This window comes from Gopherus flavomarginatus, chromosome 8 (genome assembly GCF_025201925.1).
Source record: "Gopherus flavomarginatus isolate rGopFla2 chromosome 8, rGopFla2.mat.asm, whole genome shotgun sequence".
In the NCBI taxonomy this organism is placed as follows: Eukaryota; Metazoa; Chordata; order Testudines; family Testudinidae; genus Gopherus; species Gopherus flavomarginatus.
Window position 1 is genome coordinate 59,008,658 of NC_066624.1, and position 144,179 is coordinate 59,152,836.

General features: G+C 44.1%; 4 protein-coding genes across 12 annotated transcripts in view; all 4 read right to left on the minus strand.

Annotated features, from left to right (window-relative positions):
* TM4SF19 (transmembrane 4 L six family member 19) overlaps positions 1-8,568 on the minus strand; it is an 18,342-nt gene extending 9,774 nt beyond the window's left edge. For both annotated transcript variants that reach the window (XM_050965702.1, XM_050965703.1), the window contains exons 1-2: positions 8,282-8,568; positions 1,965-2,161 (exon numbers count right to left, since the gene is read on the minus strand). In XM_050965702.1, coding sequence (XP_050821659.1) covers positions 1,965-2,141 — 177 coding nt within the window. In that variant the 5' untranslated portion in view covers positions 2,142-2,161; positions 8,282-8,568. The remainder of the gene's footprint in view (positions 1-1,964; positions 2,162-8,281) is intronic.
* A 25,545-nt stretch (positions 8,569-34,113) lies between these two features.
* UBXN7 (UBX domain protein 7) lies at positions 34,114-85,924 on the minus strand. 6 transcript variants are annotated; one of them, XR_007775974.1, is made up of 12 exons: positions 85,733-85,921; positions 77,676-77,823; positions 73,995-74,062; positions 69,893-69,958; positions 67,285-67,397; positions 60,918-61,064; positions 60,463-60,553; positions 59,823-59,950; positions 57,505-57,898; positions 56,550-56,629; positions 37,620-42,040; positions 34,114-37,586 (listed from the first exon to the last, which is right to left on the minus strand). XR_007775974.1 is itself a non-coding variant. In XM_050965550.1 (11 exons), exons 1-11 carry the CDS (start codon positions 85,869-85,871, stop codon positions 41,879-41,881), a joined length of 1,536 nt encoding a protein of 511 aa, XP_050821507.1. In that variant the 5' UTR covers positions 85,872-85,921; the 3' UTR covers positions 34,114-41,878. The 6 variants fall into 6 exon arrangements, 4 of the variants coding, with proteins under 4 accessions (XP_050821507.1, XP_050821510.1, XP_050821509.1 ...); XR_007775975.1 differs by lacking the exon at positions 34,114-37,586 and adding an exon at positions 46,193-46,396 and having other exon boundaries at positions 41,955-42,040; positions 85,733-85,924; XM_050965550.1 differs by having other exon boundaries at positions 34,114-42,040.
* Positions 85,925-100,476: 14,552 nt separating this feature from the next.
* RNF168 (ring finger protein 168) lies at positions 100,477-122,017 on the minus strand. Its single transcript, XM_050965492.1, has 7 exons — positions 121,904-122,017; positions 115,525-115,868; positions 108,743-108,819; positions 106,769-106,945; positions 104,651-104,775; positions 103,369-103,456; positions 100,477-102,652 (listed from the first exon to the last, which is right to left on the minus strand). Exons 2-7 carry the CDS (start codon positions 115,823-115,825, stop codon positions 101,567-101,569), a joined length of 1,854 nt encoding a protein of 617 aa, XP_050821449.1. The 5' UTR covers positions 115,826-115,868; positions 121,904-122,017; the 3' UTR covers positions 100,477-101,566.
* A 9,193-nt stretch (positions 122,018-131,210) lies between these two features.
* The window catches only part of SMCO1 (single-pass membrane protein with coiled-coil domains 1), a 17,981-nt gene continuing 5,012 nt past the window's right edge, over positions 131,211-144,179 (minus strand). For all 3 annotated transcript variants that reach the window (XM_050965680.1, XM_050965681.1, XM_050965682.1), the window contains 2 exons: positions 137,873-138,022; positions 131,211-134,796 (listed from right to left, as the gene is read on the minus strand). In XM_050965680.1, the coding sequence (XP_050821637.1) occupies positions 134,373-134,796; positions 137,873-138,022 (574 nt within the window). In that variant the 3' untranslated portion in view covers positions 131,211-134,372. The remainder of the gene's footprint in view (positions 134,797-137,872; positions 138,023-144,179) is intronic.

Below are 144,179 nucleotides of genomic sequence, written 5' to 3' on the forward strand. Positions count from 1 at the left end.
AGAGCACCACTGAAGTCATTCATGGAGGTTCTGGAGGGTGCTGTGTTCCTTGTGGGATTAGGGCTAAAGTTAGAACCCTGGCAATAGGCTGTACCACGTTTACCTAATATCTTTCTGCAATTTCTAGGTGGCTGGTTATGCACGTGTGCTTTGCTTTTAGAATAAATGTTTTGCTGCATATAGAAAATTAGAAATGTCAGAAGGACCAGCATTTAGAAGCCGTTATCCACCACCATCTCTTTATTCTGTGTTTGTACAGAGCCCTGCGCCTAGTCCTGGGCTGTAACTAGGGCTAGTAGGAGCTACAGTAATACAAATAAACCATAACAAATTGGTGTATGCAAAATGCAAGATGAATTCCCAATGAAATATAACTGGGATTACAGACACCTGAGTTTTATTACCAGGGCTTCGTCAATGACAAAATCACTTAATGTCTATATGCCTCATTTATGAACATAACACATGCCTTTAGAGCAGCCGGCGATATAGGGTGGAACCCTGGACTCACTGAAGTCTATGGAAATTTTGCCAAAGACATCAATGAGGCCACATAAAGTGATTTTTCTCTAACAGCAAAATAGTATTATTACTGTTTAAAACCAGCCAAGGAGTCATTGCAAACAATTGTACAGGAGACTTTGTTAGTTATACTGATGCTAGCGCAACATGCTAGTAGCCATCTAGGAGCCAAGCTGGGCAAACAATAAGAAAAGTTAATTTAAAAGCATCTCAGAATCATCAAATATGTTATTAGACTATTGTTGGCTACCCAGCTCCATCCCAGCTCTTGCCAGGGTGCCTGATTGCACTGCCGAGGTTCAGAGCAAATTGTGGAGATTCTGGAGCAGCTTTCTTGGAAGATAATGATCATTTCACTCAGTGGCCTGATGTGTCACCATGAACCTGGCTAGGCCCCAAAATGGTCTCATTGGAAAGCAGCATGGAGAAGTCTGGATTAGCAAATACAGAAATTACTAGCACCAAGTAGATGGGCAAAATGGCGACACAGCATGGGCTGCGGGTACCATAGGCTGAGGGAGGCTGTGCCTCCCCAAACAGCCAGGAGTGGCCTCGCCCATGCTCTGCTCCCAGGTCCTCTGCTTCTGCTCTGCAGCCTGGCTCCAGGGGCGGGGACCATGCCACCCACCCTCCTGTCACTCCAGGGCTTGGGAGGAAGGGCTGCAGTGGCACCATCTGCCCTCCCCAGGTGGGTGGCTGTGGTGGTGGGGCTCTGGGATCTGGCAGAAGGGGCAGAAGGGGTGGTGTCTGGGGCAGAAGGGACGGGGCTGAGGGCTAGCCTCCCCCAGCCGGAGGTTCATGTGCCGCCCATGCGACATGGAAGTGATTCTTGCTAATGGTCCTTATGCCAACTAAGGACATTATGTGGGAAAGGACTAATTATTTTAATCTGTTAACTGTTCCAAGAGGTTTGTAAATATGTGATTTTCTATCTGGATTTTCTTTTCTGTTACCCTTAGGACTTGATCCAAAGCCTGTTAAAGCTGATGTGAGTCTTTCAGCTGACTTCAGGTCAGGCCCTACACAGTACGTAGGTATGAGAAGTATGTTAGTGTCAGCCACCAGTATACAAAGCCCTGAGGAAAAAGGGGAAGTACTGACATCCAGAAGCCTTTCATAAGGCTGTAAGGGGTCACCCTGATCATCCAGTCTGCCCTGCTGTCTAACACAGCCCATAGAATGTCAGCCAGGGGTTCTAGCATGGAGCCCAACACTTCCCCAGCTTATCAACATCCCCACTTCTCAGGTGGGGAAACGGAGGCACAGAGCAGGGAATAGACTTGCCCAAGGTCACCCAGCAGGCCAGTGGTATCATGCCTTACCCACTGGACACACTGTGTCCAGGTCTTGGTCCTGTGACTTCTTTGGTGAATGTTCTGTCCAAGACAGTGCACACACGCTGAGGGAAAGGGAAAGGAGGGCAAAGGAGTCACACCACTTACAATTATGCCTCCTCCCCAGACTCCTGGCACTTGCATAGCCTGTTTGGTGATGCGGCCCTCCTTCACATAGCTCCACGTCCAGCTGGGGAAGAGGAGGAGCACATTGGCAGCAATGGAAAGCACACCCAAGGCAATGAGGCATGGGCCCAGAATCCGACTGCACTTCCCTACGCACATTGTCGTCAAGCCAGTGAGTCCTGCACAGAGGGGAGGGGGAAAAGGAATGATTGGATTTCACACGCTCTGGGCCAGATCCTCATTGGCAGAAGGAAGCGTAGCACCAATGACTTCTGCAGAGCTTTGTTGAGGATAGGACTCCCCTTCTGGGTTTGTATGACATCTAAATGCCATTTCTAAGACTTACTCAGGTACTAAAGCCATGGGCACTTGCCTCTTTGCTTGCTAATTAAGGTCATGTCTGCCTTCTCGCTAGGACTGGATATTTTTGCTCTAGCTGCGTGGTACCTGGGTAAGAGCATTGCCACAACTATGGTAAAGCACCGACAATAAAGAGCTGTATATACTCAACGTATTTCCGCTTTGTTCCCACTCTCCATCCTCAGGCCTACTGCTGGCTACCACAAGGGAGACATCGAATGCTTTCGAAAACGTGGCCTCTTTATTTTGGTGTGCTCTCAAAATCCAACCCAATGGTGAGTTCTGACAGGAGCAATGGAAGCTCCCTAAAAGTGGGGGTCCACCAGTGCCTGAAATGAGGCCCCACCCTTGCGCTGCCCCTTCCCCCAAGGGCCAACCCTTGCACTGCCTCTTCTCCCAAAGCCCCATCCCTGTGCCACCTCTTCCACCAAGATCCTGCCCCCTTCCTCCTCCTCTCTGCTCTCTCCCTCCCGGCCAGTACAAAGTGGGAGGGCATAGCCATCATACTTTAAAAAGTGATGGGGCCATGGTACCCTGGTCCCCCCTGTTCCGGTGCCCTTGAGTTCTGAGCACTTGAAAAATCCGGAGCCCAGTGTATAGCTTGCATCTGAAAAATTTCTCTAACAAGGATGGGAATAGCCCTTTTTCTGCACATCATGACAAAAATTAGCTGCCAAGAGATTTAAGCTGTTAGATTGAGTGTGCCCTTTCCTGAAATCTATCAGCTATGACCGGGCATACCAAATATAGTAGAGAAAACATTTGGTCATTAAAGCAAAACCTCTTCATCTTTCATTACACAAAGGGTATGTCTTCACAACTGGCTGTATCGGTGGGCAGCAATCGAACTACCGGGGATCTATTTATCGCATCTAATCTAGACGTGATAAATTGACCCCCAAGCGCTCTCCCATCGACTACTGTATTCCAGCTCCACGCAGAGTCGACAGGGGACTGGCAGCAGTCAACTCACTGCAGTGAAGACACCATGGTAAGTCGATCTAAGTACGTCGACTTCTGCTATGTTATTCACGTAGCTGAAGTTGCATAACTTAGATCAATCCTCCCCCCCTCCACCCAGTGTAGACCAGGCCAAAGATACCATGGATAAAGAAACATAATTCATAACTAATCTAAAAAACCCAGCCCTAGGATGAGAGGGGTGACCTTCTGGTGCAATACTGAGACATCTCATTTAGACAGCTTTTTAAAGGATATGAAAATATGAAAACATTTGCCCAAGAACAGCAATAAGTCAACACTACCAGATTGCTACTAATCAACACCTAGCTCTTCCCTCGCACTTTGCAGCCAGAGTGCTCAGCGCACTTCACAAAGGAGGTGAGTACCATCCCATTTCACAGAGGAGGAAATAGAGGCACAGAAAGGTGCAGTGATTGCCAAAGGCCATTCAAAGTTGAGAATAATACTTAGATCACCAGATCTCAGTCCCTGGGTTTAAGCAGCTTCTGCTGTTACAGCAAGCTAAGAAAGGAGCCCAGTATGGCCAGATTCTACTGGTCAGCACTGGGAATAGTTGGAGGCTTTCTTTCAAGTGGAGGCTAAGACTGAAAGATATTGATCTGCACCAAAGTTGGCTCCTGAGTAGATTCTTGGATTTCCAAACCAATTAAATGGTACATTTTGCCATCCATAAAGACAGCTGAACAAATCTTTGTATCTATCAGGGGCTATTGCACAGATCTTGTAAATATATTGCAGTGGGATTGCAACTTTAGTAACGTCCCAGATCAGAGAGACCATTTCTTGACAAAAACCCCACATAGCTTATGAAAAAGCAAGAATATATTTAAATAATCCCCTCTTGAAACTCACATCCCAGGCAGAGAATGGTAAGTATCGCTAATAAAATCAACAAGCTTTGCTGGAGTGAGAAACGCCTTAAACAGGAACTTAAAACATGATCTCCACAGCCTTGTGGTCAAAATTTCGTTTGTCTCCCCATATGTCTTACAGTTTGAGAACAACAGATGAGAGAGGGCCAGAAGAGGAACTTACTGTTTACATTAAGATCTCCAGGGTAGGGACTGTCTCTTACATGTGTTTGTAAAGTGCCTAGCATGCTGGGGCTCTGATCTTGGTTGGGGGCTGTAGTCACTACCCTGGTTTTTTACTGGCCTTTCTCCGCAGCATGGGGTGCAGGTCACCTGGAGGTTTAAACTAATGTAAATGGTGAATTCTTTGTAACTTGAAGTTTTTAAACCATTATGTGAAGATTTCAGTAACAGCTAGAGGTTAGGGATCTATTACAGGAGTAGGTGGGTAAGGCTGTGTGGTCTGCAATGTGCAGGAGGTCAGACTAGATGATCATGATGGTCCCTTCTGGTCTTAAAGTCTATTTATTATCCCTGTGTTGGTCTAACTAAGAGATCTTCTCCAGAGCAGTTTCTACCAATTTATCAATCTCTTTACACCTGCGCCTCTCTCCCACTCTTGCTTATAATGATTAGGGTCGCCTGTCAAAGACCAGAAACTAAACCATGCAACTTTGGAAACAACCTACACAGCTCAAACAGCGAATTCTGATTGAATACTCAAAGGAACTTGTTATGAAACTGGTCATAGCAACCCATACGTGTTTGTACAAGAACAGTTACAAATAAGAAGAAAATCATGATCTGTTCATGGTCAATATGAAAAGAGAAGGCGAAAATCTAACCAAGCTGTTTGTATTGAATACTTTGACCAGCTCCACTTAATGACACTTTGCATTGTCTTTTCAAAATTTTACTTGGAATATATTTACAAAGTAGCAGTGAACATCATTTGGTAACATTCTGACTATTTTAATCTCATTTACACTAGTATGAATCCAGTCATGCTACTGAAGTCAACTGAGTTACCATGGATTTACATTGGTGTGGCAGATTAGAATGTGATACAGTGACTTTACTGAGAGTTTTGAAGCTCACTGGCCAGATTTACTTTAAGGGACAAGTTTTCACACCAGCATATACAGTCTAAACTGGAGCTTTTGGCAAAGTGGTGGGGTTTCCAGTTTATATCTCTTTCTATCCTGTGCACGGGATATTTAGTGTTTATTTTTCAGATACATCATTTTACACACATTCTTCTCCTAGCCACATCTTCCTAAAGTCCTCAGGCCAAATTCCACTCAGTTACACCAGAATATATTTGGAATAATTATTCATTTCAATAGAGTTACTTCTGTTTAAACTCATGGGTGGTGGGTACCATAGGCTGGGGGAAGCTGTGCCTCCCCAAACAGCCAGGCATGGCCCTGCCCACTCTCTGCCCTCAGGCCCTCCCTCTCCTGCTTCCCACTCTGCGTGGCTCTCCCTGTGCGGTGGTCCTGGCTCAGGCTGGGGCTGAGACACCTGCCCTCTTGGTGCTCTGGGGCTGGGGCTGCGCTGCCCATCCTCCTGGCACTCTGGGGTTGGTGGTGCTAGCCTCAGGGGGGAGAAGATGGGAGGGGGCAGCCATGGTGGATTGGGCTCTGGTGTGGGGAAGGCGCAGAAAGGGCAGGGCCTCAGGTGGAAGGGGCAGGGCTAGGGGCTAGCCAACCCCAGCTGGTGTTTCACGTGCCACCTATGTTTAAACTTACAGATCCAAGACCAAAACTTGGCCCTACATCAGTAGAAAATGAGGGTTCCTGTCTATCGGCAATAGTTGTGTGGGTAGATCAGTATCTCAAATAACCTTTTCCCAAGCTTTTAGCATCTTCTTTGTGAATGGCTTAATTACTAAACTGTTAGTCATCATTTAGTAAGAGTAGCGCAGTGTTATTTTGAAATTGGGACTATCAATCTAGATTCACTTTACTTTGTATAACAAGAAACTACAAATTTAAAAGGGTCAATGCAACACCCCATTTTGGGGGGTATTGTAGTCAGATAAAGTTAACTTCTGAGCATTTATTGGTGCAAATAAAGTGGCATCATACTTACAACATGCAGTGATTTTTAACTGTGGCTAGAAGTTTTGCAGTCAACAGCTGCAGCAAATGAATGTCTCAGCAAGACTGAATTTCAATTAACTCACATCAGCATATGCCCATTTGGGTTAAACAGATTTCTAGTGCTTTTTATAGTATCGTGCCTGAACAGTGTAGTTACTATTTAACTAATGTATTTGATGCATCTGGATTCTATGGCATTTATTGTGCAATCACAGTAAAGCAATCATTTAAAATAATTTTGCTTCAAAAAAATAGACTGAACTGGAACTGGTGACGTGAAATTTCAGAAATGAAAGTTGAAATAATTATCCAACAACCCCTTGTACACCTCTGAAGTCCTGCAAAACCTCAGCATCAGGGTGGAACACATCAATTTTGCAAGAGCTGAAATGGACATCCTGCCAGAACTAAACCAGAAGGAAATGGACGTGGAACCCATCAAGCTGCCACTTACTGAGAATTCTCTTAGCCCAGCTATTTCATGTTCTAAGGAAGCTTAATATCTGAAGGCCATGCAGTGCCAAAGCCAGCCAGTGCAACTGACTAGTGATAAGCTAATCAAGTGCCAGGAAGACTCTAAAGCAACAATATAATTTGCACATTCCAAGATTTGTGCACTATTGCTTGGGATGCTCTGCTCTCAACCCTTTGCTAATGTAAATTCACTGACATTGATGGACTTGGAGAGGGTGCTAGACTAAGAGTTGGGAGGTCCAGTGTGATTTTTGCCTCTGCTCTGCTATACCCTCTTCAGGAATTCATGTCCCCTTGTGTGCCTCTGTTTCTGCAGAGGCTGTTGTTTTGGCTATTTTAATTATCATAGAATCATGGGTTTGTAAGGGACTTCAGGAGATCATCTAGTCCAACCCCCTGCTCAAAGCAAGACCAATCCCCAGCCAGATTTTTGCCCCAGATCCCTAAATGGCCCCCTCAAGGAGTGAACTCACAACCCTGGATTTAGCAGGCCAATGCTCAAACCACTGAGCTATCCCTCCCACCCTCTTTGGGGCAGGCACTATGTGTTTGAACAGTACCTAGCACAATGGAATCCAGCTCTCAGTTGGAGTCTCTAGGCACTACCACAGTACAAGTGATAAACAACCAGTTGTTGCTTAGCCTTCCAAAGAATCTGCTTTTCAGGGCCGAGTGTGATGTGGGCACCACCTGCTAGGAATTGGATTGAGCCCACAGGCTCATTGCACACTGGCAGTTACACATGACGGAAGGCAACGACCACTACAACCTCCCCATTTCTTGTACAAAGGGACATCCCTCAGGATGCTTTGGAAATGGCATCAATTTCTTTCCTAGCAGAAGTTTAACTGCTTTGATTAACCTTTCCCCTCAAGCTGCAAACAAGTTCTGTGTCATACATGACAAGCCACTGACGGGTCACTAGAGGAGATGAAATCCACACGGGAGAAAGTTTCTACACCAGGGGTCAGCAACCTTTTAGAAGTGCTGTGCCGAGTCTTCATTTATTCACTCTGATTTAAGGTTTTGTGTGCCAGTCATACATTTTAACATTTTTAGAAGGTCTCTTTCTATACGTCTATAAAATATAACTAAACTATCGTTGCATGTAAAGTAAATAAGGTTTTTTAAGTGTTTAAGAAGCTTCATTTAAAATTAAATTAAAATGCAGAGCCCCCCGGACTGGTGGCCAGGACCTGAGCAGTGTAAGTGCCACTGAAAACCAGCTCGCATGCTGCCTTTGGCACATGTGCCATAGGTTGCCTACCCCTGTTCTACACCAACAATCACAAACCAACAAGCACAGATGCCCAAGGCTTGGGAATCAGTCCCAGATTGGGAACCCCAGAGAAACTCTCCATTCCCTGTAACCTTCCATTGATGTTACACATAAGTGCTACAGTAATACAAATAAATCATCATCATCGTCATCACTCAGACCAGATGCATTCAGTCCCTAAATCATCCTTCTCAAGTAGCCCACAGTCATATCAAATCCCAGTGAATGCTTTCCTTCTCCACTTACCTGAGAGAAATGAAGTGATGTGATGCAAAAGCAATGAGTTGTCTCCCAGTACAAGGGCAGTCTCATCTGTCTCCCCCAATGGACAGTATCTAGGTTACTGGAGAGGATCTAATGAGGCTTGTTATCATCCCCAGGAAAGGCGAAGATCCCTGAAGAGTCATGGATATTGGATATTTATACATGTTTTGACTATCAGGCTATCTCCAGTTTTTCCCATAGATGGTCTGAAGTTCTATTCATCTGTCACCCACACACCAGTCATATGCCTCATTTCTTCCACATGACTGACAGCTCTGAAGTGGCGATGACCCATCTCAAAAAAGCACCTCACACCATAAAAGGAAATGAGAATTGTTACTAAACAAGAAAGCTGCTTCCTGGTTGGGGCAGAGTGTGTGCACATTTGCATGGAATGATGTGGGCAGCCAAGAGCCAGGCAGAGAGGCTGAAGCTGATTGTCTATGCAAGGAGCTTCCCTCTGTGCCCCTGGCATGTGAATTAATCAAGCAAATGTGAATGGCATGGACACCCAAGGCCCTGATCCTGCAAACACTTCCAATGACGCTCTGCTGAGGCCATCTGTGGGGACTGGATCTGGGACTGCTGGAGTTAAAGCCATGACTCTCTTACTGCTGGAGCTAAAGAAGCAGTGGCATCACATCAGAGACAGTAGCAGATCTGACATCTATGCTGTGCTCCAGACTCTGGAAGCGGACAGATAGCCGCACTATCAGAATCGGTTGTGCACTTAGGCAGGTGTGTAACCCTATTCACATGTAGTACCACTGAAATAAATTGAAACACTCAGATGCATACTTTTGTGCATGATAGGTTTCGATCTTGCTAACACTTAAGGAAGCACAGAAAGACTGTTCTACAGAGACCACGGCTACACACACACTTCTATCAACACATCATCAAATGCAAAAACAGTGTGCGAGAGATCCATTGCATTTAAAAACGTTCCAAGTTACCTTACAAGTATCACATCAACATTTATCAAGTACTTGTCACTGAAGAAAAATGCATTCACCAAGTTATGTTTATTTCAGTAATATCTGGTGATCCACTGAGAGCAAGGCCCCATTGCGCTAGGTGCTGTATATACACATTCAGAGACAGGCTTTGCCCCAAAGAGCTTACACTCCAAATAGCCAACACATCCAAAGGGCAGGAGAAAGGGATATAACATTCAAAATTCTTGGGAAAGCTCTATGGACATCTTAAGGAGAAATCTATTCCTCATAAGATAATGACAATTTTTTTAAACAGAGCTGTTTCAAGTCAGTATTTCACTAAATAGAAAAAACCTTCAGCCATACTTGGTAGCAAGATTCCACATATGGGTTAATAAATGATTATCAGATGTTAGAAGCATGTTACAGACATTAATGGCATGTATTGTAGTAGGTTATAAGCACATCAGTAGAGACTGTTAGAAGTTTATAGGCCATGATTACAAGCAACACATTGTCCTGTTGGCCTTAATTCTTATCAAATGTTATAAACTGTTTGTCAAAACATTCATTGTGTACTAACCCGTTATAAGCTATTTGTAAATGTACTGTTAATGTTAATGGAGACCAGACTTTTAAATCTATTGAGGCAAATCCTGGTGTTTTGGGATTTTTTTTCTTGGATTGACAAGTAAATAGCTTAAGTGAAAAGTCTTCTGGCATTCAAATGCTGTATTTGCATGTCTCAAACTACATCTGCAGCCTGGAATGCCTGACAAGCGGCATCCGCTAAAGGACACCACCATTCGGAAGTAGAGATAGTGGGGGTACCTCTAAAAACATGCTGGAAAACTAACACTTGTTGAAATTCTGCAGATTCCCATTACAATACGTATACTCACACTTTATGTTTCAATGAAAGCTGAGATCTTCATGGGACTCCAGGCACTGGGGCTTTGAGGAAAATGTCCAGTATTGGGAGAGCTGGCAACCCTGATGCTACTTAAAATACAAACCAAAAAAAAAAACCAACAAAAAAAAAGAACCTTTTTGAAACTAGAAAAATCTAAAATGAAACCAATAAGTAGTGTCTGTTTATGCCACTTTTTTTTGCTGTAAATAGATATTCATGATTTTAAAAGTTCCTTTGTGTGAATTTGTGATGCATTCAAATGCTGATCAGTATTACTTTCCCACATGTTCACTCATGCTGTCTGATTGAATATAACAGTTATCCAACAGCTCTAGGTTTCCTACCTATATGTTTAATTTTATTAAGGAGGATAGATGGGTGTGGACCAGTGACAAACTAGGTTTCATAGCCAACTTTCAATTGGCCACTATTGGTAAGGAAGTATGCTGAACAGTCTAAGTGGTAATTATTGTACTAACAGTTTATGAACCAATATTAGACTGATGGCTGTGGCAAATTGCCAGCACTATTATGATGACTCTCGCGCTTCCTCTTCTTTGTGGCGGGTTCATGGCACCATTTCTTGCCCCGAAATTGGAATATTAATTGCCCTACTAGTGTCCTAGAGAAGGGGAGTGGAGAGGGAGGGACCTGGGCCCGCCCTCTACTCCAGGTCCCAGCCCAGGGGCCCTGAGGATAGTGGTGAACCACTTGAACTCATGGTTCCTTCCCCTGGGCTACTTCCCTCTCCTGCCCTTCAGCTTGTGGGGGGGCTTCCTGTCCTCCCTCTGCACAAGCCAGGTGCCCCTTACCTAGGGTCTAGGACTTCTTAGCCCACCGCAGCACTTCTCCAAACTGTCCTCTGCTTCCCTTCAAATTGTTCTCTGCTCCAACACCAATCCTTTCTGCTCCAACTCCTCCAAACTGTTCTCTACTCCAACACCAATCCTTTCTGCTCCTACTCCCACACTGTCTGATTGAAGCATGGGTTTTTATCATGTGACTGACTGCAAGTGCTCTAACTGGCTTCAGGTGCTCTAGTTAATCTATAGCAAACTTCCTTCCTCTTACAGGGAATAAGGCTCCCTTCTAACCTTCTCCTACTGCCCTCTGGCCATGCTGTATCACATGGCTAAGAAAACGTTACTCACCCTGGGCCGTAACTGTAGTTCTGTGAGATGTGTCCCTATGCATGCTCCACTTCAGGGCCACCTGCACCTCTCGAGCCCTTGACTGGAGATTTCTAGCTAGCCGTGCCCATTCAGCCCACGCATGTTCCCTATGCCTCCTGGTGGCAGACACCGAGGATATATAGGGGTGCTCCAGCAACCTGCCCTCAGTTCCTCCTCTATTCAGTCATCCCCTAAGAAACAACCAAAGCAGAGGGGAAAGACAGAGGGTAGTGGAGCACTCATCGGGATACACATCTCGAAGAACTCCAGTTACTGCTCAGGGTGAGTAACATTTCCTTCTTCTTCTAGTCATGTCCTATCCCTATGTGGGCCCCATTTCAGAGCAGTATCCAATGAAGGGGGCAGGAGGTTCAGAACAGAATCCAGAACAGAAGACTGTACTGTAGAGCCAAACACTGCATCAGATCTAAGGGCATGGAGCAGGGTGGATCACTTCGAAAACATATAGATTGGAGACCAGGTAGTGACTCTGCATAGCTCAGATACTGGGATGTTCTTCAAAAATGCAGTAGTTGTTGCTTGCGATCCGGCTAAATGTGCTCTCAGACTTGGGGGCGCTGACCACCTGCAACGTCATAACAGTTGTAGATATTACAAATTATCCATTTTGAAAGTCTTTGTGCAGAAATGGAAGCCCTCTCAGATCTGTCTGCAAAGGCTATGAAGAGTCTAGGCAATCTCTTAAACTGCTTAGTCCTATCAAGGTAGAAGGCCAAGGGCCTTCTAAAGTCCAGAGTCTGGAAAGAAGATTCCCAAATTGTGACGTTTTGGAAAAAATTCTGGTAGATGGATAGATTGGTTAAGATGAAAATTAGATGTAATCTTGATTAGGAACCTAGGATGCGGATGTAAGGAGACCTTATCACAAAAGGATGTGGTAAAGGGGGGATCTGCCATCAAGGCTCTAATCTCCCTGATCCTATAGGCTGACACAATGGCAACTAGGAAGGCTGTCTTCATAGATAAATGAAGTAGGGAACAGGTTAAAATGGAGGTTTTGTGAGGTGATTGAAAATCAGGTTGAGGTCCCAGGATGGGGTGGGATGTCTAGTGTAGGGGTAAGAGATTGCCCAGACCAGTGAGCAAAAATGGAGAATCCTTTGACTGGGGGATGAAAGGCTGTACCTTGACCAGGACCGGCGCTAGGGGTTTGAGCGCCCTAGGCGGACGGCAATTTCGCTGCCCTGCGCGCTGGTCCCGCGGCTCTGCTGGAGCTGCTGCAGTGGTGCCTGTGGAGGGTCCAGTGCTCCGTGGCTCTGGTGGAGCTGCCACAGTGATGCCTGCGGGCGGTCCACCGGAGCCGCGCGAGCAGCCGACCGTCCGCAGGCACGACTGCGGCAGCTCCACCGGAGCCGCAGAGCACCAGACCCTCCACAGGCACCACTGCGGCAGCTCCACCGGAGCCGCCTGCCGCCCCCTCCGGCAAAACGGCGCCCACCAATTATTCTGGTGCCCTAGGCGATTGCCTAGGCTGCCTAAATGGTAGCGCCAGCCCTGACCTTGACATAACTGATGGATAACCCAGATGTGTTCAGATCCAGCAACCAGTCTAGGATGAGGGAAAGGGAAACTAATTCAGGCCTGAGGTAGTGATGACTGTATCAGTGGATGAATCGCTTCCATTTCTGCAGGTAAGTAGTGTGGGTTGACATTTTTCTACTGTTTAATAACACCAGCTACACTTCTATAGAGCAAGAAACCTTTAATCCTGAGAACCATACAGGAGCCAGACTCTAAGGTGTAGAACTGCCAGGTTGGGGTGAAGTGTTTGACCCAGATCCTGAAACAGGAGATGAGGGAATGTCGGGAGCTTGACTGGCAGTTGGACATAGCTGAAGTAGGTAAGGGTACAAAGCTTGCCTCGGCCAGGTAGGTACTATGAGGATAACTTATCCGGCCTAATCTTGTTCATCATCCTTAGAATTGGGGGTGTTGGTGGAAAGGCATAAAACAGACTCCTCTTCCACAGTAGAAGGAAGGCATCCCCTAGGGAGCGGTGTCCCAGACCCCCTGAACAGAAAAGAAGGCACTTCCTTTTCTTGGAAGTGGCAAAAAGATTGATCTCTGGCTATCCCCATCTCTGGGATATGTCTTGGGGGACCTGAGCATCCAGCTCCCATTTTGTAGTCATGGCAGAAGTGTCTGCTGAGGGCATCGGCAGTGGTGTTCCGGAGGCCTGGAAGGTAGGCTGCTGAAATCTGGATGTGGTTGCTTATGCACCAGTTCCATAGCTTTTATAGCTTTGGCGCTCAAGGAGGGGGGATCTTGCTCCTCCTGCTTGTTGATATAAAATATACAGGACACGTTGTTCATCAAGACTGATTATTTTGCACCTGATGAATGGCAGGGCTTTCCTGACTCCCCTGAGCTCCAACAGGTTGATGTGGAGACTGGTTTTGTGGACCCTTTATTTGCCCTCAACCATGAGTGTGCCAAGTTGGGCTCCCCATCCAAACAGGGATGCACCGGTTGTTAGAGTCACTGATAGGGTTGGGTAGCAGAAAGGAATGCCCGTACAAACACGGAGTTGCTCCTTCCAGCAGTTTAGGGAGTTCTTTATGTGAAAGGGAACCACCACTTGCCTGTCCAAGGCATCTCTGGTCAAAGAATAGGCAGTTCTCAACTAACCTTTAGAAGCAGCAGAGGCTCAGCCTTGCATGATTGGTTACAAAGATGCATGCTGCCATATGACCAAAGAGTTGGAGACAATTCCTTCTAGATGTTCAATGGCTTCCCTGAATCATCCCTATCATTCTTAACAGAGTCATGAATCTATCTAAAGGGAGGTATGCTCTGGCTGTCACTGAGTCCAAGTAGACCCCCTAAAAACTGTATCCTTTGCACTGGTATTAATATGAATTTCTTTGCATTCAGCTGTAGGTCCAACTCTCGGAACAGAGCAAGGGCCTTTTGGGTGGATGACAACATTGCTTTGAAAGAGCGGCCTTTGAGAAGCCAATCATTGAGGAATGGAAAAACAAGAAGTGCTTCCTGCTGAAGGTAAGCCACCATTACTGCTAGAACCTTTGAAGACACCATCGGGGCCAAAGACAGGCCGAAGGGAAGCACTTGGTACTAGAAATTATCTTGGTCTATGGTTATTTCCTTTGTGATGGGTGTATACTTATATGGAAATAGGCGTCTTGTAGGTCGAGGGATGAAAACCAATCACCTTCCTCTAGAGAATAAATTATAGGTGCTAAAGTCACCATCCTGAACTTCTGAGGCCTCAGAAACATGTTCAGCTGTCTTAGATCTAAGATTGGCCTCAAACCTCTGTCCGTCTTTGGTACTAGGGAATATTTTGAGTAGAACTCCCTGCCCCTGTAAGGGGAAGGGACTGCTTCTGTTGCTACTAGCTGGAGGAGAGAGTCAATTTTTTGCCTTAGTAGCAGTTTGTGAGAGGGTTTCCTGAAGGGAGGGTGGAAGGGAGAGAATACCAAAAACTGGATGGTCTAGCCCAATATTATGACCTCTAAGACCCATTGGTCCATAGTGATCCATTCCCAAGCCTGGTGGAGATGGACAAGGCCACCACCAGAGTGTGGGAGATGGGCTAAAGGACACAACTGTACAATCAGAGGAGTGGGAGGATTGGGATCATCAGCCAATCCATCAGCACTGGTGTTTTGATGTCACCTTGGTGGCTGCGGAGGGTGCATGGGCAGACCTCTTCCTCTGAAACCTGCCTCTTTCTGGAGGATTCTGGGGGTCTTTGGTACCCCAAGAACTGAGCAGTGCATGAGCTTTGCTCATGCTGTGGCCTACTGAAACATTTCTTGCTTGTAGGTGTGTAAATGCCCAAGGAATGTAGGGTAGCCCTAGAGTCCTTGAGTGTATGCCAGGAGTCATTCTTGGCCTTTGAGAAGAGTTTATTACCATTAAAGGCAAGGTCCTCTATAGGTACCCCAAAAACTGGAGCCAGGACACCCTGTGCTGCAATGGAGGTAGATCTGGCAGCACAGTCCACAGTGTCTAGAGTAGTGTATCTCAAATGCAGCCACCGTGGCCACGTGTGGCCACCAGGGGCTTTTCTTGTGGCCACAGCCTCCGGGGCAGTGATTGAGGGAAGCAGTGGCTCCTCTCCCGGGGCCACCAGTGGGGGTTGGACCCTGCCCACCTCCAGAGACACAAAAGTTGGAGGTGCAGGCAGCTGGTGAATTCGCCACTTTTCCATGGGAGGGGAGACAGGCTTCAGCCACAGGGCTTTGGGCTTCATCCACACAGTAGTAGGCTCTGGGCGCAGGCTCACCACCCATGCCATTGTCCTTGGGCCCCCTTCCCCTGCCCCCTTCCCCATTGAGGGCTTAATTTGTCCCCGGATTTGCTGGGGCTGAGTAAGTATGCTGTGAAAAGTGATATTAACAAACAGAGAAATATCACTTTTCACAGCAGCAGACTTACTATGTAGCAAGTTTTTTTTAAAAAAAGCAACCAAAAAAGCAAAAGAAACAACAACAAAAAGACAAGAACATGCAAAGCATCTTATTTGTGTTTCTATTCTGTTTAGGTCCAGTAAAGAATAGAGACCACTCTGCATTTTTTTTAATGACTGAGTCTGAAAAAAACTCTACCCTTCTAATGAGGTCATGGAACTGTCTGAAATCGTTGGCAATGGAAGGGGAGGCATGAGAGGCTCATCTGGCAATGACAATGAAATAAGAGTCTCGGGTGATTAGCCTCCAACTCCTCAAATGTCTCCTCCTACCCTGGCAGGGTAGAGGGAGGGTGTGAAATCCCAGTTTACCTAAGGCACAATACCTGTGGTCTATTGAATTGCTGCTGATAGGCAGTCCAGGATCCCAGTATGGTCATTTTGGGGGTCCGTAAGGGAGGGAGGTGGCATACAGTGTTGGTTCCACCATCCTTGATGAGCTGCAAGGCCCTCTCTGTACAAGGATGGATTCAAAGGGGTTGTAGCAGAACCCCAACAGCAACAGGGACTCTGATTCATCTGACACCGAGAGGTCCCTCAAGTATCAGAACTCCTGTGGTACCAGAAAGGACCCCGATACCGATATCATAGCCGAACTCGCCATGGCTGGAGCCAAAGGTACCAGTGCTGATCTGGATACTGCAGGCTTTGTAGATGTCAGACACCGATGCTTGCTCAGCACTGTGAGTATGGCTTGTACAGGTACCCCCAGCTTGAGCTAAGCGCATTGGTACCGATGGCTGGGCTAAGGTGCTTGATGGCATTAACACTGAGCAGGATGTTCAGTGCTGATGAAGGGGCTGAGCTCTATGGTACCCTGTGCCCAGTCTCCTTGCTAGTGGAGGACACCGAAGCCTCTCCTTGGAGTTCCAGGGCTTCGCAGGCCTGCTGGGATCAGAGCATGAGTCCTTGGCCTCAACAGTACCCTCGGAGACCAGGGACCTCAACAGGGACCTGTTTTTTTTTGGAGCTGGCTCCTTAGGTATGAAGTCTGGGCTCCTCTTTTTGGGAGTCTTCCCAGCATGCTCCAAAGGCTTCTCTTTCTTAGGGGAAGTATGCCCTGAGGCTGGATCCAGGATGCTGGATCTACTTGAGCACAGATGTACGGGAGGGGGATGTCTCTTGACCTGTCTCAGAGGATAGTTGTAGGGACCATTCAACTGCCAGCAGCCTGACTTTTATCTCCCTGTGCTTCCTAGCCCTGGACTTAAGGGCTAAACAAAAAGCAGCACTTCTGGGAGATGTGGCAACGGACACACTCTGTCACTCACTGGCAATAGCCTCCCGGCAAGACAAGCAGCATTTGAAGCCCAGTGAACCAGGCTTCTGCTAGGAAAAGACAAGTCTCCTAGGAAAAAAAGAGGGAAATGGTCCTATCACCTAAAACTAACTAACTAGATGTAACACTAACAACAGCTGTAACTCACTTTGATAAAAAAAAGAGTGAAAGAGAACTGAGTACACTCTAGACAGACACACTAGTGTTCTGTCTCAGGCCAAGGCAGTAGACAAGGAACTGAGGGTGGTTCACCCGCACACCTCTTTATAGCCTCGGTGTCTGCCATGAGGAGGCACAGTGCATGTGTGTGCGCTGAACGGGCACTGCTAACTAGAACGCTTCAATAAAGGGCTCAAGCAATGCATGCACATCTGATGCACAGCACCCATAGGAACAATAATGGAAGAAGAACTACACTGATGGCCCTTAAAGTATCAGAAACAAAGCCCAGGAATTCAGCTACTGTCCTGGCTGGTGGTAAAAAGGTGAGACAGCAAGAGGTACTCTCTGTCCCAGAGGCGAGTGTCTGAACCAGGACAGCCCCATGAGTTGTAGGAGAGCAGGTACTTGCAGTGCCGAGAAGGTTAGAGAGAATGCTCCTTTCTGGGTTTAAACACATGCAGCTGTGGAGCAATGCCAGCCAATGGAAGTGACAGCGTTAACCTGTCAGAAAAGCCCAGGATTGAATGAGCTATTCCTGGGGGAATTCTGCACCACTGTGCAATGCAGGATTTTGCAGAAATTAACATTGTGTATGAAAATTTTCCTTCCTCTCTCTGCTTGAAATGGGCTGCAGTGCTGCTAGCCACCACTAGGGGCCATGGGACTCGGCAGAGCCCAGCTCACACTTAGAAAAAACTGCTGGTGAGGAGGGAGAGGGAGCTAGAGCAGGAGTGGGCAAACTTTTTGGCCTGAGGGCCACATCTGGGTATGGAAATTGTATGGGAGGGCCATGAATGTTCACGAAACTGGGGGCTGGGTTGCAGGAAGGAGTGAGGACTCCAGCTGGAAGTGCGAGCTCTGGGGTGGGGATAGAAATGAGGAGTTCAGGGTGTGGGAAGGGGCTCTGGGCTGTGGCAGGGGTGTGTGTGTGTGAGGGTTCCAGCTGGAGGTGCACGCTTTGAGGTGGCGATGAGGGGTTGGAGGTGTAGGAGGGTGCTCCAGGCTGAGACCGAGGGGTTCGGAAGGCAGGAGGGGGATATGGGTTGGGGCACAGGAGGGGGCCAGGGGTGCAGGTTCCGGGCGGTGCTTACCTCAAGCAGCTCCTGTAAGCAACAGCATGTCCCCCTCCGTCTCCTATGTGGAGGTGAGGCCAGGTGGCTCTGTGCACTGCCCCGTCCACAGGCGCCACCCCTGCAGCGCCCATTGACTGCGGTTCCTGGCCAATAGCGGCTGCGGGGGAGGTGCTTGGGATGGGGGCAGCGTGCGGAGCTCCCTGGCTTCCCCTAGGCATAGGAACTGGAAGGGGACATGCCGCTGCTTTCAGGAGCTGCGCAGAGCCATGGTACATGCAGAGTGGGGGCAAGTCCCCAACCCCGCTCTCCGGCTGGAGCCCTGGAGCGGGGCAAGCCCTGGACCCCACTCCCTCGTGGAAGCTTGAGAACCAGATTAAAATGTCTGAAGGTCTGGATGCGTTCCCTCGGCTGTAGTTTGTCCACCTCTGAACTAGAGGGTTCCTGGCAGCTGCAGTTCCCAGCATGCCCTGAGGGGAGGAGAGGGCAGCGCACAGAAAACTCTGTGCAAACCTGGGACTAAGCATCAGGCTGTTTCTCCCTCTGGATCCCTGGGCTGTCAGGAGAAGAGGGGCGGGTGTCTGGGCGGGGTGGGGGCACGGTTGGACGCTGGAGAGTAGAGGGTTTGGGTGTATTGGTTGGGGGGTGCTGCAGGTGAGCTCTGGGTGGGTGAGGGGTTGTGGTTGTCTGGACCCCTGGCTGCCTTCTGGGGGGGGGGAAGGGGGAAGAGGGCAAGAAACAAGAATTGGGTTGTCATAGGAGTTTCTTTAACTCTCTACTCCCGGGGGGAATTTTTGTCTGTGTCTGTATTGTTACAGATATACTTGCTGACCAGTATTTTGAAATAAATTACCAAAATAATTGAAATTGGCATGATTATGTAGTGTTCTTTTGACAAATAAAATTTGTAGAATTTTGCAGAAATTCAAAATATTGTGTGCAGAATTTTTAAATTTTTGGCACAGAATGCCTCCAGGCGTAATGTGTAAAATGAGATGATTGTCCTCTTCCCTCAAAGATGAGGCTCTCTGGTGGCATGAGAAGGAATGCTGAGATCCAAGGACTAGAGTCAGTCAGGAGGAAAATTGAGTTTCTGAATCAAGCCCGTTATTTGCCATCATAGCTGTTCTTAGAAAGACAATCACACCCAGGGATGATTGCACCTTGGACAGTAGCTCAATCTTCAGAAAGCAGTGTCCCTGGGCCCAGTTGCCCTGCCCCCCTCATGCAGGGCTCTCTGGGACAAGAGATACTTTCCTCCACCTCTTCCCAGCATCTGAGGGAACATCAGGGGAGGTCAGTGCCAGAGCGGAAGGAGCAAATGCTGAGGTATCATCGATACTTCTCTCCCCTCAGTGCTGAAACAGAGAGTGCTGCATTTCTCTGCCTTGGGCAACACAGAGAGGTGACCTGAGAGAACCGAGCCTCTACTCTTTTTCCCTTCAGCCAGGCAAAGAAGGATCCCAAGCTATGCCCCCACCCCATGCAAAACTGGGGTCCTGAGCCTGTTCAGCATCTGCATCCACCTTCGAGCTCCTGGTCAGAAGAGGCAAGACTTTGATGCCCCTTGAGCTGGAGTTAAAAGTCAATTGGGGTGAACAGGCTGGAGTGGAGATGCTCAGTGTCAATGATACCTGATGTTTGGTATTGGATGAGACCAGGGACTCTGCAGGACAGAAGAAGACTTTGGGAAGTAGGTCTTTGGAATAGATATGCCTCTGGGCATTGCCACTGAATGCTCTGTATTGGATTCAGTTGCTCAGGCCTGGAGAGTCTTCCTGTTCAGAAGGGGTTTGAAAAAACTTTCTGATTTTCACGGATTCAGAGATGAGGCAGATGGGCCACCTCTCTGACTTGTGACCTTCTGTCAGGCACCAGACACTGAATGTGGGCTCTGAAACAGGCGTCATGCTGAAGCATGAAGCACAACACCTGAAGCCAGCTTAGCGATGTCTGCGAGGCCATCTGTTAGGGAGCTGACTGCAGCCAGGGAGGACACTTATGAAGAAAAGCTAGCTGAACAAGACTGACATTGGGAAAAGGGAACTAATGAATGTGCCTCCAAGTCAGCAGGGCCCCAGACAAGCCTAGAGTTGACCATAATAGCTGAGAATTTTAAACACAGCTTGGCCTTGTCTACACTAGATGCAAAGTAGTATTTAAAATAGTGTTTGCTAACATGTTTCAAAACATAATCGACTTTTCCAGTCTAGATGTGACCACCAGTGGAAGCAGGGAGAATGCAAAACATGCTCAAAGCACCTTCAGTTGTCAGCAGGAACTGATGAGTGGTTTGTGCTGGGCTCCTTATTTACACCTTTGCATGAAAGGCACAGTGGTGGCAAGTGCTCTCAGTGGACCTTGCTTTGCTTTCTAGAAGCTCCTGTGGTCTGGGGGATGTGCTTATCCTGAATGTGGGAGTCCACATGGACAGTTCGTCACAGAGGGTCAGTTGTCTTCCTCCAGGAGAAAATCTGAATTAGCCCTAACATGGAAATACCCGTTTATTCTCGGATAGCATGATTTACTCAGCTCAACCTAGTGATTAGCTTAACCTTGAGAAGGCAGGTGACAGCACCAAAGAAACATTCCCTTAAGAAATTCATGGTATTGAAACAGCTGACAAAGGAGAGTAACACGAGGAGTTTCTTTTTACAGAAGGAAGAGGAAGTGGTTTTTTCCACTGGAAAAGTGTTGCAATTTCATCTTGTGTCCTTGATACGTCAAACCAGCGTGAGCAGCCCGCATTGCTACACCAACGGTCTGATCAGCTGTGGCTCAAAGCAAACCACACAGTATGAAACATTGGAAATAGTTTTTCTTTACAAGTCTGTAGCATTCTTACCCTCCCTCATTTAGGGACACAGACAAGTATTTTTAGAACTATATGGGAGGGCAACATCTTTCTGAATAACAAGTGAAACGTTCACGTTTCACATCAATTCCAGTTGTGAAAGCACCAATATAATCAGGTCTGGATGAACAGCTCAATATACAGTTACAAATTACTCAGATCTGTCAAGAAGTTTTCATTCATTTTTTCTCTCCACTGTTAACATAGCTTGAGTGTTGTATAATAGCTGCTGAAAAGTTGGTGGTCACTTAATCTAGGAAATCTGCATACCTTTTGGCAGAGGTTAATATATCACCAGCATGGGGACGGAAGTCAGATGCCATGGCCACATATTTGTATCAAGACACTTCAGTGTAGCTTTGTCACAGCACAGTCTAAATGCTGTGCTCCACAGAGTTGAAATGATTTACACCTAGCAAGGGATGTAGGTCAACAGAAAGACATTCTATAATACTTTAGGAGCAAGAGAAAGCCAAAAGAAAGTGTAGGTCCTTTACTTAGTGAGGAAGGAGAGGTAATAATGGATGACACCAAGAAGACTGTGGCATTTAATGATTATTTTGCTTCAGTCATCACAAAAAAGGTTGTGTGGCCAAATAATACAATTAATATTCAAAACAAGAAAGAAGGAACACAAGCCAAAATAGGGAAAGAATAGGTTAAAGAATAATTAGGTGGATACAAGTTGCCTGATGAAATTCACCCTAGGGTACTCAAGGAACTAGCTGAAGAAATCTTGGAACCATTAGTGATTATCTTCAAGAACTCATACAGAATAGGTAAGAGGGTCCCAGAGGACTGGATAAGGGCAAACACAGAACCAGCCTTTTAAGGGGGCAGGAGGGAAAGAAACTGGAGACAGACAACCTAATTTTGATACATGGAAAGATACTGGAATAAATTATTAATTTGTAAGCACATAGAGGGTAAAAGGTTACAAGGAATAACCAACATGGAATTGTCAAGAACAAAGCATGTCAGACCAACCAAATTTCCTTCTTTGACAGAGTGACTACCATGGTGGATGGGTGGAATCTGTAGACATGATATATTTTGATTTTAATAAGGTTTTTGACACAGTCTCATGTGACAGTCTCATATGCAAATCAGAAGTGATCTAGATTAAATTACTATAAACTGGGTGCACAACTGGTTGAAAAATTGGACTCAAAAAGAAGTTATCAATGGTTTGCTTTCAAACTGGGAGGCTGGCTCTAGTGGGATCACACCGGAGTCTGGAATGATTCAATATTCTCATTAATGACATGGATAATGAAGGGGACAGTATGCTTATAAACTCTGCAGATGACACCAAGTTGGGAGGGGTTACAAGCACTTTGAAGGACAGAATAAGAGTTTACAATGAGCTTGACACATTGGAGAACTAGTCTGAAATCAACAAAATGAAATTCAATAAAGACAAGTATGAAGTACTTCACTTAGGAAGGAAAAATCAAAACGTACAACTACAAAATGGGGAATAATCGGCTAGGCAACAGCACTGCTGAAAAGGATCTGGGGTTATGGTGGATTACAAACTGAATATAAGCCAAAATGTGTTGTAGTTGCAAAAAATTACATCATCCTGGGGTGTATTAACAGAAGTGTAATTGTCACTAATTGTCCTGCTCTATGTGGCACTGATTAGGCCTTAGCTAGAGTGCTATGTCCAGTTCTGGGCACCACACTTTAGGAAACGTAGATAAACTGGAGAGAGTAGAGGAGAGCAACAAAAATTATCAAAGGTTTCAAAAACCTGACCTGTGAGGAAGGGTTAAAAAAACTGGGCAGGTTAAGTCTTGACAAAAGAAGACTTAGGAGGTACTGATAACAATCTTCAAATGTGTTAAGGGCCATTATAAAGAAGACAAGGATCCGGGGGGTAGCCGTGTTAGTCAGTATCCACAAAAACAATGAGGAGTCTGGTGGCACCTTAAAGACTAACAGATTTATTTGGGTATAAGCTTTTGTGGGAAAAAATCCACTTCTTCAGATGCATAGGACGAAAATTACAGATGCAGGCATAAATATACCGACACATGAAGAGAAGAAAGTCACCTTACAAGTGGAGAACCAGTGTTGACAAGGCCAATTCAATCAGGGTGGATGTGGTCCACTCCCAAAAATTGATGAGGAGGTGTCAATACCAAGAGAGGGAAAATTGCTTTTGTAGTGAGCCAGTCACTCCCAGTTCCCAGATTCAAGCCCAAATTAATGTTCTTAAATTTGCAAATGAATTGTAGCTCTGCAGTTTCTCTTTGAAGTCTGTTTTTGAAGTTTTTTTGCTGAAGGATGGCTACTTTAAAATCTATTATAGAATGTTCAGGGAGATTGAAGTGTTCTCCTACTGGCTTTTGTATGTTACCATTCCTGATGTCTGATTTGTGTCTATTTATTATTTTATACAGAGAGGATAGTGATCAACTGCTCTCCATGTCCTTTGAAGATAGGACAAGCAGTAATGGGCTTAATCTGCTTTAAGGGAACCTAACAGACAAAATGGGTCAGATCAATGGTCCAACTAGCCCAGTATCCGGTCTTCTAACAATGGTCAGTGCCAGGCGCTTCAGAAGACTTGAACAAAACAGGGCAATTGAGTGATCCATTCCATGTCATAGTCTTAGCTTCTTGTAGTCAGAGGCGTAGGGATACGCAGAGCGTGGGATTGTGTCCCTGACCATCTTGGCTAGTAGTCATTAAAGTTCCTGGAGGATACGTCCATATCTAACTCTTTTTTGAACCCAGTTATAGTTTTGGCCATCACAACATCCCCTGGCAACAAATTCCACAGGTTGACTGTGCGTTGCATGAAGAAATACTTCCTTTTGTTTATTTTAAACCTGCTATTAATTTGATAGGGTGCCCTCAGAGGTGAAAGTAAGCTGGTATGGCAAGAGCTGGTACACCGTGCTGGGCCAGACCGGCTTCCCCAGGCTGGCAATTTAAAGGGCTCAGGGCTCCCTGCAGTGGCCAGAGCCCAGAGCCCTTTAACTTGCCTCCTGAGCCCTGTTGCTGGAGCCCTGGGGTAGTGGCGGCAGGGCTCTGGCAGTGATTTAAAGGGCCCGAGATTCCAGCTGCTGCGGGAAGCCCTGGGCCCTTTAAATCACCAGCCTGGGGAAGCCAGCGATCCAGCAGCCAGGCTCAGGCAGTGATTTAATGGGCCCAGAGCTCCTCTGCGGTAGTGGCGGCCAGAGCCCCAGGACTCCCAGCCACCTCTGCAGCTGAGAGCTCAGGGGTGATCTTGATTTAAAGGCCACGCCTCTAAATCCATTAATTTACTTTCACCCCTGGGTGTCCTGGGGTTCTTGTGTTATGAGGGGTAAATAACACTTCCTTCTTCACTGCTCCACTCCATTCATGATTTTATAGACCTCTATTATATCCCTCCCCCTCATCTCTTTTCTAAGATGAACAGTCCCTGTCTTTTTAATCTCCCCTCATATGAAAGTTGTTCCAGCCCCTTAATAATTTTTGTTGCCCTTTTCTGTACCTTTCTCATTTCTAGTTTCTTTTTTGAGATGGGACAAACAGCTCTGCCCACTGTGTTCTAGGTGTGGGCATGCCATGGCCTCTGCTATGCAGGGCAGGCTAGATGATCATAATCATCCCTTGTGGCCTTTAGAATCCCTTTGTCCACCTTTGGCAGGAGACAGAACTTTCCATGGGCCTGTTATAGAAAGACCTGGTGAGAACATTGTAACTAAAATGATATTTTGCTAAGGAATGCAGTTTTGAACCAGAGCCAAAACGTTTCATGGAGGTGTCCTGGGTTCCACAAAGCTTTCGTCACATAGGTGTTTGGGTCTGTGATAGACATACTATAGGATGTGAAAAATCTAGTTTCAAGTTCTGCTCTGCTCAAGTTGGAGTGATCTGGGATGAAAAGCTCTCCACTGAATCAGGCACAGCAGGGAGGCCAGCACCCTACCCACCAATCATGGGTGGTGAGTTATAGATCCACATGGTGCCCGGGCACCAGCAATACTCAGAGCCCAGGGGCCGAGCTCCACTAATGTTTGGGCCCGGGTCTCCCGCCCAGCCCCACCTGCTGCCCCCCAGAGCCTCCCCCGAGTGGCCCCCAGCCTCCCGTTGCTGGCCCCGTGCAAGTTCCCAGCCCTGGAGTGAGCAGAGCATCCCTGCCTCTTCCATGCAACTCCATGCTGCCTCCCTGAAGCAACTGCTGCTGCAGGGTCCTAGTGCCCCCCTCCCACATTGCCTGCCAGGGCAGATTGACTCTGAGCCCACCCTTCCTCTTTAGACTCTTCCCTTTTCCAGAGGGACCCACCCCCAGCACCTCTTCCCCCCACCCACAGTCACCACTCCTGCCCCATGCTGGGCAAGGAGGCAGCCCCATCCCCCACCCCCAGTGAGACTACAGTCAGGGGCAACAGCAGGGGAGGAGGCACACGCAGCACCCCCCCGCACCCACCACATGGGAGGTGAGGGAGATTCCTGGACCTGAGAGGGGCCCTAGAAGCACATGCAGTGACAGTGGTGGGGGTGAGTGTGCTGCTGGGGGCGGGACAAGAAAGGGGAGTGGGAAAGGGGGCCTCCTCCCTCAGAGCTCGCTGCTACCAGCAGGGAAAGGGCTGAGGGGAGTCATCCTCTCTTGGTCCCCGTCCCAGAGCAGCCTGCCTACACTCCAAATTCATCCTCAGCCCTGCCTCACCCCAGATCCCATACCGCCAGTCAGAGCTTTCACTCCCTCACCGCACCCTCAACCCTCTACCCTAGCCCTGAGCCCCTCCAACACTCCAAACGCCTTATCCCCAGTCCCAGCTAGAGCCCTCATCCCCCCCACCCCAACCCTCTGCCCCAGCCGAGCCCCTCCAACACCCCAAATCCCTCATTTCCAGCCCCAGCCAAAGCCCTCACTCCTCCTACTCCTAGTCTTTCCCTGAACGCCTCCCACATCCCAAACCCCTCATTCCCAGCCCCAGCCAGAGCCCTCATCCCCGAGCCCCCTCCTTCATCATGAACCCCTCATCCTCATCCCCACCCCTCACTCCCCGCCTCTGCCATAGCCCTGAGCCCCAGCCCCACCCTTGCCCTCCTCCCCCCCCCAAAGTCCCTCCCAGAGCCTGCACCCCCTCCCTCCACACCCCTTCCCATCCCCAAACTCCGTCCCAGCGCCTACACCCTGCACCACAGACCTCCTCCCCCACCCAAACTCCCTCTCAGAGCCTTGGGCAGGTGGGGGAAGAGTTTTGGGGAAGCAGAGTTTGGGCAGGGCTGGGTTCTGGGCACCACCAAAATTTCTAAACCTGCCGCCCATGCCTACAGAACACATGACAGACACTCGCACAAAAACAAAATTTCAAAACCTCAGAAGTTGCTGTGAAATGGAACTGTCATCCTCCAGTCAGCTCTAATTATAACCAGTGCTTTTAGGTTTCTCTCACCTCTCCTGCTGGGGCTGGCTTTCCCAAACCCACTGGCTTTTGATGAAGTTGCATGGTGAGTTAGCATTTAGGAAGGGAGTGGATGGACAGCTAAAGGATTGGTAACATACCATGGGAGTCTTTCATTACTAGGTCGCCAGTTCAACTTCAGCCTGGGTCAGCCCTAAATGACTAGTTTAAAGTGAAGTGCTTTAGAGGTTGGTGTCCACTTCCTGGAGGAGAAGCATCCCCTTTAAAAAACAGCAGCAGCATCATAACTGTCACCCTTGTTAACAGGCTCAGCAGAAAGATCATAAAGACAAATATGTGATCCCATGATAGCTGGTCCCGCCAGGCAGAAGGACACTGATAGGGCTGCATGGAGAAAACTGCATAGACATTAGCTCCACTGGAGACAGAGATAGGATTTTGTTTTCAAGAGCTCTCAACATGGTATCTTTCACGAAGTACTAACCTTACTTAACTTTTCATACTCAGATTTAGCTCATCGAGAACAGTGAACTTTAACCTAATTTTAGGGCTAAGGGAGTCAGGTCAGATGAACACACACAAAACAACCACATTCTGTAATTTCTAAAGAGGTCCTCACATGACTCTGTACTTCTTTTTTTTTACCTAGATACTGGGAGGAAAAGAAACCCCCACCATAAACCAAGAGGTATTTTAACTCAGTCGGTACTTGAGATTTTGCAAGCTAGACAGGAAATACTGCAGATTCATGCTGTTTTCCAGTTTGGAAAGGTGGATTATCTTTAGTATTGTTTCCTTTGGTGTAGCTAGAAGACTGATCGATGTGGTGAAGTTATAGGACACTGGGTGGGCAAGGGAATGCTGATTTTAAGAGAGCAGTAGGTATTAAGCCTTGGAGACAGCAACAGTTGCCTCTGAGGCTCCTTTGGCAAATCTCCATGGCTTCTATAGTGAAATACTAGTGCAAAACATGGGAACCCTCCAACACAAGCTTTTGCTTTGGTTGAGCCAGGCCTGGTGCAGATGTTATTTGTCACTTTCCCTGATTCTATGCTAACACATTGTACTACTGACACCCAGCTAAATGACGCTTTAAAGACAGCATAGCAGAGTTGTTGCCTGATAGGCCATGGAGTGAATGACCTGTCAACACTCAAGAGAACAAAAAGCTGGCGGAAGTAGCTGTGATTTTTTTTAACATTGCCTGTAATGTACATGTCAATCAACTACAATGATGAATATATTTGTCCCTGTTTATTGAGGGGATGTAAGTGCAAGCAGAGTCTGAATGAGCTCTCCCCTGACATCTAGTCCTCTTCCACAGCTCATCACTTCAGGAACTGATCTCATTTGCATGGGCACACCCACTCTGCCTACGTGCTCAGCATGGTGGGATTGCTTGTCCAAATGATCACTTTGCTTTATATTCTAGTTGAGTCTTTCCTGATTTGGAGCAAAATGTTCTGAACTTCAGATGACCAACTTCTTCTGGTGGATATCATTCAACCAACATCCAAGGCTGCTAACTGTAATTATGCTGAGCTTAGTTGTATGATTTGACCATTGTACTGTGAGACTGTCAGACAGCCAGTAAGGTGCTGAGGGAGCTGCACCAAGAGGTTCACCAGAACTGCCTACCCCATGCAAAGGCTGTTGCAGGATCTATTAATATATCTTGCCTCAGTTTTCTCAGGACCATCTATCACGAGGAAGGCATACATCAGTCCTGATGCCCAGGGGATGAGAAAGGCTTCAACAGGGAGTCTGGACTGGAACCCCTCTGGAACAGAACACTAGATATTTGTTATTCTGGTCTGTGGCAAATAGGTCTATGGATAGATAAATCCCTTGCAAAAGATGCCCTGCAACACTAGATCCTTAACTGACCACTTGTGGTTGTCTGAGAACTGCCTGCTGAGATGAGCTGCTAGTGAGTTCTAAATGCCTGGAAGATGGAGGGCCAGCAGCGTGACCTGGCTGATGGATGCCAAGTCCAGAGGCAAATGGCCTCCTGATAGCAGGGAGATAACCTGCCTCTTCCTTGTCTGCTTTCATAAGAGACAGATGCGGTGTTGTCCAGCAGCAGTTGGACTGCGGATCTCTGGAGATAAGCAGCAACCGCCAGCAACCACACACCAAAAACTTATCCTTGTAACAAAGCCCATTGTCAATTCTGTCCACACATCTATTCAAAGGACACCATCATAGGACCTAATCACATCAGCCACACCATCAGAGGCTAGTTCACCTGCACATCTACCAATGTGATATATGCCATCACGTGCCAGCAATGCCTCTCTGCCATATACATTGGCCAAAACGGACACAAATCAGACATCAAGAATTATAACATTCAAAAACCAGACAGAGAACACTTCAACCTCCCTGGTCACTCAATTACACCCTAAAAGTCACAATACTCCAACAAAAAAAGCAGACTCCAACGAGAAATTGCTGAATTGGAATTAATTTGCAAACTGGACATCATTAAATTAAGTTGAATAAAGAGAGTGGATGGGTCATTACACAAAGTAAAACTATTTCCCCATGCTAATTTTTCCCCTACTGTTACTCACACCTTCTTCTCAACTGTTGGAAACAAGCCATCCTGATTATCACTATGAGAGTTTTTTTTCCCTCCTGCTGATAATAGCCCACCTTAATTGATTAGTCTCCTTATAGCTGGTATGGCAACACCCATTTTTTCATGTTCTCCGTCCGTCCGTGTGTGTATGTATCTTCCTACTGTATTTTCCACTGCATGCATCCGATGAAGTGGGTTTTAGCCCATGAAAGGTTATGCCCAAATAAAAGTTAGTCTCTAAGGTGTCAAAAGTACTTCTTGTTCTTTGAGCTTCTTGTGGGACCATGATCAATGTTTGCATGTGGTGACTGCTGGCTAGATACGCTCTTTTCAACCTAGGCAAAGTCTGGCAAACTGCCTGACACGGATGCATGAAGCCATGTATCCCAGAAGTCTGAAGCATATGCTTACTTATATATTTGGGTGAGCTTGAAGTTGGTTGATGAGGTTCAGTTTGGAATTTCTTGAAGAAGGCAAGGTCTTGCTGACCTGGAACGCAAGCCTGCTCCTATTAACTCTGCTTTGAATCAGAGTAAGGTGAATTTTAATCTGATGATTTTGAGGCCTGGTAAGGCAAAGAGCACGAAGGTTACTCACCTATTGGAGTGATCTTTGTTAAGTCAGCCAGTTATCAGCATGGGTACACCTGAATTCCTTGTTTCTTTAAATGAGCTTCCACAACTGCCAAGCACTTGGTGAACACCCTCAGTGCTGTGGGAAGGCCGAAGGCCAGAGCCCTGTACTGGCAGCGAGATTTTTCTGCTAGGAATGTGAAGTATTTCCTGCAGGCTGGATGAATGGATGCCTGAAAACAGGCATCTTGAAGGTCAAGAGCCACAAACTAGTCTTGTGGATTTAATGAGGCATAATGGAGGCTAGAGTCACTATTCTGAACTTGAAACAATGGATAAGTATGTTGAGACACTGAAGGTCCAGAATGGGACACCAACCCACTTCCTTCTTTGAGATCAGAAGATAATGGGTATAACTCCATTGCCCCTGAACTCAAAGGGCATCTGCTCCACTTCTCCTGCATCTCAGAGCAAGTCCACTTCCGGCTTCAATCTTATCTTGTAAGAGGGATCCCTGAAGAGGGCTAGGGAAGGTGGTTGTGGTGGAGATAGGACTGGAATTGCATGCAATATCTTTTGTTGACATTCTGTCAGACCCACTAACATATGGTGATCCCAGTCCAGGTTTTCGAAAAAAGCATATTTGGACACTGACAGAGGAATAAATTTTTCTGCCAAACAGATCTAGTCTCTTACAGTCCTTTTCCTTTGATTTTTGATGTTGTTTTAAGGGGCCCTTGCTGCTTGGATCTTTCCTGCACAACCGCTACAATGAATGAGCCTAGAACCAGATGCAAATGAAAGTACTAGAAGCCATTGGGAAAAACTTTGTACTATCTGCCCTTTTAGAAGTAGTACATATAGATGATGGAGTTTGTCACAAGTCCTTTATAGGCTCTAACAATCCCTTGTCAATGGACATAGTGAGTCTACTAGGCATGGAAGGATGCACAGCACATCTAGCAGCTGGGGTGACTTCTCTTCCAGTGCTTCCAGCAGGAGGTCAAGGGCTTTGGCCACACATTTCATCAGGTCTTGTAACATCTTAAAGTCATCTGTTGGATGAGACAGAGATTGACTGCCTGATCAGGAGAGGATGACAAAATTGCCACCAGGATGAATTGTTTCTGCCCATTGCACCTCTCCTCATACTCCTCCTCTCTCTCTTTGATTTGTGATTGCATTAACTGACCAGTATTCTACATCTTAGAGGAAGGTAATCTAACTCTAGAAGGCGGAGGGGGGGCAAAAGGATGTTGGCTGGTGGGCATATGACTGCATACCCCAAGGTGCCCACTGGGGCCATGACTGATCAGCATAAGGAGACGAGGGATCCTGTTCCCTGCAAGACCCATTCCTTCTCCTGCCCAAAGAATGGCCTCTGGGCTACCCTTTCCTGTGTGCTAAGGTGTGCCTGCTCCCTTCTACATGGGTAGGGGAAGTCACCAGTACTAACACTGCTACCACTGTATGAAGGGTGCCATGCTTTTGGTGACCAAAGTGTAGTTAGCACTACAGTGGATGATTTAAATCAGCAATTTAAATCACATAGAAAGCCTCAGTTTAAATCAGAGATTTTAATTGTTTTCTAAAGGCAAGTGCACTCTCATTGGCTGATATAACCATAAAAGCATGTTGATTTACAACTAAATAGAGCATTTACACTAGATTTGGTATATCTTTTTGCTACTTAGGAAGGTATGTAATTTTAGTGTATATTTTTTAGGCAATTACATAGCTCAATCTTTTCAGATTAATTCTACATTTCTAATGTTAGAAAATGGTGAATGTTATTTTTTTAATCGTGAATATGCTAATTTTCTATTGACTTTTTGCTCATGTTTTGTGTCAAGCTGCATTAGGATAACAACAGGAATTTAATTAAACATGCAAAATCACATATACAATTTCTTTCTTATTAAACAATACAAGCGCTTAATATAGCACATGTCCTATTGCGGGATGCTGATAAAGTTTGACCTTGAAAGATAGACTTTTCCCCTTGATTCTTTCTTTATATAGAAAAGCAGTCTTTAAACTCAAAAGTTTCTGAGAGAGGCTCCTGAGTAGAGCAGACTTATTTTTTACTTAAATGTTCTAAGAGATGATAAATTTAGGCCTTAATATTTTGTATTAAATTCAGATTTAATTTTAAAAAGTTTTATTTTAGAAATAAAAAATATTTAAATTTAAATTATAGGTTTCATTTTTTCCCTTCACAAATGTCATCAATTTTTATTCATACGGTTAGCACTGTTGTATCAGGCCCACACCTAGGCCTCTTGGTGCCATATGGGCTCTAAGCATCGAAAGAGACATCAGAAGTGCTAGGTACTGCAGCAGAGTGCTGGAGGAAAAGTGGGCTGAGCTGGTACTGCAGGCAGTTTTCTAATAACTGGCACTGAGGTGCCTACGGCCCATCTTAGGCCATTGGCTGCAGAGCTTGAGACATGTGTGGCCTCGTGTAGCTCAGGTCTGAGGGTTCTGGAGAGGGGATCCATGTCTCTTCTGTGGAGCGATGTTCCTGCCTATTTCTTCTGGAAGGGGTCAACAAGTGGATCAAAGTTGACAGCTCTGGAGCTGTGGAGTTCAGTGCAGAAACATGGCTGGCTGGGGCCCTAGCCAACACAGAATGGAGAGAGGATTGAGAGAAGTTTATTCAGTCTGAAGTACCTGAGGTTCTTCAAGATGTGCGTCCCTGCAGGTGCTCCACTTCAAGTGTTGGTGCATCCCTGCGCTTCTGATTGGAAAATTTCAGCAGAAGTGCCTGTCCAGGTTGCCTATGCCTGGCCCCCGTCTCATTGCACCATTGGCACCTCATCTAGCACACACGACCCAATCCCCTCACTTCCTTCTCTACCGTAGAGGTCAGAAATTGAACTCCAAAGTAGAAGGGAGGAAAGTGGGTGGTGAGTGCACTTGGGAAAAGAGTGGCTGAAAGAGCAGTGGCCAGGGAGACAGTAGGAAAACAAAAACAAAAAAACCCATCTGAGCACCATAGCTATGCCAACCTAACGCTCAACATAGATGCAGCTAGGCTGATGGATGAATACTTTCATCTACCTAGCTACTGTCACTCATAGAGACGGAGTTCTCATAGCAATAGAAAACCCCCTTCTGCCACTGTACAAAGCGACTATACTACAGTGCTACAGCAGCATAGCTATGGTGCCATCGCTGTGCTGCTGTAGTGCAGACATGCCCTTGGAATGCCAATTACTGAGTGGCAAGATCATTGGAGGGGTATGTCTTAAACCTCAGATTTAGCTTCATCTATAACAGCTTAGAGTCCCGGTATGTGGATGGGGCAACGATCTATGAAAAAGCAGTAAAAAAATTCCCTCGGTTTAGGTCAACAAGCAAATTAACTATACTAACTAATCACTAAAACTACTGCAACTGCTGAGGGGTTGTTGAGTCCATTCTGCCCTTATGCCCTCAGATGGGGGATTGCAAAGACATCTGGGGCCTTGGTGTGGTTACAGTGGACAATGTTAGCCAAAATAATCCATTCTCGGATGCATGGGGCATGTGTACTCAAGAATGGGATCCTTGTGAACAAATGCGCATAGAACCTGGTATTAAAGCTACCGCATTCTGTCTTTAAAGGGCAACAGTATTACTCCTGTTGCAGAAAAAAGTGCCCTCTTTTAATATAGCATCTTGTATAGTAAATGAATTTAGCTTTTGATTATATACAGTAAATAACCCAAAGGGGCAGGAATTTAGCTATCACACCTTTGAATTATTCTGCTGAGTCATCTAACACTCAGAAGCAATTAGCAAAAGAAAGACTGAACATAGGGACTAACTCCCCATATAAGCTCTGGCAATTCCACCACCTTGTAAGATCACACATGAACAAGAAATTGACTCTCAGTGGGTACATCTACACAGCCATAAAAAACCCACAGCAGGGAGCCCCAAGGCCTGCATCAGCTGACTTGGGTGCATGGGGCTTGGACTGTAAGGCTAAAATGTCACAATGTAGACCGTGGTTCTCAACCTGTGTACCACTGTGGGTTGGATATGCAACTGTGTGTGTGTGTTATGTGAGCCACATCCACACAATATATATACTACCTTTATGGCTGTGAGGATGTCACATGGGGCCGCAGCTGTGTGCTGACAAGTCCGCAAGCAGCCCACAGGTTGAGAACCACTGGTGTAGACAATTGGGCTTGGGCTGGAGGCCAGGTTCTGAGAGCTTTCCCCAGGCTCCAGCCCAAGCTTGAAAGTCTACACTGCCTCTTTTAGCCCTGCAGCCCAAGCCCTGCAAGCCCATGTCATCTGACCCAGGCTCCAAGACTTGATGCTGAAAGTCTTTTATTGCTGTGTACATATACCCAATGAGATAAAATTCTGTCAACTGATGAAAATGCAGGAGCTCCACACATGGCCTAGGGTCATGACCATTCCCACTAAAAAACAAAAGAAGAAGCTACTGAAAACAGTTTGTTTTATTTCCAGGATCAAATATTACAATAGGACATTTACATATATTTATAAAAAATGCAGCAGTTGTTTATATAGATTAGAGAGGTTTCCTTGAGTTTGGTCCCTCCCAGCACAGTGAGCTGAAATCTTCCAAAGACTTCTCCTCCTCCCCCCACTTAGTTGCATCATAATTAAAGAAAATTGCTGCTGTACAAAATGACAGGCAAAGTCACAATTTTGCACAGTTAAAAACTACGTTTACCAACTGGAGGAGCCAATCCCATAAACAGACATCTTGTAGCAGAGTGCACGATGTGCCTGGTTAGACACCACACTTCTCAGACTCAGTTGAGTTTGATTCACATTTTTGTCAATTAAAGCTGTTCTATAAAATAGCACCACATCCCCCTCCATCTAGGTTTATACTACATCCTCTTATGACTCAAAAGTTCCTATACCTTTAAACAATTATAAGATATAGGATTATTACTCTCTTCTGTACTGAAGGTGTACTGGTAGAAATAATGACAACTGACAGTGACCGAGTCCAGAATTTCTATAATTATTAGTAATGAATTTTTGCATAATGGTAGATGACAAAACTGAGGCAATTTAAGGCATAAGGCAGTGACACTAAGTGCTGCATTCTTCAATAAAATGCCAGTATGGCCATTTTTACTGGGACTGGATAGACACTGTAAATGATCTCACAGCTAACTATTAAGAGATTCGAATAAAATTCTCCTGTATGACACAAGGCTGCGTCTATTAACCTCACAGGTTCAAAAAGTAAACAGCAGATCATAACTGAGCTGGAATAAAAATCAAGCACTTTTCTGGCATACAAGGGAAAATCCTTGTAAAATAATTCTTTTAGAATGCCTGTAGCAGTAATGTACACAGATTTCAACAGCAGTTGTCGAAATCTGTTCTGATTAATTTGCAGAGGAACTAGTTCGAATCTGGAAATTAATGAAAATTCCAACCAAGTAGGTGTCTGGCACATTTATATGGGTCAATACTTTGCCCAATTTTGAGTTATTTGATTAAAAAGAACACTCCAGCCTTTACATAACAGGGGAAGATTGCTTTTTAAAAAATAGCATAACCAGAAATGTTAACACAGCATGACAAAGGCATGCCTACCTATCCTTCACGTGACTGAAGGCTCAGTATTTATACTTAATATAGCAAAACCATGTCCATAGACCTCCATGTCCTGGACTGCATCACTGTTAACTACTAGCTTGGTAAAAGAAAGGGTGAAGAAAAACAAACAAACAAACACCTAAAACATGACTGTAAATTGATTCAGTAGAACTGCTGAATTAGGCAAGAAGAGTGGGGGAAAAACAGCTAGTATCTAGTCCACAAAGCCACTACAAGGATAACTGTTAAAGGGACATCTCAAAGGATACATCCAGTTTCACCCAGAAGAGTCTCTGTAACAAATTTTCAGCCAACTTCAATACATGAATAGCATTAATCACTCGTCTATCTGTATTCATCTTTACACGGTTTGGCATTTGGAATAAGGATAGAAGACCAATCAGTTCTCTCATGTGGTTCCTTATTTCCCTCCTAGAAAAATGATGATTTGTAGATTGAATTTTTATGGTCCTTCAGTGCTAGTGGACCCAGCACTCCAGTTGGGAAGAGCAAACACAACAAATGGAGAAACAGACTTCTTACCCCAAAAGTTACATTCTAATCATCACTGTCACTAATTAGTCATGTACAGTACTGATTGTGAAGGTCATATATCACTCAACTGAGAATCTACTGGGCTGTACCACATAGCTACATATGCAATTCTGTTTGAGCTCCACAGACCAAACACTCAGAACAGAAAAGGTGAAAGGTAGTTATACTGTACTAGCACCCAACTGTTGGTATATTTAATCTGTTTGGCCAATATTGCTACTGAAGGGCAAGCTGGGTTTTTTAAAAAAATTTTAAGATTTCAGGACGTCAATTATACTCTTAAAACAAAGCTGTATTCTGAGCAGACTGAGTACTTAGTGCTGTCAGTTATTTAGCTCATTCAAACTTCTGTAAAATGCACAAATATTATGGGGAAGTATCAAGAAGAATACGGAACATTGAAATGAGCTGTTCCTTTCAGTCTATAAATCCCATTTTAACTGCAGTCTGCACAACTATGTGGGTAAGTCTACCGAAACAGAAAGACAGTGAGGGTTTTGTTACATCTGCTAGTTTTTAAGATTGTGCACCAGTGTCTGAGGCAAGGCTGTATTTCATCAAATGGTTTCTAGCAACAGCATAAACCATGATAGCAGAAGTAGAGGTTTGTATGCATCTCAGATGAAAAATGCAGAATTATATGCAACTGAGTATTTACAACACTAATACTAACAAACTACAGGCACCTAAATTTCTATTCAACTATCCACACTAGCTAGCAATGGAATGCATCCCCCACCCCCCAAAGTTTTTCACTCTACTGTACTAAGACACTAGCAGATTTGGCTCTTTTCGAAAAGCTTTGATGTAGCACAGCTAAGGAAATGCTGTTTAAACAACTCCTGATAACTCTGACACCCTTTGTAATACTATACTGTGTCACCACAATTTAATAACACTTTAAAAATAAGACTGTAAAAGCCTGTAATTACAAGGCTATTAGACAATTTCAAAAAGAAAGAGCATGAGCACGTTTGGTGATTTGCCAGGGAGTGCAATGTGCATCCAGAAGCAAAGCTTAGGATGTGAGTGTACATACCAATCTTTTAGGTCCTAATTCAAAGCTCACTGAAGTCAGTGGAAAGACTCCCAGTTGCTTATGCTCAGGCCCTCACTGCCTTCTCTGGGCAGAGTGTGTTGCAAGGTTGAAGCTTTCGGTCAGCTTGCTATACTGTATAATGTGTCTGGAAACCTAGCACAGAGGCGATTGCTCGCTCTACATGGGAGTGGAGGAGATGACTATAAGAGGACCACGGTTCCCAGGATCCTGGGAGTCACTCATCTCAAATTCCTCCTCGGTAGCGATGAACCCATATCATCATCATCCTTTAACTGATGCTCTCTTAATCTGATGTTTATAAAGCTACTGTACACATCAACTCCTAGTCATGATTAACTGCAATACTCATGATTAATTTTCAAGGAATGAACAGATTTGGAGAGCAAAACAAGACAAATGGAACATATGGGACAAATTGCTCCTTTAAAAAAAGGAACTACGACTCAAAACGTAAGAGTTTGAAATATCATTAACCTGAGAGGGTGGAGATAGCTATTTCCTCCCGTATCTGCCAAGGATATGGACTCCCATTCTATAAACACACCTCTACTCTCTAATACTCCTCATGACAGATCCATCAAAGTAACACTCATTAGTGAGACCAAACAACCCAGTCATTTAGGTTAAGAGTCCTGCCTGAAGCTACACATCAAGTCCACTTCCAAACATTTGTTTTGCTAGCCCCTTAGATCACCACCTTCCCTTGCATGAGACCTTTCTCCAGCCCACTCCAAAGTAATGGGAGACCTTTCCCCAGCCCACTCCAAAGTAATGTGCATCTCAGCCTCAGTGTCATGAAACAATTTGACAACGTTTTTGTTTACATGGCACCTTCTGTGGCAATACAAAAAAACCTCTGACCAGGCTAGCTTACATTCCTGCCAGTCAATGCTCTGTTCTATGTAGATCCCAGGTTAGATTCCCAGTCTCACTCCTCCAGCCTTCAAAGACTAGGACTGTTAGAGGCAATGCATTAAGGTTCAGAATGAGGAGAGAAGATCTCTCTTAACAGGAGCCTCTCTGGCCAATTACAGTTATGACTGACTCTTTGGAGTCCAAACTACAATGCTTTAGCCATACTGTGTAGTTAATGTTTGCAATGCGGGTCTTAAGTCAGATGTGTATATGGGGGAACTTGGGACTTTGGCAGAGATGTAAAGAACTGAAAGATAAAGGACCCAACCAGAACAAGCACTAACTGCTTCTTGGGAAGAGACAAGCTACAAGGGCCTGGCACAAAGATCATGTTTTAGACCATGACCTGTCAGCTATTCAGTCCACAATTGTCAGAACCTACTCACAGTGTTAAATGAAGTAACTGAAAATAGCCATAGTGCAGGAAGTATTTTATATCTTTGAACCTTCTGTGTATCTAAGTCAGGCAGCTAGCTCGCTTTTCTAAGATGAAAAATTCTCAATGGGTGTGCACTGGTACAATAAGTGATCACCACCTCAGCTACTGATACTTAAAATTAAGGACCCATGCCACTGTGAGCGTCCTCAAAAAAACCCAAACCAAAAAACATTAGAAGCCAGTTTCTCTGAGGAATGGGGTTTAATCCACCAAATACCTTTCTACTATAGTTCACAGCACAAGAGAAAGTAGTACGTTATGGATATATTTTTTATTATATTCTCCTTCTTTTAAGGTTCCCTGGAGTTTTGACAGCTTGTCTCTTCAGATCTCCAGCTCAGTGAGCTCAGCTACCTTTCTTCATCAGTTTCTGGCCAATGGCTACTTTCAACTTGCTTAAAATCATGAAAATAAATTTGGGAGATTAAATGGCAGTTTACTGATCACTGGAGAAATATGCAAGTGTATTAGAAATTAATCACCCAGTAGTTAAGTACAGTTGGGCCACTGGATAGAGTAGAAAGAAAAGGCAGCTGACAACTGAAATCCCTCATCTCTTTCCCTGTCCAACAGCTGGGCTCTTTTTAAAATTGTTATTTGCCTAAAAATGAACTGGGAGCAAGCTGCAGGCTCCCAATTCAGCTTACATTATGCTAAAAATCTAGTGCAGAGCACCATTGCCAGACTGGATAAGAGGCAGATTTTCTTTTCATACCTCCTCCACTAAAAAAGCATGAATGGCTTCTTTTTAAAGTAGAATTGTTGCTTCCCTGCCAGACCAGACTGCTTGAGAGGTGGGTGGGCAGCTTTTAATATAACAAAGCTGAATTAAAAGCTGGTTCAGGACTCCAAATTCAGATTTTTAATGCAAGATGGCCAGTACAAGAGAGAGTCCCGCTCCTTGCAACTGAGCAGGAAGAGAAAATAAAAAGGCGCTTTTATGGCTTTTGGCTGCCTTGCATCTAAAGTCAAAATTTAATTAAGAATGGGGTTTGGAAACAGAAGTTTCACTCCATCCATTCAATGTAAAGTGTGTACAGAATTATTTAGGGAAATCATAACAGAGTGAAGATGTCAAAAAGGACCAACTACCCAATCAGAAAATGGCTTTGAACAATCAGCATCCCCCCACCTCCGCCAACCAAACAAAAACAATTTCACACAAGAGTTACTGGAACTGCCAAGGCCCCCATTCCCATGTACATAAAGGGACATCAGGGGAGAGCCACAGAAACTTGCAGCCTTAATCAATTTAGTGGACAAGGAATAGCCCATGGACAAATGCTAGATACTAAGTCTTGGTGTTCTTAAACCTCAAATTCTTCAGACATTCACCAGTTGGGAAGGTGCAAATAGATTCATGCACACAAGTGTCAGAGTTAATCATTTCAATTAGCCCTTGGAAGCCCAGGAAAGCATTTAGAACTAAATGATACAGACTACCGCTACACCTCTCCCTACACAGCCACATCTGAATTGTGTATTTTGTGGTTCAGAAGATTCTTCATTTTAGAAGCACCATTTTCCCTTCACCCACAACCACCAGTGCACTCCCTTTCTCTCTGATTGTTGCAGTTCTCTTTCTGAGGTCAGTATAGTGGAGGAATAGTCCCCTTTGAGAACAATGTGGCAATGATCAGTTATCATTTAGAGTCTCAACATGTCACCTCTGATGTGACTCAACTACTGGACAGGGAATGGAGAGCAGAACTCAAAAAGTGGCAGCACTGAGTGCTTTTAGTCAAATCATCCATTTATAAAGCATTATATAAATATACTTATAAATATTTATACAATTGTATAAGAACTCTCAGTTTTAAGGGCAAAGGACAGTTAGCTTGCAAAGACCGATAAGGAATAAACTGGGTCATTGCCATGATTTCCCATGTAACATCCTTTAATGTAGGAATGCAGCCTGGAGTGAAATTAAAGGCAAAGTATCTTGAAAAGTTTTATCCTATATTATATTCTTAGCCATCCACTTGGAAATAGTTATTGCCAGCATTAATTCCTTTCTTTGACACTGATGCCAGAAGATAAGATTTCCTAACACAATGAAGCCCATTGACATTGGGTAGGGGGGCACTAATCTTTCACACTATACAAACTGCCAGTTTTGTCAGATTCTGAAGTTAACTCTGTATTTTTATGTCTAACGTTAAGCAACTTGTTTTCCTCCATAAATGCAGAATATGCTAACAAACTATCAGTTACAAAAGAATATCCTGAATCAGTACTAGTGTCTGTAAAAGGATGAGTTAGCAATTAAATGCTTTTGTCTCACTGCAGTCTTCTGTAAATCTTGAAAACGGTTGTGCTCAGATTCAGGGTAAAGTATCTCGATACACAGGAGAGTACATGGTGCAAGAAGCTACTTGGCTGCACTGTATGTTGCATTGTATGTTTGGTTAACTGATTCCTTAGTCATAATGTATGTATGGCTTACACTGACAGTTTTTATAGCTTTGAGATATATAAAGCCCAAATCATATTGACACAAGTTAGTTACCGTTGCTTTACACAACTCATAAAACTTTTGTTACAGTTACAGAGACTTCAAGTCACCCTGATGATGTGAGCCAATAAAATGACCATTCTAACTTAGTGGAATGTCCATCAATGACAGGTTTTTTATATATAATTTATAATAAAAGGAACCTCTGCACTAGAACCTACCTTTCTTATCTTATAGCCTGACTGCTTTGTGAAAGCCCTATTGCCCCAAGAAAGTGAAATACCTAGGAAACAAAGAATCAAATTAGTTTTTAAGTTGTATGATGGCAAAAGTTTTACAGAAAGTTTGAGATTCTTACAATATCCCACCACCAATAAAGTCCTGACAACAAAGAGGCCATATTTTGGAATAGGAGAATAGATTCTGGAGGAGTAAGTTCTAACTATGAAAACAGGAGGTTTCAGCTCCACACCAAGCATCCAATTCCCATATCAGGCATGCTAAATATGTGCCAAATCCCCTGGCAGGTCAACCCTCACTTAAAACAAGAGGTCACCTCATCAGCAGGAAAAGAAGTAAAAATATGCATGTGTAATCTATCAAGCTTCCGCAGCCTGAATTGCTAAACATAGCTCACACCATATCCTTCCAGCATTTCAGTATTCTGCAAAGGACACGACAAGGGATCCTCACAAGACTGTAAGGTTAATGGAGACCTTTTGTGTAGAAAACCAAAACCAAGAAAAACTCTACTGCAAATTACAATTTCTCTGTGTAGGGAGACAACTCAGTGCCTAGCCACATGGTACTTCTCAATAAAAATAAAATATATTAACAAAATAGATTTTTTTAGGGGTAGCAGTGAGAAATATCTGTTTGTTATGGCCATCCCTAACCCCAGCACGTTGGATACACACACAATCCTTTTATTTTTAGAAAGGGATGTGCAGTTGTAGGAGGCATGTTCCTCCACAATTAGAGCATGATTTTTCCAAGCCCAAAGCTGGGAAAGCTCACATCTTAGCATTTTCATTTGGTCACAAGACTAGGAGAAAGGAGGAAGAGGGAGATGTGGCAAATGCCTGCCTGCCTGATTTCAGCTCGGTGATCCCATGAGCCCAGCTGCATACTTAGTACGTTGGTATCACAGGCAAAGAGGGGGAGGGGAGGGAGGCTGGGAGAGCTCAGGCCATGGTGCTAATTCCTTTCCTGCACAAAGACAGTCTCTTGAGGGCACAGGCCAGCCTCCTGCAATGTGATGTCATAGTCCAGGTGAGAAAGCTTCCTTCGAGGGAAGTTGGTGAGAAGTTCAAAACGTTCATTAGGGTATCCTTTTGACTGGACATGCTTCACAAGAGCCTGAAGAAAAAGGCAGAAAAAAGTATTGATTTGCATCAAGTACAGAGACAACATTTTCTTTGAGATCATGGACGAAAGGGTATCGAGTGAGAAGGAGTTGTATTATGTACACATTTCTATAGCTCCCATGACTGCAATACTGGACATTATTAAACCAAATGGTCCCTAGCTAGTGAACACTTTAACAGAAGAGAAATAGATATTAGAATATTAATGCAAGCAAGCTGAATTTTGGACTACACGTTAAGACAAAATGGCAAGAGCATCTTAAAATATACAAAGGTAGAAGCCCCTTAGTTGTTTATTGGTAGTCAATACTAGAAAGAGTTAAATGATCCTGTGAAACAAGTGACTCTTCTATGTTACTTGAATAGCACCATACTGAGTTCATCATATTTTACCTACAATTTAATCTTTTTCTTCCTCTCAAAATATATATTTCTTTGTAAACTGCCCTCATTAGCTCCTTTGCTTCTCTCCCTAGAATGGCAACATTGGTTTGTTCGTTTTTTTTGAGGAGGAAAAGAGGGGAAAAAAATGTGTGAGGAAGAGATATCCAGCTCAACCAGTCAAACAGCAACAATGTGACAGGAAGGATGGATGAATGCCCATGTCAGGAGAGGAGGGGAAAGGGAACACTGTGTGTAGAACCACTGTGTAGAAAAGTGGACTGTGGAGAGAAAGGAATACAGGGGATAGTTAAAAGGGGTGCAAGAGGGAAGCAACAACATAGCAAACAGAAAAGGGGCAGGGGGAAAGGATAATAGGAAAGAAAATGCCACTTTTCAAGAACAGAAGAGAAAAAGGGAAATTCTTCTACATCCTCTTTTATTTAAAAATCAGTTGTTTGCTGCTCACATCTCCCTGAACATTTTAAGGCCAGCCCTGTCTGTACACCTCAAGCCACTTGGTAAGCAACAGACATTTTCTAGACAACAAAATCTGACAACCATAGATGAAAAGCAGTGCTGTGTTCCTGCATAGAACAATGTTACCTGCAGGGTGTGAAACTGAGCTATTTATTGTACATTACTGCCCTCAAAACAGGCATCCACAGGAAATGCTACTATGAAACAATGTTAACACTTTTCTTTGCCTGTTTGAACCCAAAAGAGTGGAAGAAGGAAAGACATGGAAAATGAGAAGACAAGTATAAGTCAATCCTTTACGTGGAGCCAACACAACATATGCTTCTGGTCCATCCCCCCCGCCCTACCCAACCTATCTAGGGAATAGGGCAGTACTGAGAGTGCAAGCATATTCTGTGAACAATGGTGTGCAATGAAGCAATATCCAGACTGGTGAAAAATTAAAGGCTGAATAGTCTGAGTTTTCAATACATTCTATGTTAGTGTAATGGCAACTGCCATTAATTACGGTCTCCATTTTAACTTCAAAATGCAATTCTTCCTCAAACAATTCTTATGACTGTTTTGGACAACACTAACAAACCACGGAGGGTAAAAAACAATTCAGCATGGAAATAGCCATCCTGGAGAACTGTCTTTGGAACTTGGCTCTGATTTGACTGAAAGCGCTTGACAACTGCATAAGGATCAGCACATTTTGCAGTACACATTAAGTGTGCCACTACATAAGGCTGCCCATGTGCACAGCTAACTGTATAGTAAAACGTACTGAACGGAGGGGAGGTGGAGAGGAAGTGCTGGACTCAGGCTAGAGGAATTTCTAGCTTATGAAAGCAATACCTGGGGTTTTAAGCTTCAAGCAAGTGCAGCTTGCCCCTTAAGAGCCTGCAGCTGACTTAAAATATTAATTTAGGGTAAGAATTCACTACTTCTTTAGTACACTAAGCTTAGATTGTGTTTTTGTTTATTTGCTAGGTAATCTGCTTTGATCTGTTTGCTATCCCGTATAATCACTTAAAATCTCTCTTTCTGTAGTTAACAAATGTGGTTTGTGATAAAGCAAAAACTGTGTGGGAGTTATACCCTGGAGCAGAAAGCTGTTGTACATTTCCTCTCTACACTTAGGGAGCAGGCGACTTTCATGAGCTTATGCTGTACAGATCTCTGGCTAGTGCAAGGCAGTATAATTTTGGGTTTACATTCCAAAGGGTGGTGTGCTTTTGAGCAGCTGGGCAGTTCCTTAGCTGTGACCTCCCCATGCAGAGCTGATCACAGCAGCCTGCAAGTACTGCAGCTGCATGTGTCCCTACCTATGTATATGCTGGTGAAAGAGCAAGCTTGGAGAGCTTGGCAACTTATCACAGCAGCACAGTGTGATAGGAAGCCCAGGCTGGTGGGTCAGGGAGGCTCAGTAGTACCTCAGTTGGAGGGGGAACACGCCACAGGTGTAAGTGACAATAGCCTTCAGAAGGTTCAAAGGACCTTAGCCAAGGTGGTAGAATTTGTTTTGTAACTGTATATTTTATTCTAATCAGGGGAAGTTATTAATCACAGACTACCAGAATTCATATGCACAAAAAGTATATTTAAGGCAGTACATGCAAAAGAAGGTTCCTTACTTGTACTGTAACTGTCCTTTGAGATGTGGATGCAGACATATATTCCACACCTTTTGGCCCAGTCACCTTCCTATGCCTATATAAGGGTGGCACCAACCTTACCCTCATCAGATCTCTCCCACTGGAATCCAAGGCTAACGACTCCAATGCAGAAAGGATGGAGAGTAGGTTGTGGAATACACATCTGTACTCACATCTCAACAAACAGTTACAGAACAGGTAAGTAGCTGTTTTTTATTTCTTTGAGTGGTTGCAAATGTGTATTCCACTCAGGTGATTTACAAGCAGTAACTGAAGGAGTTGGGGCTCAGCATCTACATAAACAATGACAACAGGGCTGCCTTTCCAAAGTTTGCATCTGATTTAGACGCAGTCATAATAGCTGCACTGAAGACCAGGTAGCTGCTCTGCACATGTCCAACGTAGAAATGCTGAGGAATGTGACTGAAGCCACTTGGGCCCTTGTCAAATGAGCTACCAGTTTTTGTGGAGGAATAGACTGAGCTACTCCATATGCTGCCGTAATATAAGAAGTAATCCATCTGCAGATTGTCTGCAAAGAAACCACCTGACCCTTCACCCAATCCGCATAAGACATAAAGAGCCAAGGTGAACAATGAAATGGTTTACTTCTTTCCAAATAGAATGCCAAACAATCTCACATCCAATGTACCAAGGTGCTGTTCCTCTGTATTCAAGAGCTATTTAGGAAAGACTACAGGCGAGTACATAGTTTGTTAAGGTGAAATTGAAATCACTTTAGACAAACATTTCTTACATGTCCTTAGGGCCAACTTATTCTTGAAAAACTGTATGTACAGAGGTCCTGACATGAGAAAACCTGTCTTTTGTCAAAGAATGGACAGAGAACAGGTTGCCAAGGGCTCAGATGGACGTTCTGTGAGGGCAGCCAGCACCAAAATTAGGGTCTCACAATAGTGCTGTTTATCAAGAAGGAAGAGATCACCACCATCACCACCTTTAAAAAAATTTTTTTTTTTTTTAAAATCTAGCCACAAGGCGTTATCCAAAGGAAATCAATTTTGTCTCGTTAGGCGGAACACCGACATAGCCACTAAGTGGACCCCTGAACGAATTTAGACAGACCTGAGGACTTAAAATGCAACAGATAATCCAAGGAGTCATGAATGAGTGCTGGCCTTGGCCAGATTCCTTGAGCTAGAGACCAAATTGAAAAACCCTTCTACTTGGCCAAGTATGTACTTGTAGCAGAGAGCTTTCTACTGCGCTGCTTTTCAGCATTATTCTTCCTCCTCATCTATGTGTTATGGAATGGGATGTAGGTGGTCCAGCCTAGTAGTCATAGCAGGAGTCATGGTTAGTGGCGGAGCAGATGTCCAGGGTGGGGAATGAAGCCAAGGGTCAGCACCAGAGTCAACTTCCAATAACCAGAGCCAAGGGGCAAGCCAGAGTCAATGTCACAAGTCAGAGACTGGGGTTGGAGGAAGGACTGGTAATTGATTGGTGGCGAGGCAGGAACTAGAGAAGACACAAGGATCAAGCACAGAACAGGAGCATGGTGGGAACAGATTTGAAGAGAGAGGTAGGAGCCAGGAGCCAGGTGCAGAGCAGGAATCAGGAACAGGGTTAGGTGAAAGAGACAGGCACAAGCAGGGTCCAACACAGCCATAACAGGAAATCACCTTATTGCTCAGACAGACTTCCTGTGCCTCCTTTGGCCTGAAATAGTGTGGTTGGACCAACTGGTGGAGCTGGGTGATCCTCCAATTAGGGCTCCCGTGGGTAGTGTCTTGTCTGAGGCTATAGTCCTACTAGCTTCTCGGACCACCAGGTTTTGACAAACATTGGGTGGAGGCCAGGATGCAGCAGTCATCTTGGTTCAAGATCTGGGACATCACACATGCAGCATACATGCCAAGAGATGCAGACTGATAAGCATTGGATGCCAAATCTGTCTGACTGTGATATTGTGTTAGAAGGTTTGGGGAGGAGGTGAAAAAGTCTGGAAGGTTGAACAGAAACAAAGGTCCAAGAACCAACACTCATCACACCAGTTTGGCTAAGACAGTATCAATGTGACATAATCCAACTTCAGTTTGAAGATAAACTGGGGAATTAGCAGGAATAGGGGGAAAGCATACATCATCTTCAGTCCCCAACCCACATGGAAGGCATTGGTTAAAGAGCTCAGACTGAGCCCTGCTCCAGACCAAAACTGACTGCATTTCTTTTTGTCTTTTGTTGCAAAACAGGTCAATTGCTAAATACCACGATCTCTGAACACCTTGTTCTTCAGAGACCATTCATGATTCTCGAAGAAAATTCTGCTGAGGTCGTTGGCTAACTGATTCCGAACATGGGAAGTGTGCCACTGTGGGGCTAATCATAGAATATCAGGGTTGGAAGGGACCTCAGGAGGTCATCAAGTCCAACCCCCTGCTCAAAGCAGGACCAAATCTCCAACCAATCCTCATACCAGCCAGGGCTTTGTCAAGCCTGACCTTAAAAACCTCTAAGGAAGGAGATTCCACCACCTCCCTAGGTAACCCATTCCAGTGCTTCATCATCCTTCTAGTGAAAAAGTTTTTCCTAATATCCAACCTAAACCTCCCCTACTGCATCTTGAGACCATTACTCCTTGTTCTGTCATCTGGAACCACTGGGAACAATCTAGAACCATCCTCTTTGGAACCCCCTTTCAGGTAGTTGAAAGCAGCTACAAATCTCCCCTCATTCTTCTCTTCTGCAGACTAAACAATCCCAGTTCCCTCGGCCTCTCCTCATAAGTCATGTGCTCCAGCCCCCCAGTCATTTTTGTTGCCCTCTGCTGGACTCTTTCCAATTTTTCCACATCTTTCTTGAAGTGTAGGGCCCAAAATTGGACACAGTACTCCAGATGAGACCTCACCAGCGTTGAATGGAGGGGAATGATCACGTCCCTCGATCTGCTGGCAATGCCCCTACTTATACAGCCCAAAATGCTGTTAGCCTTCTTGGCAACAAGGGCACACTGTCAACTCATATCCAGCTTCTTGTCTACTGTAACCCCTAGGTCCTTTTCTACAGAACTGCTGCCTAGCCATTCGGTCCCTAGCCTGTAGCAGTGAATGGGATTCTTCCGCCCTAAGTGCAGGACTCTCCACTTGTCCTTGTTGAACCTCATCAGGTTTCTTATGGCCTAATCCTCTAATTTGTCCAGGTTGCTCTGTATCCTATTCCTACCCTCCAGTGTATCTACCACTCCTCCCAGTTTAATGTCATCTGCGAACTTGCTGAGAGTGCAGTTCACGCCATCTTCTAGATCATTAATGAAGATACTGAACAACACCAGCCCCAGGACTGACCCTTGGGGCACTCCACTTGATACCAGCTGCCAATTAGACACAGAGCCATTGATCACTACCCGTTGAGCCTGATGATCTAGCCAGCTTTCTATCCACCTTATAGTCCATTCATCCAGCCCATGCTTCTTCAACATGCCGGCAAGAATACTCTGGGAGATCATATCAAAAGCTTTGCTAAAGTCAAGGAATAACACATCCACTGCTTTCCCCTCATCCACAGAGCCAGTCATCTCGTCATAGAAGGCAATTAGCTCAGTCAGGCATAACTTGCCCTTGGTGAATCCATGCTGACTGTTCCTGATCACTTTCCTCTCCTTTAAATGCTTCAGAATTGATTCCTTTGGACCTCCTCCATGATTTTTCCAGGGACTGAGGTGAGGCTCACTGGCCTGTAGTTCCCTAGATCCTCCTCCTTCCCTTTTTTAAAAAGATGGGCACTACCATTAGCCTTTTTCCAGTCATCTGGGACTTTCCCCAAATAGCCACGAGTTTTCAAAGATAGTGGCCTACGGCTCTGCGATAACAGCTGCCGACTCCTTTAGCGCCCTCGGATGCAGCACATTCGGCCCCATGGATTTGTGCTCATCCAGCTTTTCGAAATACTCCCAAACCACTTCTTTCTCCACAGAGGGCTGGTCACCTCCTCCCCATGCTGTGCGGCCCAGTGCAGTAGTCTGGGAGCTGACCTTGTTCGTGAAGACAGAGACAAAAAAAGCATTAAGTACATTAGCTTTTTCCACATCCTCTGTCACTAGATTGCCTCCCTCATTCAGTAAGGGGCCCACATTTCCCTTTGACTTTCTTCTTGTTGCTAACATACCTGAAGAAACCCTTCTTGTTACTCGTAACATCTTTTGCTAGCTGCAACTCCAAGTGTGATCTGGCCTTCCGGATTTCACTCTTGCATGCCTGAGCAATTTGTATATACTGCTCCCTGGTCATTTGTCCAATCTTCCACTTTTTGTAAACTACTTTTTTGTGTTTAAGATCAGCAAGGATTTCACTGTTAAGCCAAGCTGGTCGCCTGCCATATTTACTATTCTTTCTACACATCAGGATGGCTTGTTCCTGCAACCTCAATAAGAATTCTTTGAAATACAGCCAGCTCTCCTGGACTCCTTTCCTCCTCATGTTATTCTCCGAGGGGATCCTTCCCATCAGTTCCCTGAGGGAGTCAAAGTCTTCTTTTCTGAAGTCCAGGGTCTGTATTTTGCTGCTCTCCTTTCTTCCTTGTGTCAGGATCCTGAACTCTACCATCTCATAGTCACTGCCTCCCAGGTTCTCATCCACTTTTGCTTCCCCTACTAATTCTTCATGGTTTGTGAGCAGCAGGTCAAGAAAAGTTCTGCCCCTAATTGGTTCCTCCAGCACTTGTACCAGGAAATTGTCCCCTACACTTAACAAAAGCTTCCTGGATTGTCTGTGCACCATTGTATTGCTCTCCCAGCAGATATCAGGGTGATTAAAGTCTCCCATGAGAACCAGGGCCTGTAATCTAGTAACTTCTGTTAGTTGCTGGAAGAAAGTCTCGTCCACCTCATCCCCCTGGTCTGGTGGTCTATAGGAGACTCCCACCACATCACCACCATTGTTGCTCACCACTTCTAAACTTAATCCAGAGACTCTCACATTTGTCTGCAGTTTCATAATCGGAGCTCTGAGTGGTCATACTGCTCTCTTACATACAATGCAACTCCCCCACCTTTTCTGCCCTGCCTGTCCTTCCTGAACAGTTTATATCCATCCATGACAGTACTCCAGTCATGTGAGTTATACCACCAGGTCTCTGTTATTCTAATCACATCATAGTTCCTTGACTGTGCTAGGCCTTCCAGTTCTCCCTGCTTGTTTCCCAGGCTTAAGATAACTCGCTAATCATCTCGCATTCTCAATGAGACAGGAGTCCTCTACTCTCGCGCTCTCCTGCTCCGGTTTCCTCCTGCCATTCCATTTCCCCACCTACCTCAGAGCTTTGGTCTCCTTCCCCAGTGAACCTAGTTTAAAGCCCTCCTCACTAGGTTAGCCAGCCTGCTTGCGAAGATGCTCTTCCCTCTCCTTGTTAGGTGGAGCCCGTCTCTGCCTAGCACTCCTTCTTGGAACACCATCCTATGGTCAAAGAATCCAAAGCCTTCTCTCCAACACCACCTGCGAAGCCGTTCGTTGACTTTCATGATTTCATGGTCTCTACCCAGGCCTTTTCCTTGCACAGGGAAGATGGACGAAACCACCACTTGGGCCTCAGACTCCTCTACCCTTCTTCGCAGAGCCACAGTCTGCAGTGATCCGCTCCAGGTGATTCTTGGCAGTATCATTGGTGCCCACATGGAAAAGCAAGAAAGGGTAATGCTCCAAAGACATGATGAGTCTCGGCAGTCTCTCTGTCACATCGTGAATCCTAGCTCCTGGCAAGCAGCAGACCCCTCAGTTTTCCCTCCTTGATGAAAGGTGCCAAAAATAATTCACTTCCTGGCAAAGCTGGTTGAAGTGAGTTCCCCCTGCTTGTTCACATAATACATCGTGGTACTATTACTAGTAAGTATGTGAACAACTGTGCACGTGATCTCAGTCCGAAAGGCCTGGCATTCACTTTAAATGGCTCAAAGTTTCAAAATGTTGATATGAAGAGAAGCTTCCTGTTCGGGCCCCAAACCCTAAACTTTTAATGTCCCTAGATGTGCTCCCCAACCCATTGTGGATACATCAGTGACTGTAGTCCTGGTTGGAGAAGGGTGGGCAATAGTCCTACTAGCTTCTCGGACCACCAGGTTTTACGTGGACTCTAGCTGAAGGGTGAGGCTGGAGGCACAGATGGATGACAAGTTATCTGAAATCTCTCAATCATCAGGAAAGCCTTCAAACTCGTACAGTCAAGCAAGGCCTCAATAAACTCTATTGTTTGTGCTGGCATTAATGTTGACTTCCCTTTTTTTCAAAATCAGACCTAGCTGATCAAAAAGATGATGAGTGAACTGGACATGGCAGAGAAGTCATGAGTTGGCCTATCCTCACAGCCTCAAAGGGAGCACTGTGAATTGATGATGACGATGACCTGCCAGTAAAAATCTCAAAACTTCCTGTGGGCTGGGAAAATTGCCACATGGAAGTAGGCAGCCTGAAGATTGGATCCCAATTACCTGATATATTGCTCTCAATGTAGGAATCTCACCCCTACCTGGGTTACCATGCAGAATCTCATTAGTTTGTTGAGACTTGGAAGATTGAATAGATCTCACCCCTCCCTTGGATCTGAGGATCAGGAAAAAGAATTCCTCCTACCGATGCTGAAGGAGGAACTTCCTCTATAGCTCCAAAGCGCACAAAGTCTGGACTTTGAGTGATGTCCCTGAAAAGGGATGGGGTAGGGAGGTAGGAATGGGAAATGAACATAAGTTGGATGGCATAACCTAATCCCCCAGTGTGTAGGACTCAGTAGTTGTTTCCCAAGGACTGCAGAAGTGAGACAGCCTGTCCCTGAATTCAAGGGATATGATGAGACTGTTATAACTGGAATGCCACTCTTGATATGCAAGTCAAATAGGCTCCCTGCCTGAAACTAGCAGAGAGTGGGCTGACTGATTAAATTGGACCCAGCGGGTTTTGTCCTCTGTGATTTATGTCCCTTTCTGGTGTCAAGTATCAGAGGGGTAGCCATGTTAATCTGGATCTGTAAAAAGCAACAGAAAGTCCTGTGGCACCTTTAAGACTAACAGATGTACTGGAACATAAGCTTTCGTGGGTGAATATCCACTTTGTCAGACGCACATCTGACAAAGTGGGTATTCACCCACAAAAGCTTATGCTCCAATACATCTGTTAGTCTTAAAGGTGCCAGAGGACACACTGCTGCTTTTTATGTCCCTTTCTGGGGAACTCTTGCTGCCTAGCAGGGTAGGATGACTGTTGGAGGCATTGCCATGAATGATATTGCTGGTGACTTCCATACGGACATCTCTTTGTGGCCAGGGTACAAATCTCCCAATGACTGCAAAGTAGCACAAGAATCCTTAAATGAATGTAAAGTCTCACCAGTTTTTTGAGAAAATGGACCTCTATGCTGTGTTGGACATCAGGAGCTATATCATAATTTTGCAGCCATGAGGTATCATTACAGCTGAGGCCAAAGTCTGGACAAAGAGTCTGCTACATTCAGTGCCAACTGCAAAGAAGTCTTTGCCACCAAACAGCCTTGGACAGTGATGCCTGTATATTGGGCTTTGGAGCCCAATTCTTCCTTGGAGGATTCTAGCAACTCATCTGTAAACTTCGACATAGTGTTGCAATTTTCTAAGTCATATCTTGTAATGAAGAAGTTGAATAAATTTTTTCTCCCCATCAAATCTAACCTTTTAGACTGTCATCGTTTGGTGTGGATTTATACTTCCTCTGACACAGTCTTTCGTTTACCACCATCACAACAATGGAATTACGGGCTGGATATGAGGAAAAAAAAACCACTCAAAACCCTACCTGGGGGACATACCGCCTTTTACCAGTACACTTCACAGTAGGTGTTAAGGATGCTGAGGTCGTCCACAGAGACTTTGTAGGTTCCAAGATTGACTCTTCCTATAAATGAAACATTCTTCCTGGAGCTGAGGAATGAATATCCACTGACTTATGCATTTTCGCCTTAAACTCAGTCTGAATATCTGTCAAAACCATTTGTCTCAATAGATCTTGATAGGATTTAAAATCCTCAGGCACTGGAGATGAAGAATCTGGCACTGCAATGTCATCTGGTAACAAGCAAGAGGACATTAGCAGAACCAGTGAAATCTCTGTGGCAGCACGTATCTGTAACAAGGGCTCAAGCTGAATCAACTCAGAGGGAGCCCTCAGTCTGTGACTGCTTCACAAACAGTTCAGACAGGGAGATTACCAGGGGACAAGCAACCCTGTCCTGGATTGAGCTGTGGATCAGGACCTCACAAACTGAGGAACCTCCCAAGGGTTCCAAGGAGGCCACTGTGGATTGGGGTATGGCATTGGTGGCTATTAGAAACTAGGCCAAGAGCCTTTATCCATAGTGCAGGAGAGGTACCCCAGGATGTCTCAAGCTTTGAGAGCAGTAATACAAAGGTGAAGGAGAGGGAGATGTCTCCAAACTTGATCTTGAAGAACTTTCCAAGTAGTTTGAAGGTAATGGAGGAGCAATTCTAGGTGGAACCAGTCACATCCAAAGCCCAATATACAGGCATCACTGGAACCAATAACAGCACATAAACTGGCACTTCCAAATAGTGATGGGGGATTGCTCATACTCAGTGCATAAACAGATGTTGGTGCTGAGGTCGAAGCTGGTACCGGACCTCCAGATATAGACAGCACTGTAATTGTTGTCAGTACCAAAGGCAGTATGGGTGCCAGTTAACCTCTCTGTCCTGAGAAGGAAGCACCCAAACTCTGCCCTTGGGATATGATGGGGTATGGACAATGGTACAGACAATGATGAGAAGTCTGCAGCCAGTCTGGGTGATGCTGAAGACACCGAAAAGGAAGCTACCATAGTTGACTGTTCCCAAGTAAGGGAAGAGTCAGGAACAGAAAGGCACAGCAAGTCCACTGCTGCCTGATAAGTCGCCAGCATGGAAATGGACAGTGCCAACACCACTTTCCTCAGTAATGGTTTTTGTGGCTGAAGAGACCCAATCAAGAGAGAATGTTTGCTGCATCTGACACACTTAAAGATGGTGTTTCAACCCTTTGGGCTCTGCTTTCCGCGAGCTCTCTTCTTCTCTGCTAAGTCAAACTGCTTTTTCTCATAACTTTGGAGACTTTTGTTAAGCTTGTTTCTAAAGGTTGCAGTCACGAGTGTGATCTTCGCAGTTATCCACAGCCATGTCCATTTTTTTGAGGTTTCACTTGTACACTTCGTTGAAATGCAATTTTGGTTGTCCTTTGGGTCTTTTTCCAGCTGCCAGTTTGCTGCAGAGAATATCCTTTGGAATGCGCCCATCATTCATTTGGCACATATGCCCAAGCCAGCAATGGTGTCTCTGTTTGAGGAGTGTTTGCAGGCTGGGGGTATACTGGCCCACCTGAGCACTTCAATGTTGGTGACTCTGTCCCTCCAGGAAATTCCAAAAATTCAATGAAGGCAACATACATGAAAGCTGTTGAGCCTCTTTTCCTGATGAGAGTATAAGGTCCATGCCTTGCTCCCATACTAAAAAAATGTACCAGCTAAATGATGCATGATAAATAGCAATCTTCCTCCAATTCTTCCTAGAGTTGAGCAAACACTCTCTGAAGTTTTGTACTTTTACAAAAGAACATCAGAGAATTCCAGAAAGGGCTTTTACGTCTACTCAGTTTGCAGGGTCACTGCTGGTCATACCCCACTTCATGAGCAAGCCTGGTTGCTAGTAGTATAATAGTGCTTTTAACATAGTAAGCCTTCAAACTTGGGAGAGTTATGTTATTGCTACCAGATGACCGCTTCCTACTATAGTAAACAGTTCCGAGGAACAGTGCAGAAAAGCACCAGGAACTGTTGACAAAAAATTCCCATGTTAGGGGGGATCTCACTATGGGAAAAGTTCTATTATCTGTGTCCAGAGGGGAGCTGTGGAAATATGGAGTCAAAATTAGAGAAGAGGACCCAAGAATGAGGAGTTTTGTATTTTATTCTTGTCTATCACAAAGGGCAAGTCACTTAATTTCTCTCAACTTCTCTCAGTTTTGCTCACTATAAAATAAAGAATACCTAAAACGCTGGAGTGAGATGAGACAAAAAGTTTGTAAAATGCTTAAGTTGCAAAGATGAAAAGGTATTTAATTAGAAAGGGTTACCGTATAAAAGAAGCAAGCAGCATTAGGACCAGGGAAGACTCTGGGGAGCTTGTATAGGGACTGGAAGTGGCAGTGAGAACGAAGAACCACCAGCAGTGTCCGCATGTGGTATTTCTGGAGGGATTCTGCACTACTGTGCATGAGCAAAATTTATGTCCCCCACAGATTTCTTTGCTTCCCCGCAGAAAAATGACTGACAGGGAAGCCACAACAGTGGTCCTGCAGTATGTTTCAAGGGGCCCAGGCCAGCTGCCAGAGAGGTAAGTCACTGTGGGGCAAGAGGCGGTACTGTGGAAGACCCGGCTGATGGCTCCTACCCTCTGCCGGGCTCAACTATTAACTCCGGCTGGGCTGGGGAGGACTGGACTTCTTCATCCCTTGCATGACATCTGGGGACAGGTCAGACCCACCCCTAGATTTATCCCCCAGCTGAAGGAAGCTCTGCAAACTCCCCCGCCTCCTTTCTTCCTGCAACCATCGCTCCTCTGCTGCAGGGATCCCTGTAGAGGATGTTGCTTCCCCAACCTCTGTGTATCCAGTTGCCCTCATATGCAGACCCTCCAGCCAAACCTCATCCCTCCATCCACTCAGAACTCCCCCACCCCCGATGAGCCCCATTCCCCTTGCACCTGGACCACCCAGACTAGCCACCCACACCTAGATCCCCACCCCACCAAGCCCCAACCAGCTGCATCTGGACCCCAAGCTGAGCCCCCCCCACACACTCATACCCCCTGCTGAGCTCTATGCCCCCCAACCCCCGCTGAGCCCCAACCACTTTCACCTAGACATCCCTGCAGAGCCCCATTACCGTTGCACTAAGAATCCCTCAACAAGCCCCTGTGCATCCAGATGCCCCCTGCACCCAGATCCCCCACTGAGCTGCCTGCACTCAGATTGCCCCACACCGAACCCTCTCAACCCACACCTGGATCCCCCCACCCCACCAAGCCCCTCCATACTTGGATCCTCTCTTGCTGAGCTTGCCTGCCCACACCTGGTGAACCTGTCACAGATGGGCAGGACTCTGGGGTGTTTCTGGGGCAGGCCCGGTCTTTACACTATCTCAGGGTTGGGTGCAGCCTCACTGCTGAGTCCATGTCCCAAGGGGAGCCGCACAGTGATCTCCCACCTCTGTACTGCCAGTGCCCTATGCTCCCCAATACCATGCTGGAGCCACCATATTTATTTGATAAAAAAAACTGCAGAATTTTAAAATATCTTTCACATAATTTTTTTTGGCGTAGAATGCCCTCAGGAGTAATGTGGGAAGATAGTTATATAGCAAGCAAGAAGCCTCATAATCTGACAGAACAAGCCCCTGCACGGTAATACATTTTGAAGCATCAGAACAAATCCAGCCTAATAAAATACCTTTAAAGTTCCTAAACTAATTATCACAAAACTGCATTGACTACACATAGAAGCTATTTGACACATGCAAAAGCTAAGGTTTTTGCAAGATTTCTATACTTAGAGTATATGAAACACAAAAGTCACAATGGAGAGACTTCAAATTAATAGAACAGGGGTCCAGTTTTTATTAAAATGTTCAGTTTGCTTCTGTCTAATGTTCACATTTAATATTTTTGTATCAATTGCCACACTATCTCTTGGGGGGATAGCTCAGTGGTTTGAGCATTGGCCTGCTAAACCCAGGGTTGTGAGTTCAATCCTTGAGGGGGCCCATTTAGGGATTTGGAGATTGGTCCTGCTTTGAGCAGGGGGTTGGACTAGATGATCTCCTGAGGTCCCTTCCAACCCTAATAATCCATGATTCTATATGTATAGCAATTACTTTCATATTTGGTTAAATCTAACTTCATAGTGCCATCACAAAAAAGTATTACCTAGTTTCAGCTCTCTTCCATTCAAATAAGGATCTCCAATTAGCTGCACTTACCAGAAGTTTAGCTTGTTCAGGCAGTGAAATTTGTTCCCTCTTTCCATCTGGATACCTTAGCATCAGCTGTGCCTTTGGTCCTAGTGTAAAGTAAGTTGCTACAGGTTAACAGGGCATCTGAATCGAGCTTTTTTTGTACATTTAAATGGTGTACTTCACTCTATGGGAGAAGAGGATTAGTGTGGAAATTAACACACAAAAAGAAGTCTTAAAGGTGAGCTGCAAAGCTTGGTCCATGAAGATGAACTTCTGTTGCATGTATTTTTTAATCAAAATCCTTGTTTTCATTTTTTAAAAAAAGTTAAAACTAGTGACTGATACTGCCCCTCCCCACCATCTCCACAGAGAAACCACAGCAAAGGGAATTAAGGTGCAGCCCTCTGCTGACATCATTGCTATTTGCATGCCAAACTGATGTTAATACCATTCCCCTCTCTTTAGTGCACTCTCTACTTGTACACTGCTGCACTGTCTCATGGAAAACTGTTGTACTCCTACTGCCAACCAGCAGAGAAAGCTGGGGGTGGGGGGGGAAGGGGGAGAAGGAACTTTTGAGTTCCATCTACACAAGGAAAATGTGCACCAATACAACCACATGAGTGCAGATTTGCTGTATAACTGCAAAATGGACTTACATTTGTGCAGCATACCTCACTAGTGTGAGCCTCACTACACACATCTACATTACCCGGATGCCAATTTCTCTAATACAGATGGGCCCGCAGAACAATAGAAACTCAGATTACAGTTCAGTGATTAACAGGTTCTTGGGGTTTGCAACGTCATTTCATGCTGCTGAAAGTAGAGGGACGTATCCAAATGGCAAACTTTAAGTAAGGATAAAGACAGAAAAGGTGTTCTTAAAATTAGAACTTAAACATGCTTGATAACATAAAAAGGTTGTTGCAAAGCTTTTTAAAAAAAATTAAGTTATGATTAAAGGGGAAAAGCTCACCATTCACATCCAATCCCTCCATTGCACTGTCAGGCTTGTCAGCCGATTCTTCCAATATCCCAGCATCAATGCAGGACACTACTCGATGGTTTGATGTTATTCCAGGCTCAGTCCTTGTGGGGGGCTCAGGTGGAGGCCTACGGCTCTCCTCTTTCCTACACCCTAAGTCCTTGTGTGGAGACTTTCTAGACTTGGCAGGATTCTCGGAGTCATCATCATCATCAGAGCCACAAACAGAAATAAATTCCTCACTTCCAGAGAAAAGCTCAGATTCAGACTCCTCATCTGATCGGCTGTCCTGTTTGACCTGGGAGGAATCAAAATGCGTCTCCTGCAGGGAGGCCCTGATGGCAGCTTCCATCTGACTATCCTCACTAGCATCAATGAGGCTTTCCTGTGTGATATAGCCATAAAACAGAAAAGACAAAAAAAAAAAAAAAAAAAAACCAACAAAACACTAAGCAAAATATTTAAAACAGGTATTAGAGGACTTTAACAAAGGGTTCTCAGGTGACACCTGATAGGTGTATAATGATTAAATGGTGTGGCCGCCAGCTGTTCTACAATTTTAAAGCTCATTAAGTATTTCTTCTTTTGGAGAAATACGTAAATTTTCCACAGTTGACAACTCCCCCTCCTCCACTCTCTGAAGCAATGTTGATCATGGAGTACTGTCTATTTCAATCATTCCCAAACCTTTATAATTTGGAGAATCACCTGCGCTCTTTCAACTGTCCAGTCTTGATTTCCATATGGCAGCTACAGTATTTGCCTGCATGGAAAAGTACTAAAAGGTCTATAATAAAGAGGCAAGTTGTAGTAAGCTCCCTTTAATGTGGTGGTTCCAAACTTTTCATGTAGCACTCTCCCTTATCCCTGCTGCCTCCCACCCCCCAGGAGGCACAGTCGGGAGTCGGGAGCTGCGGCCAGAGCTCCAGAGGAGAGAGAGGTGTGGCAGTAAGGGGGCCGAGGATGGGGTCAGAACTGCAGCTGGGCTGGAAAGCAGTGGCTGGTGACCCAGGGTGGGTTTGCAGTTGCACACAGAGCTGCAGCCAGGGGGCAGGTATTGCTCCCTCCCCAGCTCCTGTGGGGGCTGGCCTAAGGTGCCCCCTCCCATGAACATTCCTCTGCACCCCCGTAAGGAGCTGTGCCCCACAGTGTGGGGACCACGCTTTTAATGTGATCTGTGCAGCTGCTGGATGAACCTCTCCCAGGGCACAGGAGTTGACAGTTCTAGTCCCAAATTTTCTTTAGTTGATGACCTAGTCTTTCCAGATCATTCAGTAATTTGGTTCTGTCCTCTGCTTGCAACCCCTTCAATTTGTTTTTTTGCAAATTTCATCACAGCTTAGTTTATATTGAAGAATCACTCAAAAGACACATACAAAGCTACTGCACAAGTTATAGCAAGGTGCTTGGGTTTTAGTTTAGTTGCTCACAAAAAAAAAAAAAAACAAACAAACCTCTGGAAACTGTAAGAATCCAGGTCTGGGGTACAATTAGCAGGAAAAACAATTGTGTAAAGAGCAACAGAAGCGTCATCGTTTTGAAAGAGGCAATTCTATTGAGATTAATCTAGATAGGAAATTATGCATTCTACACTTTTCATGGATTAACTCCAGTACTGAAATTTGTAGTAGTTTACTGAAAGTCATTTTGCATGACATTAAAATCACAATGAGTATTTTTAAACAGCTTCTTTTTAGGATTATTGTATTCTAGAAACCTGTACAAGTGAACCAGGTGGCGGGAGAACAAGCACTAGTGCCAAGTACCTGTACTTTCCTCTCACCTTTATTTTCAGTCCGTCCTTCCAAGACACCAACCCTACCACTTAGTTCTTATTTGATTGATTTGGAGGTGTGGGGGTCAAGAGATTAGGGATACCACAGATGGTTGAAAACCCAACTACAGAGAAGAATTCCACACCCCCATGACAACAAACCAACCAAACATTTAAATTATAGTGCACCCTTCCTAATATTTACACCTCATAATTCACATCCAACAAACCTCTCATTTCTACCCAGTAATTTTAACAGCAAAGTGCTGTAGTGAAAGCTCACATTACTATGGCCATTAATTTTGTAACAAATACTATAGATTATGTAGTAGCGAAAACAAAACTATTGATCAAAAAGGAGAGAAAGTACTTTCTCGGATGCATTATCTGCATGTTTTGTGCTTTTACACACTTGTTAGTTCACACAAGTCTATTTGTATTTCCCATGCAGTGGGATGAGAGGTTCTACTGGACCAGACACAAATGTGCCGAGTTTCCTCTTTCCCTCCCTCTACCCACAAGGCCTTATACTTACAGAGCGGGAACATTTTTGGGGAGGGCTGGTAGAATGTCCATCCAGTTGACCATGTTCACCCAGGAAACCAGTCACTTGGTCCAAAAAAGAAGTTACATCCAGTTGGTGCCACTCCACTAATTTCTGGCCTATGGAACACATAGGAACATTGGACCTCATTTCACTGAGGGCCCTCTCAAGAGATTTTTGCTTAGCCATTAGGAGCATAAAACAAATTTAACTTAAAGCACATAATGCTTATTAGATTTTATAAAGGTCCATTTTTATTCTGCAAAACTGATGAGGTGGTGAGGAGGCAAGGGTGGATTTGGCCACAAAGTGTTACCAATTTTGTTTTCCAAATGGACAGATAAAGCTAGCAAGCTAAACTGAAATCAAGTATCACTACACAAAATTTCTGCAGAACTTGGATTTTTATTCATTTAGTTCTTTTGTTAGATTCTTAGTCCACATAATCTTTAACGGCTTCAGTGCCTCTCAGAAAATGTTGCTGTTTGTGTACAGACATTTAGAATGTTGCAAAGTAATTTACATGTTTTAACCCATATTAACTAGCACTGCCAAAAACAAGCAGAACTAAACATTCCAGATTACAATCAGCAGTCTGTCTGAAGATCATATGTATTATCCCTTATCTTACCTGTCCTGGGGTCCAGAATGGAGACATAAGGGAAATCTGCCAGTTTATAAAACTGTATGTATCTCTGTCCTTCCTCACTATCATGGTATACCTACAGAACACCACATTTGAAAAAATAGTTAATGTCTCAAAACTGAACAAAATGTGTCTTTATTTTACCATACATTCTACACTTTGTATGTACACAATTCCCATTAACTCATCCAAACATTAGCACGTGGATTTTGTTACTGTAAAAAGGTCAGACCGAAAAAGGCTAGTTTTGAACACGTCTTTTAAAATTGTTTTAATACACACTCATTTCGGTAATCTGAGATTAAATCCACAATTCAATCTTTCTTGGCAGTTCTTAGAGAGCACTGGGTTTTGTTTTGTTTATAAACTACAAGAGGCTTGTTTTTGTTGCCCCAATCCCATCAATTTCTATCTTCAACATATCTCTATTAGCCTCTCACCTGCCAAAAAATGAAATGCTCCCGGATAATGTTCTTCACAGCCTCGTTGCTCCAGACGTCACGGTTGAGACACTGACATGCGAAGTCCTGCACATTCTGGATGTTAATCATGAGCCATTTATTCTGCATCTGACCACACTCTTTGGCCTACAATCAGACAGAAAGAATACATTATTTAAAAACAAAAGGCTAGACAGAAACAACGCCAGCAATGATGGGTTCAACTTGTGCACCAGGCTTCACCAAAACCTCTTTACAGTAGAAAGGATGATCAGAACTAGCAAAAGTCATCCTCAAACACCTGACAAACAGAGAGCAGGGCTAGAAGACCTACTTAACTGCAGTTCAAGTTGCCTAAATGTATTATTTAAAAAAAAAAAAATTCAAAAAAAAAAAAATCACACTTTGGTTAACTGAGTTCAACAAGCCAAGCCCAGGAGGATAGGGAGAGGAAGCAACCTGAGAAGCAAAAGACTGAAAATGGGAAAGAAAAAAAAAAATCTCAATTAACCATTTGTTCAGAGAAAACAGAGTGAAGTGAGTCACATCTGATAGCAGAGGAAAGACCTGGTTACTCAAAAGGAAAACTTGTGGACCCTTTTTCTGTGTAAACAGGCTAAAGTTACTGACTGGGGACTTGTATTTATACAACAGCCCTTTTTTCCCCACTATTCATTTTTTCTAGATTTTATGTTGTTAAACTTAATTTTGGTGTGACTGCCAAATCAGGAGTCATTTTCTGATGCTCATTCAGACTGCAAGTGGCGGGGGGTGGGGGGGAATGGGAGAGTTTGAAGTTGCAGGAAGAGAGCTTACTGGTTTGAGTCACAAAGCTGGCATTGTCTGATTGGTTGGTTGCAAGTTAATGGTAGGAGTTTGATCAAGAATGTAATTCTGATCGCTGAATTGTCAAACCTGTTGAAAAAAAGAGGGCTTTATCAAAAGTAGGAATGCTCATATCTCCAGGATAGATTGGAAATAGTGATGAACTTTCCTAAAAATATAAAAATAAAAAAAAAAAAAATTTACTTACATGAGTTTGCACTAACTGCATTACTCACGAGGGGGTGGGGGGGAACAGCAAATTCAAAGGTTTAGGGTATTTCATCAGATTTTACTGTTTTCTTCAGAACTTAAGCTTAACTTTTAGAATGAAGTTTGTCTTGTCTTGTCTACCCACTCGTGTCAGTGAATTGTAAGTTTAAAACTTCAATATTACCATTCCAATGCCAATACTTCATTTAACTGGCAATTCAGTTAGGGCCTGTATGTGTTAAGGAAAGCTGGTTCAAGTTTACTTACTGTACACAGGACCTCACATTAAACACCTAGGTAATAAGATTTCTGCATGGCCAGATGACAGACCAATTGTGGCCTAATTTTCCATTCACTTGAAAGGACATCATATAGGAATTAGGTGCACATAGGATATGCCAGTACTCTTGCATATTCACATAAGCAGCACTTCAGTACTTATCTTTAAAGTGCTTCTCATTCATTAGTTAATCCTTACAACACTCCTTGGGCACCTATTTAACAGAAGGGGAATTCAAGTAAGTGGCCTGATTTTTCAATATGCTCACCAGCTCCAAAGGAGACAAGCCTTTTATTTAAGTACCTAAATATAGATTTGGATGTCTAATTTTTGGAATAATGACTTGCCCAAGGCTCAGGAGGAAATCTATATCAGAATGTATATTTAGACCCAAGAGCCCTGGTCCCAGTCCTGTACTGTGACCCCCCAACTCTACTGGATTACAGGGACACTGACTAAGAATTCCATTCTGTCTGCACAGTTTCTCTCCTACTCATGTTACAGATGCCTAAATTACTATTAAAAAAAGACTCGAAGTGGAAAAAGTCTAATTTTTCTACTTTTATATGTATTTGCCAGCATTTTGTGTAGTCAGTTTCGCTCCCTTCCCACCCAAATAGAGTCACATACCCCTTTAAAGTTTGTGAACAAGAAAAACCCATACAATATATTGACAAAAACAAGTCTACAGAGATTGATTGGGGGGTAGGTGGGGAAGAGGGGGAGTGCTTCAGGGCAGGTGTAATGCCAGAATTACTTTAAACTCATTTTTAAAGCTGATCAGATTTCATACTGTGTCCTTTCAAGTAGTAAGACTCTTTCCACTACCTTTATTTATAATAAAAATTGAGTTTACAGCATTAGATAAGCACTGGACTCCCAGAAATGACTTGCAGTACCTGAATTTTCTACAAAAATGTGACTTGGTTCAATAGTAGTCACAATTTACTTTGACAAGATGATGAATATTTCTGAATGACTCCTTTTGTATTACTGAACTAACTAGAACTAATATCAAGTTTATTTATTGGAACTCCACACTGTGCCAGGTGCTATATAAACACACAGACTGTCTGTTTCAAAGAGCTTGCAGTTTAGACACACAAGGGAAAGAAAATAGAGGCACAGACTTGTCCAAGGTCACAGAAAGTCAGTGGTAGAGCCAGAAATGGAATCCCCAGTCTCCTGATCCCTGTCTGGGGATCTATCTACTGGACCATGCTGCGTGTCCAATATATGAGAAAATGTGACACAAAAAACAAACAAACTTTGCACATTTTAAAAGATAGCATCTTCTCAGAGTTCACTTGCTCGTGTGTGGTAGAATAAAACAGAAGGAGTCTGAACTGGTTGGTCCAAACAGCTGGTCATATTTGGTGTTCCATTTATACCACACAGCCCTATAGTTGTGCATTTTTTGGTGTTAGAAACAGAAATTCATAAGTATATTAATTAAGGTACACCAATACAAACTCACTGACTAATAGGATTGTACAAGATTAAAGGACAGCCTAATTTGGCCATCAGAACCTTTGTTACATGTGAGGATAAACAAGCCCAAACTTGATTTAAAGCAAAACTGATAGTTTTCAGGTTAAAAAGATGTCTTCCAAGTAGCTGTATTTGATATGGACACAGAGACAACATTGAGCTCTACAACATAATTTTTATTACGCTTTTCAAAGAAGCAGCACACTCTTAAAGGTCAAATAAACGTTTTACTCGTTAAAAGTTTAGAACCAGGTGCCACATGGCTAGTTGCTTACAAACATCTAAGAATGGACCTGAATCCTGACTACCAGATCCCATGCTATGCAAGCTTGATGTGTATACCGAGCAGATACTGCTAATTACACCTACAATGCTTGTGGGCGTGGTGAAGAGGACAGGCCTGTTACATACAAAAGTGTTCTTTTGGGAGTAGGATGAAACCAAGTGTTCACTTATGATCTTCTCAAGAGCTATCCAGGAAGAACTTAACATTCCTTTTAACCATGACTAAGCCCTCCTCTTATTATTTCCAACCCTGAATCGCATCCAATTCCCATCTTCACACTCTTCATGCATATTTCCCTCATCTTCAAGTACTCTACAGTAACTCCTATCATAAAGTGCCTCATTTCACCTCTCCTCTATTTCATTACCCTAATCAGATCCATGTACAAAGACAATATTTAGTGTCGCAGTGGTTTAGTGCATGGGCTCAACTTCATTTTAACTTTTTGTTCCATACTGAAGTCTACATTAAGGAAAATGATTAGTTGCAAGGCTGAATACGATAGAGAATGTATGAGCCAATGCCAGTGAGAATGTATGAGCAATATCAATTCTGCCTCCTTGTGCATATGGCATGCAATGACAGACTAATTACTTGCTCACATACTGTTTCTCAAAACACAACACACTTTCTACAGTTTCAAAGACACTTCAGTGTTTAAACATGCAATCTTAATGATTTCAATACAGGCTTATGGTGTGTGTGGAATTTCCTAGTTATTTAAAAAGAAAGGTGGGGGTAGTTTCAAGCTGTTTAAGACTAACATACTGTTGTTAGCAGTACCTTCTGTGCCATGGACCTCTGGAGATCTGCAAGAATGAATTCCCCTCCCGTTTACTGAGGAGCTCTTTTCCACAAACATGAGGAGTTGCAGAGAGCCCTCTCCTGCAAACTTTTAGGTGTAAGTGTACAGCAGCTCCCCCTATTACTTTGTCTACAACAATGGTTCTCAATCTTTCCAGACTACTTTTCAGGAATCTGACTGGTCTTACATACCCCAAGTTTCACCTCACTTTAAAACGACTTCCTTACACAAGCAGACTAAAATACAAAAGTGTCACAACACACTATTACTGAAAAATTGTTTACCTTCTCATTTTTATATAATTATAAAATAAATCAATTGGAATATAAATATTGTACTTACGTTTTAGTGTATAGTATACAGAGCAGTATGAACAAGTTATTGTGTGCATGAAATTTTAGTTTGCACTAACTTCTCTAGTGCTTTTTATGTAGGCTGTGGTAAAACTAAGCAAAAATCTAGATGAGTTAATTACCTCCTGGAAGACCTCTGCATACCCCCAGAAGTATGCATACCACTGACTGAGAACCATTGGTCTACAGGACTAAATCAGGGCTCTTACAGAATCCTTGCCTCAACCTGTGTACACCTTCACAATACAGCCAAGTTAGCCACATGCAGATAGCAATAAACCCTACGTAAAGCGTACTGATCACAAGAAGAATGGGTCATAACTTGACCAAAGACAAATCAATACTCACTGGAACATTCAAGGGCATTTTTCCCCTCAACAAAAGCTACTGCCAATGCCAAAATTGAATTTTCTATCCATAACCGTTTAGATCACGGGTGGGGGAAAGGCTGGTGCAAAAAGTTGCAATTTTTTTAATTGTATTTATTTATTTATAATAGTTGGAAAAGCTTACTCCCCCCACACCCCTATTTAAAAATGACAACTGGTCATGACAGAAAACCTCAAAAAAAACATTAACAAGTGCGTAAGTTAACTTAAGTTGCAGATGAAAACTAGAAAATTTCAGCCCAAAGAGATGAGCTACAAAAATCTGAATGATTGAAAATAAGGGATTTAATAGAAATGCTCATGCAACCTTAACTAGAATGGATACTGCCACTCCTGCCATTTTGTGTGTAAATATCACAGATGTGAGTAGCCCTATCTATAAAATAAGCTGTGGCCCCTCCCCTGAGGAATTCAGAATCTAATACAGGAACAAATGATCTAAATATTTATTTAAATAAGATAATACCAAGATCTGAGGGGGTAGGCAGTCAAACATTTGTTCTTCGATATTTCTGGAGGCAAAAACTTTAGCTTATGACCATTAGAAGTCACATTAGGTTTACTAAATTTCATAAACTTATCATCTAGTTAGGTACATAGAGGGGGGTTAGCTAGTTGAGCCTGAGCTGTAGTTAGCTAGAAGTGATTTTGAGGATGGTCTAGAAAACTGTGTGGTCACCAGGTATACAAGAGGAAGGAAGTTGTCCCAGGCATAGGAGTAGCATAAAAGAGCGAAGATGACAAAAGAACATGGAATGAGGATAGCAGTTAACTGATGGACAGGAGAGTGTTTTGGGGATGGTGGAAAAATAAATTCCTCTAGGAGCCCTAGTCATGGATCAGCTGTACAAACAGAACAAAAAAAGATGGTCCCTGCCCCAATAAGCTTACCATCTAGTCTTTGCCACATTACATTTGAGTTGTTGGGACATCAGGGGGAGATGCCAGATGCAGTCACAATTGTAAAACTGAACAAAGAGGCAGAGGTCACAAGTGAGTAGACGTGTAGACTTGGAAGCAGTTAGAGACCTGTCCTTGTGCTACCTCATCCCCTCTCAAGGGTTCAGTGCATCAAGGGAGAAGAGAAGAGCACTGAGGAACATTGGTGATGAAATAGAGATCTGTGAGACAGGAGAACCAGGCAATTACAATGCTCTGGAATTCCTCAGAGAGGGAAGAGCGAGGACAATATTGATGATGATGATCATACTACTTGATCTGTGGAATAGTATTGCCATCACCATCATGTTTCTGTGCAGAAAGATTGTGCTTCTGCACAGAAATCCTGTACTCAGAGCACCTGTACAGAAAATCTTTAGCCACAGCACCTTTCCTGAATTTAAATAACTAGGATTCTTCCATCCTAGTTAGCTTCACTCATGCACTAAAATCTTTCACCAGTGACATCTGCTCAACTTCATATTTGAAAAAGAAAAAAAAAAAAAGAAAGAAAAAAGGGAAAGAGTGGGCCAGGGAAGAGAACAGAGGATAACAAGCACACCCTTTTTAGAAATCAGTCACTATTTGCTAAGATCAGTCCTGTACAACGGATAAAATTACTACCCCATGCAAGTGCTAGTCTGTTTCTAAATATTGGCAGCTATTTGTCTTCTTGTAATGTATTGTACGATCACGCTATAAATCAATTTGGACATGCATGCTGATGTAGGGCTTACAAGCTATGCCCAATGAACACATAGGTAGTCTTACTGAAAGACAGAAACTTACCGTTTCAAAGCTGCCTTTGTGCATCAGATCAATGGGAGGCCTGAAGAGGTCTGCAAGAGTAGTGAGTTTCTTATCTATTGCACCTCCATTCCGCAGCTCCTGCTCCTGTCGAACTATACAGCCCCGGAAGGAACAGAAGTTGAATTAGACAAAATACTCACAACAGTGCATTATGCTGTCTTCATCCCTATTCCCTACATACAAATTCACCTGGCTGAAATCATTTTACAAAGGTTACAAAGTGCACAGGCCATGATTTATTTTGAAGACAAGATCCTAAAGTCGAGGTTCTAAATCCATAACAAGGCAACTAAGTGCTCTGATTTTCTGAAGTGCTGAACACTGAACTCTCATTTAAATATATTTGTAAAATGTACACATTAGTGGGATCTGATTGTGAAAAAAAAAAATCAGGCAACTTATTCTGGTGCCCAAATATGGATTTAGTAGTCTAAACTTAGGCTCCTGTTTTTCAAATACTGACCTACATCCAAAAATATTTCTAGTTTGATCTTTCACCTGTTCCCTCACCTTCACAAACATCAAAGGCCCCCTTTGACAGAATCAGGTATTTCTTCACATCCTTTTCATAGACAGACTTAGTTATTGCAACCTCTTATAGGTCAGAAGTTCTCAAACTCTTTCTACAGTCTATACCACACCTTGAAAAACAGTGTCCTGCGGATACCACCTCTCCCATTCATGGCCATGAGGCCACCTTGAATGCCCATCTGTGATCATATGAAACCTTTGGGGGGCATTACAGCAATTGCTTACCTAAAATACTCTCTGCATTTGCTTTTTTATGCAGTTTAGCAGTTGGAAATGGGGAGCCAGGGCCATATGGTCCGCCAACTCTCCACTGGACACAAGCAAGTGTGCAGTGGACCAGAGTATAGAAGCCTCCTGTACCTGTAAATATCACTATTTTGCAGCGCCTGGAAACATGTCTGCAAACATTAAAGGCCAGATTAGTGTCAGACTTTAACTATTAAGTTTCCAGCTTTCATTTAGGTGAAAAAAGCTTTTGGTGTATTTGTATATTTTTATTGAATGTTATTAAGTCAGATGAAAGATGAATGTGTAACTGGATCATATACCTTCAAGAGCTACAGCTGACATGGTGGAATGCTTCCAGATTGTCAGACATTTAGTATAGTGATATGAAAGAATAAAACAATGCCGGCAATATTAATCACTTTTAGTAACACACACCATAGTAACAGACAAAAGGTCACGTGTTCTATCTATCTGACCCATGCTGGTGACCATGGAGCTGTAGAGTCCACTTTTTATGCACCAATGTGGGCCATTCCACTTTGGATTACTGTAAGGATGTGTCAAAACACAGTCTGGAATGTCTTCCTTTGTGGAAACGGAGTAAATAGAGTAATGGAACCCTAAATTCTACTGTATTGTTTAAATCTACTACTTCCCAGTACATTACTAAACTTTAACAGTCTCCTCAGTCTGTATGTCTTTTGTTCAAATAATTTAAAGCACGCTGTCTGAGACCATGCGTTGGAGTCAAAAAATATGGTTGTGCAGTAAAGTATAGGTTATTCACAGAGAAGCCAATGACACTACCTTTAAATAGGTTGATAATTACTGGAGAGTCTGACTGGGACTCTGAGTGATGCCAGTAGAAGATTGTCAGCTTTTGCTCAGTGTTTGTACAGTGCCTTGCACAAAGGGGTCCTGGTCCATGACTAGGGCTCTTAGGCACTACGGTAATACAAATGATTAACAATAAAAAAATTATTAAGGCTGCATTTGTCCGACCTGCCAAAGGAGTCATTTTTTGAAATTTTATGATTTAGAAGAGTTTCTCTATTACTTTTGTCATTTGTAGATTTTGCACATAGGTGGGCATATGTAATGGTAAATGGCTAAACAGATTCACTGAGAACTTTCTGTGCTGCCAAGCAAAACCCAGGACTAATGTGAAGACTAACAAGAGTGTGCGCACAGCAACAGTGGCCACACAAGAGACCAGATCAGTGAATGAGAGCTTTAATTCCTCCAGGATTCTTGAGTTCTCTCCCCACCTTTCCATCCCCCACCACCAAGGGAAAAGGATGCTTTTGAAGAATTAAACTGGGTTATCAAAGTCCATTCCGGTATGGCAAGTACTTTACTCATGTGTCCAGTACTGCCACAGAGCACACACAAGTTTGTGTGTTTTATTTTGTTTTATAAGATTGGAAGTATGCATCAGGGTCACAACAAGATCCAATAGTATCTGCCAAGATTCATATTTCCATGACTTGGCATTTTAATTATAATCACCTCACAGCTATTTAAAATTGCCATGATTATAAAAGCAGTCCTCACTGTGAAACTAGTATCTGTGGGGAGACAGCTGTAGTTAATAAATAGACACATCTTTAATTATAAAAGTAGTAATGGTAGCACTACAATTAAAGATTAATAAAGTAGTTTTAGAATAGAATATTGCCTACTGCATAGGAAATTCCAATCTCATTTAACATTAAAAACTGTTTGATGACTGCAGCCAATGATCATGGCCAGATAACTCTGTTCATTCCACACCACAAAGTTACACAACAAACTAGAAACCCTACCATAATGAACCACAGATACTTACTGGTTTCTGTTTGAAAATCCCGAAAACCATCAAATATTGAACGGGCAGGTCTGCGTCGTTTAGGAGCTTTAAAAATATTAAAATAAAAAAGATCTCAGATGTAATTTAAAAGCTATATTGTCAACGAATTACTTTTAAATGATGGCATACCATAAAGTTGTGATGCAAAAAGATTGAAGACCCAAAGCATACATATAAAGAGGAGTAAGGTCACTGGGTAAGGGTGGGGGGAAATCAGAACAACAGATCCAAGTATCACCACATTTTACTTTAGGATATCCCCCCAAGAACAAGTCTTTCCTCAAAGCAAATCCAGGTTGCTGATGAAAGCAGGTAAAATACTGGGCCTCCCATTTCTGATATGCTTGTACATACCCATGCTGACTGCTTTTCTGCCATGCTGTCCAATATAGTATTCAAATTAAATAAGTCTTACCACACTGAACCCAAAACATAAAACAGGGACTCACTTTAGAAAATAACTATATGTTCTGGAGGAGTAATAATGGAAAATCCTCTAGGAAGGCAGCTACTCCCAGAGTTCTCCAATTTAGTTCTGTCAGGCCTCTCACTCACATTATCTTCTTGGCTGTTGGGCAGGGTGGGCAATACTTGGATTCAAAAGGAGGAATCTTGCTATTACCGTATCCCCAAGTAAAACCCCCCTCAAGGAGCTCTATGCAGTTGCCTCTGAGCACAAAAGGAGGGGGAAGAGATACCGTTCCAATTCTCTGCTGGGCAATTAACTCACAAAGACCTCTGTAATACCAGGATAAAGGGCTGGGCTGAAGTCACCTGGCATTACTATCTATAGCTACAGCTCCAAAGTACTCCTGATGGGGCAGTAAGACAAGACACCATAGAGCAATTTATTAAAATCTTTGTCTGCCTAGGAATGGTCATTTTTAAACAATTAAGACAGTATTTTCAAAGTAATTCAGTTACAGGAGATGTTCAAAACACAAAGTACATGGAAAGAGGCCACCATACACCATAAAACCTGATTTTAAAAAAATCAATTTGCAGGGGGACTGACTGGTTGAATTAATGGGCATTGCCTACTCCTGAGGGAATTCTGCACCAAAAAATTAAAAATTCTGCAAAATTCTGCATATTTTGTCAATAAACAAACATGACAGTTCTAGCACGGCAGTGGGGAGCACAGGCCACTGGCTGCATGGAGGTGCGAGATCACCCTGCAGCTCCCCCCCCATCGACAAGAACTTGGCAGTGAAGCTGCACCTGACCCTGACACACCATGAGGGCCAGGCCTGCCCCAGAAACACCCTGGGGCCCTACCCTTTCACCCCAGTGCACCAAGACAGTAAGTGAGAGGGACAGAGTCTCACACACCCAGCCTTAGCCCTCAGTCTAGGTGTGGGGCAAGCAGGCTCAGCCCAGCAGGATCCAAGAATAGAGGAGCTTAGTGTGGGGAGATCCACATGTTGGGTGAGAGGGTTCTGTGTGGGGCAATCTGGGTGCAGGTATCTTGTGGGGGGCACAGGAAGGTGAGATTTTGAATGCTCAGGGGCTAGTTGAGGGGTTCCAGGTGCAAGGGAATGGGACTCTGCAAGGGGTTCAGGTGCAGATGACTGGGGCATAGGGGGGTCTGGATTTGGGAGGGATGGGGCTTGGCGGGGGGGGCTAGGTGCTGGGGGGCTTGATGAGGTGGAGGTCCAGGTGCAGGGGCTCAGTGGAGTGGAGGTCTAGGTGCAGGGGCTTCTCGGGGTGGTCCAGGTGAAAGGGGCCTCAGTAGAGGTTAGTCTATGTATGGGGTGAGGGTCCTTGGTGAGGAACTAAGTGGCTGGGGGCTCTGAATGAATGGGGGAAAGGCATGGTGGGGTGGGGGTTCAGGTGTGGAGGGTGGCCTGGGTGCAGGGGAGAAGGGCTTGGTGGAGATCTGGATGCACGGGGTTGGGAAAGGTGTGGAGGAACAGTTCCCCATACAGTGACCCCCTCGCCCTGTGGCTGAGGAGCAATGGAGGAGGAAGCAGGGTGGGCCTGGGAGAGTGCAGAGCTCCCTAGAGCCAGGGAGGTTTCTAGGGGTGGGTCTGATCTGGACCAGGCCACTCAAGCAGGGAAAGAGGTCCCATCATCCTCCCCCACACCCACCCGGGACGAGCAGCTAAGACCGGCGCAGGGTTTAAGAGCCACGGCTGTGGAGTCTCGTCCACAGTGATTTACCTCTCTGCTGGCTGCTCCGGGCGCTCGAAACGATGTGCCCGCACTGCTGGGAAGGGGCGCATGACAGCTCGTGTGGCTTCCCTTTGCTTCCCCGTCATTTTCTGCGGGGAAGCAAAGAAATCTGCGGGGGACATGAATTCTGCACACATGCAGTAGCGCACAATTCCCCCAGGAGTAATTTCCATCTCTAATAACTATAAAAAAAGGTATAATATTTTTTACCCCAAGTAATCTGCTTTGTACATTATAATAAAAATTTTTCAGACTTCAGAGTTAAGTACTGAGCACCCATAAATCTCACACAAATCAACAGGTGCTACAAGTTCTCAGCATTTGTGAAAATCACCTGCCTGTAATTAGGTATTTATGTATGGCTTTAGGAACCTGAGATTAGGCATGCAAGTCTGAAAACACTGTCCTATATTTTTGTGTTTCTTTGGAATGTAATTTAATAGTTGACTATGAACTGGTGTTATCTTCTGTTTCAGACAATTTAAGTATCTCATTCTCAAGGCAGTTCCATGCAAAAACACAACTAGACAACATTCAAATCCAAATATCCGTATACCTAGACTGAGTTCTCTAGGGCAAAGACTGTCCTTTCTTACATGTCTGCACAGTGCCTAGCGCAATGGGACCCTGAACCTTTAGTGGAGTTGCCAGGGATGATCATAAATAGCCACCTCTTCTAAGAAGATCAATATTTTAACTAGCAGGAAAGTCATCTTCTCATTAGCCCTTCACTTCAAAATAAAGGAGGGGCGGAGGCAACATTTCAAAAGCAAAAAGATAATAAAGCAATCTTATATTTAAAGCAAACAGTAAATAAAAATTACAAGGTGCATTCCAAAACTTCAATTTATTCTCCATAAGGAGAAAATGAGAGTAAACTACAAACTGCAACAACAAATGGGAAAAGCTACTATTACCATCTAAAACAAATTCACACGGTATCCTTTGCACTGTGCCAAGTGTCCAGTTACTAGGACCTTAGTGTATTACACAGCAATGCCCATTGCATATTGACTGCAGAACGCTCAGGAACCACCCCCGTTCTCAGAAACTTCCTACTTTCTAAGCTTCCTCAATAATATTTCTTCAGCAGGTAGGTAGGTTCAGATGATTCAAGAAATTCAACACAAAGCAGAACTAAAATAATCAAATATTTTTCTTTAACATTTCATTAATAGTTTGTCTTTACCCTTCATATACTTCTGACTTCATTTCTAATCCTCCTAACTCCTTTGTAGCTCTAGCTCTCTTGAATCTTCACCTATTCTTCTCTTAATGGCTAATCACTCTGTCCTGCAATACCAGCACTTTGAGCATCTCTAATGTGGGAGAAGTATCTTCCAGTTCTGTTCCTGGACCACTGTACTCAGCCAGAAAACAGGAGTATTTTAGCATAGCTTATGAGGCAGCACCCACTTTAAATGGCACATGAAGCAAACTGCACTTCCAGTGGTGCATGATTTATTACTTAAGTCTCATTTGAGAAACCGTAGTTCCAACTGCACAGAGGTATTTCAAGGTGTGCAATCACATCCTATGGCTATAGAGTTATTGCAGAGAACAGCAGAAAGTAGTAGTGATGGGATTCAATTTCTCAGGCTTGGTTTAAACTCCAGACTTATGTTGGTATAACTACACAGCTCAGGGGTATAGAAAATCCACATCCTCTGAGCAATGCATTTTACTGACCGAACTCCTGGTATAAACGGCGCTGCGCTGACTGGGGGTCGGGGGGAGAGCTTCTCACATGAACACAGCCACTGCCTCTCGAGTAGGTGGAGTACCTAGAGTGGTGCAGCTGCATCATGTAGGTATGTGTAGACAACCCCTCAGTCAGTTACGATTTTTCTTTCGTCATTCACCCAGGCCAGAAGCAACATAAAACAAAAACACAAACAAATCTTACCTCCAAACAAGGGCTCCGGCTCTACCAAAATTTCCTGCTTTTGTGGAATTGGTGCTCGTACTTCATCCCTACCAGAGTAAGGAAAAAAATAACTTGTTATATACTGAGGGATGTGCTGGGCACTCTATAAACAAAGAATACCAGCTCCTGCCCAAGGATCTTGCAGTTTAAATGATACAGACAAAAGTACAGATGCATAATATCTAGGTGAAGTAAGGATGTTGTACAAATTTTTAATTATTTCATCATTTCAGGTGGCTCAAAGGCTCCACGCAGGAAGTGAATGTTTAAAAGATCTGAATTGAGATAGGTTCTTTGACTCATACAGGTTCCGTGCATAAAGAGTGGTACAGAAGGGGTCACAGACTAGAGCCTACAACCCTACATAACGCAGAGAGAAATGCTTATTTGTTTTACCCAGTTTCTTCACAGTCTTCTAGGCACTGTGTCTGAAGTTTAGGAGATGGACTGGCTGACTCCTGAATGGAGCCAAGGTATCAAATTTATTCCAATAAAAACATTTATTGGGTTTAACTTATAGTGGTATAAAAGTCACTGATTCACAAAGAACCTGCACAGAAACAAGGCCTCCATACTGACAAATATAAAATGTTTAGCTTCAGTACCTGTCAAAGGCAAATGGCAGAAAGGTACAGAATTTAGCATCAGCTAGGACTGTTGGCACCACTCCAGCTGTTTTAACCTCAAGTACACACTTTTCTGGCACTTTCACCTCTATAATTAACCTGAATTTAGACAGAAAGTTTAGTAACTTTGACCCTGGAAACAGTCTTATCTATTTATCCACAGAACAGGTAAAGCAAAGGAAGCAGAACTGCAAACGTCCCTACATGCCCAAATGCAACTCACTCATGCCTTTCAGTGACCAAACTCTACATATGAGTGGGTAATATGCTCATAATTATTCACACCCTGGCCTTTCATGCACAACATGGGTGCCAATAAATGCCAAATGTTGCTGTGGAGTTTATGGTAGGACACAAGCCCCCTAGGAACTGGACAGAGACCAAAACCCACCTCTTGAAGACCAAAAACCTAATTACCTTTTAGCCACAACTAATTCAATTTAGACCAAGTTCAAAGCAGTGACAGGGAGGTGAAAGTAACTGTCATTACCACCACATACACATCTACCATGCAAGACGCAGCTTCTGTGTCCCCTGAAAGCAGAATTTAGCTAGCATGGCTTGTAACCAATATCCCTGTTAAGTACGCAAATGTTATCCAAACCATACAGGTGACGAAATTGAGTCATAGTACAATTTTCAGGCCAGGGGACCATGTCTTTGCTATATGTTTGTACAACACAAACAAGGGCTGGCCTCTAGGCACTATTTTAACACCAGCAGTGAGAACAGGTAATATTCCCAAGTCAAAACAAGAAACAAACCCCAGGTCTCTTAAAACTTAAGTGCAAGAGTGTAATAAGAAAAGCCAAAGAGGAGTTTGAAGAACGGCTAGCCAAAAACTCCAAGGGTAATAACAAAATGTTTTTTAAAGTACATCAGAAGCAGGAAGCCTGCTAAACAACCAGTGGGGCCCCTTGATGATCGAAATACAAAAGGAGCGCTTAAAGACGATAAAGTCATTGCGGAGAAACTAAATGGATTCTTTGCTTCAGTTTTCACGGCTGAGGATGTTAGGGAGATTACTAAACCTGAGCTGGCTTTTGTAGGTGACAAATCTGAGGAACTGTCACAGATTGAAGTGTCACTAGAAGAGGTTTTGGAAATAATTGATAAACTCAACATTAATAAGTCACCTGGACCCGATGGCATTCACCCAAGAGTTCTGAAAGAACTCAAATGTGAAGTTGCGGAACTATTAACTAAGGTTTGTAACCAGTCCTTTAAATCGGCTTTCGTACCCAATGACTGACAGCTAGCTAACGCAATGCCAATATTTAAAAAAGGGCTCTAGAGGTGATCTCGGCAATTACAGACCAGTAAGTTTAATGTCGGTACCGGGCAAATTAGTCGAAACAATAGTTAAGAATAAAATTGTCAGACACATAGAAAAACAAACTGTTGAGCAATAGTCAACATGGTTTCTGTAAAGGGAAATTGTGTCTTACTCATCTATTAGAGTTCTTTGAAGGGGTCAACAAACATGTGGACAAGGGGGATCCAGTGGACATAGTGTACTTAGATTTCCAGAAAGCCTTTGACAAGGTCCCTCACCAAAGACTCTTACGTAAATTAAGCTGTCATGGGATAAAAGGGAAGGTCCTTTCATGGATTGAGAACTGGTTAAAAGACAGGGAACAAAGGGTAGGAATTAATGGTAAATTCTCAGAATGGAGAGGGGTAACTAGTGGTGTTCCCCAAGGGTCAGTCCTAGGACCAATCCTACTCAATTTATTCATAAATGATCTGGAGAAAGGGGTAAACAGTGAGGTGGCAAAGTTTGCAACGATACTAAACTACTCAAGATAGTTAAGACCACAGCAGTCTTTGAAGAACTTCAAAAAGATCTCACAAAACTAAGTGATTGGGCAACAAAATGGCAAATGAAATTTAATGCGGATAAATGTAAAGGAATGCACATTGGAAAAAATAACCCCAACTATACATGAGGGCTAATTTAGCTACAACGAGTCAGGAAAAAGATCTTGGAGTCATCATGGATAGTTCTCTGAAGATGTCCACACAGTGCGCAGAGGCAGTCAAAAAAGCAAACAGGATGTTAGGAATCATTAAAAAGAGGATAGAAAATAAGACTGAGAATATATTATTGCCCTTATATAAATCCATGGTACGCCCACCATCTTGAATAATGTGTACAGATGTGGTGTCCTCACCTCAAAAAAGATATTCTAGCACTAGAAAAGATTCAGAAAAGGGCAACTAAAATGATTAGGGGTTTGGAGAGGGTTCCATATGAGGAAAGATTAAAGAGGCTAGGACTCTTCAGCTTGGAAAAGAGGAGACTAAGGGGGGACATGATAGATGTATATAAAATCATGAGTGATGTGGAGAAAGTGGATAAGGAGAAGTTATTTACTTATTCCCATAATACAAGAACTAGGGGTCACCAAATGAAATTAATAGGCAGCAGGTTTAAAACAAATAAAAGGAAGTTCTTCACACAGTGCACAGTCAACTTGTGGAACTCCTTACCTGAGGAGGCTGTGAAGACGAGGACTATAACAATGTTTAAAAGAGAACTGGATAAATTCATGGTGATGAAGTCCACAAATGGCTATTAGACAGGATGGGTAAAGAATGGTGTCCCTAGCCTCTGTTCATCAGAGGATGGAGATGGATGGCAGGAGAGAGATCACTTGATCATTGCCTGTTAGGTTCACTCCCTCTGGGGCACCTGGCATTGGCCACTGTCGGTAGACAGGATATTGGGCTAGATGGACCTTTAGTCTGACCTGGCACGGCCGTTCTTATGTTAAAACTCAGTCCTGTGTTTTAGCCACAAGACCATTACTACCAGATAAAAGTTTTGCTAGAATGGCCCTATCAGAGGAGGGAAAAGTGGACAAGATCATTAAACGACTACATAGTAACAGTGAAGTGACAGCAGGTTTGAGAGAAATGAACAATGCAACAGCAAAATGCCTTGATACCATAAAACTTTCCCACCTTTCCATCCTACCATTATTCAACACACATTATTCATTCATATGGATACATTCACACAGGCACATACTCTGTATCTGGTCGGACAGTTGACACCGCTGCTGAACTGGTGCTGGGCTCCTCTGCTATGCCTCCACTATCCAGAAACATAGTGACAGCCATCTCTAGATTATTGTTGCATGCTTCAAGCATATGTTTCCCCACACTTTCACTGGCACCTATAATGCAAAAGACAAAAAAAGTCTCAGAAAATAGTATCAAGACCCTGATCAAAGAGGTCCTGGGAATAGCTGATGGACAAGATAGTTCTTTCAGAGAATTAGTAATTAGTAAGAATGCACAACATATATGGCTGTCACTTGCTTTGCATTTATAGTTTAGAAACCATTAGAAGAAACACTAATATACACATCTTGCCTGGGAGAGGGGGAAAAGGAGATGGAAATGTGGCTCTCCTTCAATCCTATCTCCTTCCTTAAAAAAGAAAAAAGTTTAGCAGTAGCTATTTAATTTTTTTTTTTTTTTTTTTTTTTTTTAAAGTCGGTCTCAGACTTTTGCCCAACACAAAATTCAAAACATGAAGAAGATGCAATGATCCAGAAAGATGTTGGGTTATACACAAAACTAACTACCAACTTCTCATCACTCTATGAAAAACTCAATATTAAATCAGTAATGAGTATAAATCGAGTCCACCCTGCGTTAATCATGGATTTCTATATAAAAGTGCATTCTTTGGTTGTTATAACCTTAAAACATATTCTTCACAACTCAGAGATAGATGTGTACCGTCTAAAAATGAAACCTACACTACACATTTTTAAAGTGATTTCTTTTGAAAACTTTTCAGATTAGTTTTACAGTTATATCAGAAAATGAATGCTTGTCTGGTTATTTCATTTACCAAAGGTAACTGAAGCAGACATTTATGAAGTCATTGGGAGGTGAACTATCTCCAATTCAACAGGTTAATCATTAATATTTGGAGGATTTTCTTGCATGCTGTATTAGGAGAACATCACCAGGCAGACATTTACATTGTTTTATTTAACTAAAATAACGTTATGTATTCTGGATTTTTTCTTCAACAGCAAATATATAATATTTTTAACAAAACAAGCATATGAATTTTTGAATGTAGTTAAACATTGAAGTTTTTTAAAATCAGGTTTGTTTTTGTTAAAATTGTTTTTAACTAAAATAGTTAATGAAATTTAAAAAAAAAATCAACTATGTCAGCCAGCTCAACATGAGAAACTTAAAATATTGGCTTCTGCAGCGAACTCAGTCATCTTCACCTTCATTTTCCTGTTTCTTCATAATCTGGAAATGAAAAACAAGCTTTCCTGCTTTTTCAGGTCCCAACGATTTATCAATTTGGAATGAATTAGTTCAAAGGAAGAAAATATTCTCCTACACCAGCAGAAGCAGCTAATGCTGATAAAAGTGAGATTAACACTTCAGCAGTCTCTGAATCCAAGTGCTTAAGTGAATTCCACCAGTTCACATCATCAGCAAACATATTTCTTGAATGGTTCACCCTTAGTTCTGAAGTTTATTATAGTTGTACATCCAACAATCATCCCTCCACAATGCCATGTCATAGCCAACTCCTCTTCTTCAACAGTTAAGGCTTGACCCTGGTACCGAGTACTGAGAATATCTGCAAGAAAATGAGCTGTAGATAGTGCTTGTCCCATTCATTTTTTTAAGGCTTGTGATTTAACTCTGTCATTGCATATTTCTCTTCAAGATCTCACTCAGTTCTTTCCCAATTTCAACAGCGTCAGCAATGGAACAGCTATTTTCCTGCATTTTGTTGAAGGCTACAGAAATAGGCTTCAGGGTACTCAGCATGTGTTCAACATTTCTCTTAAGCCAATGTTGAGAACTTTGGTTGCGATCGTGTCACCTAACTTTTCATGATTTTGTTCACAAACTGTCATCAGATTAGGCCAGTTCTTGATATAGTGCTCAAAATAGTCCACTACTGAGTTCCATCCCACATCCTGTGGGAGAATTAACTTGGTTCCTCCCACTTTTTTCAGAGCAGCTGCTGTGAAGTGGTTGTTACAGAAGTATTTTGCAATTTCAACATTAGCCTTTATTTCTGGAACACTGAAGTCTTTGGCTAGGAGGTGCATCAAATGAGCACTGCTACCGTATGTTATTAGCTTGGGACTCTCTTCACTCTCTTCTAAATAATTTCTTCTCATCTTGGATACATTTGCAGCATTGTCCGTGACCAAACTGCGTACTAGACATTTGAATTTTTTTTCTACAGTTTGTTATAGCTTTTACTGCTACTTCTAGTAAGTATTCTTCTGTGTGTGTATTTCCTGATGTATCAATAGTTTCTGTAAGGAAGACATTCCCTTCTTCTGTTGTCACACAAGCACACATAACAGGATCATCGTGGACATTGCTCCACCCACCAAGACTCAGGCTAACAATTTCACCCTCTAGACCTTTTGCACACTGCTCAATTTTTTTCTCGTACACTTTATCCAGCAATTTGCCTGCAACATCTGCTCCGTTGGGTGGACTCTATCCTGGTCTTAATGACTGAACCATGTTAATGAAATGTGGATTCTCAATCATACGGAAAGGAGGGTTTGTTGCATAAACAAACCAGGCAAGGTTTTAATCAATTACCTTTTTTTGTAATCTCCTGGTTCTTACCACAAACTTATCTATGGTTGTTTCTGGATGATGGAAAAAAAAATTTCTTCTTTGCTACAGGTGATATACTGTGACTATGTGACATATATGGTGTGACTGAAATGCTATCATTGGCAGATCACCATTATTTTCTATAGTTGCAGAGTTATCTTGAAGGTGGATAGTCTTCAGAATCCTGTATGTTGAGGATGGATTCTCCTAAAGAAAATAAGTCAATGAAGTTATTCAATTATTACCATACTGCTCAATTTAGTATTAGTCATTGTATTCACTGACACTTAGTACTACTTTATAGGTGAAATTGTAAAAGGAAGATCTGTTTATTTCAGCTGTTTATTTTTTTAATCACAACTGCATCTAAAATGATAGTACCACAGTTGTTACTCTATATTTTTGCTCGAACATGAAAATTCAAGAATAGTCCAGAAGGAAGACAGGTAGTCATTAAGAAAGTAGTATGAAATAAAAAATGTTGACCAACCTGAAGATCCTGCATGTTCAGACATGTTTCCTTTCATCATCTTCAATGAAGCTTCCTCCTGAGAAGGAATACTTCCCGTGATGTTGTTTCACTCGGGCTACCAGGCCTTGCATTTCTTTGTTGCACTGTTTGCATTTTGCATACATGCCTGACTTACCCACAGCTACAGGAACTTCATTAAAATATTCCCAAACTGGGTCTCTTTTACGGCCTGCTGCCATTATAAGTTTTCCCTTCTAGTGAGAGAATGGTATGGTATATCTCAAATCTATGAAGGCTACACTCAGAAAGACCTCAAGACTTCTGGAATATGCTGCTCAGACAGTTTCGATTTTGTTTCTACTGACTGTCCCTCCTTCCTCACATTTATCTCCAGACTTCTTCTCCTTGTCCAGATCTATTCCGCCCCCTAATAATTTTCTATTCATTGAACTATTTGAAATTTTGCACTTTTAGAGAGAGGTAAGGGATTGACTCTATGTACACAAATTTGCAGAGGGACAATAGGGTTGAGGTCTGTTATTTCTCACCTCTATTTATTTAAATATATTTTTGCTGTTAACAAGCATGTTATCTCTGGAGACACAAATCCACAGTTTGAGAACCGCAGAACTAAGCATCTCTGATGGTATCTTCTACACTGAGCACTTAGTCCCATTGAGTAGATATAAAGATTAACCTAAATAATCTATACAGAAGCCCTTGGAACCTCATAAGATTGGGTCCCTAATCCATGAACTACTGGAAATCAATTACAAAACTTCTTAAAAATTACATGAATCTATTGTCTCATACTATAAAATTAGAATTTATAATCCCTATTCTATGATGAGATATCTTTGAGCTATAATGTATCTACTTTTAGATCGGATTTTTCCTAAAAATACATTTTATCAAAAAAAACAATTTTTTTGTATTTAAAAAGAAAAAATCATTGATTTTTATCCACCCAGGTATAACGGTTTCAGTCAGTGTATGATGGATATTTATAGCAGAAAGGCCAAGTTCCCTACTTTATTTATCATCTGACCAAGATACAGAGTGAGCAAAAGAGAACTAGCAGATGCTCATTCCAGAGAAGACGAGCATAACAACTGGCAGAAAGAAGGAAGGTTTGTTTACATGTTGATACATGTCCATCTATTAAAACAGCTCCCAGTCTCAGTGTCTTACCGTATCCATTACTATTCATGGATACGAGTAACAACATTGACTCACAGTACCACCTCCTTCTCTACATCAAAAGACCTTTCCCCTCCAGGACCAGTATCCCAAAGTTAGTCATGCCATAGAGGCACTCTCAACTGGAGAATGTATTTTCCCTAACAGTCAACCTATCAGAGCACAAGTGTGAGTTCTCCAGCCCACAGAGGGACTGTGTTGTCATAGTCATGTTAGTCCCAGAGTATTAGAGAGACAAACTGAGTGAGGTAGTACCTTTTATTGGACTAACTTCTGTTGGTGAAAGAGAGAAGCTTTCAAGATTACACAGAGCTCTTCTTCAGGTCACAGTAGGTGAAGGCAGTTAGTGAGTTACAGAGGCAGAATTCAATGGAATTAGCCTTGGGAGTAGCTTTTGTACTCGTGATAAGTTTAATTTTCATTAGTTTAAGTGTCCAAATACCATAGCAATGAGGAAATGAAGATTATATTGTATAAAATTAGAGTTGTAGTAAATTAAGCCACCTTGGCCTAAACCCATTTTATCTTAGTCACTCAACCTATATTTGGCAATACTAGATTTCCCGGGAAGCTCCAGTCAGAACAGCCCAGCCAGCAAATGAAACACTTCAAGGACTGGAAAATGTCTGGATAAAGCAGGGGTTCTCAGACTGGAGCTTGGGACCCCTCAGGGGGTCAAGAGGTTATTACATGGGAGGTCACAAGCTGCCAGCCTCCAGCCCAAAGCTTGCTTTGCTTCCAGTATTTATAATGGTGTTAAATGTATTTTAAAAGTGTTTTAAATTTATAAAGGGGGTGCACTCAGAGGTTTGCCATGTGAAAGGGTCACCAATACTAAAGTTTGAGAACCACTGGGATAAAGTGACTTTGAATGAGCTATGCTATTACATTAAGTCACGGACAACGTCAGCTTGTCTGACAGAGCAACTTTCCAAAGACAATTTGCCAAAAGAAGTAGCAACAATCTTGATAGAAGTCAACTCTATTTTGAGGCCTTAATTAAAATAGTGAATAAATACAAAAGCAAACTAGTTATCAGAGATAAGAAGATAGAAGTATGGAAATGACATCTAATTTCTTTAAACTGTAATCACAATTTGTTATAAAAATGTCCATTACATTTTATTGCCGTTATATCAGCAATGCTTAAACATTTTTACACTTTGAAATAACCACATCACCGTACAACTGCCATATAGAGTTATGCAAAGTTACTCACAGCTGCAAGGACGTTGCCATTTTCAGATCTCTGCGATTCAAAACCTACCACTGCCTGCAGAAGACAAAAGTTGTCTAGAACAGCATTTCTCAAATGCAGACACCGTAGCTGCACGAGGCCACCAGGGGCTTTTCTTGTGGTCACAGCCTCCTGGGCTGTGGTATTGGGGGAGGCGGCAAAGTAGCAGCCTCTTCCATCTCCCTGTTGCTCCTGGATGCACTGCCTTGGTGTTGGTTGCCAGCAGGATTGGGTCCTGACCCTTCTGGAGACACCTGGGTCACAGTGCGGGAGGACCAGGCAGCCAGCGAGTTCCCCAGCTCCCCAGGTGGGACGGGGCTCAGGCTTTGGGCTTCAGCCCTGGGGTGACAGGGCGGCAGGCTCCAGCTGCACGGTGGCAGGCCCCAGACTCCAGATGCAGGGCTTCAGGCTCCGGCCACGGGGCTTCAGGCTCCAGCCCCCCACTGACTCCCCTGATCCCCCATCCAGGGATTAATTTGTCCCTAGGCTTGGGAGGGCTAAATAAGGCTGCTGCGAAAAGTGATACTTATATGTTTGTTCATATCACTAGACTTACTAGCTAGCAATAAATAAATTACAATGATTTGGACCTGTATATGTGCATATTTATTTGTTTTTTCCTACAGATAGTTAAGCATTTTAAGAAAAAGCGTGAGAGTGGCCAACAGCAAGAGTTGGTGGCCGCACTCTGATGCCACCAAAAAATTTGTCCTGAGAACCTCTGGTCTAGAACCAGTGTGTCTGCACTAATGTTCTACAATTAATAAATGCTCTAAAACCAGCTTTACTTTCTTTACCAAATATTTAAGGTTGCATCTGCCCTTAAATGAGCACTGCAAACATTGAAATGTGACCCAAAAACTCATCTAGTTTCATTGTAGCTCTTGTGTGTATTTTTTCCCCAATTTCTTACAGCCACTCTTCTTGGTGAATGTAGTTGTTCATGCTCTCGGCCCCTCCACAAAAGCAGTCAGAGATCAACTGAAGCGCAGCACCCGTGTCCTTTTATTGTTTGCGTCCGTTCCTACCACCTATTATTTACAGAGACCAACACTCTGGGACACTGCTAACTTCCCAGACAGCAGGGATCTAGAGCCCACACTCCTTCCTTTCCTGTCTCCCAGCCAGCTTTATAGGGCAGGCTGGCTACCCAGGCCTGCAGGTGGAGCCATTCTGGTAATTAGGGTATGGCCCCTCAGCCAGCCCAACTAATACCCTTCTTCCTCTGGAACAGGGCTAACAGGGGCCTGGCTTGTTTCTCCGAGCCACCACTCTGTTACAGTGAGCAAAAACAAAAAGTCAGTTCTTCATTTCCTACAGCAGAAATATACTAAATGACTTTCTCCTCATTCTTCATTAGTGGGGCCCAGCAGAGCCATAAAATATTGTACTTTCTCTGAGAGGATTAAAAAGGACTGTTTGTGACTTCACAAAGAACTGACTTACTAAGAATTTCCCAGGGTACAGGCTAACTTGTATCCCTGTCAGTTTACTAGCTACTTAACATCTCCAGTATTGTTAACCCAGATTTTGAGCCAATCACACCTGACTATTAGAAGTGATACAAGCTTGAATTTAATTAGCTATAACAAGAAACTTGGTGAATGGAATAGACGGAACTATTAAGTCAATTTTTGTAGTTTGACAGCCATATTTTCCTATCTTTTAAAACCCTTCCCTCCTCTGTTGTGGTGTGAAGACACACAAATAGAGGAAGCTATAATGAAACAGATTATGCACAAGTTGTATCACGTGCTCAAGATAAACCAAACAAAGAATTTTCATTGGGAGCAATCCAAGGCCATTTGTGAGAACGGTGGGGAAATATATACCGACAAACCTGATTATCACTTCAGTGCACTAATAGATTACTTCCACAGATCATATTACACCAGAATCTGCTCACTAATTACTCAAGCAAACAGAACTTCAGTTACACTGGCGGAAGCAGGAGGAGGAAGACTGATGCATCTTGTGGTCTCTGTTGAGTGCAAGGAGCACCTGTCCTGGCGATGAAGGAAAGAGGAGAAGAGCATCTGACAGCATTGGCGTGTCACCCGTACAGCAGACAGTGATTCCCTGCCAGACCCCCAGCTCCCCGGCAGCCTGTCCCCTCACGAATGTCCGCCCGCCCACCCGGCTCTGGGGCTCTGTGCCGCAGACACAGGCCGGGCGGCTGCTCGGCTGCCCTAAGGGATGCCTGAGCCCCTCTCCTGGGCCCGGGACTTTGCCGGGTGAGCAGGGCCGGGGCCGCACCCCGAAGGTCACAGAGAAACGGGGCAGCCCCTGGCCTGGCCTGCCTTGGGGAGGAGGGGGAACCCCACATCCCCTCTGCTAGGAGCCTCCGTGCCGCGCCGATCCGCCGGGCACAGCGCGCGCCCCCCGGCCGGAAGCCGCCGCTGCCCCAGGCCGGTTCTGCCCGGAGCTGGACCAGAGCTGCGGGGCCCAGCCCACCGGTGCTGCCCCTGTACCGCCCCCCGATATTAGGGCTACAGGATGTGCACAGCCCCCCGCGGCCCACACCCCCGGCTTCCGTGCGTCTCACCCGTGATGGCGGTGAACTGCTGGATTAACCCTTTGAGCGCCGAGGAGGCCGCAGAGCCCCCGTGCGCCGCCATCTTCCCGCCGCCACCACCGAACAACAACACACCAGCCACCTGCCCGGCTGCTGTGCGCAGGCGCATAGCCAGCCAGCCAGCCAGCCGCCCGCGCGAGCACCCCTTCCCCTAGCTCGCCACTAGGGAGGCGCTTTCAATTTCAATGTCAAGCTTTATTGGGGGCCGCTGCTGCTCCGCCCACTTCCCCGCCCCCTCAAGGGCGGGACGCTACTGTCCCCTCCCCCCAGCGCTGGGCGGTGCTCAGGGCTAAAGTGAGGGCCCTAGCCCCGCCCCCTCACCAAGGCCCTGGCACTGAAAGCCCCTGCTGCTGTCATGTGCTTCTTTGGGTCAGGCAGTGAAAACTCAGGAGTCAGGCTGCTGCCCTCATAAGATTAGCTAGAAAATCAGGTGGTTTTTTTCTTTAAAGAAATAAGATCTAGTTCTTTAAGTGTGCCAAGAGGGGCTGAGGCCCTAGGGGCCCCTAGCTGGTGGAGGCATGTTCTTCATGCAACCAGGCAGGCTAGAAAATGCTTTTTTTTTTGTCTCTTCTATTCACATGACTCCAAGAGCTGGGCCTTTATGAAAACCAGCATGTATCATGCACCACACTGTATATTAATAAGAAGTGGTGGCATGGTCGCTGTAGGCTGGCCAGCAACACTAGAGCAACCCATGGGGGAGTCCATCGTCACCCTTCTGTGAACCGGTCACTCACGCCATGCGCATGTTGAGTCTGTTGCTAGGAAGGCAGCAGTTAGGCTTCTATCACCCTCTCCCTCCCCTCTAGCTGCAGTGACAGCGGCAGGAGTCCAGTGCCAGTGAGCATTCTGTCAACACACCAGGCAGATGAATGGGGTAATTCAGACTTCTCAGATGCTTCTTGTAGCTACAAGTAGATGTCACAGAGACCGCACTGTGATTAAATTTTAGCATCGCTGGAGGGAAAAAAAATACCAAAGAAACCCACACCAGTAGCATTTTTTACCTTCAAAGAGAGGAATTACACAAAAATGAGGAAGCAAGTTAAACAGAAATTAAAAGGAACAGGCACAAGAATGAAATGCCTGCAAGCTGCATGGAACAGACTTAAATGCCACAGTGGAGGTTTAACCTAATGGTATACTCCAAATAATAATAATAATAAAAAAAGGACCAACAAAATTGCTCCCTGGCTAATCAGCAGACTAAAGAGGTGGTTAAAGGCAAACAGGCATCCTTTAAAAATTGGAAGTCAAATCCTGCTGTGGAAATTAGAAAGGAGCATAAACTTTGTCAAGTGTAAAAGAGTAATTAGGCAGGTCAAAAAAGAATGTGAAGAGCAAATAGCAAAAGACACTAAAAAACAGCAACAAATAAAATAATAAGTACATCAAAAGTGGGGAAGCCTACCAACTAATCTGGGTCCACTGGATGATCAAGGTACTCAAGGACTACTCAAGGAAGACAATATTGTTGCAGAGAAGCTAAATGAATTCTTTGCATGAGTCTTCGCTGTAGAGGATGTAAGGGAGATTCCCACACCTAAGTCATTCTTTTTAGGTGACAAATCTGAGGAACTGTCTTAGATTGAGGTGTGAATAGAGGAAGTTTTGTAACAAATTGAGAAAAAGCAGGACCACATGGTATTCACCCAAGAGTTCTGAAGGAACTCAAAAATGAAATTGCAGAATTACTCACTATAGTATGTAACCTATTGCTTAAATCAGCCTCTGTACCAGATGACTCAAGGATAGCTAACGGAACACTGATTTTTAAAGAAGGCTCCAGAGGCAATCCTGGCAGTGACAGGCCAGTAAACCTGAATTCAGTACCAGGCAAACTGGTTTAAGCTATAGTAAAGAACAGAATTGTCAGACACATAGATGAACATATTATAGAGACGGATGGAAGGGACCTCAAGAGGTCATCTAGTACATGTCCCTGCGATGAGGAAGGACAAAGTTTACCTAGACCATCCCTGACAGATGTTTGTCTAACTTGTTCTTAAAAATTTCAAAGGATGGAGATTCCACAATTTTCATAGCACTGATGAGGAAGAGTCAACATGGGTTTTGTAAAGGGAAATTATACCTCACCAATCTATTAGAATTCTTTGAGGGGGTCTAAAAGCATGTAGACAAAGGTGATCCAGTTGATATAGTGTACTTAGACTTTGAGAAAGCCTTTGTCATGATCCCACACCAAACGCTCTTAAGCAAAGTAAGTAGTCATGGGATAAGAGGGAAGGTCCCCTCATGACTCAGTAATTGGTTAAAAGATAGGAAACAAAAAGATAGGAATTAAATGGTCAGTTTACACAGTGAACAAGTAAATAGTGGGGTTTCCCAGGGATTTGTAGTGGGACCTGTGCTGTTCAACATATTAAAAAATTATCAGGAAAAGGGAATAAGCACTGAGGTGGCAAAGTTTGCAGATGATAAAAAATATTCAAGATAGTAAAGTCTAAAGCTGATTGCAATGAGTTACAAAGGGATCTCACAAAATGGGGTGAGTAAGCAAAAAAATGGCAGAGGAAATTAAATGTTGATAAATGCAAAGTAACGCATATTGAAAACATAGTCCCAATATTCGAGCAAAATGATGGTATCAAAATTAGCTATTAACGCTCAAGAAAAAGATCTTGGAGTCATTATGGATAGCTCTCTGAAAACATCCACTCAAAATGTGCAGCGGCTGTCAAAAAAAAGCTAATAATGTTAAGAACCATTAGGAAACAGATACATATAATGCCACTATATAAATCCATAGTACCACCCACAGTTCTGCTTGCCCCATCTCAAAAAAAGATATTAGAATTGGAAAAAGTACAGAAGGCAACAAAATGATTAGGGATTTAGAACAGCTTTCATACGAAGAGAGACTTAAAAGACTAGGATTGATCATCTTCGAAATGAAATTATTAAGGGAGAATATGAAAGAGGTCTATAAAATCATGAATGGGTTGGAGAAAGTGAAGAAAGGAGTGTTATCTATTCCTTTGCGTAACACAAGAACCCCAGGATACCCTATGAAATTAATAAGCAGCAGGTTTAAAACAAACATAAGGAAGTACTTCTTCACACAATGCACAGTCAGCCTGTGGAATTCATTGTCAGGGGATATTCTAGATTTGATTTTGAGAAATAGGGAAGAACTGGTTGAGAATTTGAAAGTGGAAGGCAACTTGGGTGAAAGTGATTATGAAATGGTAGAGTTCATGATTCTAAGAAATGATAGGAGAGAGAACAGCGCAATAAAGACAATGGATTTCAAGAAGGCAGACTTGAGCAAACTCAGGGAGTTGGTAGGTAAAATCACATGGGAAGCAAGTCTAAGGGGAAAAACAATTGAAGACAGTTGGCAGTTTTTCGAAGAAACATTATTAAGGGCACAAGAGCAAACTATCCCACATAAGAACAGCCATACTGGGTCAGACCAAAGGTCCATCCAGCCCAGTATCCTGTCTACCGGCAGTGACCAATGTCAGGTGTCCCAGAGGAAGTGAACCAAACAGGTAATGCTCAAGTGATCTCTCTCCTGCCATCCCTCTCCACCCTCTGACAAAGGCTAGGGTCACCATTCCTTATCTATCCTGGCTAACAGCCATTAATGGACTTAACCTCCATTAATTTATCTAGCTCTCTCTTAAACCCTGTTATAGTCCTAGCCTTCACAGCCTCCTCAGGCAAGGAGTTCCACAGGTTGACTGTGTGCTGTGTGAAGATGACTTCCTTTTGTTTTAAACCTGCTGCCCATTAATTTCATTTGGTGGCCCCTAGTTCTTACATTATTGAAACAAGTAAATAACTTTTCCTTATTCACTTTGTCCACACCACTCATGATTTTATATACCTCTATCATATCCCTCCTTAGTCTCCTCTTTTCCAAGCTGAAAAGGCCTGCTCTCTTTAATCTCTCCTCATATGGGACCCGTTCCAAACCCCTAATCATTTTAGTTGTCCTTCTCTGAACCTATTACAATGCCAGTGTATCTTTTTTGAGATGAGACCACATCTGTACACAGTATTCAAGATATGGGTGTACCATGGATTTATGTAAAGGCAATAACATATTTGTCTTATTCTCTATCCCTTTTTTAATGATTCCTAACATTCTGTTTGCTTTTTTGATGGCTGCTGCACACTGCTTGAACGTCTTCAGAGAACGATGACTCCAAGATCTCTTTCTTGATTAGTTGTAGCTAAATTAGCCCTCATCATATTGTATGTATAGTTGGGGTTATTTTTTCCAATGTACATTCCTTTACATTTATCCACATTAAATTTCATTTGCCATTTTGTTGCCCAATCACTTAGTTTTGTGAGATCTTTTTGAAGTTCTTCAAAGACTGCTTTGGTCTTAACTATCTTGAGCAGGTTAGTATCATCTGCAAACGTTGCCACCTCACTATTTACCCCTTTCTCCAGATCATTTATGGATAAGTTGAATAGGATTGGTCCTAGGACTGACCCTTGGGGAACACCACTAGTTACCCCTCTCTATTCTGAAAATTTACCATTTATTCCTACCGTTTGATCTCTGTCTTTTAACCAGTTTTCAGATTTATAAAAGGATCTTCCCTCTTATCCCGTGACAGCTTAATTTAAGTAAGAGCCTTTGGTGAGGGACTTTGTCAAAGGCTTTCTGGAAATCTAAGTACACTATGTCCACTGGATCCCCCTTGTCCACATGTTTGTTGACCCCATTCAGAGAACTCTAATAGATTAATAAGACATGATTTCCCTTTACAGAAACCATGTTGACTTTTGCCCAATAATTTATGTTCTTCTAGGTGTCTGACAACTTTATTCTTTACTATTGTTTCAACTAATTTGCATGGTACTGATGTTAAACTTACTGGTCTGTAATTGCCAGGATCACCTCTAGAGCCCTTTTTAAATCTTGGTGTTACATTAGCTAACTTCCAGTCATTGGGTACAGAAGCTGATTTAAAGGACAGGTTACAAACCATAGTTTCACATTTGAGTTCTTTCAGCACTCTTGGGTGTATGCCATCTGCTCCCGGTGACTTATTACTGTTAAGTTTATCAATTAATTCCAAAACCTCCTCTGGTGACACTTCAATCTGTGACAATTCCTCAGATTTGTCACCCACAAAGGATGGCTCAGGTTTGGTAATCTCCCTAACATCCTTAGCCGTGAAGACTGAAGCAAAGAATTCATTTAGTCTCTCTGCAATGACTTGATCATCTTTAAGTGCTTCTTTTGTATCTCAATCATCCCTCCCACACCCGCACGACCTGTTCTGTCCTTCTGATATATTTTGTACATCGGAATTATTGTTTCCCATTGATTGTCCCCACTCCACCAGGTTTCTGTGATGCCTATAATATCAATATCCTCCTTTAACATGAGGCACTCTACTTCACCCATCTTATTATATAGACTTCTAGCATTTATGTACAAGCACTTTAAAAACTTGTCACTGTTTGTCTGCCCTTTTCTGATGTGTCAGATTCTTGTTTATGTGAATGTTTCTTGTCTGATCTGGCCCATACTTTATCCTCTTCTATCCTCTCCTCCTGACTAAAACCTAGAGAATTCTCTATCAACAGACACTCCTCTAAGAGAATTCTCTGTCTGATCCATGTGCTCCTCTGCAGCAATCGGCCTTCCCTCATCTCTTAGTTTAAAAACTGCTCTGCAATCTTTTTAATGTTAAGTGCCAGCAGTCTGGATCCACTTTGGTTTAGGTGGAGCCCATCCTTTCTGTATAGGCTCCCTCTATCCCAAAAGTTTCCCCAGTTCCTAATAAATCTAAATCCCTCCTCTCTACACCATCGTCTCATCCATGCATTGAGACTGGGATGGGTTGCAAATGCTTTGGAGAATAGGATTAAAATTCAAAATGATCTGAACAAACTGGAGAAATTGTCTGAAGTAAATAGGATGAAATTCAATAAGGACAAATGCAAAGTACTCCATTTAGGAAGGAACAATCAATTGCATACGTACAAAATGGGAAATGACTGCCTAGGAAGGAGTATTGCGGAAAGGGATGTCGGGGTCATAGAGGATCACAAGCTAAATGTGTGTCAACAGCGTAACGCTGTTGCACAAAAAAAAAAAAAAAAGCAAACATTATGGGATGTATTAGCAGGCGTATTGGAAGTGAGACACAAGTAGTAATTATTGTACTCTACTCTGCACTAATTAGGCCTCAGCTGGAGTATTGTGTCCAGTTCTGGGTGTCACATTTCAGGAAAGATGAGGACAAACTGCAGAAAATCCAGAGAAGAGCAACAAAAATTATTAAAGGTCTAGAAAATGACCTATGAGGGAAGATTGAAAAAAGTTGGGTTTGTTTAGTCCAGAGAACAGAAAACTGAGAGGGGACATGCCAGTTTTCAAGTACATAAAAGGTTGTTACAAGAGGGAGAAAAATTGTTATTCTTAACCTCCGAGGATAGACAAGAAGCAATGGGCTTAAACTGCAGCAAGGGCGGGTTTAGGTTGGACATTAGGAAAAACTTCCTGTCAGAGTAGTTAAGCACTGGAATAAATTGCCTAGGGAGGTTATGGAATCTCCATCATTGGAGATTTTTAAGAGCAGGTTAGACAAACACCTGTCATGGATTGTCTAGATCAGACCTGGGCAAACTATGGTTCGCGGGACCATCCTGCCTGGCCCCTGAGCTCCCAGACAGGGAGCCTAGTCCCCAGCCCCTCTCCCGCTGTCCCCTCTCCCCTAGAGCCACACTGCCACATGGGCCGCACTCTGGCCTGCCGCTCCCTCTGGGCAGTGTGAAGAGGGCAGTTGGCTTTGTCTGGGTGTCATGGCTGCGAGCTCCTCCTCCTGGTAAGGGAGTGGGGAGCAGGGGTTCTGGGGGGCACTTAAGGAGGAGGGGGTGGTTGGATGTGGTGGAGGTTCAGGAGTGGTGGTCAGGGGATGGGGAACAGGGAGGATTGGGAGTGGGAGTCCCGGGGGGCCTGTCGGGGGTGGGGATGTGGATAGGGGTTGGAAGGGCAGTCAGGTGATAAGGAGGGTTGGATAAGGGGGGTGGGATCCTGGGGGGACAGTTAGGAGCAGGGAGTCCCAGGAGGGGATGGTCAGGGGATGAAGAACAGAGGACAGTTGGATAGTGGGTGGGAGTCCCAGGGGGGCTGTCAGGGGGCAGGGGTGTGGATAGGTGTTGGGGCAGTCAGGGGACAGGGGTGTTGGATAGGTGGCGGGGGTCCCAGGATGGGGCGGTCAGGGACTAGGAGCACAGGGGGTTGGATGGGTTGGATGTTCTGAGGGGGGCAGTCAGCGGGTAGGAAGTGGGAGGGGGCAGATAGAGGACGGGGGCCAGGCTCTTTGAGGAGGCACAGTCTTCCCTAACTGGTCCTCCATACAGTTGTGCAACCTTGATGTGGCCCTTGGGCCAAAAAGTTTGCCTACACCAGTCTAGATAATACTTAGTCCTGCCTTGAGTACAGGGGACTGGACTAGATGACCTCTCAAGGTCCCTTTCAGTTCTATGATTCTACGTCGTGAAGGCATAAAGTATAACTGGGTTCAAAAAAAGAATTAGATACATTAATGGAGGATAGGTCCTTCAATGGCTATTAGCCAAGATGGTCAGGGGTGCAACCAGATACACTGAGTGTCTCTAAACCTTTGATTGACAGAAGCTGGGAGTGGATGACAATGGATGGATCACCTGATAGCTGCTGTGTTCTGTTCATTCCCTCTGAAGCATCTGACATCAACCATAATACTTAGTCCTACCCTGAATGCAGGGGACTGGATTAGATGACCTCTCCAGGTCCCTTCCAATTCTATGATTCTATGATAGTTGGAAGACAGCAGACTAGGCTTATGAACCATTGGTCTGGCCCAGTACGGCCATTCTTATGTTGGTTACTCTCAGAACAGTTCACACCTCAGAGCAGTTGCTCAAGGCTGCCTACTGACTCAAGCACACACCATTACATACAGGATGTCCAGGTCATGGTTTGAAGTGTTTAAAATATTTTTTTAAACAACCACAAAATCTAAACCCATTATTAAGTTAAGCACTGGAATAAATTGCCTAGGGAGGTTGTGGAATCTCCATCATTGGAGATGTTTAAGAGCAGGTTAGACAAACACTTGTCAGGAATGGTCTAGATAATCCTTAGTCCTGCCATGAGTGCAGGGGACTGGACTAAATGACCTCCTGAGGTCCCTTCCAGTCCTATGATTCTATGATTTTTTTTAAATTAAACTTGAGATTCTATAATTAATCTGGTGATGAATCATAGAATATCAGGGTTGGAAGGGACCTCAGAAGGTCATTTAGTCCAAACCCCTGCTCGAAGCAGGACCAATCCCCAACTAAATCATCCCAGCCAGGGCTTTATCAAGCCTAACTTAAAAACGTCTAAAGAAGGAGATTCCCCCACCTCCCTAGTAACCCATTCCAGTGCTTCACCACCATCCTAGTGAAAAAGTTTTTCCTAATCTCCAATCTAAACCTCTCCCATTGCAACTTGAGACCATTTCTCCTTGTTCTGTCATCTGCTACCATTGAGAACAATCTAGATCCATCTTCTTTGGAACCCCCTTTCAGGTAGTTGAAAGCAGCTTTCAAATCCCCCCTCAGTCTTCTCTTCTGCAGACTAAACAATCCTAGCTCCCTCAGCCTCTCCTTATAAATCATGTGCTTCAGCCTCCTAATCATTTTCAAAAAGAACAGAAGTACTTGTGGCACCTTAGAGACTAACACATTTATTTGAGCATAAGCTTTCATGGGCTACAGCCCACTTCTTTGGATGCATGGAATGGAACATGTATTGAGGAGATATATATACACATACAGAGAGCATGAATAGGTGGGAGTTGTCTTACCAACTCTGAGAGGCCAATTAAGGAAAAAACACTTTTGAAGTGATAATCAAGATAGCCCAGTACAGACAGTTTGATAAGAAGTGTGAGAATACTTACAAGGAGAGATAGATTCCATGTTTGTAATGGCTCAGCCATTCCCAGTCCCTATTTAAACCTAAGTTGATTGTATCTAGTTTGCATATCAATTCCAGCTCAGCAGTTTCTCGTTGGAGTCTGTTTTTGAAGCTTTTCTGTTGCAAAATTGCCACCCGCAGGTCTGTCATTTTAGATGACCTCTGCTGGACACTTTCCAATTTTTCCACATATTTCTTGTAGTGTGGGGCCCAAAACTGAACACAAATACTCCAGATGATGCCTCACCAACGTAGAATAGAGGGAAATGATCATGTCCCTCGATCTGCTGGCAATGTCCCTACTTATACAGCCCAAAATGCCGTTAGCCTTCTTGGCAAAAAGGGCACACTTGACTCATATCCAGCTTCTCATCCACTGTAACCGCTAGGTCTTTCTCTGCAGAACTGCTGCTGAGCCATTCAGTCCCTAGTCGGTAGCAGTGCATGGGATTCTTCCGTCCTCAGTAAGAGTCCAGAGACGCTGCACTTGTCCTTGTTGAACCTCATCAGATTTCTTTTGGCCTAATCCTCTAATTTGTCTAGGTCCCTCTGTATCCTATCCCTACCATCCAGCATATCGACCACTCCTCCCAGTTTTGTATCATCTGCAAACTTGCTGAGGGTGCAGTCCATGCCATCCTCTAGATCATTAATGAAGATACTGAACAAAACCGGCCCCAGGACCAACCCTTGGGGCACTCCGCTTGATACTGGCTGCCAACTAGACATGGAGCCATTGATCACTACCCGTTGAGCCTGATGATCTAGCCAGCTTTCTATCCACCTTATAGTCCATTCATCCAGACCATACTACTTTAACTTGCCAGCAAGAATACTGTGGGAGACTGTATCAAAAGCTTCGCTAAAGTCAAGGAATAAACACATCCACTGCTTTCTCCTCGTCCACAGGGCGTTATCTCATCATAGAAGGCAGTTAGGTTATTCAGGCATGACTTGCCCTTGGTGAATCCATGCTGACTGTTCCTGATCACTTTCCTCTCCTCTAAGTGCTTCAGAATTGATTCCTTGAGGACCTGCTCCATGATTTTACCAGGGACTGAGGTGAGGCTCACTGGCCTGTAGTTCCCCAGATGATCCTCCTTTCCTTTTTTAAAAGATGGGCAGTACATGAGCCTTTTTCCAGTCATCTGGGACCCCCCATCCAATCACCATGAGTTTTCAAAGATAATGGCCAATGGCTCTGCAAACACATCCACCAACTCCTTTAGCACTCTCAGTTGCAGCACATCTGGCCCCATGGACTTGTGCTCGTCCAGCTTTTCTAAATAGTCCTGAACCACTTCTTCCTCCACAGAGGGCTGGTCACCACCTCCCCATGCTGTACTGCCCAGTGCAGTAGTCTGGGAGCTGACCTTGTTCGTGAAGACAGAGGCAAAAAAAGCGTTGAGTACATTAGCTTTTTCCAAATCCTCCATCACTGGACTGCCTCCCTCATTCAGTAAGGGGCTCACATTTCCCTTGACCTTCTTCATGTTGATAACATACCTGAAGAAACCCTTCTTGTTACTTGTAACATCTCTTGGTAGCTGCAACTCCAAGTGTGATTTGGCCTTACTGATTTCACTCCTGCATGCCTGAGCAATATTTTTATACTCCTCCCTGATCATTTGTCCAATCTTCCACTTCTTGTAAGCATTTTTTTGTGTTTAAGATCAGCTAGGATTTCACTGTTAAGCCAACTGGTCGCCTGCCATATTTACTATTCTTTCTCCACATTGGGATGGTTTATTCCTGCAACCTCAATAAGGATTCTTTAAAATAGGAGTCCAGGAGAGCTGGCTGTTTCTCCCTCATGTTATTCTCCGAGGGGATCCTTCCCATCAGTTCCCTGAGGGAGTCAAAGTCTGCTTTTCTGAAGTCCAGGGTCTGTATTCTGCTGCTCTCCTTTCTTTCTTGTGTCAGGATCCTGAACTCGACCATCTCATGGTCACTGCCTCCCAGGTTCCCATCCACTTTTGCTTCCCCTACTAATTCTTCCCTGTTTATGAGCAGTCGGTCAAGAAGAGCTCTGCCCCAAGCTGGTTCCTTCAGCACTAGCACCAGGAAATTGTCCCCTACACTTAACTTCCTGGATTGTCTGTGCACCACTGTATTGCTCTCCCAGCAGATATCGGGGTGATTGAAGTCTCCCATGAGAACCAGGGCCTGTGATTTAGTAATTTCTGTTAGTTGCTGGAAGAAAGTCTCGTCCACACCATCCCCCTGGTCTGGTGGTCTATAGCAGACTCCCACCACGACATCACCATTGTTGCTCACACTTCTAAACTTAATCCAGAGACTCTCAGGTTTTTCTGCAGTTTCATACCAGAGCTCTGAGCAGCCATACTGCTCTTACATACAATGCAATTCCTCCACCTTTTCTGCCCTGCCTGTCCTTTCTCAACAGTTTATATCCATCCATGACAGTACTCCAGTCATGTGATTTATCCCACCAAGTCTCTATTATTCCAATCACATCATAATTCCTTGACTGTGCCAGGACTTCCAGTTCTCCCTGCTTGTTTCCCAGGATTCTTGAATTTGTGTATAGGCACTTAAGATAATTTGCTGATCGTCCCGCTTTCTCAGTAGGAGGCAGGAGTCCTCCCCTCTTGTGCTTTCCTGCTCGTGCTTCCTCCCAGCATCCCACTTCCCCACTTACCTCAGGGCTTTGGTTTCCTTCCCCAGTGAACCTAGTTTAAAGCCCTCCTCACTAGGTTAGCCAGCCTTCCTGTGAAGATGCTCTTCTCTCTCTTCGTTAGGTGGAGCCCATCTCTGCCTAGCACTCCTTCTTGGAACACCATCCCATGGTCAAAGAATCCAAAGCGTTCTCTCCAACACCACCTGCATAGCCATTCATTGACTTTCACGATTCGACGGTCTCTACCCAGGCCTTTTCCTTGCACAGGGAAGATGGACAAAACCACCACTTGTGCCTCAAACTCCTTTACCCTTCTTCCCAGAGCCACATAGTCTGCAGTGATCCGCTCCAGGTCATTCTTGGCAGTATCATTGGTGCCCATGTGGAGAAGCAGGAAGGGGTAGTGATCTGAGGGCTTGTGCGTCTTGGCAGTCTCTCTGTCACATCATGAATCCTAGCTCCTAGCAAGGAGCACACTTCTGTTTTCCTGGTCAGGATGGCAGATAGATGACTTAGGAGGGAGTATCTGACCACTACCACCTGCCTCCTTCTCTTGGGAGCAGTGGTCATGGGAACCCCATCCCTAGGACATTGCATCTCATGCCTTCTAATCGGTAGAGTCTCCTTTTGCTCCCTTTCCTCAGATGTATCATCTAGTCCACTCTCCGAATTAGTACCTGTAGAGAGAACATGAAAATGGTTGCTCACCTGTATCTGCATTGCTGGCACACGGATGCTCCTTTTTCTTCTTAGGGAGGTCACATGCTGCCAAATTTCTTCACCCGTCCTTGTGTTCCCACTGCGCAGCCTGCACTGATTCAGTATTCCAGGAACTAGGGCTTTAGGCAGGTACCTAGAGTGCTATGCTTCAGTGCAGACCTTGGAGGCCCCAGGCACATTGAGGCTAAAGGCCTCGAGCATACACCTGCCTCACCACATGTATCAATGGTGAGACTTGGGCTTTAGGGGGATACGCTCAGAACTTCCACACCTCAGCAGGCCTACACATTATAGTCAGGGCTACAAGGCACAGGCATTATGAATGCAGTGTGTGCTGTAGGTGGCATAGGTGCTGAGAGGTATTGAGTTGGGAAGTGTTACGGGGCAGCAAGTGGTGCAAATGTTGTGGGTGAGGAAGAAGGTAGTAGTGTAGTACCTGTGTGTGGGCCAAGCGATGCCATGAATCAGAAGGAACTGAAACAAAACACTGCAGAAGGTATTAAGGCATAGGTAGTTGGCCTTCAAATGGAGCTGAAGTACCAGTGCTTCAAAGATATTTTGGAAGCTAGAGGAATTACGGCTGGTGCATGCTAGCGAGAGCAGGAATCCAGTCAACATTTTGTTTTTAGAGAAACATTTTAATGTAGGAAAGGGTTAACAGCTTTGGGTAAAGGTAAGATTAGTAAGAGAATAAATACATATCTAATAAGTATAAAAATTGAAAGGAAAAATTAAGGGCTAGACTGGGATAGAATATAAGTTAGGGTATTTGATAAAGAAAAATACAGTGAGTGAAGGCTTCTGCACAAGGGTTGAGAAAGCAATAACCTGGGCAAAGTGGAGAAAGGTTTTGTTTTGGGTCAGGTTTTTTTTGTTTTTAAAAGTATCATCTCACTTATTGTCTTTGTTAGACTGAAAAGCTCTTCTGGGAAAGTACCATTTATTCATGTAATGCTCATACCATGCTGCTATTATTGTCATAAACATCAGAAGACAAGTCACACACAGGTCTTTGGCTTGTCCCACTGCTTATTCTTTCAAAAAATTATTTTAAAATGCTGTTTACACCATGGGTTGTTTCTCAACCAGGGGTCCGGAGCTCCCTGGGGTGGGGGCTGTAATCAGGTTTCAGGGGGCCACCAGGCAGGGCCAGTGTTAAGATTTGCTGGGACCCAGGGCAGAAAGCAGAAGTCCTACTGTGTGGGGCTGAGGCCCAGGGCCCCAAGACCTGCCACCTGGGGCTGAAGCGTGAGCAACTTAACTTTGTGGGGACTCCTGCAGTGTGGGGCCCCAGGCAACTGCCCTGCTTGCTATCCCCTAATGCTGGTCCTGGCTTTTATATGCAGAAAAACAGTTGCGGCACTGGCAGGCCATGGAGTTTTTGTAGCATGTGTGGGGGGTCTCAGAAAGAAGGTTGAGAACCCCTGGTTTACACCCAAAATTTAAACACAAGTATTTTTAGTCTTCTCTAGTAAAAAAATGGCCAAATAATTAATTCAAGTTACATAGTGATGAAAGCCATTTTAATTGATAGGGATAAATATTAGGGAGGGAGAGGAATTATTTAAGCTTAGTACCAATGTGGACACAAGAACAAAATGGATATAAACTGGACACTAGGAAGTTTAGACTTGAAATGTGATGAAGATTTCTAACCATTAGAGGAGTAAAATTCTGGAACAGCCTTCTAAGAGGAGTAGTGGAGGCAAAAGACATATCTGGCTTTAAGACTAAGCTTGATAAGTTTATGGAGGAGATGATATGATGGGATAACCTAATTTTGGCAATTAATTTGGCAACTGATCTTTGATTATCAGCAGGTAAGTATGCCCAGTGGTCTGTGATGGGATGTTAGATGGGGTGGGATCTGAGTTACTACAGAGAATTTTTTCCTGGGTACTGGCTGGTGAGTCTTGCCCACATGCTCAGGGTTTAACTGATTGCCATATTTGGGGTCAAAAAGGAATTTTCCTCCAGGGCAGATTGGCAGAAGTCCTGGAGGTTTTTCACCTTCCTCTGCAGCATGGGGTACGGGTCACTTGCTGAAGGATTCTCTGCAGCTGAGGTCTTCAAACCACAACTTGGGGACTTCAGTAACTCAGACATAGGTTAGGGATTTGTTACAGGAGTGGGTGGGTGAGATTCTGTGGCCTGCATTGTGCAGAAAGTCAGACTAGATGATCATAATGATCTCTTCTGACCTTAAAGTCTATGAGTCTATGAGAGAAAGTCAGAAGAAACAGCAGCTGTATTGTGGCTTGGGAACGTCTTGCACTTAAACCATGAAAAGTGCTTGACCTCAAAGACTAAACTCAGAGCCAAAAACACAGTTTTCAGTTTTTGTTTTGGAATTTTTCATTCCAAGTACACCCAAACTAACTGTTCAAACAAATGTACAGATCAAAATAGGATCCAAACATTTATTGTAATACTCATTCACTAAGAATGTGAATATACACAGAACAGCTTCATCAGTATTACTTTTACATTTAGGTTAACATTTGGCAAGTCCAAACGAAACAAAATTGCTGATTTTTGTTTCCTCACAATGCAAACAAATAGTAAACGGAGTTTCAGAGAAGTAACGAGGAGGCAGCAATGTGGACAAATGAGAACCCTTCATCTATCATTTGTAGCCTGCAATAACTTCTCCTCACAGGCCTGAGGTTTCTCGTATTCTAGACAAACAGCAATTCAGATTAATTATAAAGCTCTGATATCATTTGCTTATTTGAACAAAAATGTTAAACGTATTAAAAAAAGCAAAGCAGGAGGAAAATGGTTACTGACATAAAGGGATGATATCCTACAAAGATGACAAAAAGAAAAGGTAGTCTTATAACCAGACAAGTAAACTAACTCAGAACTGGGAATAAACCTAGTCCTTATTCACACCTGTTGATTCATGAATTATAATTTACTCCAAATTATAGTCTGTTTATCTTGACTTTTCCTCCCCCACCCCGCCCTTTCTGGCCTGGTGATTTTGTATATTATATACTTTTAATGAAATTCAACATGTAGCAAAAGAAGTAATGCTAATTTAGCCAATATTTTCTACAGGAATCTAATTACAGAACTGTGAGAGGAAAAAAGTACAACAGACATGGTTAACTGTCATATCTTCACCAGCTAACACAAATCAAACATGGTGAGGTTTGAGTCCAACCCTTCAACATAATGCACAGCAGCTGTGCTGATGGAAGCCTGTAGTGCTGTAGCCCTGCAGTGAGCAAATAATTAAAGATACAGATTCATTCTATATTTAGTTATGAAATTAACTAAAACTGATAAGGTCTGGGGGAAAGGAAGGCATTAGAGGCTCCTTGGCTCAACAGCACTGTATAATTTTGAGTGAATCTATGCTCTAAAATGATCCTCCCTTAATACAATCAACTTAAAACTAGCTGTTTACAAGAAGCTTTATCTGATACAGGGAAAGATACTGCTTTATTTCCCATCCACTCCACTGTGCCTTCATAGTTCTATTGATCTTTTACTTTGAAACAGACCTCTTAAACATCTGAAGGATTGTCTTTTGCGTATTCTTGGTCAACAGTGATTGGATATCCTTTGAGTCACAGCTGTTGACACAGTTCAACACTTTTCCTCCTCTGACACTGGGCGATTTCATCTGGAGCTTGCTGGGAGGCTGCCAGTTCTCATTGTGGGAGCTTCTTCGCGGTTTCCGATGACTCATTTCAGCGTGGCTCTTGGGAGATGTCAAGTCATTTGCCATCTTATTACTACCTCTCCCAGTTGGGGATTCCTCCAGACATGGAGATGCTTTAGGACGCAGAAGGTACTCATCTGGAGAGCCTTTCTTTCGGTTTAACGTCTTTTGTTCCCTGTTTATCTCTTTCTGAAGTTGCAGAGCCAGGAGCCTGTCTTGCTCCTCTTGCTTATGCCTCTCATAAAGCTGCTTCTCCAAATCTATATGCATTTGCACACTAAGATCATTTACCTTCTCCTCTTGGTCTTCATAAGTTTCTGGAAAAGTTTTCCTCCTTTTATCTATCAAGCATGAATCAACTGCTGATTCAGTTGGAGATTCCTGAGATTTTCTTTTTGGTGTCTCCTTACTGTTCTGTAAGGCATTTTGTTTCTTTCCTTCAACTGAGCAGTTTCCAGCCACTTCCATGAGATTATGGGATGCATCCCTGTTCTCTAATTTGCCAGACATCACAGAATCAACTGCTTCCTGAAGAGAAGAGCTAGTTTCTGCACATTTTTCAGAGTCCATGTTTTCTGTACATGTAGAGTTATCGTTTTCAAAGGCACTTCTGGCTACCTCTCCACTGGAAGAAGAAAGTCCAGTATCAGGCCTTTCCTGTTTTGTGACACTGCGAAGTGCATTTGTAATTTTATCTACCTGATAGTTTGCTCCTGACAAACCTTCCCACTCAAAGGGATGAGACCCCACTACAGGAGAGGTATTTAAATAAGTCAGACATGATTCTAAAAATGAATCCTTAACATTTCTGTCTTGAACAGTGGAGAGAGTTTGTGGAGACAGTGTTGGCATTTCCTCTCTATCCTTTTCTTGCCACATTAAGATGTCATCTTCAGTGCTATTATTTTCCTACAAAAAAGATAAGGCAACACTGAAAACAAACCGATCAAATACAGCTTGGTGAAAAGTTAATATTCCATAAACTTTTACTTCTGTTCAGAAATGTTTATTGTCCTCTGATAAGTTTTTATATAAATAGAAAATTTGATAAAATAAAAAGCAAGTTTCATTTCTGTTGGCTGCATTAGCTCTGAAAACTAGAGGGTATTAAGCTGGATTCTTTTCTGGCCTGTGCACCAACAGAACTATTAACCAAGTCACCACTGTATAATCCTTGTTGGGGATGATGCACAAGTCAAAAAGAATAGAAGCTTGCCTTCCAGATACCATGTTGAGTTTGCAGTTAGAATATTTTTTTTGGTCAGAAAAGTAAATGTCTCATACATAAGGAGAAATTACTCCTGCTTAGCAGACCTTAACAGTGAATCTTCTGGCTCCAATACTTGGTATCAGAGAATCAGAACACATATTCAGATCTTGCAATTTTTCACAGAGTAACAAAAATATATTTTGCCTAGTCAGTGATACAGATTGGATGAAATGCTTTCTAAGGCCATTTCTAAAATTCTATTTAAATACAACCTTTACCTTTTTAAGATGCCAGTGTGTTCATTTTTATGGTTATATATGTACTTCCAGTCTATATACCCTCAACAAAAAGAAAAGAACCTGCAGTTACTAATAAATAGTGCCATATATAACTTCAGTATGGAGACATGGATTACCATAGAAAATGAGTTATTCCTGCGTTTCTCTGCTTTTTTAGAGAGCGACATTGGTACTGAGGCACAAGACGGCTTTGGAGATAGATACCTTAAGGGGGGGAAAAAAGCACATATTAAGACAAAACTTTAAGCATCACATTGAAGTTTGAGAGTCCTCCACATTTCTCTGAACCTTCAGATCAGCGTAGGTGAGTGTCCCACTATTATCTTCCACATTATCCTGGGCTGAAATACTCTAACATTCAGTAGCTTTCAGTTACCATAGATTACTAAAAAGAAAAAAAAAATGGTATGCCAAAAAAGTAATGCAGTTCAACACTAGAATCTAAAGACTAAATGATAGCTTATTTTACAAATAAAAAATCATTTACCAATAGTCATTTTGAAGGTGATTTATTGCATCAACAAGAAACAAATGTTTGGCATTATACCTTCCAAGCCTCCTTGAAGCTATGAGAAATAGTTCATATTTACTTTAAAAGGCAACAGTGATTATGCAGTGTGGATACCAGCTACAGCTGGAGGACCATAAAGGGTCAAGTTCTCTGATCCTAACTGCAAGACTGGATGGCATACAAGTCTATAAGGACTGAATAACACTCCTCTGAAAAAGTGAACTTAAAGAAAAAACGTTAACAGAAACTGATCTGCCAGGAACAGAACTAAAGCTGAGTAACAAAAGGGGCCACAGTGATAAAATTTAAAGAATATATCAACATAGAATAAATTCAGGTTAAGTAGGCCAATGAGACTACAACAGGATATCGAGGCAGAGCACAGTGATCTTAAAGTGAGGTTACAGTCGAAAGAGTCAACTATGCAAAGGCAGCCCTTGTTATTCAATAGATCTACCTGAATGTGTCAGACCTGATCTGTTTACTGACATTTTCACTATTTGCATTGCAGCTACAGGAGAACAAGAATGATTCTATTCTTGGCCATACATCAACAGAATTACTAACTGAGCTCCAACTGCAGAATCTCTATTACTATGTCATCTCAGAGGAAAAACAGCTTGAGTTTCAGATTCAAGGTTGAATTTGCTCTCCTGACAATTACAAAATCCATCTTTTAATCTGTTACCTGAGCAAGTCTGATAAGGAAGTAGTTGAGAGAATCAACACAGAATGCCAGTGTGCTCTTTTACAGTGGTACTTTTCGAAGTTTAGAGTTTAGCCACCCTTACTTCTTTCCAAACTAAAAACCGTATTTCTCCTTTCACATGCTGTGTATTTTGTTGAAGTGTACCAGCAAATCTTGGACAGAAAGCTGGATTACTTACTTTTGGATGTCTCCAGAGTTGCTTGATTTGTTTTTTGTCTTGCATGAACTATTTGGAGATGGGCCAGATGTGTGACTGTTTGCAAGTAAAGGAGTGCTGAACATGTGTTCATTGGTAGACTTGTTCTTTAATGAGAGGAAACATACAGAAATTAGAAAAATTGAAAATAAGCATGCTTCTGTACACAGGATTAGTTATCTGCATGAATTTTTTGGAGCTAACAATAAGTATAGATAGGGAACTGCACTCAGCATGCATTAAATTTATCTGGAGGCAGTGGTATCAGGAAAAGAGTTTTTCATTAGTATTACCACAAAATGGCAGGTTATATCAAATACAACTGAGCTATATACATCCCACATCTATATATTTTTCAATGGTTAGGATTCTTCTAAGTTACTCTCTTTCAAACATTGCCACTGCATTTTCCACTCCTAAGCATAGGCTACAGACATTAACCTCCTCCAAAAAAGCATTTTTTAAATGATGAGAGAAGAAAGAAGCTCCTGGTATTCAAGAAGGTGGTTACTATGCAGGAGATTTTAAATCAACTACTGGTAAACACTCCAAGTGTATTTTAAAGGTGGACATTTTTATTCTCTCCTCTTTTTTGTTGGATTTTAAAACTTAATGCTCAATAAGTTATTTAAGCACTGAATATTTAATGTTGGGTTCCAATCTAAAATTTGAAGAATTTTTTTGAAATTCTTCATGTAACCCCCAAGGAGATTACATAGATTCCTGGAGCTCTGTCTGCTGGCCGCTCAGGGAGGAGCAGCCAGGGCAAACTCAGAGTCTGCCCAGGAACCAATAGAGAGTGAGATGCCCTCCCAGGGAGTTGAGGAGAGAGGAGAAGCCATTTTGAAGAGGCGGGAGCCAGTGAGGGCCAGGACAGGACAGGTTGTGTGGGGAGCTGGTGAGTCCCAGGCCTGCAAGCAGGGTTTCCCCTCCGAACTGGCCTCTAGGGAACCGACCGCAGATCCCTCAGCTCGGTTTTCCTTCCCCACTGGTGATTCCCAATTGGTAGCGTTTGCTGAGAAATTACCCCAGCCAGGCTGGGTTCACCTCCCGCTCCCCTGGTGAGACCAGTCACCACATGGTCAGCGCTGCTAGTCCAGGGAAGCTGCCTGCTGAGTGTGTGACTAGACGTTGGGCTAAGAGGCTACAGTTTGGATGTTAGGGTAGTTGTATAACCTACACCTTGAGCCCTGCGCCCCTTTGTGATGAGGGGAGATTCTGGTACCAACGCAGCCTGAAACCTGCCTGAGGAGGATCCCTGACAGCAGACAGCAGCCCCTCTGCAGAGGCTGAGTCATCCAGCATCGTCTTCAAACCTGAAGATCATTCATGGAGTTCGTGAGTGCACTGTCTTTAGTTAGTTAGTCAGGGAATTTGTTTTGGGGACCCCCTACTCCCTGAACTGTGTCCTCAAGCCAGGGAGTGAGGGTTTGAGGATTTTATAACCTACTGCTTATTACACCTGTGGAGGGATTCACCACCTCCTCCCACTTGTGGGTCCTTTAGGCTGTACTGAACCCAGTCAGCCACACTGCTAAACCACTGCAGAGAATTTTATAGGTCATCAAGGGCCCCAGCGAAGTACGTGTACCAACAGGACACTAATTTTACACTTGTTACATAAAGTCACGGGTATTTTACGTGTGGGCACTGGTGACCCTAAAAATAGTGTTTCACCCTGTTATGTTGTATTTGTTGCCTGTTTAATATAATTGTTGTGTTGAATATATTTTTATGTGTTGCGTTATTTCTTGGAAGTCTCCAACTATCTGGCAAGTAAGTGGGGATTCCTCTGTAGTTAGAATTTTCCGCCCAAGCTGCCCTGGTGACTCTGCCAGGAAGGAGCGAGGGGGGTGGAGGCACTGCCAAATAATTTCATAACAAAAGAAAAAAGAAAGATTCACCCTGCTGAGTGGATGGCGGGATCCAAAACAACCCAGACCTGTCCATCAGAACCTGTAAGCGGATTGCCATTAAAGGAGGTAATCAGGTGGAGAGGGGCGCTATATTCATAATGATTTTTGCATATGCTCTGGAATATATAAAGATCACTCACTTTGAGAAACACACTGCTCTAATGCCCTCTAGAGCCAAACTCACCAGATTGATACTGAGCTCCCATGCCAGCTCTTCATCTTGTTTAAGCTGTTCCTCCATCTCTTTTTGCCTTTCTTCTTCCAGCCTGTGCACTTCTTCTTCCTCTGCTAACAGCCTTTGAATGTACTCCTCACTTGCTTTGCTCTCCTCTTGTTCATGTGCCCACCTCTCTGCCTTCACCTATAAGAGAAGTTTTTAAAAGATCTCAAATTAAATTTCAAGTGAACCTGCAGACAACACACTATTACACTAGAACCTCTCTATCTTGCACTTCATTAATATGAACGTCCCATAATTCACAAAAAGGCATTCTTCATGTTTCTCAGCAAAAATTTAATAGAGTGCAGTGAAACTTCACTATTAAGACTTCACTAATTTTAGCATATATACAGGATGCAATCTAGGATACTATTAAGTATTAAAGCTTCAATAATCAAAAGAATCAAGTACACTAATGAGCTACCTTTTGGTTCTTACAAAACTGCATTTGCAAACTTGCTAATTTGCAAGATTCAGTGACTTGCAAAGGGTCTCTCAGTCAGTGTGAAAAGGTTACTTATCTGCAGCTAGAATTCTCCAACCACGTGTATCTACAGAAAACCTTGAGAAAAACATGTGTCCTTGATACAACAGACTGGAAACCATCCATATTGCAAGGACTGCTGAAGCTGTTCATTCTATCATACAGCTAATCATTTAATGCAGGGATATGGAAGACGGAATAGCCCTCATCTCTTTCAATTCCTTTCTAACCCTTTAGAGCACCAAAAAACTCTAACATAGTAGGGTGGGTGAGTATGGCTTTCTTGATGCAATATACTGAGAACTCCAGTTATGGGTTAAAATCTTTTCTTCCTTTAGGAATTACCTCTCCAGACTCTTTCTTGGGAGATCAGGCAGCAGAAACCACCGCAGTCAGACTAAAGGGACTGTGTGTGTTCTGCATTACCGTGACTACAGACTGGAAAAGCTTGAACTATAGAGTGGAGGTGTAGAAGTGGCCCAGGGAAGAATATTTTAAGGTGCTCTTGAGTGTCTGACCCTGGCAAACCCTCATAGGGCTCTGGGCCGAAGACCGGTGGAGTGGGAGGGCCCAGGCTCCCCTACCACCCTCTAACCACTAGGCAGCATCTCTTTCAAGTGCCAGCCATTACAATCCTCTTCCATTCTTCCATTAATGCCAGTCTTGACATCCCTATAATCTCCTTCCACACATGCTGTAAGAGGAAGGTTGCACATGATCACTGGGCTCGCTCAACTTCCTTGTTGCCGTAATGAAAAACAATGCAGCCATCAGGAAAAGGTGCTACAAGAGCACTCAGACATTGGTCCAAATTGAAAAATCTATAAGCATTATTAGTACCATGTTTAATTCCATTTAGAAGGGTCCTAAAGTTGAGAGTAAAAAAGAAGCAAGTGATCAAATAATTCCTGCACTGAGCCCAACAATTTGTGGTTGAACACGAATATATCTTTAGAGAAACATCCAATCTTTATTGAAAGATAAAGATTGAGAATTAGTCACATTCTTTGGTAAACTATTCCAATGGTCACCTACACTAACTTAAAATTGTACACCTTATTTCTTGTTTGAATTTGTAAAGTTTTGACTTCCAGATATTTGATATTGTTATGCCCTTGTGTGCTAGATTAAAGAGCCCAGTAGTATCAAATGTCCTCTCCCTGGGTAGCTTCTTGTACATCATGATCAAGTCACCTCCTAACCTTCTCTTTCATAAGAAAAACTGAACTCAAGTATCTCACTGCAAGGTGTGTTACCAAACCTCAATCCATTCTTGTAGCTCTTTCCTCCTCAATTTTCCATTACAGCACTAAATCTACTTTCTATTTTAAAAGAAAGAGGAAAAAGTGATTCTAATTAAATAGTCAAATACTGGAGTCATTCTATACATACAAGATTCAAATAAATCCATACTCAAGGCAGTTACTACTTTAAACAGGATTTTCTAGACTTACCTTGCTAATCTCTGCCTCATATTCCTGTCTCAGTTCCCCAGGCTTGCTTAGCTGATGCAGTGGTTGGGATATACAAACTAATCCACAGAAAAAAAGGTGAGTGTGGGGAAAACAAAAATGATCACTTTAAATAGCTCAGATTTTTATAGATTCTTTTCATACCACAGCCCATTACAATTTCATATTATCCTAGTTTAACTTAAACCTAAAACATGCAGAACACAACCATATCCAATACTGCACCTTAGCTCAATTGTGTCCACCTAGTGGGAACATACAGAATGTTCCAATTCATTGAGAAAGCAAATACATCTCTCAATCACTTCCAGCTTCCCTCACCCTCCATGAGGAAAATGACCAGGCTTCCTTATACTGTAGGATAGTGCCGCAAGAAATGTAAAGATCTTAAAAGCTGACCTTCAAAGGAAAAAAAAAAAAGAAAGAGTCTGTGCTCTCTTTTGTTCTTTATAGTACACCTCTACCTCGATATAACACGATTTCAGATATAACACGGTAAAGCAGTGCTCTGGGGGGTGGGGCTGCGCACTCCAGTGGATCAAAGCAAGTTTGATATAATGTGGTTTCACTTATAACGTGGTAAGATTTTTTGGCTCCCGAGGACAGTGTTATAGCGAGGTAGAGGTGTATACAAAGACAGCCTGAAATGTGTGTTGCTCTGTTGCTTTGAAGCTATTTCACAGGATTCTCACTCTTGGGTGTAAAAATTTTTGACAGGATAGAACTCTCAAAGCTAATGTGTTGCAGGGCTTCACCCTCACATATCAGAGGGAACATTCCCATCCTGGACTGGCAGTGATACAGTTCACTGGTGTCCTCAAATGTCAGTTTCTTTTTCAAACAAATGGAAGAAATGTATCAGTTCACAGCTGTACAAATAAAGCCACTCAAACTCTGATGGCAGTGAATGGACAAGCGCGATTCCTGTAAGAATAATATTTTCAAAAAAGCAAAATTAAGCATATCTCCCTCCTTCTTGATGAAGGATATGATGCCCTGATTACTTGTTTGAAACTTTTGGGATATCAGGATCTGATGGTTCTCAGAGCACTCAGAACTGTCCTTATTTTGCAAACAATAATGTGCAGGTTTTATCAGTGGAGCAAGTTTATAGCATGTGCCTATAATTTTATTACTGCTTGATCTAGTGTGTATTGTTACTTTTTTTTAATTAAATGGGACATTTCTTGAGCTACTTACTATCCAAAAGTAAGAGTCCTGTAATTTCCTTGTTTAAAGATACCATTATTATTATTATTTAAAGCTACCACTCTTGATTAAGTAACTTAAGAGATGTTCCATTTAATAAAACATTCTCACTAGATCAAACAGTGATAACATTATAGGCTCCTGCTCAAACAAACCAATTTGATCATTTTAAATAAAGAAAGAGAAACCAGGCCCTTTCAACCGTGTAAGGTAAATACAAATGTTTCAAGGATACTCTACCACAGGGGTAGGCAACCTATGGCATGCGTGCCGAAGGCGGCACACGAGCTGATTTTCAGTGGCACTCACATTGCCTGGGTCCTGGCTGCCGGTTCTGGGGGCTCTGCATTTTAATTTAAATTTTAAATGAAGCTTCTTAAACATTTTAAAAACCTTATTTACTTTACATACAACAGTTTAGTTATATATTATAGACTTATAGAAAGAGACCTTCTAAAAACATTAATATATTACTGGCATGCAAAACCTTAAATTAGAGTGAATAAATGAAGACTCGGCACACTGCTTCTGAAAGGTTGCCGACCCCTGCTCTACCATCACAATATATTTTCAAAGTTGTCTCTCTCTACACTAATACTTTTATTCGCAAAACTTTTGTCAGGCAAGGGTGTGAAAAAAAGAAAAAAAAACACACACACAACACTCCTGACCAACCTAAGTTCAGTGTGAACAGAGCTATGTCAGTGAGAGAGCATCTCCTGCTGACATCTACCGCCGCTTGTTTGGGGTGGTTTAATTATGCCGGCATACAGCAGCTACACAGGAGACCTTACTACTGTGTTGCTATAAGATCTATAGTGTAGATACGGCCTTTGGCTCAGCTACAGAAAAGAGACAGAGACAGAGAGGGATATGACAATATCAAAATTACAAACTATATGTTGTAATAGAATCCTGCTGTACTGCATTCCAGACAGCTGCCCTAATTTGGGAAAGGTGTATAATATCTTGTTGAAAGACCACCAGTAAGAGCAATCTGGGGCCACTGACTCAGAATAAACACTATGGAACAATGGTCTCTACACAAAGGGAGGGGCCCAAACATGAGAGTCGGATTTGGAGTTTCTGAATTTGAGCACATGGCACAGAGACAGAGGCCTTATTGAAGAGCTGGGTTCTGCTCCGTGCAAGGGGCTGACAACACATATGGAGAACTTACAGGAGAGGTGGCAGGAGCGACTCTGCCCAGCCTGAAATGCTGATGAACCATGGACTCACAAGAAGGAGTAAACTCAGACTAGGGGCAAGTGCATCTCATTACTTTTGTTATTTTCAAAGATATGTAATGCTCAAGTGTTTTAAGACTAAAAGTTACTGTGGCTAAGAAATTCCTTTGCTAAGCTTGTTTCCTGTCATGTTGTCTTTGAAGGAGTTAAACAGAAAGCTCAGAATACCCACAGTCACGGACTGTGTGTAAGCAACTGCGGGCACAAGCAGTGCTTGATTACAGGAGGGCTTCCGGGAGGGCAGTCCCCCTTACTACCTTTTGAGGCTATCCCACTTCTGATTTATTCAAAGGCAGCAGGGAAGCTGTGTTTTGTCTCCTGACTTCTCCCTGAGTGGCCTGTAGCAGGGCTAGGAATGGCAGGGAGAGCAACAGCAGCAGGTGCTGCTACCTATGGCAGGAGGAGGGCATTGCAAGGAGAGGAGACAGTCTGCAGAGAGAATGCTGCTGGGCAAATGGACCCCAGCAGTGGCACTTCATGGGGACACCGTGAATGTCCCCCGACTGCAGCTGGTCCCACTTGCCCAGGCTCAGCGCTTCACTGGCAGATCCCAGGCTCTGATGCCCTGCTCTGCAGAAGCCCTTTCACCCTGCCAGGAAGCACAAGGCACTGCCCAGTGTCCTGGCCAGCTACTTAGAAGAGATTGGCTCAAGCCTGCTGGATCTTGTCTTGACCACTCTTCCTCTGGCAACAGGCTGGGGGAGAAAGATGGGAAAGAGTTGGGGGACGGGGTGAGCCCAGGGGGAGAGGGGACCATCCCCTTCTAGGAGCTCTAAATTCGGGAGAGGGCCCGTGGGATGGGAGGGGAGTCAGAGTGGAAGGAGGGACAGAGATGGGAGACAGGGGGAGCCAAGAGTGGAATAAGGAAGCTAGGGGGTATTGGCTGGGATGATTTAGTTGGTGGTGGTCCTACTTTGAGCAGGGGTTTGGACTAGATGACCTCCTGAGGTCTCTTCCAACCCTGATATTCTATGATTCTATGAAAAAGGTGGGAGGATGCAGGTTAAAGGCAGGGGCAAAAGGCAGATGGGGGTATAATGGTCAGTGGCAGGTAGAAGAGATGCTGTGATGGGTGCAGAAGGGAGAGTTATTAGTGGGGGTGGGGGCAGAGGCAAGTGGGTAACAGATAGAGGAGATGGGAAGTTAGGGGTAGGGCAGGAGGGGGAATTAGGAGTAGGGGAGGCAGGTGCAAAAGTTAGGGGGCAGTTAGGGGTAGGGAAGAGGTAGTTAGGAAGGGGAAGAGGCAGGACAGAAGGCGGGGGCTAAAGGCAGAGGGGAGAAGATACCTAAACTACTGCTGCAGCAGAACTAAGACAATATGCCTATAGGTCTTTTCTTATTTTAACATTTTCACTCTGTTTACTTTGTTCCTTTGGATAAAGGCTCTGTTTTGAAGAAGCTGATTTGAATCGCTCCATTTACCTATTTGTCACGAGTCTTGAAGAGAAGTCTTTAGCAGCAGTGAAAACCTAGATGACCCTGCTAGAGCAGCATAGTTCGTAAACAGGGATGCTCTGACCTGGAGACCTGGTTTAACAATGGAATGACTTGTATGCAGGATTCCAGCCTAAGAGCAAGCCTCTCACTTGGAAGGGTTGCCCATGGAAACTCAGTGAGGGGGGCCAAAGGTACAGTTCACGCTGAACCATGACAAGTATCCCATACCCTAAGCTGAAACAAATTTGTTTCATATATCTCTGATTCAGAGATCACCCACATAAGGCTACCCAGGTTAGGATATATATCTGCAGATCCTCTTGTGGCAAAAAACACTTTGATATCAGAGTATGACAACCAGAAAATTCCACAGGGTTCTCTGCAGAGTTGTGATAGTCATGATGTTTTCACATGAATAAAAAAATCTGTATAAGACTGTCACACATAGCCAGGAAATCCAATATAATACCAAGAGACAATTGGTGTTCCTGTTGCAGGCTTTACTTGGGGCCAGCAGGCCTAGTGGGCAGGCTGCAGTTCAACAGTTTTGGGATTCCCTTGTCAGGCAGTCTGAGGGCCGGGTTGTCAAGTTACAGTCCATCATCCCCCTGTGCTTCCTGGGTTCTCTCAGTCAGCCAGTAGCAGAGGGAAGGGGTACCAAGGCCCTCCCTTTCCAATGGGAAAGTGGTGAGAAGGGAGTCTCAGACCCTCTTAGCTAATACACTAGACCAGCCTCCACTGGGCCACTTCCTACATCTCCTGTTCTCTCTTTGGCACGGGTACAATCACCACATACTGCTTCTCTCTCAAAGGGTTGCTCTCACAGTCTCAACAATTCAGATAATCTCCTACTTTGAGCAGGGGATTGGACTAGATGACCTCCTGAGGTCTCTTCCAACCCTAATCTTCTGGGGCTTCCCAGTTCACTGTCAGTGTCCAGTTGTTTCCTCTTCTTGGAGTGAGAGAGAAGGGAGTGAGGCCCCTGCCCTCTTGGTCAGCTCTTACTTCAGTCCAGACCTTTCCCCTGTAGATCGCTTTGTGTCAGAAGCTACAGGACCTTACCCCTGGGGGAATTCTGCGTCACTGCGCAATGCAGAGTTTTGCAGAAATTAATGTTGTGTGTCCGGAATTTCCTTTCACCCACAAAAATGGTCTGCAGTGCAGCTGGCTGCCACTGGGGTCCACTGGACCTGGCAGAGCCCAGCTTGCACATAGAAGATACTGCCCATCACAATCTCCTGAGCAATAAGTCGGTCTGCTGATATTTAAATACAGAAGAGCAAAGATACTGAAATAATTCATTGAAAATCCCGAGGAAACCTCAGGAGTAAATAAAATCAACTGATGTCACTGAAAGCGTGCAGCCCTCCAAAACTATTTGGTTGGAACTTCTAAAGTGAGTATGAAGTTGGAGGGTTAAGATCCAAGGCTGAGAATCCTGATGATGGTGTCTAAAGAATTTTTTTCACCTTATTTTACCTTAGAAATATCAGGAATGTCAAGTTTGGTCTTCCCTGGTTTGACTAAAGAATTCATCATGGTTCTCCAACACATATTGATTATAATAGAAAGGATTGGTGTGGACGGAGGAGAGTTAAATCATTGATATTAACCTTTTCTCCTAAATATTTTACTTAATTAGGTGTCAAAACAACTAAGTTTTAAACAGTCTAAGGGCAAGTCTACACTTAAAATGCTGCATCAGTGCAGCTGTGCTGCTGTAGTGCTAAAGTGAAGATGCTCCTACACTGACAAGAGAGCTCCCCAAGGGCAGGTAGCTATGTTGACTGGAGAAGTTCTCATCTACATGGGGGTTGAGGTCGATATATCTAAGTTGCTCAAGGGCATGGATTTTTCACGCCCCTGAGCAACCTAGTTATTTCACTATAGGTCTGTAGTGTAGACCTGGCCTAAATAAAAATCACTAACTCTCAGTTAACCATTTTTCACTTCCTTGTGATTGTGAGGTCAATCCTAGTAGTTGTCAGAACCTTGGGCTCGAACTGATACCCACTGTTTTTGGGAAGCGGCCTAGGCCATCATGCTACACTGACACATTAGATTAAATGGGAATTCACAGACTTGGTGGGCCAGCTTCCAGGGTTCCAAGACCTGCTTCCTGACTGGCCACAGGATCTTGACCCTGATTGGTTGGTGACTATATAGAAACTTACTGCCTCCCTTTTGGCCTTGTCTGAGCAAGAAGCCATTGCCTGCTAGTTGCTACTCAGACCCCCCTGATCTTGCCTTGCCCCACCTGACCTCATCTGGCTGCCTCGCCCTGACCCCAACACCCTCCTCACTGTACCTTCCCGTTGGATTAGATCTTCCAGTAATCCCTTGTGTTAACTCTGACCACCACTTGGGTCAGCCCATTGACCTGCCCAACTCCCCGCCATGACAGTAGTCTATCCAGCAGTCTCCCAGGCTGTGCCTACTCTAAGAAAACTGGAACCTGGGGTCAGTAAAATGTAGACAGGGCTTGCGTATTTTTAACTATGTCATTCACAATACACTGGGGATCAAATAAAAAGACCGAACCACCATTTACAGTCTCCTCTATTACCATTACCGGTAATTTTCCTTGCATAGACAAGAGGCCCATTTTTTGTGTAAAACACAGAACAGAAAAACAAATGTGCACTTTTGAAAAAAACATACATACATGTAGCTTGCCTTCTTTATATTACATAAAAAAGGGCACAAGCACATTTATTTCCTTTGCAAGTTACCTTTAATTTCCCAGATGATTCAATAATTTAGCTGCGCCAGCAATTACTTTATGATCTCACTTCATGACATCCAAGCTCACTAATACCAATTACTTTCCTACGGCACAAACAGATACAAGACAAATGACTTTTTACTTACTGTCCTCTTCCAGATCCTGTCCATTAACTCTGCGCTGGCATTCTTCTGGGTAATTCTTTTGAATCCTTTCCCACAGTTCCCAATTGATAAGAGTATTTTTGCGGGCATTATATCGTGCCCAAGAAGAGACCCACCGGCGGCAAAAAGGACAGTACAGACTTGCCTTCTCTACTGTCAACTGGAAACAAGAGTTACAGAGTGTGTGGTTGCATGGCAGGGTCACTGGCTCCACAAAAATGTCCATGCAGATTTGGCAAAGACAGTCAGTCAAGGAAAGAGGAGCCTCAGATTTCTTTGACATTTTGATTCCAAGCAAAAGAAGGAGGTTAATGCAACATCAGTACCTGCAGTCAAAACAAACGCCACATTTCTTACTTGGTACTAACAAGAATACAATTTAAAACGGAGTTTAAAATGTTTGCTGAATAATGTAGAAGAAGGCTTGAGCTATCAAAATGTGTGCTTAATCAGCTATTTCTGTTTATCATCGCCAAGATTCCAGGTTTGCAGAGTAAACTAGAAATCCTTCTCAATGGCATTTACCATCCTGAAATGACTAAGACTACATCAGCAATCTGTTTCCAAGCATTTTGTGTAACATGAACTGCAAAGTTTTGAACAAATCCTGAATGCTCTATTATAAAATTCCAAAATAGTGGGGGAAAAAATGTATGCAGGGCTTGAAATTTTACACGCAACCACTAGCTGGGGTGAAAAATACCTTTCCCAACACACCCCTTTTCCCCTACAAGGATATGCCCCTTGCAACACCACTTGTGGGATAGGGAGTATGCTTAACACGCAGGCGAGAAGCCAAGCCCATTGGCCCTATTTTCCCAGCAGTCAGTTCAAGGACAGGGAAGGTATTGGGATTTCTACCAGAGTGATTCCTTTAATTAAATGGCAGATGAAATTCAATGTTGATAAATGCAAAAGTAATGCATAGTGGAAAACAATCTCAACTACACATAGGAAATGATGGGATCTAAATTAGGTATTACTAGGGCCCAACCAAATTTATAGCTGAAAAAAATGATTAACGGACTGTGAAATACAATCTACCCTGTGAAATATGGACCCTAGCCAGCAGCTCCTATCCTGCGCAGGGCTTCAGATGCTAGTCCCCCAAGAACTGCTTCCCCTGCAGGGCCGCTCCCAAGGAAGGTCAGATGCACCTCTGGGATTCTCCCCAGCTGCAGGAAGCTCCACAGCTCCAGCTGTTACACCCTCCTCCCTGCCCCAGAGGCTGCAGCTCTAGCTGTCACACACACACACACACCACCCAGGGAGGCTGCAGCTCCAGCTGTCACCCCCTGTGTGGAGAAGCTGCAGCTCCAGCTGTCAGCCCACCATGGGGGAGGGAAACTGCCGGAACCAGATCTATGGTAACTCATCCCCCAATACCCTGCAACCTTCACTTCTTTGCTGCTGCTGCTGGCGGCTTTAGAGATGGGTGCCCAGGCAACAGCCTTCCTCTTTGGCTGCCCAGCTCTGAAGGCAGCGCTCCTGCCAGCAGCACAGCAGAAGTAAGGGTGGCAATCCCATGATCCCCCTACAAAGCCCTTGTGACACCTACTCCCTCCCCTCAATGGCCTTTTGGTTTTGGGACCATTATGATTACAACACTGTGAAATTTTAAATACAGTAACTCTTTGCTTAATGTTGTAGTTATGTTCCTGAAAAACGCTATTTTAAGCAAAATGATGTTAAGCGAATCCAGTTTCTCCATAAGAATTGATGTAAACGGGGGATTAGGTTCCAGGAAAAATATTTTCACCAGACAAAAAGATTTTTTTTTAAATATATATTATATATACACACACATATGCTCCAAAATGTCTGTTTAGTCTATAAGGTGCCACAGGACTCTTTGCTGGTTTTACATATACACAGTATAACTTTTAAACAATGTAATACTGTACACAGCAATGATGATTGTGAAGCTTGGTTGAGGTGATCAAGTCAGAGGGTGGAAGAGGGTGGGATATTTCCCAGGGAATATCTTACTGGTAAATGATGAACTAGCACGTGGCTGAGCCTTCAAGGGTTAACACACTGTTGTTAATGTAGCCTCACACTCTACAAGGCAGCACGAATGGAGGGAGAGGAGACAGCACGGCAGAGAGAGACAGACACACACAGACCTTGTGTGAGAGAGAAATATGCATTGCCCCTTTAAGTATGCTGACCCCCACTGTAAGTACACTACCTTTTAAAATAGATAAGCAAGTTGAGACAGCAGCTGCAGCCAGCAAGCTCCCTGGTCCTGAGCCCGGTCATGTCCCTCCCCTGTTCTGTGAAGATGGGGTAAAGGAGTAGGGGGCAGGAGACTGATGGGGGGGGACACCCTGATATTAGCACCCCTCTTCCCCCTCTCCGCTCCCTCCCCCGCACAGCAAGCAGGAAGCTCTTGGGAGCAGCGGGCAGGCAGGAGCAGCACACAGCAGTGGGGGGAGGGACAGCTGAACTGCCCGGCAATTGACAGCCTGCTGGGTGGCTGCTGTACAGGGAACTAAGGGGAGTGGGGCTGCCAGTCCACCCTGGTTCCAAGCCCCCAGCAGCTAGTTGCAAGGGGCTGCTCTTCTTGCAAGCAGTGGACAAAGCTGGTAGCTGCCAAACAATGTTCTAAGGGACAAAGAGTCCTGTGGCACCTTATAGACTAACAGAAGTATTGCAGCATAAGCTTTTGTGGGTGAATATCCACGTCATCGAAGTGGGTATTCACCCACGAAAGCTTATGCTCCAATACTTCTGTTAATCTATAAGGTGCCACAGGACTCTGTAGCTTTTTACAAATCCAGACTAACATGGCTACCCCTCTGATACTTTACGTTAAGTAAAGCCTTTCCGGTTTACCTGAAACACATTTTTCAAAGAAATCACAAGTACATAATCAAAATTAAGCTAATATTGCTCATGGCACCTTCAATATTTGAGTATTTGCTAATAGATTTTTTTTTTAATCTGTATCCTCACATTATAATTGCGTACACAGTTGGCAAAAGTATCACAAACTGTTCACAAACTTGCGTCTTCCGTTAGTCAAGGTTTCAAAGCATTGCATCCACATGTCCTTTAAAAGTTGCTACTAGTACAGTAACTCCTCACTTAATGTTGTAGTTATGTTCCTGAAAAATGTGACTTTAAACAAAACGATGTTAAGTGAATCCAAATTCCCCATAAGAATTAATGTAAATGGGGGGGTTAGGTTCCAAGGAAATTTTCTTCACCAGACAAAAGACTACATATATATATACATAGATATTGTGACAAAGTTCCTCTACCTTGGTGGGTCCTGTGCTTATTAGTGGGTTTGCTCGCCTCAGAGATTCACCATGTGGGTCAGGAAACAGCCCAGAGACCTTCCTCTCTGGTAGAAGTCACAGTCCAGGTTAATTCCTCCTGTGTCTGATCAGAAGTTGGGAGGTTTGTGGGGAACTCGGGCCCGCCCTCTACTCCAGGTTCCAGCCCAGAGCCCTGTGGACTGCAGCTGTCTAGAGTGCCTCCTGGTACAGCTACAACTCCCTGGGCTACTTCCCCATGGCCTCCTCCCAACACCTTCTTGATCCTGACCACAGGACCTTTCTCCTGGTGTCTGATAATGCTTATATTGCTGGAAGACTGAGGAGTACGTCTTCTCACTCTCAGCTCCCACTGCCTCTTGCTCTCAGCTCCTCGCATGCACACTATAAACTGAGGTGATGTCCTTTTTAACTCAGGTGCCCTGATTAGCCAGCCTGTCCTAACTGATTCTAACAGTTTCTTCTTAATTGGCTCCAGGTGTCCTAATTAGCCTGCCTGCCTTAGTTGGTTCCAGCAAGTTCCTGCTTGTTCTGGAACTGCCCGTTATCTTACCCAGGAAAAAGGGATCTACTTAATCTGGGACTAATATATCTGCCTGCTAACACTCTCCTGTAGTCATGCTCCACACTCTTCACTACTTCACCCTCGTGTCCCGCCCCGATACAAAGCGGAGGGACCTCCTGCCACCTCTCGAGGGCGAGAGGCCCCAGAGGGCCAGCTTATACTCTGCCCTGGTCCCGAGGCCTGCCGGGGATGTCACTTGGCAGCTCCTTCACGGGGCTGTGAGCACAGGCGTGTACTTGGCGCAGTTTGCCCATCCCCAACACCTGCCCCTTTTGCGGCATGACAGAAACCCTGGTGCACGTTTATTTAGAGTGTGCCAGGTTGCAGCCCCTGTTCCGGCTCCTCTCAGATCTCTTATTGCGTTTTTGGTTGCACTTTTCCCCTCACCTGTTTATCTATGCACTCCCCATCCGTGGCCCCACAAAGTCGCGGGATCTCCTTATCAACCTCATCTTGGCCCTGGCCAAACTAGCCATCTACAAAACCAGGGAGAGGAGGTTGGCCGACGGGATTTCCTGCGACTGTGGGGCCTATTTCCGCTCCTCTGTCCATTCACGCATCCGGGCAGACACCTTCGAGGAGCAGTGGGCGTTGTCTGGGGTTCTCTGCTCGGTGTCCCCATCAGGTTCCCTTCGTTTAGCCCTATGACCTCACTCCCGATCCTGTTTTTTTCATTGGTTGTTCCTCATAATTAGTTGGTACCACAGACCTGTGGATCCTCCCCTTAGACTGGGGGGAGGTCCTTTAGCAGTGGGCGTCTTCCTGGATGCCAATAGGAACACTCTCCTGTAGCCATCTGGCCTGACCCTGTCACTCACTCACCACTCTCTATCCACACGCGCGCGCACACACACACACACACACACACACACAAAGTTTTAAACAAACAATTTAATACTATACTCAGCAATGATGATTGTGAAGCTTGGTTGAGATGGAGGAGTCAGAGGGTGGAATATTTCCCAGGGAATGCCTTTGTGCTGAATGATGAACTAGCACTCAGCTGAGCCCTCAAAGGTTAACACATTGTTGTTAATGTAGCCTCACACTCTATAAGGCAGCACAAATGGTGGAAGGGGAGACAGCATGGCAGACACAGACAGATAGACACACCTTGTGTATGTGAGAGAGATGTGCATTGCCCCTTTAAGTATACTGACCTCACTCTAAGTACATTGCCTTTTTAAGTAGATCATAGAATCATAGACTTTAAGGTCAGAAGGGACCATTATGATCATTTAGTCCGACCTCCTGCACAATGCAGGCCACAGAATCTCACCCACTCACTCCCATATCAAACCTGTGTCTGAGCCACTGAAGTACTCAAATCATGGTTTAAAGACTTCAAGGTACAGAGAACCTTCCAGGAAGTGACCCATGCCCTGCGCTGCAGAGGAAGGCAAACAAACACAGGCCTTCTGCCAATCTGCCCTGGAGGAAAATTCCTTCCCGACCCCAGATATGGCGATCAGCTAAACCCTGAGCATGTGGGCAAGACTCACCAGTCAGACACCCAGGAAAGAATTCTCTAGTAACTCAGATCTCACCCCATCTAACATCCCATCACAAGCCATTGGGCATATTTACCGCTAGTAGTCAAAGACAAATTAATTGCCAAAATTAGGCTATCCATTAAACCATCCCTTCCATAAACTTTTCAAGCTTAGTCTTGAAGCCAGATATGTCTTCTGCCGTCACTACTCCCCTTGGAAGGCTGTTCCAGTACTTCACTCCTCTGACGGTTAGAAAACTTCATCTAATTTCTAGTCTAAACTTCCTGATGGCCAGTTTCTATCTATCTATTTGTTCTTCTGTCCACATTGGTACTGAGCTTAGCAAATTGAGACAGCAGCTGCTGCTAGCAAGCTCCCTCTGTCTTGAGCCCTGTCATTCCCTCCCACCCCCGCTCTATGGAGATGGGGTAAGTGGAGGGTAGGAGCAGGGGGGCACAGACATTAGCACTCTTCTTCCCCCTCCCCTGCACAGGAAGCAGGAGGCTCCCTGGAGCAGCTCCAAGGCAGGGGGCAGGAGCAGCACATGGCAGTGGGGGGAGGAACAGCTGAATTGGCAACAATTGATAGCCTGCTGGGTGACTACTGCACAGAGAACTTAGGGGAGTGGAGAGCCGATGTCCACATTGTTCCAAGCCCCCACCAGCCAGCTGTGACAGGCTGCTCTTTCTGCAAGCGGTGGACAAAGCAGGCGGCTGCCAAACAATGTTATAAGGGAGCACTGCACAACTTTAAACAAGCATGTTCTCTAATTGATCAGCAATGTAACAACAAAACAATGTTAGCCTGGACGACTTTAAGTGAGGAGTCACTGTACAGGACCTCACTTTTATTATCACCTAAAGTTAACCTTCAGTATTGTTCTGTGGATCAACAATGGTTCTTGCTCAAAAGGATAGTTTACTTTCATTCATCTGGTTGACTACCTAGGGCTAAAAAGCTGAAATGAAGTAATCAAAACTGAAAAGCCTGAAAAAAAAGTGAAATGATATGCTGCATACCTTTTGTTGTCCAATATGATTTGTGATACTTTTATGGACCATCCCATACCTTCCTCACCGCATTTTCTGTTTGCTCTAGTAGTACCGTGGAACACAAAACACATTTCACAGGCCCTGATTTAAAAAACCAAAAAAACATATAGATCACTGATACTCAGACTAAGGCTCAGAAGCACAAACAGCTCTCCTTCCCCTCTTTGCAGCACATGATATCAAAGCACCATGTGATTTAATTATTAACCAATCAGGATGCACTTTTACTACATTATTAACCAACTGCAGTTGATGAAATACTTAGTCATTTAGTTGTGAGCAAATATATCTATATATTAAAAATAGTAAATGAAACAATGAATTCACACTATGGTGGCTCTTTTGGGTAATGCTGATTGCTAATTTGGCTCCTGAACCATGGAGGTCAGAGTATCACTGATTCAGATCAGAGCAGAACAAGTGACAATATGTAATAATGAATAAGTGTTTTGTAAATGCTCCAAGTTACAAAAGCTTAAGTTTAAGAAACCTCTCCCAATGATCTCCTCAGAACTACAGGGAACATTTATATAGGTAATAGTTAATCCATTCATCTTGGATCCAGGACACTCTGGCAACTAAAGAGGAGCACATAGAGACTGTTGGAATATCCAGTCCAATAACCAAGCTTTGGACATTCTAGGATGCATGCTATGAAATGCAGCACTTACTTTCAGAAAACATTATTTCAAAGACATGGAATGGACAATGATGGAAGAGACTACCAAGCACCTGACCAGGATGGTGATAGTGACTGCAAAATGCTCAGGGAGATTAGAGAGGCTATAAAAATAAAAAACAACAACAACAACAGGGGATTTTAACTGTCCCCATATTGACATGTCACCTCAGGAGGGGATGCAGAGATAAAGTTTCTTGACACCTAAAAAGACACCTTTCTTGGAGCAGTCCTGGAACCCACAAGATGAGAGGCAATTCTTGATTTAGTCCAAAGGGGAGCACAGGATCTGAACCACTTAGCTAAAAATGCCACCAGGGGTATTCAAAACAAAATAAAACAAAACAAAACCAGTGAGAGGCAAAAAGGCATCCTTTAAAAAGTGGAAGTTAAATCCTATTGAGGAAAATAGAAAGGAGCATAAACTGTGGCAAGTGAAGTGTAAAAATATAATTAGGAAGGCCCAAAAGAATTTGAAGACCAGCTAGCCAAAGATTCAAAAAGTAAGAGCAAAAAAATATGTAAGTATATCAGAAGCAGAAAGCCTGCTAAACAATCAGTGGGACTACTGGACAATCAGGATGCTACAGGAGCACTCATGGAAGATAAGGCCATTGCAGAGAAACTAAATGAAATCTTTGCATTGGTCTTGATGGCTGAGGATGGTGAGGGAGATTCCCAAACCTGAGCCATTCTTTTTAGGTGACAAATCTGAGGAACTGTCCCAGACTGAGGTGTCATTAATGGAGGTTTTGGAACAAACTGTTTAATTTAACAGTAATAAATCACCAAGAGCAGATGGTATTCACAGGAACTCAAATACAAAATTGCAGAACTAACAACTGTGTTATGTAACCTATCATTTAAATGAGGTTTTGTACCAGATGACTGGAGGATAGCTGATGCGACACCAATTTTTTTAAAAGGCTCAAGAGGTGATCCCACCAATTACAGGCCAGTAAGCTAACTTTAATCCCAGGCAAATTGGCTGAAACTATATTAAAGAACAGAATTGTCAGATTTCAAAGTAGCAACCATGTTAGTCTGTATCCGCAAAAAGAACAGGAGTACTTGTTGCACCTTAGAGACTAACAAATTTATTTGAGCATAAGCTTTCGTGGGCTACAGCCCACTTTGTCAGATACATAGATGAACATAATTTGTTTGGGAAGAGTCAACATGTTTTTTGTAAAGGGAACTCATGCCTCACCAATCTATTTGAATTCTTTGAGGGGGTCAACAAGCATGTGGACAAAGGTGATGCAGTGGATATAGAGTACTTAGATTTTCAGAAAGCCTTTGACAAGGTCCCTCAGCAAAGGCTCTTAAGCAAAGTAAACTGTCATGGCATAAGTGGGAAAGTCCTTTCATGGATCAGTAACTGGTTAAAAGATAGGAAACAAAGGGTAGGAATAAATAGTCAGTTTTCAGAATGGAGAAAGGCAAATAGTGATGTCCCACAGAGGTCTGTATTGTGGCCAATACTGTTCAACATATTCATAAATGATCTAGGAAAAGGGGAAAATAGTGAGGTGGCAAAATTTGCTGATGATACAAGACTACTCAAGATACTTAAGTCCAAAGCAGACTGTGAAGAGCTACAAAAGGCTCTCTCAAAACTGGGCGACTTGGCAACAAAATGGCAGATGAAAGTCAATTAAATTCAATGTTGATAAAGGCAAAGTAATGCACATTGAAAATATAATCCCAACTATACACATAAAATGATGGGGTCTAAATTAGCTGTTAGCATTCAAGAAATTGATATGTATCCCACAGTATTCTTGAAAGCAAGTTAAGGAAGTATGGATTGGATGAATGGACTATAAGGTGGATAGAAAGCTGGCTAGATCATCAGGCTCAAAAGGAGTGATCAACAGCTCGATGTCTAATTGGCAGCTGGTATCAAGTGGAGTCTTCCAGGGATCAGCATCTTCATTAATGATCTGGATGATGGGATGAACTGCACCCTCAGCAAGTTTGCAGATGACACTAAACTGGGGGGAGAGGTAGATAGGGGCCAGAGTAACCTAGACAAATTGGAGGATTGGGCCAAAAGAAATCTGATGAGGATAAGTGTAGAGTCCTGCACTTAGGATGGAAGAATCCCATGGACTGCTACAGTCTTGAGACCAACTGGCTAAGCAGCAGCTCTGCAGAAAAAACAGTGTGCCCCTGTTGCCAGGAAGGCTAACAGTATATTGGGCTGCATTAGTAAGAGTGTTGCCAGCAGATCGAGGGAAGTGATTATTCCCCTCTATTTGGCACCGGTGAGGCTACATAGAATCAATCATAGAATATCAAGGTTGGAAGGGACTTCAGGAGGTCATCTAGTCCAACCCCCTATTCAAAACAGGACCAATCTCCAAATAAATCATCTGGATTACTGCGTCCAGTTTTGGGACCCCCGCTACAGAAAGGATGTGGACAAATTGGAGGGAGTCCAACAGAGGGCAAGAAAAATGATTAGTGGGCTGGGCCACAGGACTTACAAGGAGAGGCTGAGGGAACTGGGGTGATTTAATCTGCAGAAGAGAAGAGTGAGGAGGGATTTAATAGCAGCCTTCAACTACCTGAAGTGGGGTTCCAAAGAGGATGGAACTAGGCTGTTCTTAGTGGTGACATCACAGAACAAGGCGCAATAGTCTCAAAGTGCAGTGGGGGAGGTCTAGGTTGGATATTAGGAACAACTATTTCACTAGGAGGTGGTGAAGCACTGGAAAGGGTTACCTAGGGAGGTGGTGCTATCTCCATCTTTCGAGGTTTTTAAGGCCTGGCTTGACAAAGCCCTGACTGGGATGATTTAGTTGGGGTTGGTCCTGCTTTGAGCAGGGGGTTGGACTAGATAGCCTCCTGAGGTCTCTTCCAACCCTGATCTTCTATGATCTTGGAGTCATTGTGGGTAGTTCTCTGAAAAATCCACTCTATGTGCAGCAGCAGTCAAGAAAGCTAACAGAGTTGAGAATCATTAGGAAAGGGATAGATAATAAGACAGGAAATATCACATTGCCTCTATATAAATCCACGGCACACCCGTATCTTGAATATTGCATGTAGATTTGGTCACCCCATCTCAAAACAGATATTGGAATTGGAAAAGGTTCAGAAAAGGGTAACAAAAATTATTAGGGATATGGAACGCCTTCCATATGAGTAGAGATTAATAACACTGGGACTTTTCAGCTTGGAAAAGAAACTAAGAGTGATATAACAGAGGTTTATAAAATCATGACTGGTGTGGAGAAAGTAAATAAGGAAGTGTTATTTACTCCTCATAACACAAGAACTAGGCATCAACAAATGAAATTAATGGGCAGCAGGTGTAAAACAAATGAAGGAAGTATTTCTTCACACAACACAGTCAACCTGTGGAACTCTTTGCTGTAGGATGTTGTGAAGGCCAAGACTATTACAGGGTTAAAAAAAGCTAGATAAATTCATGGAGAACAGATGCACCAATGGCAATTAGCCAGGATGGGCAGGGATGCAAACCATACTCTGAAGTGTCCCTAACCTCTGTTTGCCACAAGCTGGGAATAGGCGACAGGGGATGGATCACTTGATGATTACATGTTCTGTTCATTTCCTCTGAAGCACCTGGCATTGGCCAATGTTGGAAGACAGGATACTGGGCTAGATGGACCATTTGTCTGATCCAATATGACCGTTCCTACATTCTTAAGCGTAGAAGATAATCTGCCAGATCTGCTGGGCCTCTTTTCATTCTATGATATTCCAGGAGAATATAAGAATATATAAGAACCTGAAGCATCCCTACACTACCATTAGAATAGCATTGGAAAGCGCCTAGAACAGTGGTCCTCAAACTTTTGTACTGGTGACCCCCTTCACACAGCAAGCCCCTGAGCGTGACCCCCTTCACACAGCAAACCTCTGAGCGTGACCCCCTTCACACAGCAAACCTCTGAGCGTGACCCCTTTTATAAATTAAAAGCACTTTTTTATATTGAACATTATTATAAATGCTGGAAGCAAAGTGGGGTTTGGTGGTGGAGGCTGACAGTTCTCAAACAGGTTGTGACCGCTCAGGGGGTTGCGAACCCCTGGCTTAGAAAGTCCATAGGTCTTTCTGCGGTACTCTCAGATATTTCACTTTTGTATACACTGACAGAAGCAATGTATCGTGAGCCTCAAAGCTTCACATCACAGTAAATGTGAATTGTTACAATTGACTTAAGCCTCTTCAAGCTGGAGAAAGAAACAGATTTTGTATATTTTTTGAATGCAGCCCTGTTTATTACAAGTTACCTGGCTCCATCATCAATTTCTCCTCCTATCTGTAACAACCTGCAAGACCTCACATCTTTGACTAACTGCTCAGGTCAAAAGGACTAATAGAATGCTCAAAAAATGATGAGAAGAAAGGAAAAATAAGGTAGGAAGGTTGTGCAAAACCTTCCCTGATGTGATGCCAGTGCACTTGGCACTGCACAAAGAATGCAGCCCTGGTTCCATAAATTATAATCTAAATCAGACAAATAAGTCAACTTTTACTTAAGACAAAGTCTCAAAGTGGCACTGATTAAAAATCCAAAAGTAGAATAACCAATAGAAGGCTTCAAAGAAGACATTTTAAGGAAGAATCAGAAAACAAAGGGAAGTAGCTTGGCACATAAGGAGAGAGGAAGAGTTTTCTGAGTACATGAAAGCTTAAAAGAGAGGGAATACAAGGAAAAGAAAGTTGCTGTGCTGGGACTTGAAGAAAATAAGCTTGAACTTGATGCAGAACGTAAGAAAAGGACAGTGAACAGAGAAGTGACACAATCAGAGCAAGGAAAGAAGTGTAATTTTCACAGCAGCATTTTATACAGACTGGAGGTGAACAAGGTGAAGTCTGGTGAGGAGTCTGTAGCAGATAATGCAAGGGATAACCAACACACGGACAAGGTCTATAACAGTTGGTGTTAAAGGATTTTAGAGATGCTGTAAAGCTTAGTTTAAGGATACAGTTCCAAATATTTTTGGCACTGTTCATTTTTAACAGGATAAATAACTTTTATTTGATCTTTTAAGTGCAACCTGTATTTTATGTTCATGCTTCAATAGTTGAGCAGATTTGTTGGTAACTATTCAACTGATTCATTTACAGAAGACAGGCTTTAAGAGGAGTCTATGCACATGTTGCCATTACAGTAATTGAACTATTCAGTGCCAGGATACCTGAATAAATGGACTCTCTTTTCATGACTATTTAAATGGGCAAAGCAGGAGAAACACATTAGATTTAAAAGACGTTCTAGTTTTGGATTTATAAGGATTTTTCTATAAAAAGCACAGCTGTGTATCCAGTATGATGTTCAGATTTATAGGTGTAAGGCACAGAGTGCAGTGGTGTAAGTACCCCTGAGGGCTACAATGGCATCTCACCAGCATCTGGGGGTTTGCTCCCCATTCACATTTTTCAGATGCAAGCACTTGCCTGTATTTTTGACCACATGGATAAGAATGGGGTTTCAGCAGTTACCCCTCCCGCCCACTACTCCTCTTGGCCCCCCTCCCATGCAGGGCCTCCTTCCCCCAACCTGTCCCTCACCTCCCAGTGAAGTTGGGTTGCCACCTTTTTAACTGCACACATTTGAACACCCTTCTCCTGCCTGTGTGCCCCACCCCTTCTCCAAGGCCCTGCCCCCAACTCACTTCATCTCCTCCTCCCTTCCCCACTCATTTTCACTGAGCTAGGGCAGGGGATTGGGGTGTGGGAGGGGGGAGGGCTCTGGCTGGGGGTGCAGGCTCCAGGGTAGGGCCAGAAATGAGGGGTTCAGAGTGCAGGAGGGGGCTCTGGGCTGGGGCAGGGTGGTGGGACCAGAGATGAGAGGCTTGGGGTGCAGAAGGGGGCTCCACGCCAGGGGCAAGGGGCTCAGAGTGTGGGAGGGGGCATGTGCTCTGGGCTAGGGAGGTGTTCATAAAATCACAGATTATTAAGGTTGGAAGGGACCTCAGGAGATCATCTAGTCCAACCCCCTGCTCAAAGCAGGACCAGTCCCCAAATGGCCTCCTCAAGGATTAAACTTACAACCCTGGGTTTAGCAGGCTAATGCTCAAACCACTGATCTAGGAGTTTATGATGGAGCTCCTGCATCTCTAAGTAAATCCGAAGCGTGTCTGTGATTCAATTCAGCAATTCTTGGAACTGCAGGGTTGGGCCAGAAATGAGGGATTTAGGGTGCTGGAAGGGGCTTAGGGCTGGAGCAGGGTGTGGGGGACAGGAGAGACTGCAGGCTCCAGAAGGGGGCTCAGGGCTGGGGCAAAGGTGCAGAAGGGGACACAGGCTCCAGGAGGGAGTTTGGGTGTGAGAGGAGGCTCTGGGCTGAAGTGCGGGAGGGGGTGTGGGGTGCAGGTTCCAGGAGAGATTCTGGGTGTGGGAGAGGGCTCAGGGCTGGGGTGTGGGAGGGGATTCAGGATATGGGCATGGGAGGTGGCTCAGGGGTGGGGCACAGGATGGGGCTCAGACTCCAGGACAGGGCAGCGGGTTAGCATATAGGCTGTGGGCTCTTGAAGAGAGTTTGGGTGCATGAGGGGGCCCAGGTCTGGGGCAGGGGTTTGGGATGCAATAGGGGGTTCAAGGTGCAGGTTCTGGGCAGGCAGCACTTGCCTTAAGAGGCTCCCCGGAAGCAGCAACATGTTCCTCAGCTCCTGGGCGTATGGGCAGCCAGGGAGCTCTGTGTGGTGTGTGCTGCCTCCACCTGCAGGCAGCACCCCCACAGCTCCCATTGGCCACGGTTCCCAGCCAATGGGAGCTGCAGAACCAGCGCTCAGGCCACGGCTGTCCCTCCACCTAGGAACCAATTGGACATGCCGCCACTTCCGGGAGCTGCGCGGAGCCAGTAGGGAGCCTGCCAGCCAGGGCCATCCCTACCAATTATGGTGCCCTACACAGTCCGAGCACTTAATTCCCCACCCCCACCACCCAAGGGTCTGGGCTACACTCAAGACCTGCAGGGCCAGAGAGGCAGGAGCTACGGGGGCCGCTTTGGGGGACTCCACAAGCCTAGAATGACCCAGGGATTAGCAAGGGGCCTGGCATGGGCAGCAGGAAACAGAACAATCTGGCCGCAGCCTGCTCTGCTTCCCCCACCCAGCCGTGTCACTTGGGGAAGGGGAAAGGACCACCCCCCACACTCACTGGCCGCAAGAAGTGGAGCAACACATCTGGGAGCTTGGAGCGGAGAGCTGGGGCCGGGTTGCTCTACTTCCTGCTGCTATTGGTGAGTATGGATTGATGGGAAAAGAGGTGGAATGGGGGCAGGCCAGGGGCAGAACGGTGGGGGGGGGGTGACTAAGAGGCAGGATGGAGGGAGTTGTTCCAGGCCCCAAACCTCCCTAGGGACAGCCCTGTCCCTTGCACTGGGTGCAGCCCAGGGGGGTGGGGCTGACTGCTGGCACCTGTGCTGCCACATATGCAGCACGCAGCCACCTAGGGCACCATGAAATTTGGGGCAATTTGGTGCCCTAAACAACTGCGTATTCTGCATATACGGAGAGATGGCCCTGCTGCCAGCCCTGCACCAATGGGAATTTTAATGGCCCAATCAGCAGTACTGACCAGAACCACCAGGGTCTCTTCTCAGCTGGGCTTTCTGGTCAAACACCAGACACCTGGCAACCCCCTTCCCGCCCCGGAGCCTCCCTGCCTATGCCCCCAGTGCAGGGGCCCAGGGATCCCCCCGTCCCCAGTGCAGGAGCCCAGAGACCTGTTACTCCCAGGAAGCAACATAAGCTGGGTCTGAGGCCTCCCCTATCCGCCGCCCCAGCGCTACAGCCCGATACTCACCGCCCGCCTGAGCCCGCAGCCGCGCTCACTCCTAACCCTCTCGGGGTCAAACAACTGACGTCATCACGTCAGGCGCGCGCGGCCCGCGCTTCTGGATCCCGCCGCCAACCGTCTTCCCCTGGCGCGCCGGAGGGCGGGAGTCGCGGCCTAGTTTCCAGAAGTGCCTCCCCGCTGGGACTGCGCGGCCCCTTCCCGCTCGGGAGCGGGGAAGGAAGGAGAAGCCAGGCCAGGGCTACTGAGGGGAAGGGCCGGGCCCTAGCCCCGCCCTCTGCTTGCCTGGCTTCGGACGCCCAGTCCCGTGATGGGACTTGGCGTGGCCGGCCGTGCTCTCCCCTCGGCGGCGAGCAGAGACCTCTCATTTCAGCCAGGGCGGGCCCGGGAAAGGGAACGCGGGGCTGACCCCCGGCCGGCCGTGCCTGCTGCCGGGAGAGACCAGGGCTACGCTGGGAGCTGCCTGCTGGGGAGGCACGTTCAAACACGGCTCCTCCTTTGTTTGTTTTTTTGTTTTACATTAATAGAAACTTTATTTTTTCCGTTATATAGACCAACCTAACATGCTTTGTTTATAACTTACAAACTAATAGACTTTTACATACATTTATACAAATTCAGAATGATTTTAAAAACTATAGTACAAATCCACCGTAAGGCACAAAAAGTTAACAAAAAATGCAGCACATTTGGAAATCTCAAAGCAGCCAATTCAAAGGAAGTTGGCCTTGTAACTAAGTGGGTATTCACCCACAAAAGCTCATGCTCCAAAACGTCTGTTAGTCTATAAGGTGCCACAGGACTCAGCTGCTTTTACGGAGCCAGACTAACACGGCTACCCCTCTGATACTTGATTATAACTCATGTAGTTTAAATATGTTTTCAAGTTGGCAGGGATTCCCCTTCCTACACCCAGTCTGGGCCCTTAGCCTGCTCTGACACTGCTGGCGAGGTGGGGTGGGCAGGCTATAGCTTGATTGTAGTCAGGCTTTTGGCGTAATTTCACATGACATTAACTGACCAGGAAAACGTGGACTAGGTGAAATTACTATAAAATGGGTGTATAACTGCTTGAAAGACCATACTCAAAGTTGAGTCATCACTGGTATGTTAACCCGCTTAACTTAACTACAAGGAAACTCTTAAATGCCCCCCCCCCCCTTAACAGCCACTTAAAGTATCATCTTTAGCTGGAATTAGAAACTTTTAACATTTGAGGTACCAGGGTATTATGATAATAATGAAAATTTTTAGACCCCATGCAAAAAAACCCTGGCAGATTAAATTATTTTTCTGGTAATTGGCAAATCTTTAGAAAACCTGGCCAGGACTGTCATATACTGGCCAGATGGCAACCCTACCTGCAGGGGTCAGGCCAGGGTCCAATACTATTCAATATTTTCCTTAATGACTTGGATAGTGAAGTGGAGAGTATGCTAATGAAGTCTGCAGTTGAGACAAAGCTGAGGGGTTGCAATCACTTTGGAGGATGCTCTTAGAATTCAAAATGAACTTGCCAAATAGGTAATTGATCTGAACTGGGACCAGTGCTATTCAACATATTCACTAATGATCTGTAAAAAGGGGAGAACAGGGCCATGGTAATGTTTTCAAATGACACAAGTATTCAAGAATTTTAAGTCCTAAGCTTACTGTAAAGAGTTACGTGGGAAACTAACAAAACTGAATGACTGGGCAACAGAATGGCAGACAAGCTTCAGCAATGACAAGTGCAAATAATCTCAATCTCTCTCTTTATATAAAAATGATGGCTTCTAAATTAGCTGTTACCACTCCAGAAAGAGATCTTGGCGTTACTATGGATAGTTCTCTGAAAACTTCAGCTGTGTGCAGCAGTGGTCAAAAGGGCTTACAGAATGTTAGGCGCTATTAGGAAAGGAATAGAAAAGAAGACATAATACCATAGCACCAATATTTAAATCTATGGTGCATCCACACCTTGAATACTGTATCTAGTTCTTGTCTCCATATCTCAAAAGGGATATAGTGGAACTGGAAAAGGTTCAGAGAAGGGCAACAAAGATGATCAAAGCTATAGAACGGCTTCCATATCAGTAGAGCCTAAAATGATTAGGGCTGTTAAGATTAGAAAAGAGATGATGAAGGAGACATATGACAGAACTCTATAAAATAATGAACAGTATGGAAAAAGTGAATAGAGACATGTTACCCCTTCCCACAATACAAAAACCAGGGGTTAGGCAATGAAATTAATAGGCAGCAGGTTTAATACAAACATAAGGAAGTACTTTTTCACATAACACACAGTCAACCTGAAGAACTCATTGCCATAGGATGTTGTGATGGCGAAAAGTATAATTGGGTTCAAAAAAGAACTAGATAAGCTCATGAAGAATATGTCCAGCAACTAGCAATGGCAATTAGCCAAGAGGGTCAGGGATATAACTCCATGCTCAGTGTGACCATAAACCTCTGAATGCCAGAAGGTGAAGACATGAGTGGATCTCTCCAAAATTGCCAGTCAGAGTCAGAATACTGTGCTATATGGACCATTGGTCTGATCCAGTATGGCAGTTCTTATGAAATCAACAAAATGACATTCAGTAAAGACAAGTGTAAAGTACTGCCCTAAGGAAGGAGAAATCAAATGCACAAATACAAAATGGAATAATTGGCCAGGGTTAGTGCTGCTGAAGAGGATCTGAGGGTTATAGCAGCAAAGAGTCCTGTGGCACCTTATAGACTAACAGACGTATTGGAGCATGAGCTTTCGTGGGTGAATACCCACTTCGTCAGATGCTTTTACAGATCCAGACTAACATGGCTACCCCTCTGAGGGTTATAGTGGATCATAAATTGAATATGAGTCAGAAGTGTGATGAAGTTGCAAAAAGAACTAATATCAGTCTGGGGTCTATTAACGGGAGTATCATATATGAAACATAGGAGGTAATTGTCCTATTCTAGTCAGCACTGGTGAAGCCTCAGCTGGAGTAGTGTATCCAATTCTGAGTGTCACTTCAGAAAAGATAGGGATAAACTGGCGTGAGTCCAGAGGTGAGCCACAAAAATAAGAAGTTTTGAAAACCTGACCTATGAGGAAAGGTTAAAAAAACTGCACAAGTGTAATCTTGAGAAAAGACTGAGGGGGACCTGGTAAATCTTTAACTACATTAAGTGCTGTTGTAAAGAGGATGGTGATCAATTGTTCTGCATCTCCGCTGAAGGTAGGACAAGAACTAATAGGCTTAATCTGCAGCAAAGAAGATTTTAAATTAGATATTAGGAAAAACTTTCTAGAGTAGTTCAATTCTGGAATAGGCTTTTAAGGGAGACTGTGGAATCCCCATCATTGGAGGTTAAGTACAGGTTGGACAGACACCTGTCAGGGATGGTCTAAAGTAGGTTTAGTCCTGCCTCAGGATGGTGGACTGGTCTTGATGACTTCATGAGATCCCTTCCAGTTCTATATTCCTAGAATTCTGTGAAAATACTGATTTTCTGCAGAGCAGTACACACATTAAATGGTAAACCAAGGAGTTTTATTATAAGAAATGAGTGTTTGTTTCATACTACAGTTTACAGCTTTCATAGACATGCAATGAGAATACAAAGTAGAGCAAAGCAGATTTTATGCTGGAAAATGTTGGCATTTGAACTCTTCAGCATTATGCAAGTGTCAAAATATTTTAGCTAAGAGACAGAAGAATCTTTCTGTCCCTCCCAGCAGCCTCTGGCTACACATTTGCATGTACATACTGAGCTTGTATATGATGGTGATGACTGCTGTATTGATTCTGGGAATCTGCCTGGCTTTTCAGACTCATGATACACATTGGTGTGTCATGGTTCAGAGCGTTTGTACATATGGATCTGTGTGTTGATATACACATGCATGAGTATGTAATTGCATGTTTATGTAGGAACCAGTTTAGGTTGTAAGCTTGTTTATCCTAAATGGGTAAGGGAGTTTAAGAAATCTGCCACATAGGTTATTTTTGGACAAGGGTTGCTATCTTTTTTGGATCCATCTGTGCTCTGCAAGTCTCTACCACCTGGACAGCACACAGCAGGCTCTGTTGAAGGATCTGGTTCTTCACCACCTTGGTTATCATCATGCTGATATCACTGGTGTACTTTTGCCTCTGGTTAGCTGGGTAATACTGTGCTTCAGAGCAATGTATGATGAAAAAGGTGCATAGAGCTAAGACATCTCCTTCTTGCATCCCCAGCATCTCCAGCACTGCTTCCCACACCAGTCTAATTCTCTGGTTCTTGCCTTTGCGCCTCATGACAGAGGCTAAGGTGGGGAGGCCTCCCGCCAGATCTGGCAGCTTTGCTCTGACACAGGAATGCAAGCAGCAAAGCATTTCACTGACATAGCTGTAGAAAAGATTTATCTCCACTGAAGTGAACCTGCCACAGAGATGGAGACAGAAATCACTTCTCAGACAAAAATACTTCCCACATACTTCAGTTCATTCCCATTTAGTTAATAAGTGGAGAATTCTGGTGGTCTGTAACCCCAGCAATCCCTGGTAATGCAGCCATCACATCACAGTAAATCTTCTACTTAAAAGGCAACCACACAGTTGTCACTTTTGTGTCTGAAGGGGTGTTGTCAGGTTTCTTATAATGTAGGTGAGCTTGAATTTGAATGAAAAAGTGGGTAGAATTTCCATTTCCTTGAAGTCATTATTAAGGTCAATTTCAGGGATTACTAGTTAATTTTTCCCAATGTACTTTTTATAGCCTTTTACAGTTTGACTAAGAATCCTAAAAGAAAGAAAGAAAGAAAGAAATATAAAGCTCCTGACCTGAGTTTAATTATTCAGCTGAGTCTAAGAATTAGTTGGTCGAAGGCAGCCTTTTGAAACAGATTCTGCTGCTGCAGCTGAGCTCTGACCAGATCAGTAACCACAATAAATGTCAAGTTTCAAAGTAGCAGCCATGTTAGTCTGCATTCGCAAAATGAACAGAAGTACTTGTGGCACCTTAGAGACTAACAGATTTATTTCAGCATAAGCTTTCGTGTTCCAGTCTATGCATCTGAAGAAGTGAGCTGTAGCCCCCAAAAGCTTATGCTGAAATAAATCTGTTAGTCTCTAAGGTGCCACAAGTACTCCTGTTCTTTTTGCACAATAAATGTGTATACCTTAGATGTTTAGTGTACCTTTTCTAGTGTATACCTTAGACAATTTCCCTCTAGGCTTCCTGGAGGAAAAATACAAAAAAAAAGAGTTTAAAAAGAAATAAAAGATTGTTTTGCACTTGTTCAGATCAGTGTTATTGCACAAGTGTTTTCATAGAATCATAGGACTGGAAGGGACCTCGAGAGGTCATCTAGTCCAGTCCCCTGCACTCATGGCAGGACTAAGTATTATCTAGACCATCCCTGACAGGTGTTTGTCTAACCTGCTCTTAAAAATCTCCAATGATGGAGATTCCACAACCTCCTTAGGCAATTTATTCCAGCATTTAGCCACCTTGAGAGACAGGGAGTTTTTCCTAATGTCCACTCTAAACCTCCCTTGATGCAATTTAAGCCCATTGCTTCTTAACCTCTGAGGATAGGACAAGAAGAACAATTTTTCTCCCTCCTCCTTGTAACAATCTTTTATGTACTTTAAAACTCATATCATATCCCCTCTCAGTCTTCTCTTTTCCAGACTAAACAAACCCAATTTTTTCAATCTTCCCTCATCAGTCATGTTTTCTAGACCTTTAATCATTTTTATTGCTCTTCTTTGGACTTCCTCCAATTTGTCCACATCTTTCCTGAAATGTGACACCCAGAAATGGACACAACACTCCAGCTGAGGGGCCATGCAGGGAAGAGGAAGTCCTCTCTCTCCCCAGCTGGCCAGGACTAGCAGCTCCTAGCAGCATGCGGAGATCAGACTCACCTCCACCCGCCAGGAGCCTCCTCTGACTACAGGAAGCTCTATGGCTGCTGCCTTCATAGCCCAGCTTTGCAGAGAGTGCAGAAGTGAAAGTGGTAATTCTGCCACCTCCCTACAACAGCTTTGCGGACCCCACAACCCCACTTTGGGTCAGGATCTTCATCATTACCACACTGTGAAATTTCATATGTAATCTGAAATTGTGAAGTTGACCAATTTTAAAACTCTGGCTGCGAAATTGACCCAAAATGGGCTGTGAATTTGGTAGAGTCCTACATATGTTCTATTAAACTTAATACCACAACACCTAGAAGAAAAGAAAAAACATAGTATTTTGGGGACTATTTTGGTTTTATTTGGGTTTTTAGTTGATGTTCAGCTCCTAGAGTAGTAGATAGTTTTATTTAGGTTTCTGCAGTATCAGAATCATACACCCAGTTTACTAATGGATAAACTGAGGCGCAGAGAGGTTAAGTGACTTGCCAAGGTCACACAGCAAACCAATGGCTGTCCAGTGTTCTCACTCAGCTCCAGTTCCTGTTCTAACTAAAGGCACCAACTAATGAGGAGAAGCTTAAGGGACACTCCTCCTAAAGGGAGTGGAAAGTTCTGAAAAGGATGTAGAAGCTAACATTTTTTGTTGTACTTGATTTTTCTCCAACAGAGCTATCCTGTTTCAACTAAAATCATTAGGTTCAAGTATGTGTTTTATGAAATGCTATTTCTTTTTGTTGCAGTTATTGATATTAATGTGATATGCCTCCATCTAAGCAATTTGCATTTATTTTTGAATGCAAATAATTTATGTAGGCCAAAATTTTCAAAAGTGGGGGACCCAAATGTGAGCTCTGAAATCCATATTTAGACCCCAATTCTGCAGAGGCTTAAGCATGAGTGTAATTTTACTCACAAGTAGTCCCATTGAGTTCAGTGAGACTACTTATGTGCCTATAGTTACACACCTGTAAGTTTTCATAGGATCAGGTCAGAGGTACCTAAATAGTCTGTTTTTCAAAGCACTGTGCGCTTACAGCTGCCACTGCTTTCCATGGGAACTGTGAGTAGTTCAGGATCTTTAAAAAAAAGCCTGTTATTTAGATGTCTAAATATGGTTATGGGACCCTAACTTCAGGCACCAAAATGTGAAAGATTCGGCCTTATTTGCTAGCAGAACAAAACCAGGGCATTAATAAGATTCTGATTTTTACTGCTTGTAGTATGACACGGTTATCTGAAAGGATCTGAAAGAGCATTTGGTGTCTCTGGTATTCTTAGAAATGGTGTGGGGTTTTTAAAGGTATAATAATATTTAGTGCATATTTAAAATTTCTTTAGAAGTTTTTTCACTTGGAATGGAATTTGCTTTGCATTTGCTGAGATCAACAAACTGTATTCGCTTGTGGTAAAAGGCAATTCAAAACCACATCCCTGGATATAGAAAGAAAGTTGTATTCTTTTCACTCAGTGTAGCCTAAACCCCATTCATCTTCACCTGCACATATAGAATGTTACACAAGTTTCTCAATTCTCTAGTCTCCCAGCTGATGCATGGAGGGGAAACTGAGCTGTTTTTTCCTTCTGTGGCTCACCTGTCTTCCAGCAAGGATATCCACATCTCATCCTCGCCCACCAGCTTCTCCAGAGCTTTATCCTGAAACTGCAGCTTCTGAGTCAGTTTCTCCATGGCAGAGTTTAGCTCTTTGAACTGTCTCTCCACGTTCTGCAGCCTGTTTTCCACCCTGTGGAATATAAGAACCAGAGTCATTATTAGAATCAGCATATCTAAACTTCTGCACTGAAAGAGAGCTCCACTTCTGCTGCATTATGGCTAACTTCAGATCCAGTTTAAGATTCCTGCATTTTACTTGGAAGTCATTCTGACTCCTTTTGAAGGTGTTTGCCAGTTGAGCTTCAGTTGCTTGATGTAGTCTGGGTACCTTTAGAAGTAGTCATCACATAGTCTTCTTCAAGGTTTTCTGAATTAATGTATCAGACACCCTCGTTCTTATCATAAGAGATTAAATGTCTACTAATAGTGACCTATCAAGCTCAGTCTAATCTCATTGAGGGTTTCATTTTAGGACCCAAATTGATCCTACATAACACTTAAATCAGCCCTGTATAAAACCTACCACAAAAATATAATAATAGCTAATACTTCAATAATACTAGACTTAAAACCAGCCTTTTTCTTGCCTCCCTCAGTACCATGGCTGGTGACTTCCTACTAACTCTCCCTACATAGGTGCTAGAACTAGGGGTGCTACTACACCCCTGGCTTTAAATGGTTTCCATCATATACATGGTTTATAAGGTGGTTCTATGGCTCTCAGCACTCCTGTCTCCCTACTGCAATGTTTTCCTTTTCTAGGAACTTTTTTCCCAGCATGCTTTTCTAGAGATGGCTCTTTAAATATGGCAGACCCAAGTACCTACAGCACAAAAGAGGCTATTTTGTAATTGGTAGCTGTATTGGTCTCTCTTCCAGCTAGTAAGTACTTGTTATGTTTTTCCTTCTGATTTCTAAGAAAGTTCTGTATTTTCATATTTCCTATGAATAATATAACTAAATGAGATATCTTGATTTTGAAGTTTCTCCATGTGCTCTCTGTCCGAAGGTTTATATTATGAGGTGCTATTGTGTTGAACTTATGTGATGAACTAGGAATGTTCTTAATGTTTTCTCTGAATACTGTGTTGGTGCCTCAGTGTCCCCATGGCAGTTCTTAAGTATCTGGCAGAGCAAAGGGCCAGTGCACCTAAATGCCTGGCACTCTGTCTCCTAGCAACTGATGGCCTGGGCCCCTCCTCTGCAAAGGTGCCAGCTGAAGGTGTTGGAGACAAAGGGATCAGGTGGCCCCCTGGCCCGGGAAAGGAGCTGAGCAGAGAGGAGGGGCTGGGGGGGGTTGTTAGTCTGGAGTTGACTGGGGATGAGGAGTAAAGTGCAGATGTGGGGTCTGGCTCATTGCCCCCCAGAATGGACCCGGCCGTGGGGTCTGGTTCGCTGTACCTACAAGCTCTGTTTTAGACAGTGTTCCTGTCATCAAATAAACCTCTGTGTTACTGGCTGGCTGAGAGTCACATCTAACTGCAAAGTGGGGGTGCAGGACCCTGTGGCTTCCCCAGGACCCTGCTGGGGCGGGCTCGCTGCAGGAAGCGCATGGAGGGGCAGAGGATGCTGAATGCTCCAAGGAGAGACCCAGGAGGTGAAGACGTGTGAGCTTCTTGCTCTGAACAAGTCTGCTCCAAGGGAGAGGAGGCTCCCCAAAGTCCTGCCTGGCTTAGTGGGGAGTAGTTCCAGAGCATCGCCCGGTGACTTCGTGACAACTGGTGGTAGCAGTGGGATGTACTGCACCCCATGAATGGTGCTGCTTGCAGTAAGTGACTGGGGAGCAGTAAAACAGAGGAGGGATAATGAGGACCAGGCGTGCTGAAGGCTCAGAGAGGGACGGTTTCAGGGGGCAGTTAACCTCTGGGAGTGCGTGACCAGCGAGAAGGACTGTTGGAGTAACGGGGTCCCTCTGAGGATGGCAGCGAGCAGTCTCAGGGGCGGAGGAGCTTGCCGCTCGACCCTGGGAGAGAGAAGGATTTTTGCAGTAGCAGGGTTCCCCTGGGGATTGCAGGAGCAGTCCCAGGGGCGGAGGAGTCTGCAGCTTGACCCTGGCAAAGAGGTGGTGACCATGAGAAGGGCTGGCAACCAGGGGTTCTTCCTGGAAACCATGGGGGAGCCAAGAGCACGTAGGCCTGTGAGTCCAGAGCCACTTGGGAACGGTGAAGTGATGGCCTATCACCATCTCCTTAAGAAGGACATTGTGATCCTGTGCACAAAGAGAGGGTTACGCATGAGGAAGTTCACCAAGGCACAGTTAATCATGCAGTTGGAGGAGGAGGACCGCTCTGAGGAGCAGATTCCTGACCCAGATGGGGCTACAAGAGGATCTGGGAGCAGCTGGAGCAGCAGCCAGGCTTCCTCGAGAGTCTGGTCCCCAACCAGACGAGAATCTTCACGATCGGGTTCCCCATCAGGGGATCGGAGACGGATGGGATGGCAGCAGAGTCCAAGAGAGCGAGAGGACCATGAGAGAGAGCAAGAGCCAGAGGAAAAACTGCAGGAGAAGCAGCAGCAGCATGGACTGGCAATGGTGGAGCGGAGAAACATAAGGGGCTTTCCAGGGGTCAGTGGGAAAACATGCCTGGGGTGGCAAGACCCTGGGACAGGGAGAACTGGGGTGGTGCAGCTGCAGATGCTAAGGGGCTGTGAGACCTGGGTGAAGGTCCCCAGGTTGAAGCCTCTCGTCCTGCCCATGGCCTGGATCCCTGTGCAGACGCAGGAGGGGTCGGGCTGGCTGGTAGTTCTCCAGGATATCGGCTGGGAGGCCCTGTTGGGGGGTGACTGTGTCTCTTTGGGACAGGATCCAGGCCCTGCTCCTGTAACGGCGGAGGGTTTGAATTCAAATCCAGGGAACCAATTGGCTAGGATGGAAATGCTCAGTGAAAATGCAAATGACCTGGCTGGCAGGGGGGAGGGGCTGCTGGGCTCAGGATACCTGCCTACCTGTAACCAGCCCCCTGGGGCTGAGGGGGAGGGAGAGAGGCTCCCTGCCCCCCTGCACACCAGAGAGGGGGCTCACACTGGCTCTGATGCTGTGACCAGAGCAGAGAGCTTGCTGCCTGCCTCCACTGGGACAGCAAGGGCAGCGCTGAGCACGGGGGGAGCTGAGACCCCAGCTGAGTGGGGGGACACCCAGGCAGGGCAGGTCAGCTGCCAACCAGGTTTACCTGGTCCAGACGTGCTGCTGGGAAGTGATTACACAGCAGGGAGGGAGCTACCAGGGACAAGGCTCAGGGGGGCTGTGACCCCAGGCCCAGCCAGCAAGAGGGAACAGGTCCCACTCCCTGCTCCAGCAGCTGAATCCCAGACCGAGCTGCAGAGGGATCCCTCCTTGGAGAAGCTGAGGGAACTTGCTGGCCACAGCGCTGCAAACCCCCTTGGGGAAGGCTGCAGGGACAGAGTCCTGCAGGAGAAGGGATCCCTGTACCGGGAATGGGCTCCCCAAGGGGAAGTAGAACTGGGGGGAATCGGGAGGCAGCTGGTGGTGCCCCAGGAATCCACAGAGTTCTTCCCTCTCAAGCTGCTCGATGGGAGGAGAGTGAGGGGACCCCTGGACCTGAAGGGGGAGGATTGGATGGAGAAGGGGGAAGACCCCCTGGGAGATCTCTTCCCTGAGGTGGGAGCCAATCCCCCCATCAGGTGTTCCCCATTCAGAGTCACTGGGAAAGCAACCCAGATCCTGGAGAGAGAGGTCAAAGACATGCTGGCTTTAAATGGGATCCAGCCGTTTTACAGCCCATGGGCCTCACCCGTGGGGCTGATCCCCAAGGGAGACAGGATGATCTGGTTTAATGGGGGCTATCAGAAGCTTAAAGCCATCACAGTGTCTGATGCCGACCCCATGCCTAGGCCTGGGGAGATTCTAGACAAGCAAAGGGTGATGGAGAACTTGGCACTGGCAGACACTGATAACATGTGCATCTTTAGCCAGACCTGGGAGGAACAGGTGTCCTAGGTGAAGAGGGGGCTGGGCTGCCTCAAGGAGGTGGGACTGATGGTAAAAGCTGGAAAGTGGGGATGGCAGAGGTGTTGTATCTGGGCCACAAGTTGGGGAGCGGCTGCCCGAGCCCAGAGCTGGCCAAGGCCAAGATGGGAGCCCTTAACCAAGAGAGCCCGAATCACAGCCCAGAGTGCTGGGAGAAGACCCTGTCCCAGTTTGAACCCCAGGGGTATTGGGGTAGCAAAAGGGTTCAAGCCGCATAAACCTTCCCACATGCAGCCTGCAAGTGCCATCAAGCACACCTGACCTAAGGAAGGGCGTGAGACTGGACTGTTCTGGTGTAACTCACACCAAGGAATGGGAGAGATGCTGGGGCATCCATGGGAACGTTGGTGGGTTCGAACTTCCCCAGGTCACTGGCTGAAGTGACCTCGCTCAGTTCGGTCTTGAAGAGGGGAGAGATGTGATGAACTAGGAATGTTCTTAATGTTTTCTCTGAATACTGTGTTGGTGCCTCAGTGTCCCTATGGCAGTTCTTAAGTATCTGGCAGAGCAAAGGGCCAGTGCACCTAAATGCCTGGCACTCTGTCTCCTAGCAACTGATGGCCTGGGCCCCTCCTCTGCAAAGGTGCCAGCTGAAGGTGTTGGAGACAAAGAGATCAGGTGGCCTCCTGGCCCGGGAAAGGAGCTGAGCAGAGAGGAGGAGCTGGGGGGGGGTTTGTTAGTCTGGAGTTGACTGGGGACGAGGAGTGAAGTGCAGACGTGGGGTCTGGCTCATTGCCCCACAGAATGGACCCGGCCGAGGGGTCCGGTTCGCTGTAACTACAAGCTCTGTTTTAGACCGTGTTCCTGTCATCAAATAAACCTCTGTGTTACTGGCTGGCTGAGAGTCACATCTGACGGCAAAGTGGGGGTGCAGGACCCTGTGGCTTCCCCAGGACCCCGCTGGGGCGGGCTTGCTGTGGGAAGCGCACGGAGGGGCAGAGGATGCTGAATGCTCCAAGGAGAGACCCAGGAGGTGAAGACGTGTGAGCTTCTTGCCCTGAACAAGTCTGCTCCAAGGGAGAGGAGGCTCCCCAAAGTCCTGCTTGGCTTGGTGGGGAGCAGTTCCAGAGCATCGCCCGGTGACTTCGTGACAACTTATGTCAAAACACGAGGAGGCAGGGAGCATGCTTTATACTCATTCGCTGCTGTTCTATAGATGTAAAAGAGTGGAATATGCTGGTCACCATCCATTTTGATAGTGTTCCTCAAGAATAATTTAGGGTAATTTAGCTTAACTAAGATCCCAATTAAATTGTTCTCCTGACGTGCAACTTTTGGGTCTTTCTAGGATCTTGAAGCTGTTGAAACACTTTAGACTGAAAGTTTTTTTGCCTAGGTTTCATACAGATAACAAGGGATCCCGCAATTGGCCAAGTATTGATTCATTAGAAGTTCAGTTAACCTTGATTTATTTTTTTTAATGGAATGAACTTCAGGCTATCTTGAAAAACTGTCTATGGCAACTAACAGCTATTGAATTGCAAGACTGTTCCACAGCAGTGTGGTCCCAGGGTATTCTTACTACTATTTTATTTGTTTTGCGATAATGCTGAGGAGCCCAAGTCATGGACCAGGACCCTATTATGCGAGGCACTGTATAAACACAGAATGAAAAGACCAGACCTGCTCCAAAGAGTTTGAGATCTGTTGCATTTGGTGAGCTCCCTAGACTAAAAGTATAATTCTTTGCCTTACAAATATTACATTTCCTGGTCTATTTTTTCATCTTTGTCTGATGTTTTTGAAATGCCAAAATATCCAGTAATTTTCAGGTCATAGGATAAGCTGTCTCTTTTCATTTTAGATTGTAGGAACAGTGGATACTCAAACCTATTAATAGCTGATTTCCACCCCCTTTTTTTCCTGTAATATATAATGAGAATTTTTTTGGCAACTAACTTCAAATAACATTTCGCATTAACCATGCTTACATCTCATTTTACTCCCTTGAGAATATTCATAAAAGTCTAAACACTTTCATATAAATGTTTGCCAAAAGGGAATTTTAGGCCAGTAACAAGATTTGTTTAATCACAAAGAAAATTTATTTAATGAGAAAATGAAATTCATGTTGGGCAGAAATAGAATTAGCTTACAAAGGTCAGTGTAACTCATTTCAGTACCGTGGATCTTTGTCTCCTTCTAGTGGCTGGTTATCACACTTATTTCTTAATGTAATGGTCAGTACATCAGCTCCAATAGTACAGGCCCATGCTATTAGCAGTGAAGGTTCAAGAGTTCAAACCCTACTATTTATATGAAGGTATCAGAGAACAGGAACAATTTTATGATTTAAGTG

Bases quoted from the DNA above. Each gene is read 5' to 3' on its own strand.
- UBXN7 (XM_050965550.1), bottom strand. From the start codon at position 85,871: ATGCGCCTGCGCACAGCAGCCGGGCAGGTGGCTGGTGTGTTGTTGTTC. The intron at 77,824-85,732 runs GTGAGACGCACG...TTTGCATTATAG, and splicing joins GCAGTTCACCGCCATCACGG to GTGCCAGTGAAAGTGTGGGG. The intron at 42,041-56,549 runs GTAAGTGCAGCT...CTTTTTCTTCAG, and splicing joins CTGAACAAGCTAAACTTCTG to GCTCTTGTGAAGCATGTCCA.
- RNF168 (XM_050965492.1), bottom strand. From the start codon at position 115,825: ATGTCAAAGAAATCTGAGGCTCCTCTTTCCTTGACTGACTGTCTTTGC. The intron at 106,946-108,742 runs GTAAGTCTAGAA...CTTCTCTTATAG, and splicing joins ATGAGGCAGAGATTAGCAAG to GTGAAGGCAGAGAGGTGGGC. The intron at 104,776-106,768 runs GTGAGTTTGGCT...CTCTCATTAAAG, and splicing joins GGGAGCTCAGTATCAATCTG to AACAAGTCTACCAATGAACA.